The 137,237-nt window shown below is 43.0% G+C and overlaps 4 protein-coding genes and 2 pseudogenes across 5 annotated transcripts; 5 read left to right on the forward strand and 1 right to left on the reverse strand.

The window, feature by feature from the left end:
* The first annotated feature begins 4,259 nt into the window (after window positions 1-4,259).
* Window positions 4,260-16,541, forward strand: LOC120020986 (phosphatidylinositol 4-phosphate 5-kinase type-1 beta-like). The gene is made up of 10 exons (XM_038964655.1): window positions 4,260-4,301; window positions 4,390-4,520; window positions 9,588-9,705; window positions 10,191-10,343; window positions 10,518-10,799; window positions 14,667-14,857; window positions 15,021-15,101; window positions 15,207-15,255; window positions 15,340-15,424; window positions 15,540-16,541. Exons 1-10 carry the CDS (start codon window positions 4,260-4,262, stop codon window positions 15,674-15,676), a joined length of 1,269 nt encoding a protein of 422 aa, XP_038820583.1. The 3' UTR covers window positions 15,677-16,541.
* A 6,058-nt stretch (window positions 16,542-22,599) lies between these two features.
* On the forward strand, window positions 22,600-63,042 carry LOC120021726 (tight junction protein ZO-2-like). The gene is made up of 24 exons (XM_038965569.1): window positions 22,600-22,734; window positions 41,623-41,761; window positions 47,457-47,510; window positions 48,397-48,521; window positions 48,630-48,732; window positions 51,032-51,752; window positions 51,958-52,061; window positions 52,299-52,452; window positions 53,441-53,552; window positions 53,750-53,892; window positions 54,031-54,124; window positions 54,280-54,430; window positions 54,943-55,051; window positions 55,159-55,378; window positions 56,548-56,732; window positions 58,542-58,637; window positions 58,861-58,940; window positions 59,116-59,326; window positions 59,530-59,630; window positions 60,575-60,802; window positions 60,999-61,100; window positions 61,240-61,509; window positions 62,003-62,088; window positions 62,264-63,042. The coding sequence occupies exons 3-24, from the start codon at window positions 47,466-47,468 to the stop codon at window positions 62,427-62,429; spliced, it is 3,606 nt and encodes a 1,201-aa protein (XP_038821497.1). The 5' UTR covers window positions 22,600-22,734; window positions 41,623-41,761; window positions 47,457-47,465; the 3' UTR covers window positions 62,430-63,042.
* Window positions 63,043-63,600: 558 nt separating this feature from the next.
* On the reverse strand, window positions 63,601-70,870 carry LOC120020987 (amyloid-beta A4 precursor protein-binding family A member 1-like). Its single transcript, XM_038964656.1, has 12 exons — window positions 69,530-70,870; window positions 69,082-69,327; window positions 68,928-68,967; window positions 68,627-68,772; window positions 68,028-68,060; window positions 67,791-67,874; window positions 65,293-65,505; window positions 64,991-65,170; window positions 64,540-64,752; window positions 64,127-64,246; window positions 63,895-64,035; window positions 63,601-63,672 (listed from the first exon to the last, which is right to left on the reverse strand). Exons 1-12 carry the CDS (start codon window positions 70,868-70,870, stop codon window positions 63,601-63,603), a joined length of 2,829 nt encoding a protein of 942 aa, XP_038820584.1.
* Window positions 70,871-82,293: 11,423 nt separating this feature from the next.
* On the forward strand, window positions 82,294-99,185 carry LOC120020988 (annotated as a pseudogene).
* Window positions 99,186-102,850: 3,665 nt separating this feature from the next.
* Window positions 102,851-115,337, forward strand: LOC120020989 (annotated as a pseudogene).
* Window positions 115,338-118,069: 2,732 nt separating this feature from the next.
* Window positions 118,070-129,526, forward strand: LOC120021233 (AN1-type zinc finger protein 5-like). 2 transcript variants are annotated; one of them, XM_038964903.1, is made up of 6 exons: window positions 118,070-118,254; window positions 126,585-126,760; window positions 126,897-127,011; window positions 127,171-127,292; window positions 127,436-127,564; window positions 127,721-129,526. In XM_038964903.1, the coding sequence occupies exons 2-6, from the start codon at window positions 126,604-126,606 to the stop codon at window positions 127,867-127,869; spliced, it is 672 nt and encodes a 223-aa protein (XP_038820831.1). In that variant the 5' UTR covers window positions 118,070-118,254; window positions 126,585-126,603; the 3' UTR covers window positions 127,870-129,526. The 2 variants fall into 2 exon arrangements, with proteins under 2 accessions (XP_038820831.1, XP_038820832.1); XM_038964904.1 differs by having other exon boundaries at window positions 118,072-118,254; window positions 127,192-127,292.
* Window positions 129,527-137,237: the final 7,711 nt, after the last annotated feature.

The following is a 137,237-nucleotide window of genomic DNA, read 5'->3' on the forward strand; positions in this document are numbered from 1 at the left end:
ACATGTTTCAAGCAGACCCCCATAGTCCCTGTCCCCAAGAACACTAAGGTAACCTGCCTAAATGACTACCAACCCGTAGCACCTACGTCTGTAGCCATGAAATGCTTTGAAAGGCTGGACATGGCTCACATTAACACCATTATCCCAGAAACCCTAGACCCATTCCAATTTGCATACCGCACCAACAGATCCACAGATGATGCAATCTCTATTGCACTCCACACTGCCCTTTCCCACCTGGACAAAAGGAACACCTTTGTGAGAATGCTATTCATTGACTACAGCTCAGCGTTCAACACCATAGTGCCCTCAAAGCTCATCACTAAGCTAAGGACCCTGGGACTAAACACCTCCCTCTGCAACTGGATCCTGGACTTCCTGACGGGCCGCCCCCAGGTGGTAAGGGTAGGTAACAACACATCTGCCTTGCTGATCCTCAACACTGGAGCCCCTCAGAGGTGTGTGCTCAGTCCCCTCCTGTACTACCTGTTCACCCACAACTGCATGGCCAGGCACAACTCCAACACCATCTTTAAGTTTGCAGACGACACAACAGTGGTAGGCCTGATCACTGACAACAACGAGACGGCCTATAGGGAGGAGGTCAGAGATCTGGCCGGGTGGTGCCAGAATAACAACCTATCCCTCAACGTAATCAAGACAAAGGAGATGATTGTGGACTACAGGAAAAGGAGGACCGAGCACGCCCCCATTCTCATTGATGGGGCTGTAGTGGAGCAGGTTGAGAGCTTCAAGTTCCTTGGTGTCCACATCACCAACAGACTAGAATGGTCCAAACACACCAAGACAGTCGTGAAGAGAGCTCGACAAAGCCTATTCCCCCTCAGGAAACTAATAAGATTTGTCATGGGTCCTCAGATCCTCAAAAGGTTCTACAGTTGCACCATCGAGAGCATCCTAACTGGTTGCTTCACTGCCTGGTACAGCAACTGCTCAGCCTCCGATGCACTACAGAGGGTAGCGCGTATGGCCCAATACATCACTGGGGCTAAGTTGCCTGACATCCAGGACGTCTATACCAGGTGGTGTCAGAGGAAGGCCCTAAAAATTGTCAAAGACTCCAGCCACTCTGCTACCGCATGGCAAGCGGTACCGGAGCGCCAAGTCTAGGACCAAAAGACTTCTCAACAGCTTTTACCCCAAAGCCATAAGACTCCTGAACCGCTAATCAAATGGCTACCCAGAATATGCCTTGTGTCTTCCCCCCCCCCCAACAGGTCTACCTATTCGGCGCACGTGACAAATAAACTTTGATTTGATTTGGTAGGCTATTTGCTGCGCACTACCTAATTTGTGCACTTAAAACAATTCACAGCTCATTCTTTAAAAGAAAGGAATGATCCTCTGTGGCCAAATCATGCTCTTTGGTTTAGTATTTTGAATGATTGTATTTATTTCTGTATAGGCACAAGTAATTATAGCTAATTTGGGTAATTTCATTCAATTACCTTTATGGGAAGCTTATCTTTCCCTAGCCTATTGGACGCGCCACCTATGCCAACATCAATGTAAAAGAAACCGCTGCATAAAACAGCTGGCCCTGAGGCTTACAAGGCCGAGTTCAAATGCAGACATCAAATTCAAAGCAATTGTCTGGCACTGTCTCTGCTTAAAATGAAAGGCACGCAGGCTGGTAGCTTCTCTCCAAGCGATGCTCCGCATGGTCCTAAAGCCAGCCATTCGAAATGCTAAACAGCTGTTGCATTTTAATCGGGATTGGAATGATTTTACTCTACGTTTTTGATGTCTACTTTAAAAAAAATTTAAGGAACGAACTCAGTCTGGCTTTCAACTTGCTCTTGAAAGTTGTTGCACAAATATTTGAGGGGGGGGGGGGGGGGGGGGGGATGCTGAGGAGTATGTCAGTCTCTAATAAAGCCCTTTTGTGGGAAAAACTAATTCTGGTTGGCTGGGTCTGGCTCCCAATGCCCTCCCAGGCCTACCCATGGCTGCAACCCTGCCCAGTCATGTGAAACCCATAGATTAGGGCCTAATGAATATTTTAATTTACTGATTTCCTTTTAAGAACTGTAACTCAGTAAAATCTTTTAAATTGTTGCATGTTGCATTTATATATTTGTTCAGTATGTAACTTGTCAGAAATTTCCAGATCAGCTAACATTTTTTTAGCCCATAGATTTTGTAATAATGAGTCACTGAAATATCACATGAATACACATTAGACATTGCAAAATGTATAGAATTGCAAGACCATTTTCTCTCCGCCAACAAGAGGGGTGTGAACAGTTTGTGTCATGAACAGTGCTTGTGCCCATAGAAATACACATTCGTTTCCCACCCACGTTAACCAGTATGAACTGACACCCCCACAATGAAAGGCTACCACACAAAATGTACAGTACAAGAGTCTAGTACAGTACCAAAAAAGTCAGGGAATGTGAGCTATGGTAAACCTAAACATCAAATTGAACACTTGCACATTCTTTGGCAATTTGAAGCAGGATACATAATCTATTTGATGCATCATTGATGGTGCCTTCAGACACTTTAACTCTGTGACGACTTAGATGCTCATATAAGTTGCTTGAGAATGTGAGTGGTTGGTATGAGGCTAGCAGATGAGTTGAATTTACATTGAGTCTGTTGATTAAGTAGCACAAGTAAATACTTTTTTTGTCATTGTTTTTCGAAATTCGATGTGAGAATGTGTCGAATAATTGCTTTGCTTTCCAAGATTTTGAGAGGTGTGTTATTGTGGTCATCATATTGGCAGAGACTCTAAATCATGAATTAATGAATGAATCATGAATAAGCCCTTATAACAATGGGTCTCGTGTCCACTTCACCCAGCAGCTTTACCTCAGTGCTACTTGTTGATTTGTTTTGTTTCTTTGGGAGATGTAGCCTAATTGAAAGAGGTTTGAATTTCAGACTTCCTCTTGGAATGTCCCTGGGGGAGATTTAGCCTGAACAGGTTTCTCAATCCTCCCTTTATTGGGACCAAGAGTTGTGCCGGGGGTTTCAATCAGCAGAGGAGAGGTTTTTTTTGACCAAAGGGTTCTTACAGCACAGTCCCGGCCAGAGAGGTATGTATGTCTCTCTCTCTCATTCTAGACTACAAGATGCCCTAGGTATGGGCTCTGGCAGAAATGATCGGACAGACGCAGACAACATTACTACGCGGCTGGGAATGGAAGATTGTTGATGTTGGTCCCCTGCGTGCTCTCTTCACTTAAATTGTCATAGTTGCTACAGTATAATGTATTTTCAGCAAGCTGATTGCGAAAACGTCTCCGTTTTGTAGATGGGGAACTTGATATGGGCAATGGGATACAGATGTTTTGTGTGTTCACTATAATGATATACAGTGCTGAGAATTTTTGGACTTGACCCTCTCTTTCCATCTCCTCTAGGAAGTGTGAAACTGGGATTGGCAGTAATTGCTAAATATTTGCTTTATAAGGTCAAATCAGCCCTCATATCACATTATATATTGTGTCGTGGAATAGGAACTCACCTGTTCCCTGTTTATGCTGAACAAAAGAACCAGAAGGATGGCCTTTTAGGGAGTTGTTCTTCGCCACTGTGGCTCTGCCTCTGCGTTGCTTACTCTTTGGGGGTTTAGGCTGGATATACCTAAAGCACTCTAATAATTGCTGATGTAAATAGGGCTTTATGAAATAAATGTGACTAATTGGTTAATAATGAAATACCACAACCATGATTTAGATTATAATACATCTATTATGTCATGTTAAACAGGGTGAAAGGGTATATACTTAATCTTGTCTTAGATTAATCTATATTCTTTCCGTCCAAAAGATGGAAACAACAACCACTGAGAATGGAGGTGGAGGAACCAGTGGGTCAAAAGATTACAAAAAAGTATGGAGTCTTTGGGCCCCGGTAATTGATTTCTAATTTATGGCACACATCTACAAATCCTGTATAATGTCCTTCTGAGTGTGAACAAGGTCCCATTGGTGAACTGAGCTTCAAGAAGGATTACTGCCATTCCTCTTAATATTGGGCAATGCTTTGCCCTCCCTGGACTGGAGATGGTGTTGTGGTTGAGCGTTACATAATGGTGCTCAGTCTGTCTGTTTGTGTTTGCTGATGGAGGGGCCGGAGCGGCGGATAACGTGATTAGGTAGATCAGCCACTGTGTTTAGCCACACGAGAGGCATGCCGACTGCCCTTTAGATTCTCTGCCTTTCCATCAGTTCAGAACAGAAATGCCAAAATCAGTTACAAAGCTACAGATTGTCCTGGTATCCATGAACGTGCTGACTGACGTGCATCAGATGTACCTTTCAGATGTACAAAAATAGTCATGTTTGATCTGAAATCCTACACATTATAATCAGTGTTGTATTGATTGAGAATATTATGTTTGTGTGGTCCCAGCCAACTGCTGCTGCACTGAAAGGAGCCATCCAGCAGGGCATTCGGTATGCTGTGGGGAACCTGAAATCCAAGCCTGACAGAGATGTGCTCATGCAGGATTTCTACATGGTGGAGAGTGTCTTTCTACCCAGGTACAGTACACAGCACTGGCATCACTCCGCAGGCTTATACACATCACTAGTTAGTGACATGAATACAGTACAAACCCTGTTAAAGAAGCAAATCTGACAGATTTTCCCATTGACACAGAAGTCCCTTTCACTACAAAAGTCCTACTCCAGTCTCCTTCTCACCTCATTTAACACCTGCTCATTTCCACGTTTTCATACATTCATAGAATTTTTGGGAATGACGTAGAGTAAAGCATATGTGAAACTTCGCTAACAATATAGAGTGGGAAAGTGGTGGTGCGTTTGGACAATTAATAAACACTGCGGTGAATAAAACCTAATAAAAAAAATCTGTCTTTTCCAGGACTGGACTCTACACAGACCGGTACTACATAGCCAATCAGAGCTACAGTAGGCCTATATGCAAATGAGCTATCTGCCACACCGGCCTGCCATCACTCACTTTGAACTGGACTGTGTGTTTACAGGCAGTAGCAACAGCATGACTTTAGATCATTAGAACGCATTCGGCAAAAGCCACAAAATACACCTGAATGAATTTCTGCAAATAAATTAAATACCACGGGTGTCCTCTTACATTTGCAGACTTTACAGTCCTATTGATCAAACAACCATGAAAATGTAAGCTCTCTCTCCCACAGATAGCACTGTGTCTTTTTTTGAACATAATGTTTCCTCCATCGTTTCTTATGACTGAAAAAGCTTCTGGACATCAGAACAGCAATCACACACCTCGATCTGGACGAAGACATCTACTTCAATGAGTCTACGCCACAGGACATCCTGCTCATCTCGAACCAGGCCCTAATCCCCGGAAGAGGAAAAAACATAGCTATAGAGGTCGCAGTGCGGGTACATTGATGAGACTACAGCGACGAGTGAATAAACCGCTCCTACCCTCTGTTCTGAGATACTCTTAATGATTGGCTATGAAAAGCCAACTGACATTTACTCCTGAGGTGCTGACCTGTTGCACCCTCGACAACCACTGTGATTATTATTATTTGACCCTGCTGGTCATCTATGAACATTTTAACATCTTGGCCATGTTCTGTTATAATCTCCACCCGGCACAGCCAGAAGAGGACTGGCCACCCCTCATAGCCTGGTTCCTCTCTAGGTTTCTTCCTAGGTTCTGGCCTTTCTAGTGAGTTTTTCCAAGCCACCGTGCTTTTACACCTGCATTGCTTGCTGTTTGGGGTTTTAGGCTGGGTTTCTGTACAGCACTTTGTGACATCAGCTGATGTAAGAAATACATTTGATTGATTGTTCTATTGGTGAATGTGCAATCGCTGGAGAACAAACTGGACGAGCTCAGTTTGAGACTATCCTATCAACGGGACATTAAGAACTGTAATACACTATGCTTTTCGGGGTCATGGCTGAACAAGGACATGGATAATATACAGTTAGCTTGGTTTTCCATGCATCGGCAGAACAGCAGAATCCGGTAAAATCCGTGGGGGTGGGGTGTCTCTTTGTCAACAAAGACTGGTGCGCATTCTAAAGATTCTGCTCGCCTGAGTTAGAATACCTCATGATAAGCTGTAGACCATACTATTTACCAAGAGAGTTTTCATCTATATTTTTCGTAGCTGTTTATTTACCACCACAAACCGATGCTGGCACTAAGACCGCACTCAACAAGCTTCATAGGGCCATAAGCAAACAAAAAAATGCTAATCCAGAGGCGGCACTCCTAGTGGCTGGTGATTTTAATGCAGGAAAATTGGAATCCATTTTACACAAGTAATTTTTCCAACAATTGTTTACAGACAGATTATTTCACTTATAATTCACTGTATCACAATTGCAGTGGGTCAGAAGTTTACATACACTAAGTTGACTGTGCCTTTAAACAGCTTGGAAAATTCCAGAAAATTATGTCATGGCTTTAGAAGCTTCTGATAGGCTCATTGACATTATTTTAGTCAATTGGAGGTGTACCTGTGGATTGGTTTACATACACCTTAGCCAAATACATTTAAACTCCGTTTTTCACAATTCCTGACATTTCATCCAAGTAAAAGTTCCCTGTTTTAGGTCAGTTAGGATCACCACTTTATTTTAAGAATGTGAAATGTCAGAATAATAGTAGAAAGTGATTTATTTCAGCGTTTATTTCTTTCATCACATTCCCAGTGGGTCAGAAGTTTATATACACTAAATTAGTATTTGGTAGCATTGCCTTTAAATTGTTTAACTTGGTTCAAATGTTTCGGGTAGCCTTCCACAAGCTTCCCACAATAAGTTGGGTGAATTTTGGCCCATTCCTCCAGACAGTCAGGTTTGCAAGCCTCCTTGCTCGCACACGCTTTTTCAGTTCTGCCCACAAATTGTCTATGGGATTGAGGTCAGGGCTTTGTGATGGCCACTCCAATACCTTGACTTTGTTGTCCTTAAGCCTTTGGAAGTATGCTTGGGGTCATTGTCTTTTTTATGGCAGTTTTGGAGCAGTGGATTCTTCCTTGCTGAGCGGCCTTTCAGGTTATGTCGATATAGGACTCATTTTACTGTGGATATAGATACTTTGTACCTGTTTCCTCCAGCATCTTCACAAGGTACTTTGCTGTTGTTCTGGGATTGATTTGCACTTTTCGCACCAAAGTATGTTCATCTCTAGGAGACAGAACGCGTCTCCTTCCTGAGAGATATGACGGCTGCGTGGTCCCATGGTGTTTATACTTGCGTATTATTGTTTGTACAGATGAACGTGGTACCTTCAGGCGTTTGGAAATTGCTCCCAAGAATGAACCAGACTTGTGGAGGTCTACAATTTTTTTCTGAGGTCTTGGCTAATTTCTTTTGATTTTCCCATGATGTCAAGCAAAGAGGCAATGAGTTTAAAGGTAGGCCTTGAAATACATCCACAGGTACACCTCCAATTGACTCAAATGATGTCAATTAGCCTATCAGAAGCTTCTAAAGCCGTGATATAATTTTCTGGAATTTTCCAAGCTGTTTAAAGGCACAGTCAACTTAATGTATGTAAACTTCTGACCCACTGGAATTGTGATACAGTGAATTATAAGTGAAATAATCTGTCTGTAAAGAATTGTTGGAAAAATTACTTGCGTCATTCACAAAGTAGATGTCCTAACCGACTTGCCAAAACTATAGTTTGTTAACAAGAGATTTGTGGAGTGGTTGAAAAACGAGTTTTAATGACTCCAACCTAGGTGTATTTACATACATATACTTCCACTTCAACTGTATATATATAATGTACTGTAATAGAGGTCCTGTATATATATAATGTACTGGGGGGTCCCCACTACCCTCTGTAGCGCCTCACGATCGGATGCCAAGCAATTGCCATACCAGTCGGTGACGCAACCGGTTAGGATGCTCTCGATGGTTGCAGCTGTATAACTTTTTGAGGATCGGGGACCCATGACAATTCTTTTAAGTCTCCTGAGGGGAAAAGGCATTGTTGTGCCCTCTTCACAACTGTCTTGGTTTGTTTGGACCATGATAGTTTGTTGGTGATGTGGACATGAAGGAACTTGAAACTCTCAACCCGCTCCCCACAGCCCCGTTGATGTGAATGGGGGCATGTTCGGCCCTCCTTTTCCTGTAGTCCACGATCAGCTCCTTTGTCTTGCTCACGTAGAGGGAGAGGTTGTTGTCCTGGCCCCACACTGCCAGGTTTCTGACCACCTCCCTATAGGCTGTCTTAAGAACAAGAGGGGACTAAGCACGCACCCCTGAGGGGGCCCTCGTGTTGAGGATCAGCGTGGCAATGGGTTGTTGCCTACCCTTACCACCTGGGGCGGCCCGTCAGGAAGTCCAGGATCCAGTTGTTTAGTCCCAGGGTCCTTAGTAATGAGCTTTGTGGGCACTATGGTGTTGAACGCTGAGCTGTAGTCAATGAACAGCATTCTCACATAGGTGTTCCTTTTGTCCAGGTGGGAAAGGGCAGTGTGAAGTGAGATTGAGATTGCGTCATCTGTGGATCTGTTGCAAATTGGAGTGGGTCTAGGGTTTCCGTGATCATGGTGTTGATGTGAGCCATGACCAGCTTTCAAAGCACTTCATGGCTACCGACGTGAGTGCTACTGAGCGGTAGTCCTTTAGGCATGTTACCTCCGCTTTTCTATGGTGGTCTGCTTGAAAACAATCAATCAACTGTATTTAAAAAGCCTTTTACATCAGCAGATGTCACAAAGTGCTATACAGAAACTCAGCCTAAAACTCCAAACAGCAAGCAATGCAGATGTAGAAGCATGTAGGTATTACAGACTCGGTCAGGGAGAGGTTGAAAATGTCATTGAAGACACTTGACCCAAACATGCGTGACCTTCGAAGCTTCACTGAAAGATGCACATCTGTTGTGACATCTGTTAGGCACTGCTTATCGCACAGCTGATGCTTCTTGTATACTTCAATAGTTTCCTTGTAGTGGTTCATCACTCAATCACAATATTCTCTGTTTGCTCTAACTCAGTGGTTCCCAAACTCTGGGGCCAACTTACTCTTGAAAGCTGTAATAGTAGAATACTTCAAAATGAGGTAGTGCATCAGCAGTTTTCCTCTTGTCATTGCTCCCTCAGAGAGCTATTTATGTAGCCTAGCGGTTAAGAGCGATGGGCCAGTAACCGAAAGGTGGAAAAATCTGCCGTTCTGCCCTTGAGCAAGGCAGTTACACTGTCCCGTGGACTTCGATAAAGTCAGCCCCCCCGCATCGCTCTGATTCAGAGGTGTTGGGTTAAATGCAGAATACACATTTAGGTTGAATGCACTCCGTTGTGCAACTTACTAGGTATCCCTTATAATGTTTTAGAAATTACCAGAACCAACTTACTAGCCCATGTCAGCTAATGTTTTTTTTTAATCTAGGTTTTTTAACCCATTTTGTTGTTCCCCAATGATGGAAGGGGGGCCCCCGAGTGTAAACGTTTGGGAACTGCTGCTCTAACTGATACATTTGTGTACTGGACCCTGTTCTATTGGGATGCAAATGCATGTGTTTTCAGTGGTAAATGAGTGTTTGTATATGGATGTATAGGGCTGCTGTTGTACACTGATAACACTGATCTGTTTGTGTGATAATGCTTGTGTTGTCAGTGAGAGGAGCAACATGACCCCAGCGCACCACTTCCCAGACTTCCGCCTCAAAACCTACGCCCCTCTCGCCTTCCGCTACTTTAGGGAGCTCTTTGGCATCAAAGCAGATGACTACCTGGTTAGTGTGGAAAGCCCTTTACAAAAAACACTCCTACACACCATGTGCTTCTCTGATAATACAGCATACAATGATGTAGTATTACACCCCATTAGAGTTGTCTGATCTATAAGTAAGAGCACAGTGTTCACACTGGGCACAGATGTCATTTCATTGTCTAGTTTGGATTTACATTTGAGTTGTCAACTAATGTGAATTCAATGTGAAATCAACAAAACATTTCACCATGTCATTGGATTTAGTTTAAAAGTTGGGTGAAAAAAATACAATTCCCTTACGTTGATGCCTTTTTTCAAATCCAATCAGTTTTCTACGTTAATTCAACGTCATCACATGTACATTTTTGGGTTGAAATTACTTCGAAACAATGTTGATTCAAACAGTTTTTGCCCATTGGGTTTGTTTTTTTTGTTATTGGAAAACTTCCTTGTTGCTGTCCTGTCTATATTAATGCATGCTATTGGCTCTTCCTGTATGAATTCCAGTACTCCATCTGTAATGAGCCTCTGATCGAGCTGTCCAACCCCGGGGCCAGCAGTTCCTGGTTCTACTTGACCAGCGACGATGAGTTCATCATTAAGACAGTGCAGCATAAAGAGGCTGAGTTCCTGCAGAAACTCCTTCCTGGTTACTACATGGTGAGCCCCTCCCTTAACACAAACACCATTCCTGGCATAATAAATAGGGCAACTCCTATCAGTTCTAGTGCATTCAGGATATTCTTAATCAAAGATTGTAAAGTTTGATTTAAATGTTGGCAACGTGTGAACTATTCTCAAATGTATCTCTTTTTCCATCTTGTTTTATTTCAGAATCTGAATCAGAACCCGAGGACACTGCTACCTAAGTTCTACGGCCTGTACTGCATCCAGAGTGCCGGGGTCAACATCCGCCTGGTGGTGATGAACAACGTGTTGCCCAGGGCCCTCCAGATGCACTACAAATACGACCTGAAGGGCTCCACCTACAAACGCCACGCCTCGTGCAGGGAACGCGCCTTCAAAGACCTGGACTTCCAGGAGATGCTTGAGGGCCTGCACTTTGATGGCGACACGTACAGTGCCTTAATGAAGACACTGCAGAGGGACTGCAGGGTGAGGCCACTCGCAGTAGATTCACTTACTTATTGATATTGCATATTCAAAACATGAAGGCTAGTCAAATGTGTGTTGTTAGAGGGACATTTTAGTTCCTTCAGTAGCATTTGGTTGGATATTTCTCATTGAACTTTGAACCCACATTGGCAATAATGTTACATAAGGATGACTGGCCTCTTCTACATCACCTTGAGCCCTTCTGAATGACTGCATTATTACTCAACAGAGGAACTGGACAGAGGCAGAATAACAATCACCCAACACAATGTGGTAGGTAGGCAGCAGCACAGTAAGGTAATTCAGGCATTGTTAAGGCCTTTGTTTAGAGGAGTTATAGTGTCACATCAGTGATGGTCAGAAGCAATGTTCCCTCTAAGCTGTGTACGAGATTGAACTTCACTCAATTTTCTACAGTTTTCCCCTTTAGTTAGCACTATCAACATTTCGCTCTACTGTGGGAATTGTGATTGAATCAATGCAATATTAGCCACGTACACAGACCGGTGCGCCATAACCAATCTTCTTCTATGGTATGATGGCATTCTCAACAATTAGATGTGCATACCGCCACCTACTGTGCGGGTGCATAATAAGGATCCCAAAAATGGAAATAATGTGGGTAAAAATAAATCAAATATCGTACAAACTATCAAAAAAGAAATTAACAAAATCAACCTGCTTTTCTGTAAAACACTAATACTAATCAGGTCCCTACACAGGTTCAGAAGACTCCTGTGAGGGCGGGACATTTCCTAGAGACATTAGTCCTTACAGTGCTTCTGCAGTGCTTCTGCACTCCAAAAACGTATCGGCTGCAGATAAAATGACAATTGTGCTGTACAATTAATAACTGTGGCTATAAATGCCACAAAATCCATATTCTTTACAATGAGTGTATCCAGATCACTCGATTTACTTAAAACACTAACAACTGGTTGCGATGCATCCACCTCCATATCTTCAACACGGTTGCCTCTTGACCTTTGACTCTCTTCACCGCCTCCACATAGGAGAACCGCTACACAGCTCTGATCCTTGACACCTCGAACCTCCTTCACCCTAACAGGGCACTCAAGAAAGTCCGGAATATGATCCCCACCACAGTTGCAACATTTTCCATTCACCGATTCTTCAATACCATACTTCTCCGGTCTGCAAACATTTCACACGTGCCCATATCCTTTACAATTCCCACACTGTAATGGTTTGGACACAAATGCTCTCACCGCATATCGTACATATCTCTCACCGCATATCGTACATATCTCTCACCGCATACCGTACATATCTCTCACCGCATACCGTATATATCTCTCACCGCATACCGTACATATCTCTCACCGCATATCGTACATATCTCTCACCGCATACCGTACATATCTCTCACCGCATATCGTACATCTCTCACCGCATACCGTACATATCTCTCACCGCATACCGTACATATCTCTCACCGCATATCGTACATATATCTCACCGCATACCGTACATATCTCTCACCGCATACCGTACATATCTCTCACCGCATACCGTACATATCTCTCACCGCATACCGTACATATCTCTCACCGCATATCGTACATATCTCTCACCGTATACCGTACATATCTCTCACCGCATACCGTACATATCTCTCACCGCATACCGTACATATCTCTCACCGCATACCGTACATATCTCTCACCGCATACCGTTCATATCTCTCACCGCATATCGTACATATCTCTCACCGCATACCGTACATAGCTTCACATGTTCAGGTAGTCTCCTCAAACAACAATAATAGGTTTATCTCCTTCCTTCCATTTACCATAGGGGTCAGGCGACGTGCACTGACCACTCCTGGGATTTTCTGACTAAGGTAGTCGTCTTCTATATCCAACGAGACTCCAGCTATAACTCCTTTGGCAGGCGCCCTGCTCCGAAGATCAATACAGGTTACTTCTGACGTGGGCAATTTTGCCAGATGCAGTGCACGCTTCTGTTCTTCGACACAATTAACCAAAACAAGTCACCTTGATTGAATCCACCTTTCCCACTGCTTACTTCACAGTCCTCGATATTACAAATGGATTTCCCAAATGAAATTCCTTGTCCAAAAAATGAAGTCCAATAAGAAATAAATTATTGGGCCAGTCTTCTACTACAACTTTTGCTCGTTTTGTTCCATTCTTTGATTTCACTATTTTCCATTCATTATCCCGCACTTTCAGATTCAAGCACAGTCTCCATTTCCCCACCTAACCACCTAGGGCCTTCCCACCATAACCAATCAGAGCTGCAGTAGGCCTATATGCAAATAGCCATTGCCATATATGGATCTGTACCATTCACTTTGAACTGGACTTTGTTTAGGCTACAGTATGAGCGGTTGCGAGTAGATTTGCTTGTTTTGGGAACAAAGTGAGAGCTGCATGTAGCCAGGTGTACAGATTTGTTCATATTCTTTGCTAGTTGGTGAGTTATTATCCCAGTTATAGCTCATTTCTCGTAAACAATAGGGGAGTGGTTGCTTCCAATGAGCACAACATGTGTGCATTTCTAGCCATCTTTGAAAAGCCAGTCAGGTAAAGAGTTTTTTTTATGTCTTAAAGGGAAGTGTTGTATTTTAAGACGGTCTTGAATAAGCTAAGTAGCCAATAGACAGAGCATAGCATAATTTGTCTGATTCTCTGTAATAATGGCATGGGAATAATAATACATTTTATTTTGTAAAGTGGTTTCTTGCATCACACAACATTTTCAGAAGTACAGTCTGCTGTCATTCTGATCTAAGAATATTACTCCTGCTTATTATGAAGAAAAAATACATCTGTTTAACTTTGTAAACTAAAGGTGTGTTTAGAATTATTTTTGTTGTATTAATGCTATTTAATCTCTCCTCAGACTAATATTATTCTGTTTGTCCTGTGGGTACCTTTGCCACTGTTCCACCCCTTGTGTATTGCGCTGTCATGGTGTATTTGTTGGATTGGACCATGATGTTTGATGTTCAGTGCCTTGTTAGTTCATGTAATTGTTGTTGATACTTTAGTGGCTGAATGCTACAAAGTCCTCAAATGTAACTGGGTAAGATTGAAATTCCGTTTATGCTTTACAAAACAATCATACCGCGAAATTATTTTTCTGCCCAGTTAGCGATTAGATTTGCTTTTAGCCAAATCCTTTTAGAGCAAGCCAAATAATTTCATGTTTTAAAAGTTATCCTAGATCAGGATTCATTGTTTGAATGGTAAGATGCCAATCATTTGAGGACAAGTGAAGGACAAGTGGATTAATTAACAGGTAAATGTCAAGTCCTCCATGTTTTTTTTCAAAAGTCTCATGGAATGTAGGCATTGAACACCACATGTTGGCTGCTACTGTTGGCTGAACGATAGAACAGGTATTTCCATGTTAAAATGTTATGGGATGCTTTTTTTCTCCATTGTTTTTGATGGTAGGCCAATCTGGTAGGCCTACATTATGATCAAATAACCACAGTAACCTACTTGGCAACTGTTGAAACTGTAACTTTAATAGTGGGTACAGCCTCAGAGTTCACAGTAAACACGTGCCGGAAGTTGCTCAGAATTTTCACAACGTTCAAGTTTGCGCTCAGCAGACCAGAAATGTGCTCAGTTGCTAAAAAAGTTGAGGGAACATTGGTCAGAAGGCTAGAGGTTTAAGTGTGTTTGGTTTGCGAATCCATCTTTGGTGGCTAGTTTGACAGGACTTTCAGCATGGGTAGTTGAAGGTCACGTGGAGTGGTCAGTTAAGAGGATTGTTGAGAATTTAAGTGGGAACAAAATGTGGTCATGTGAACTTTTATGTTCCTGTCATCTTAATGTGTGTGTGTGGATTGTGTGGTCATGTGACGGTCAGGTCCTGGAGAGCTTTAAGATCATGGACTACAGTCTCCTGCTGGGGGTGCATGTGCAGGACAAGAAGTGTCTGGACAGGGGGGCCAGGGTGGACAGTAAGCGCCTCAACGGCCAGAGGGTCCTCTACTCCACCGCCCTGGAGTCCATCGAAGGGGACGGCAAGGTTGCAGAGTTAGTGGCCGACGATGACACGTGAGAGAACATTCACCTTCATAAGGCCCTTTCACCAATGACATATCACTGACTTCACAATGAGTCATTGTAAACATTCGTACATTGTATTATTCACACCATAATTCAGTCATACACTGCATAGCAGCTGTGTGAGATGTAAATTCCTTTTTTTATCCATTAGAATGGGTGGAATTCCAGCTAAACACAAAGATGAGACGCTGCTGATCTTCTTAGGGATCATTGACATCCTCCAGTCCTACCGGTGAGAACTTTTTGTGGAACCACTGTCATCATTTCCATCAAGAAAAACGTATCAATGTTACACATAACATAAATTGTCTTTGTAACACCTGTGCTTCTTTTTAAGGTTCATCAAGAAGGTGGAGCACTCCTGGAAAGCCCTCGTACACGATGGGGTAGGCTACAGTGTGTGTGTGATTGTATTCATATTCCATTTTGCTCTCATAGCGGCCTGACACCTGTGTATCTTTGTGTTTCAGGATATAGTGTCAGTTCACAGGCCCGGTTTCTATGCAGACAGATTTTTGAAGTTCATGGGCGGCACTGTATTCAAAAAGATCCATTGTAAGGGACTTCTTTCACTTAAACACCCTCAATATGACCTTTATATATTTCCCCTTTCCTTTTCTTCGTAATTTCACTAATGCTCTCTGTTTCTCTCTCTCCCACTCTCTCTCAGCTCTAAGAGGAGCATCCTCCAAGAGGAAGAGGAGCGCCATCCATGCGATGAGGTCAGCCTCCCAGGAGGTACTGTCCCAACAAAAGGAGGAGAAGAAGGACGAGAGAAAGGCCCAAAGCATGGAGAGCCTGGGCTGACAATGTAGTCACCCTTTATTAAAAAAAGCGACACAACCCACAATCTATTGGGCCTGTACACACGCCATGCACTCTCTGCTTTATCCTTTGACGTTTTTTTGTATTTCTCTGTTTTGCTCAACAGTAATGAGTTCCTCCAAGCACCCTGACCTAGTCCTACTTCCGAAATGTTTAAATCAGGCTGTTTCCTCATCCTCCTCCACTCTTGATAAGATCAAGAAAGACCTTGAGGAGCACCTGGAGAATATGTAGTGTTGACTGCACATTAAATCTTTACACCTTCACCACTGAGCACAAACTGGTTGAGTCAACATTGTTTCAACGTCTTTTGTCAATTTATTGTGACATGGAATCTACATGGAAAATACATTGGATTTGAAAAAAAGTCAACTGTTGTTTTGAGGGTGAAATTTCAACCACCAGATTACGTATGTCATATTTGTAACCAATTTTCAACATAGACAAACTGTGTATAAAATATGTTGTATTTGTACATTTGAAACAACGTCAGATCTTCAATGTAATATCCACTGTCAGAAAAATTTAAAAAATAGGCTGGGCAGCACTTCCTACTGGAGAATTGATCTACAACTATTGATTTGGTCTCTAATCCAGGGTTTTAACCAAGCCCAGCCTAGCTTTGATATTTGTCACTGACTACTACCAATGTGTTATCGTGAGAACAATTATTGAGAGATCTCTTCTCTATATTCACTGTTTCTATCGAAGTCATTCCAAAGCGTAGGTTTAACAGAGCAAATCAAATGTAACTATACTATACGGTGCCTTCAGAAAATATTCATACCCCTTGACTTATTCCACATTTTGTTACAACCTGAATTCATAATGGATTAAATAGATTTGTTTTCTCACCGATCTACAAACAATACCCCAGAATGACAGTGAAAACATGTTTTTAGAAATGTTTGCAAATGTATTAAATTAAATACAGAAATATCTCGTTTACATAAGTATTCACACCCCTGAGTCAATACTTTGTAGAAAGAAGTACCTTTGGCAGCAAATACAGCTGTGAGTCTTTCTGCGTAAGTCTGAGAGCATGTGCCTATTATTATTTTCAAAATTCTTCATGCTCTGTCATATTGGTTGTTGATCATTGCCTGACAACCATTTTCAGGTCTTGCCATAGATTTTCAAGTACATTTAAGTCAAAACTAACTTGGCTACTCAGGAACATTCACTGTCTTTTTGGTAAGCAACTCCAGTGTAGATTTGGCCTTGTGTGTTAGGCTATTGTCCTGCTGAAAGGTGAATTCCATTCCCAGTGTCTGGTGGAAAGCATATTTTGCCTGTGCTTACGATTTTGCCTGTGCTTAGCTCCATTACCTTTCTTTTGATCCTGAAGAACTCCCCCGTCCTTAACAATTACAAGCATATCCATAACATGATGCAGCCACCAACCACTATGCTTGAAAATATGGAGAGTGGTCCTCAGTAATGCTTTGTATTGGATTTGCCCCAAACATAATACTTTGTATTCAAGACAAAAAGTGAATTGCTTTGCCACATTTTTTCTCAGTATTACTTTAATGCCTTGTTGCAAACTGGATGCATGTTTTGGAATATTTGTATTATGTACGGGCTTCCTTCTTTTCACTCTCTAAATGAGGTTAGTGTTGTGGAGTAACTACAACATTGTTGATCCATCTTCAGTTTTCTCCTATCACAGCCATTAAACTCTGTTTTTAAAGTCACCATTGGCCTCATGAGGAAATCCATGAAGAGTTCCTTTCTCTCCAGCAACTGAGTTAGGAAGGACGCCTGTATCTTTGTAGTGACTGGGTGTATTGATACACCATCCAAAGTGTAATTAATATCTTCACCATGCTCAAAGGGATATTCAACGTCAGTTTTTATTTTTTATAATAGGTGCCCTTTGCGAGGCAATGGAAAACCTCCCTGATCTTTGTGGTTGTATCTGTGTTTGAAATTCACTGCTCGACTGAGGGACCTTACAGATAATTGTATGTGTGGGGTACAGAGATAAGGTAGTCATTAAAAAATCATGTTAAGGCACAATTGTGAGTCCATGCAACTTATTATGTGACTTGTTAAGCACATGTTTACTGCTAAACTTATTTAGGTTTGCCGTTATTGTGTGTAGGCCAGCGACAAAACAAAATGTAATCAATTTTAAACAACATGTAATCAAGTTTAAATTCAGGCTGTAACACAGTTGGGGTGTGAATACTTTCTGAAGGCAATAAGTCCTATCATCAATTATACTATTTAGGCCTACAAAGCATTTGCAAATTCATCAACAGTTATTGTTTCAATTCAACCCAGGGTTCAATTTAGATCTTTGGTTGAGATGGAGACGTGAATCCAACATATCAATTTGTAGACAAACTGGAAATGAATTACAACACAACCAAATATCAACATTTTGAAGGAGATCTTCTGCTTGGATAGTTCCATCTGTGCCACTGACTTAGTCTGGCTTGAAATCTAGTTTGTCTACAAATTAATATGTTGGATTAACATCTCTGTCTCAACCAAAAATCTAAGTTTAAGAATAGGACTAAATCAAATTAAACTTTAAATGCACTTTAAATAAAAGTTTGATTTAGTCCTATTCTTTAACTTTGATTCTTGGTTGAGATGGAGACGTGAATCCAACATATCATTAATTTGTAGACAAACTGGGAATAAAGCCAGACTGGGTCATTGGCACAAAGATACATCTCCTTCAAATATTGATATTTGGTTGCGTTGACAACCAAACACAAATAGCCTATTAACGTGTCGACAAGTTAACAAATTATCAATTGGATTCACGTCTCCAAATGAACCAAAAATAAACGTTTAAGAATAGGATTATGCCAGTTGCTCAGATTAATGTATCCAAGGATTAGATACCCTTTAAATGTTGATATTTGGCTGCGTTGTCAACCAAACACAATTCAATAATACTTTTCTAATACAGTCAATAGCCTAAAGTTAATGCTATCTTACAAACTAATGTAACAGTATTTATTCAACTTTAAAATGAGTAACACATCCATTGCTACATTTTGAGGTTAGCCTACTGTAACTATAACTGTCTTCTGTAATCATAGAAAGCATGCATGTTCAAGGTGGCATGCAAAGGTCTGTGGAGATCTTCAGAATTGCTATAATAATCTGTGCAGAATCTCAAACATCATTGATCACTTGCACTATGTACTTTTAATATAATCTCAACTGCAATCCAGGTCATTTGGTTGTGCTATTAGATTATGTGATAACACATTAAGTTGTTGTATAAATAAAAAATATCTGACATTGTATTCCCATTTGAACTTTGTACTTTTAAATGATTGAAAGCATAGTGACAACACATTGGGAATTCAACAAACATCTGGCTGTCTTTTTGAGTGGCTGAATAAAGGTTAAAATCTCAATGGTCAATGTCTCAACCAAATAAAACCCAAATTTCCATGTTGAAATTATGTGGTGTGCCCAGTGGGTCCTCACCCTGATTGTACACCGCACCACTTCATATACACCAGACCTCACCCACTCCTTATCCACCTTAGCACCCTTATACCTTTCAAGGCTCACCCCTTGATGGAACCAACAGTTTGTTCTGTTAGACAGTGATGGAGTTATTTATCTCTGTTGTCCATTGTAACTCTTCCCACTGTCTCCTCAGTAATAAGCATTGTGACTCCAGTGCAAATGTGGTCCTGGATGACACTGTCCCCTCTCCCCATACCCAGGGCAGCCCAGACTCTACGCAATGTCTACTTGGTGGGTGTACAAGATACACTATGCATTTAGTTAGGAGCCATTATCTGTTTAATAGTGTCTATGACATCATCACTTCTGCTTGTCTCTATGATATCATAAATATTCCATGCCCTTTGTAAGGTCAATGATTGTGTCGCTCTGTGACATCATCGCTAACTTAGCTCCTATGTATGACATCACTAAGATGTATTTAGACATTTTCCATATATGTCCTTTTCAATGTCTGTCTCTGACATCATCAGCATCATTTTTTGTTCTTCTCTATTACCAATCCTCTCTGTGAAATCCCTGTTTGTTTGGTAATCTATGACATCGCCAACATCTCCTCTCTGTTACATCTCTGATTCTCAACCTCTTATGTTCTAGTGAAGACGGGTGGAAGAAGATGAAAAGTCCCTTCCCACAGCATCACTAAATAGATAATGATCTCTTTAAGCATCAACTGCACATAAAAACGCTATTATGACAGTGCCCTAATACAGACTGTCCTGCCTTTTGAACTCATGACCTGCACTGTAAAGCACCTTTCTCCTGCTACCGTACACTTTGCTGCTACTTTAAAATCAGGGACAATCCTAAGGTTTTCGAATGGAGATTACTAGCAACAGTCACCTTGTGGAACATGCCAAATCACTTCTATTCAATGCTTCTCTAGCAAAGCTCTATTTGTATGCACATCCATGTGATTGATTATGGATTTTAATGTTGAAATATCACTAATAACAATGTTCAAATCTCTGAGGCTGGATTCCTGAAAAATTAAATCTGTAAATGTTATTTGATTAAATAGGAAGCATTAAAAAAAAAATATATACATGCATAAAGATACAGAATTTAATGAAAATAAATGTAGAATAGTACAAGAAAATACTGTATTGAGCAAATGCTTTAGTTACATGACATACTTTTGAGACCCCATAAATCAACCCATTAAGTCACATCACAATCAGTGCAGTAGACATTGGACACCAGGGAACACACAATGTAGTGGGGACTTAAGGCTCGCACACATCGCACCGAATGTGGTTCTAGCGTTCGTCTGCCAATCGTTCAGCACGCATGTGTTTTAGGGACCACCCGCTGTACATGTCCGACTGCCAAAAAAATTCTGCCGATTCTACATGTAAAATTGATTCGCAGTCGTTTCGCAAATTACATTCAGACATGCTAAATAGTCCTACTCTTGGCCAGCAAACGCTATCGGTGTGTCTGAACCCTTAGTTGCCAATCAATGTTCCATGAATTGAATTAGTCAAGATTGTAAAACAATGTCATGGTGAAAGAATACCATCGAAGGCTTATGTTATGTAGCTAAAGACATGTGATTATGCCATATCACGAAGTGTCTTCCTTTCACGATCACACATTTTATAATGCATTTCATATAGGTGTAGGCCTATTAATGATCAGTCATGATTGCACATTTTATTTGTTTTAAAATTATGTATTTCAAGATCAAATGTTTTTTTTTTAATGTACAGTTGGCATAATATGTATATTGTATTTTAAAATAATTAGTCTTCTATAAATATAATTTGTCGGTCAAATAAAATCTGATTTTATGCAGTAGAATTGTATGTATCCATCTCTAAATTCTCCATCCCTTAAAGGATCGCATTATCATTGCCATGCCCATAAATGATCAATAGGGGGCACAATGTGTATAGAATTACTGATCTCTGTTTCTTTCCTCATCGAGGATTATGTTATGATAGATGCAAACGCTATCAATATTCCATATAGAAGCTTTTCAGTGAAAACTAAACATAGAAAATATATACATTTTATCTGTTCATGTAAGTGAGTTTAAAAAACATGGGCTTGAATGGGGACTCCCGTTCTATTAATTCTATCAAGGCTATCAACATATCTGTGTATTTTTTATCCTATCAGATAACTGAAATTCAGATAGATAATCTTAGAAAAACTGGGCCCTGGTGATTCACAGCCAAGTCCTCCTGGGTCACGGCTTAAGAATGGGCTGTTGTGGCTTCAAAAGTTGTTTTCATTATCTGGAGATGTACAGGAAAATTCAAAAGGCTTCTGGTGGATCACAGTTTGGAGACCACTACATTTATACACATCAGGGAATCTCACTATTACACTCTTCTATGGACATTGCAGGCCAATGCAATCAATATACCCTGTTTGAAAACAATGAACCCATCCATGATTTTCAAATGCAGAAACGCAACAGCTGACATCAAGGAAACATACAACAGGCTATCAACATACAGTGCATTCGGAAAGTATTCAGACCTCTTGACTTTTCCCACATTTTGTTACATTACAACCTTATTCTAAAATTGATTAGTTTTTTACACCTCATCAGTCTACACACAATATCACATAATGACAGAGCAAAACGTTTTTTTTTTTTTTTTTTTGCATTTGTATTAAAAATAAAAATCTGATCACATTTACATAAGTATTCAGACCCTTTACTCAGTCATGTGTTGAAGCACCTTCAATTGAAGCACCAAATCAATTGAATTTAACCACAGGTGGAATCCAATCAAGTTGTAGAAACATCTCAAGGACGATCAATGGAAACAGGATGCACCTAAGCTCAATTTCGAGTCTCATAGCAAAGGGACTGAATACTTACGTAAATAAGATATTTCAGTTTTTTATTTTTAATATATTTGCAAACATTTCTAAAAACCTGTTTTCACTTTGTCATTATGGGGTATTGTGTGTAGATTGATGAGGGGGCAAAAATGTTTGCCCAAACAGCAATCAATCCAGGAGTAGAAGCACTGAATCAAAATTGTAGCCTATTGATAACATGTCGGTAGGGGTGCTATTAGTTGAGAAAAAATGGTGAGTGGATGATGAGTTTCCTTTTATGTTTCACTTCCCAGGTATGATTCATGCAGTTTCAGTGTGGATTAGGCCCTACTTTGAATTATAAGGAGTGTGTGATTGGCAGGAGTAAGTAGGCTTTGTCTTACCTTACATATTAATGAGCTGACATTCAGTTTCTGTACAATTCACTGGGGAGTGTGGACATCCTAACGGTAAGTGGGCTATATAAGTGTACATTTGAGGGGTGACTCATGCCCTTCGGCGGAACTGAACTCACCTACGAATGGTCACGTGGTAGTCTACAGCGCGTGCGTGACTCACCTGCAGTTTCAACGCCACGCCCATACCTGCAAAAACCAGGAAACGCAAAGGATTGCCGCAAAACGAATTGCTTTTTTTCTTACTTCAAAACTCTCCTTCTGCTGGTGTACTATCATATTCGGTTTTTAATTGTGGTTTTCCATCGCAAACGACCAAATATCCAGAATTTCTATTAGGTAAGTCAAACTTCGAAACTGCCTTTCGTAACGTAGTATATAATCTCAGTTTGCTTCTCTTGCCTTATTTGGGTATTGACCATTGTTCACAGTAGCCATATCATTCGTTATTCGTTATTTCTAAAGTAAAACATCAAACTTCTGAAAATATAGTACAATTATAACTGATCAGGCATGGGCGGCCTCAGTGTTTGTCCTTTGTAGCCCATTCACGAGGGCTATTATGTTACAGAAACGTCACGATTTGGCCTACATTCTGAGGAGGCCTCAACTCAATGTTACTAACTTACTGAACCATTTCCATTTGTTTATGTCTAGTAGTTGACCTATTCATCCACTCTTGCTTTTTGGGGTATCCAAAAAGAGAATTATTATACTGATTATAATTCTGTAAATATTAACTGGTGTCTTTGAGTGTGGCTATGGGTGTTTCTAGCCCTTGATCGTGACTCAGTGCCGTTGTGTTACACACACAAGTCATTGGATGAAAGCTTCTTCTGTATGGGGGAGTTTGCCGATGCACATTAACGCGCATTGCTTGCGTTACGTTTTGGAAGCATAAGTATGGAACCAGATAGTACGTTCAACCTTTTGGCAGCTATCGTTAGGATAGTAAGAAAAGGCATGCATGAATTGTCAATGTGAAATTGAATCAGTGAACATACAAACACCATGTTACGATTACGGACTTAGATTTTAGTCTTGAACAAATCTTGCGTTGCAATTCTGACGTACAATAATACTTTTCAGAGTTTTGTCAGTTTCATCTCACCAACAACAAAAAATGTACACCAAACGGCCTGTGAGGAGTGCTACAAGTATAAACCTGTTGAGGACAGAGGGCGCTGTTTTCACTTTGGGGGAAAAATCGTGCCCAATTTAAACGGCCTCGTACTCAATTCTTGCTCGTACAATATGCATATTATTATTACTATTGGATAGAAAACACTCTCTAGTTTCTAAAACCGTTTGAATTATATCTGTGAATAAAACAGAACTCCTTTTGCAGCAAACTTCCTAACAGGAAGTGGAAAATCTGAAATCGATGCACTGTTCTAGGGCCTGCCTATTAAAGTCCTTGATATTTATTAGTTTAGATGCACTTCATACGTCTTCCACTAGATGTCGACAAGCAGTGAGAGAAGAAATTGAGTGTGTAACTTGATCTGGGCTCGAATAATAGCTCTTGGCATGACGTGTCACCAGTTTCCTGTTTTCTGGAGAGCGCGAGAAGGGACCTGGATTTGCCTTCTGATAAGCTGTCGTTATGGACGACTAATATCTCCGGCTTTGATTTTATTTGATACATGTGACAATATCATCGTAAAGTATGTTTTTTCAATATAGTTTAATCAGATTATTGAAATTGTTTCGGGAGTTTTGCCGTGTTCCGTTCTCTGAGTTTGTTGACATGGAGATATTCGTGCCACTTGGCAAGTGTGCTTGCTAAATCGAGAGGGAAAAAGGCTGTTCTAAAACCAAACAACGATTGTTCTGGACAAAGGACCCCTTGTACAACATTCTGATGGAAGATCAGCAAAAGTAGGACCCATTTTATGATGTTATTTCATATATCTGTCGTACATGTGAACTAGTCGTTTGCGCCCAGAGTTTGGGCACTCTCTCGCTATACCTAAGCTGGATGTCGTAATGAAGTTATTTTTAGAATTCTAACACGGCGATTGCATTAAGAACTAGTGTATCTATCATTTCCTATACAACATGTATTTTTTAGTTATGTTTATGAATAGTTATTTGGTCAGAATATGTGTGTCAGAAAAAGTGTCAGAAAAATATCCGGACGTTGTGGGAAAAAGATGCTACGTTAGCACAATGTATAACCACTGATTTCAGCTCTAAATATGCACATTTTCAAACAAAACATAAGTGTATGTATAACCTGATGTTATAGGACTGTCATCTGATGAAGCTTATCAAGGTTAGTCAAAAATTATATATCTTTTGCTGGTTTATTCGCTATCGCTAACGTGCCTATTGCTATCGCTAACGTGCCTTGATGAATGAATGCGGTAGTGTGGTAGGCTATTGTAGTAAGCTAATATAATGCTATATTGTGTTTTCGCTGTAAACCACTTAAAAAATCGGAAATATTGGCTGGATTCACAAGATGTTTGTCTTTAATTTGCTGTACACCATCGATTTTTCAGAAATGTTTTATGATGAGTATTTAGGTATTTGACGTTGGTGTCTGTAATTACTCTGGCTGCTTCGGTCCTATTTGTGACGGTAGCTGTGATGGTAGCTGCAATGTAAAACTGATTTATACCTCAAATATGCACATTTTTCGAACAAAACATAGATTTATTGTATAACATGTTATAAGACTGTCATCTGATTAAGTTGTTTCTTGGTTAGTTTGGTTGGTTCTTGGTTAGTTAGGTTGGCTTTGTGCATGCTACCTGTGCTGTGAAAAATGTCTGTCCTTTTTTGTATTTGGTGGTGAGCTAACATAAATATATGTGGTGTTTTCGCTGTAAAACATTTTAAAAATCGGACATGTTGACTGGATTCACAAGATGTGTATCTTTCATTTGCTGTATTGGACTTGTTAATGTGTGAAAGTTAAATATTTCTAAAAAATATCTTTTGAATTTCACGCTCTGCCTTTTCAGTGGAATGTGGGAGGAGTTCCGCTAGCGGAACGCCAGAGCCAGACAGGATAACACAGTAAAAAAAATGTAAATGGTCAGGGAAAGAGGTATCCTGCCTGTTTCAAAGTTAAAAGTCTCTATTACTCCTCAGTTGAGTTTTCTTCACATTTAGGTTGCTAATGTAATGGATTTGTTGGCCAAGTCTAGATAGCACTAGCTGTATTATGCCTACAACAGTGAAGTTTCATTCCGCTAGGTGTATCTCTACAGACGTGGACATCCCCATGCATGCATCTTATCAAAATATGACTAATTCAATATTGCACCATCCCATTCTCTGGGCTCTTTCTGCAATCTTAACCAGTAGTATATACCAGGAATAACGAAACAGAACATAATAGATATTTGGTGAATATATGAATTATGTATGACCACTGGAGTCTTTGCCACTCAAAATATTGAAAAAAAAAATTATATTTTGACATTTATTTCATCACTCAATCTTGCCAAAGCATATTCTGTAGGAGGGGTTAATATGAATTTAAAATCATTTTACATGATTTGTATGAATCGGGCCATGAACATACGGCCTTCGAAATGAACTAGGGAGAGGTTCAACAGAGGCTATGTCTGGCATAAACTTATTCCCACACTTTACAATAAGTCTGTTGCAGTGGTCTTAGGTAGTCTCCGTATAGGCTATTCCCTCCATCGTGACACTGCTGCCCAGTTGAAGAGCTTGTTATCTGCTTGCAGCAGCACCATGCGCCTTTGGAAAAGCACCCCTCAGCCTCAGAATATGCCCTTCTAGAGGCATGCAGCCATAGTCATTATACCCTAATGTAGGCCTACTAGCCATAAAAAGTGCAGAGCATGCATGGTGTGTGCGTCTCATATTCCAACATTTTAACATTTAATTCATCCTCCATTTAGTTTAGTATGTCATTCATTCTGTAATTTGCCTGAGTTGCAATAGGAACTAAATCAAAGAGAATAGAACAGTCTTATCCATTTGTTTATTGAAATCCATGTGTGTATTCAAAATCATCTAAATTCTGCAAAGGTCTTTAGCCAATCATTTTAACAATTCAATGTTTAATTTAGGCCTATCCAAATAAAATAGGACTTCAACTTTTAGGTATTGCAATTTAGGCTATCATTTGGGGTACTGGTGTCTTGTGGAGTAATTTTAACTATATTTGTGTTTTATAACTGTTTTTATAGGCTTCCCCTTAAAAAGAGGTCCTAGCTCACAGGCCTCAAAATAAATAGCTTTGTGAGTAGTGCGTGACCCTAGGGTGGCAACACATTCTAATTGATTTCAATGGGTCTTTCTCCATTCTGATTGTTTTATACTGTTCAATTCAACTTCAACCAAAAATAATTTTTCATACATTTCCTGCACTCATTTGAGAATTTCCACACTGCCACGTAGGGCTGCATGATATAGGCAAAAAAAATCTAGGCCTTATTTTCTAACACATGGGTGAACTGTTGGGATCATGGAACTAGAATGATTATTCTAATTTTATAGTTACAATATAATAGTGGGCACTTTGAATAGTGTTTGACATGATAATGATTGAAAATGCCAGGGAGGAGTTATTGTGATAGGGTAGGAAACAGTGTTGATAAGAGTTTCCTAGGGGAACCAATAATCTTTGGCCACATTGAATGATTTCACTTGGCTACATGAAGTAGCTAACATTCTTTCTTTGCGTATTCGGCTTTGATTTAGAAGATACTGTTGCACAAACAACATGCTGATTTAGGTCTACACCATCACTGGTATTATCAGGCTGTATAGCTAATTACATTTGCTCTGACTCTATACATTTTATTAGCTAGCCAGCTAACTAGCGATTAGCATTGGTGGCTAACAAGATTTAGGCCCAACTTCCTAAGAAAAGACAAACTAGCTGTTTTGCAGATGTAAGAAACACAAACAAATAGTGTAATTTATAGAACACTAGTGAATTTATATTAAGAAGCAAAGTGAAAACTGCATCATTGTCATCAATATTGTTGCATGTGCTAGACTGAACGCAAGTGTCTCAGTCTGGAACAACAAATGCTCTTGAGTGCCGGGGCGGGACTAGGTCTGTGTGGAAAAAGAGGCTGGAGAGAGATGACTTAAGTAGCAAAGTAAACTATAAAAATGAACGTTACACACAGTGTATTACATTTTAACAAACCAAACATTCAAATAGTGTTAGAGGGTAAAGTAAAAACCCAAACCGGTTCGTGCATCAATACTGGTATATCGTAAAAATACGGAATACCGCCCAGCCCTAGAGTATTTGGCTGTTTTGACTTCCAGGGCCAATTCCCCTTTTTAACAGAACATCAAATCAAACTGTATTCGTCACATGCGCCGAATACAACAAGTGTAGACCTTGGACTATAAGGAGTAATGTTAGACTCCTTTAGTCCATTTATTGGGCTATGGGTATGTCTAACCCAAAGCACCGAGACCTTATTCAGAATAGCAAATCCCAGTCAAAACATCCCTTTGTGATAAGGTTCACAACAACCATGTGGAGAAGAGATATATTGAGATATATCATCTCCTTTTACTCCATTTCATTATTTCAGTCTACATGCCCAGACTGTTTGTAAGAACTGAATGTATGTTTTAATGTGAGGCCTTCTTTGATCGGAGTCATGACCAGTTCTGAATGCTGCAGGTTTAGGCATTTGTTTTACAATGAGATTCATCACCATTCATCGTGATTGTAGTATCTGGGATCTACATCTGTTTATATTCGTTACTATGCAGTTACTAAGCAGTGATGTATTACGGCAGTGTTACGTTACTACACCTAATAGGAAATGCACATGCGCACCATGGTGCCGCGAACTGTAGAGCTCGAGAGGTTTTGACTAAACGAAAACTAACTGTACTCCCGTCTCCTGCCTGGTCATTTCTCCACAACACAAATATTACAATGGCAATGAGGTGATTAAACTTCTTTAACGGACATTGCTTGAAGACATTCTTCCCTTCAAAATAATTATGTAATTCGTCAGTTTTTTATTTTCTTTCGCCAGTAAAAAAGGCTAAGCACTGCTAGTAGGTACAGTGTTCAGGAGCTGCCAAGTAGCAAGACTATTGGAGTCCAGAATAGCGACACTGCCCTCTGGTGGTTAAATAAAAAAAACTGTCATTGAACTGGAGAGCACCCACAAATATCTCAGAGCTGAGGTCATTTTTGGGGCTCCTGAACTATTACGGAAAGTTTGTGGCAAACTTGTCCACATTGTTGCATCCGCTTCACCAACTGCTGCAGGCTGATACAAAGTGGAATTGGTCCCCACAATGCGAAGAAGCATTCAAGACTTGCAAACAGCATCTGCTAAAGAGTAAGTGGCTTGCCCACTACAACACAGAGATGAAGCTGAGACTCGCGTGTGATGCATCTCCATACGGAGTAGGAGCCGTCATCTCACATGTTCTATCGTCAGGTGAAGAACACCCTATTGCATTTGCATCACGGACTCTATTACCAAGTGAGAAAAATGATGCTCAAATTGAGAAAAAAGCCCTGAGCATAATATTCGGAGTGAAGAAGTTTCACAAATACCTCTACGGAAGGAAGTTCCAACTGCTGACCGATCACAAGCCTCTGTTGGCCATCCTTGGAACAAATCAGCTATACCAACCCTTGTTGCACTTCGAATGCAACGTTGGGCTCTGATATTGTTAGCCTACGACTACGAGATTGAGTACAGACGATCCAGTGATCACGCAAATGCAGATACACTATCAAGACTACCATGCAATAGTGACTCCGACAGTGAAGATGATAGAGCAGTCCTCCAGATCTCTCTCTTTGACGAACTGCCCATACTTACTTCAGACATAGCAGAGGAAACGAGGAAAGATCCAGTGCTTTCCAAAGTCTTGGACTTAACATTAGGCGGTTGGCCAAATTTCGTAAATGACGATAACCTTCGTCCATTCATCGACAAGAAAGACCAGTTGTCCACTGATCAAGGATGTGTTCTGTGGGGATCAAGGGTGGTGGTACCTCACACATTCCAGAGGAGACTGCTATCTGACCTGCATGAGGGACATCCAGGGATAACTCGAATGAAAGCACTCGCTCGCAGTTATCTGTGGTGGCCTGGACTGGATCAGGACATTCAACAGCATGTAGGCCACTGCTCACCTTGTGAAGCTGTTCACAACAAGCCTGCTGCTGCACCTCTTCATCCATGGTACTGGGCTGCTACACCTTGGGAACGCATCCACGTGGATTCCGCCGAGATTGACAAGCAACATTTCCTTGTTGTCGTCGATGTCCATTCCAAGTGGATGGAAGTGTTCCCTACTCAACTGACCACAGCTGAGAAGACCATCAATCTTCTCAGACACCTGTTGGCATCCTTTGGACTAGTCAAGGAGCTCGTATCGGACAATGGCCCTCCTTTCACTTCAAACGATTTTGAAATGTTTCTCAAGAACAACGGAGTAAGGCACATCCTTACCATCCGGCATCAAACGGAACAGCGGAGAGAGCCGTGCAAACCTTTAAGAAGGCCTGGACTAGACTCGAGGTTCAGTCTTACCATAACACACCACACACAGTAACGGAATGTACACCAGCTGAACTGTTTGAGACGCCAACCACGTACCCACCTGACATTGTTGAAACCAGACTTGTCAAGCACTGTGGCAAAGCACCAGCTACAGCAGAAGAAAGCTCATGACAGACACTCAAAGACTGTCAGAGAATTCAAAGAGGGAGAGAGGGTGATGGTACGTGATTTCAGACACCCCAAGCGCCTGTGGAACTCAGGTGTGATCTTGCAACGCAGAGGACCTTTGACTTACCAAGTCCAAATTGGTCATCGCCATGTCAACGTTCATGTGGATCATCTGCTACGGTCCAACGCCCCAGCAGAGACACGCCGAGAGAACAAGAACAATAACGACCCCCAGGACTATTCTCCTGACTGTGGACGTACGGGAGAGACAGAGCATGACCTTCCACCCGAACCTGGCCCACCACCGGAAGCCCAGGAGGAGCAGAGATATCCTATTCGACAGCGAAGGGCACCTCAAAAGCTTGACCTGTGAGTTGAGCTGTTTAAGGAGGTAACAGACAGTAAAACAAACAAAAACTTTAATATGTCCTAGATAAAAGGAAAGAAAAATGACATTACCTGGGTTAGTTATTAGGATACAAACTCCATCTTTGGTTAGAATAATCCCACGGATTTGTGCTGGGCTCAAAGTCTGCTTCAACCCAGTAGTTGAAAGATGTTTAAGAATGCATTGTTCAGATATTGCATTAGTAGTTCCCTAACATTTACCTTGTTCTCTGGGAGTTAAACACTATGGGGGAGGAGTGTAGTATCTGAGATCTACATCTGTTTATATTAGTTACTATGCAGTTACTAAGCAGTGATGTATTACGGCAGTGTTACGTTACTACACCTAATAGGAAATGCACCATGGTGCCGCGAACTGGAGAGCACGAGAGGTTTTGACTAAACGAAAACTAACTGTACTCCCGTCTCCTGCCTGGTCATTTCTCCACAACACAAATATTACAGTTATAGCTTCAGCTTTACTATCTGTGTGCATTCATTTACTAAATTATTTCCTAAAATCACTGCACGCTTTACTTAGATTAGTTCTCAACTGTGGGATGTTGACTGTCTCAGTGATTATTCAGGGTCAGGGACATCATTACGTTAACTGGTCTCAAAGCATTTTGTATTATTCTGTACGTAAATCCGAGTCACTCCATTTATCCTGAACAAAAATATAAATGCAACAATTTCAGCGTTTTTATGGGGTGGCAGGTAGCCTAGTGGTAAGAGCGTTGGACTAGTAACCGAAAGGTTGCAAGATCGAATCCCGAGCTGACAAGGTAAAAAATCTGTCGTTCTGCCCCTGAACAAGGCAGTTAACCCACTGTTCCTAGGCCGTCATTGAAAATAAGAATTTGTTCTTAACTGGCCTGCCTAGTTAAATAAAGGTACAGAAATAAATAAGGAAATCCATCAATTGTAATACATTCTTTAGGCCCTAATCTATGGATTTCCCATCACTGGGAATACCGATATCCATCTGTTGGTCACAGATGCCTTTAAAAAAATAAAATAAATAGGGGCTAGGATCAGAACCAGTCAGTCATTTGGTGTGACCACCATTTGCCTCATGCAACACGACACATCTCCTTCACATAGAGTTGATCAGGCTGTTGAATGTAGCATGTGGAATGTTGTCCCACTCCTCTTCAATGGCTGTGCGAAGTTGCTGGATATTGTTGGGAACTGGAACATACTGTCGATCCAGAGTATCCCAAATATGCTCAATGGGTGACATGTCTGGTGAGTATGCAGGCCATGGAAGAACTGGGACATTTTCAGCTTCAAGGAATTGTGTACAGATCCTTACGACATGGGGACGTGCATTATCATTAACCCTTCACCTAACCCTTTTAGCCAACCTTAACCCTTCACCTAATCCTTTTAGCTAACCCTAACCATTTAACCTATCTAACGTTAGCCACCTAGCTAGACTTAATAACATATTGTATGTTTTGCAAATTTGTAACATATAATACAAATTGTATTTCGTAACATACCCACAAATTAATACATATCATACTAAATTGAGTCTTGTTTTTACGTACAGAATAATACAAAATGCTATTAAACCAGGTTGCATTACAGTAGGCAAAAAGTCTCTCTCACTCAGACATATTTGTGATTGGCATGTGTCTCCATCTAGCATATGCATTCCAAATACAGTGAGCTCCAAAAATATTGGGACAGTGACACATTTTTGTTGTTTTGGCTCTGTACTCCAGCACTTTGAATTTGAAATGATACAATGACTTAAGTTAAAGTGCAGACTGTTAGCTTTAATTTGACTGTATTTTCATCCATATCGGGTGAACCGTTTAAAAATTACAGCACATTTTGTACATAGTCCCCCCATTTTAGGGGTCCCAAGGAATTGGGACAAATAATTTTCGTATTTATTTACCCTTTTTAACTAGGCAAGTCAGTTAAGAACACATTCTTATTTACAATGATGGCCTATCAAAAGGCCTCCTGTGGTCCAAAGTTAGTTATTTGGTCCCGTATTCCTAGCACCCAATGCTTGTGACTCTACAACCTTGTTGGATACATTTGCTGTTTGTTTTGATTATTTTGTGCCCAATAGAAATGAATGGTAAATAATGTATTGTGTCATTTTGGAGTCACTTTTTTTGTAAATAAGAATATGTTTCTGAACACTTCTACATTAATGTGGATGCTACAATGATTGTGGATAGTCCTGAGTGAATCGTGAGTAATGATGAGTGAGAGTTACTCACAAATATCCTATTCCCAAGACATGCTAACCTTTCACCATTACAATAACGTTGTGGAGGGAGGCAGGGTTTGTATGCCTCTAACTTTCTGATTCATTCAGGATTATCTGTAATCATGGTAGAATCTACATTAATGTAGAAGTTTTTAAAAACGTTTTTCTTTACAAGATAAGTGACTCTAATATGACACAATACATTATATACCATCCATTTCCATTGGGCACCAAATAATCTGAAACACAACCAAAACAAACAGCAAATCATTCAATCCAACAAATTTGTGGAGTCACAAGCTTGATGTAGTCATTGCGTGCTAGGTATATGGGACCAAATACTTAACTTCACATTTTAAGTGAATTTGGGTGAAACCGACTGGGATAAAACAACTCGCAAGTAGACAAATTCAATAGCTACCTATTTAGAAATCACTTAGTACAGCAGAATGAACTCAGTTAAAGGGATACTTTGGGATTTTGGCAATGAGGCCTTTTATCTACTTCCCCAGAGTCAGATGAACTTGTGGATACAATTTTAATGTCTCTGTGTTATGTCAGTTTATAGACCCGATGCCAAGGTATTGGGACATCAAAAAACTGTCCCTAATTGATTTTAATTTTATACGGTATTGCTGTCAAACCTTTTGACTTCAAGTGAAACTGATTTATTTTTATACTAACCATTTTAAGCCATTTATGATATTTATTGGCAGGCAGACAGACTAATTGTCTCTTCCAATTTTGTGGCAGAATAGTGATGAGTTGGTTATAATTTTGTATTGAGCATACACATCCATTAAGACGGTCTTTACACTTGTGCACGTGCCACTGACTACATGGATTCGTATTAGGAATATATTTCATGAGATTACTATAAAGAACTTATTCTATGTATTAAGCTGTTCTGGAAAAAAGTAAGTGTTATAAATTTGAATTCTAGTCATCAGTCAGCACAGTGGTAGCATCATTCATGCTCTTTATCCCTTAGACTGTGCCTGCTGTCTGGATGATGCACAATGCAAAGCAATTTAAAAGTCCTTCATTTTATGTTTTTGTTACCTAACTGGGTATAAAAGAGACTGTTATTTATATGCTTGCTGCTTGTTTGGGGCCCATGGAGTGCTCAGGGATTCCTATGCCCTGCTCACTGGCAGTGAAATCTTCTGCTGTCATTGACCAGCCATACAGAGAGCGGTAATCCAGACATGCAAACTGCTGGAATATAATTCCTGGCCGGAGGTTTGCATTGGCTGGCAGCTCGCCGGATGCATTTATTTATTTATTTCCCCTCAGGGGACATGGCTGTGTACTGTCAGTGGGTGACAGGGCATACATACATGTGAATGAAAAAGTGAAGACACTTGCCAGTTTGTCAGCGCATGCTCGTACATGTCCTGGAAATCCGTCTGGCCTAGCGGTCTTCACTGACATTTTCAACCTCTCCCTGTCTGAGTCTGTAATACAAACATGTTTCAAGCAGACCACCATAGTCCCTGTGCCCAAGAACACTAAGGTAGCCTGCCTAAATGACTACCGACCCATAGCACTCACATCTGTAGCCATGAAGTGCTTTGAAAGGCTGGTCATGGCTCACATCAACACAATTATCCCAGAAACCCTAGACCCAATCCAATTTGCATACCGCACCAACAGATCCACAGATGATGCAATCTCTATTGCACTCCACACCGCCCTTTCCCACCTGGACAAAAGGAACACCTATGTGAGAATGCTATACATTAACTTCAGCTCAGCGTTCAACACCATAGTGCCCTCAAAGCTCATCACTAAGCTAAGGACCCTGGGACTAAACACCTCCCTCTGCAACTGGATCCTGGATTTCCTGACGGGCCGCCCCCAGGTGGTGAGGGTAGGTCATAACACATCCTCCACGCTGATCCTCAACACGGGGGCCCCTCGGGTGCGTACTCAGTCCCCTCCTGTACTCCCTGTTCACTCATGACTGCACGGCCAGGCACGACTCCAACACATCATTAAATTTGCTGATGACACAACAGTGGTAGGTCTGATCGTCGACAACTGAGACAGTCTATAGGGAGGAGGTCAGAGACCTGACCGTGTGGTGCAAGGACCACAACCTCTCCCTCAACGTGATCAAGACAGAGGAGATGATTGTGGACTGCAGGAAACTAGGGTTGCAAAGGGTCAGAAACTTTCCAGGAAATTTCTGGAAATTTTCCATGGGAAGTTAAGCCCGGGATTTTGGGGAAATTTGCTTAAATTTACATTCATTTATCTGTATATGGAATTGTTTGTTTTACTTTTTTCTAATCTTTACAGGAAAATGCCACGGGCACTATCTGATATATGGAGACATTTCACTGCAGCTAATATAGAAGGAAAAGCTGTTTACATTTGCAAATACTGTGCCAAATCATATGTGAAGAATGCAACAAAGATGCAGAATCATCTGGCCAAGTGCATAAAGTTTCCTCAGCGCTCCCAACAAGCAACCTCTGACAAAAGTCCCTCTACTTCTATTTGAGGTGGAAATGATGAATCTGACACCTTATCGATAGCAACAGCTCATGGTCCTCCTGGAATTCAAAGTTTTTTTGACTCAATGGAGGAACGTAGTCAGAGAAATACTGATGAATGTCTTGCTCGAGCTGTGTATGCAACTGGCTCACCTCTGCTCACAGGCAATGTGTATTGGAAGAGATTTCTGTATGTTTTTCACCCAGCATACACCTCTCCAAACAGGCATGCTTTATCTACTCATTTGCTGGATGCAGAGTTCAACAGAGTTCAAGTGAAGGTCAAGCAAATCATAGAGAAAGCAGACTGTATTGCATTCATCTCTGATGGGTGGTCGAATGTTTGTGGGCAAGGAATAATTAACTACATCTCCACCCCTCAACCAGTATTCTACAGGAGCACAGACACAAGGGACAACAGACACACCCGTCTCTACATTGCAGATGAGCTCAAGGCAGTCATCAATGACCTTGGACCACAGAAGGTATTTGCACTGGTGACAGACAATTCTACGAACATGAAGGCTGCTTGGTCTAAAGTGGAGTCCTACCCTTACATCACACCCATTGGCTGTGCTGCTCATGCATTGAATCTGCTCCCCAAGGACATCATGGCACTGAAAACAATGGATACACTCTACAAGAGAGCCAAGGAAATGGTTAGGTATGTGAAGGGTCATCAAGTTAGAGCAGCAATCTACCTCACCAAGCAAAGTGAGAAGAATAAGAGCACCACATTGAAGCTGCCCAGCAACACCCATTGGGGTGATGTTGTCATCATGTTTGACAGTCTCCTGGAGGAGAAGGAGTCCCCAAGAAATGGCCATATCACAGTCTGCCGATATGGACAGCCCCATCAAGAGGATCCTCCTGGATGATGTATTTTGGGAGAGAGTGGTAAGCAGCCTGAAACTCCTGGAACCTATAGCAGTACCCATTGCATGGATTGAGGGAGACAATGCCATCCTGTCTGATGTTCAGACTCCGTTTGCAGATGTAAGAGAATAAATCTGTACTGCCCTGCCCACTTCACTGTTGCTCCTGCCCACTTCACTATTGCTCCAAGCAGAGGAAACTGCAGTGCTGAAATGCATCAAAAAGCATGAAGACTTCTGCCTGAAGCCCATACACGCCGCAACGTACGTGTTGGATGCCAAGTATGCTGGCTAGAGCATCCTGTCTGGTGCAGAGATCAACAAGGCCTATGGTGTCATCACTACTGTGTCTCGCTGCCTTGGCCAAGGTTCTTGGCAGTCTGACGAAGTACACTTCCAAGCAAGGGCTTTGGGATGGAGATGCAATATGGCAGTCGTGCCAACATATCTCATCAGCCACCTGGTGGAAGGGACTTTGTGGATCTGAGGCTCTTCCCCGGTTGCCTCCATCATCCTCCAAATCCCACCAACATCAGCTGCCTCAGAGCACAACAGCTCCTTGTTTTGGAACACACAAGAAACAAGCCATCCTCAAACATGGAACAAGCCATCCTCAACAAGGTTGGTAAGTGAATGTGAAGATGAGGCTTCAGAGTCTGATGTTCTAGAGGTGGACATTGAAGAGGTCCAGGGAGAAGACATGGAAGCCTGAGAGGAAGACAACCATAGCTTTAGTTTCTAGACTATCATTTTACAGATGTATGTTAAAAACATTTTTGGGAGATGCGATGGATCATTGGGGATCATTCAATATTCTCTTTTGTTGTTCAACTCATTTAAAGTTCAATTCATAAAATTATTTAAAAAAATAATTATATTGGAAGGATTTAATCATTTGCAATTATGTCTACTGAAAAGGTAAAGGGTTTATGTTTCTGTCTACATGTGATATGGTAAATATATCCAATGCAAAAATATTCTACATTTAAATGGTATTAATATTAATTTGCATATATTTCCATTAATTCCCATATATTCCTGTTAATTCCCACGGAAAGTTTCCACCTCTGAATATTCCCCAAAATGTGCAACCCTAGTCCAAACACACCAAGACAGTCGTGAAGAGGGCACAACAAAACGTATTCCCCCTCAGGAGACTGAAAAGATTTGGCATGGGTCCTCAGATCCTCAAAAGGTTTTACAGCTGCACCATCGAAAGCGTCCTGAAGGGTTGCATCACTGCCTGGTATGGCAACTGCTCGGGCTCCGTCCGCAAGGCACTACAGACGGTAGTACATCACCAGGGCCAAGCTTCCTGCCATCCAGGACCTCTATACCAGGCAGTGTCAGAGGAAGGCCCTAAAAATTGTCAAAGATTCCAGCCACCCTAGTCATAGACTGTTCTCTCTGTTACCGCACGGCAAGCGGTACCGGAGCAGCAAGTCTAGGTCCAAGAGGCTTCTAAACAGCTTCTATCCCAAGCCATAAGACTCCTGAACAGCTAATCAAATGGCTACCCATACTATTTTCATCCCCCCACCCTCTTCTATGCTGCTGCTACTCTCTGGTATTATCTATGCATAGTCACTTTAATAACTCTACTTACATGTACATATTACCTCGACACCAGTGCCCCTGCACATTGACCCTGTACCGGTACCCCCCTTGTATATAATCTCGCTATTGTTATTTCACTGCTGCGCTTTAATTATTTGTTATTCTTATGGTGTGAGGATGGAATGGTGTGTGTGTGTTTGAGGATGATGACGATGGGGGGCTCTGGGTGTTAATGGCCAGAGGACTAAGCCTCCGTGGGGATTATGAGAAAATGGGGCGGGGTGCATACATGATCTATCAGGGCTTAGTACCAGAATTATCACGGCAGCAGCGTTTTCATTAGTGTAATGTTTAGAGATCTCCAGAATTGTATAAGAGTGACTTGCTGTCATCCCCTCTGGGCCTGCCCATCGCCTGTAATGTGGCTGTAATTGTCCATTTTGTTTCTCTGAGGGGGAAAATACATCTGTCAGAGCTGATGGTAGGGGACACAGGGCTCGTTATCGCAAATGTAGTAGCTAGTGGGCAGGGTTCAGTGTAGTGTGTATGTGTGATGGCAGTGAGCACAGTGGTGGGAAAGAGGGTTGGTAGTCAGGGGTTTAGAATATTGCGGAGGGAAGTGAGATATGTTAGTGGAACCGTTGTGAGTAGCATGGGGTGTAAATGAAGAAACAGCTGAGGGCTCAAAGATGAAGTTTAAGAAATTCATTACCATCATGCAGGCAGCCATGGGGATCGTTCCCCTCAACAAAAGAGTAATGTAACTACCACCTGGGAGGAAACTATGGAGGCCCTAGGGAGGAACTAGGGAGGAAACTATGGAGGCCCCCAGGGTGAGTGAAGCAGAGGTGTGGCGTATGAGCGTGTTTGTGTGAAATGAATGTGGGTCTAATGTCTATAGTATGTAGCTTAACTCTGGTGGATTCAAGTACAAGCATTTACTGCACCTCTAACGTAGTTGAATCATTTGCACTACAAATAATAAATTGTGTGCGTGTGCCAGAATGTATAGATGTTTCAGCCAGATGGTACTAGCCTACATGCTACAGCATGAGCATGTGTGTTGTCATTAGTTCCAGCTCAGGTCATAGAGCTTTGAGTGTGACTATAGATGCACAGCAGATGAATGTAGCAGAGATCCTGTGAGTCGCATGGCTCTCCTTAGCTGACCCAGTCCAGCCACTCACTGGATCTGTTATGGAACCGTTCTTTAGTTTGTGTGTGTAGATATTTATCATTCAATCAAATGTATTTATAAAGCCCTTTTTACATCAGCACATCACAAAGTGCTATATGACCCCTCACCCACTGAGGTTTTGTGTGTGTGATCCCTCGCCCACTGAGGTTTTGTGTGTGTGATCCCTCGCCCACTGAGGTTTTGTGTGTGTGATCCCTCGCCCACTGAGGTTTTGTGTGTGTGATCCCTCGCCCACTGAGGTTTTGTGTGTGTGATCCCTCGCCCACTGAGGTTGTGTGTGTGATCCCTCACCCACTGAGGTTTTGTGTGTGTGATCCCTCACCCACTGAGGTTTTGTGTGTGTGATCCCTCGCCCACTGAGGTTTTGTGTGTGTGATCCCTCGCCCACTGAGGTTTTGTGTGTGTGATCCCTCGCCCACTGAGGTTTTGTGTGTGTGATCCCTCGCCCACTGAGGTTTTGTGTGTGTGATCCCTCGCCCACTGAGGTTTTGTGTGTGTGATCCCTCGCCCACTGAGGTTTTGTGTGTGTGATCCCTCGCCCACTGAGGTTTTGTGTGTGTGATCCCTCGCCCACTGAGGTTTTGTGTGTGTGATCCCTCACCCACTGAGGTTTTGTGTGTGTGATCCCTCGCCCACTGAGGTTTTGTGTGTGTGATCCCTCACCCACTGAGGTTTTGTGTGTGTGATCCCTCGCCCACTTTTGAGGTTGTTGTAGATCAGTAATTCACTATGCACAATATTGGTCTTCGTCATTCTCCCAAGATACATAGATTGCAGTATTCTTAGTTTGGAGATTTCCTAATCGTGCAGTCTCATTCCAGGCTGTATCACAACCGGCCGTGATTGGGAGTCACATAGGGCGGTGCACATTTGGCCCAGCGTCATCCGGGTTAGGGTTTGGCTGGTGTAGGCCATCATTGTAAATAAAAATGTGTTCTTAACGGACTTGCCTAGTCAAATAAAATTGAAATAAAACTAAATATATGCTGATAGAAGCTTGCCTGTAGTTTCCCTGCACATCTGCTAGGGTCAGGGTATTGGGGAGATAGTTGGAAAGGAAAAGGCAAACGACACGAGCTGAGCATTTGGTCAAAACAAAAATATGAACGCAACATGCAACAATTGCAAAGATTTTACTGAATTACAGTTCATATCAGTAAATTGTAATAAATTCATTAGGCCCTAATCTATGTATTTCACATGACTGGGAATACAGATATGCATCTGTTGGTCACAGATGCCTTTTTTTGAAAGGTAGGGGCATGGATCAGAACCCCTGTCAGTATGTGGTGTGACCACCATTTGCATCATGCAGCGTGACACATTTCCTTCGCATAGAGAGTTGATCAGGCTGTTGATTGTGGAATGTTGTCCACTCTTCAATGGCTGTGTGAAGTTACTGGATATTCGGGAAACTGAATCACGCTGTCGTATACGTCGATCCAGAACATCCCAAACATGCTCATTGGGTGACATGTCTGGTGACTATGCAGGCTATGGAAGAAGTGGGACATTTTCAGCTTCCAGGAATTGTGTACAGATCCTTGTGACATGGGGCCGTGCATTATCATGCTGAAACATGAGGTGATGGCGGCGGATGAATGGCACGACAATGGACCTCCACGATCTTGTCACTGTATTCAAATTGTTATCATATAAAATGCAATTGTGTTCGCATAACCACATCGCCACTCTGTTTACAACGTTGACATCAGCAAACCCCTTCGCCAACACTATGTCATACACGCTGTCAGCCATCTGCCCGGTACAGTTGAAACCATGATTAATCCTTGAAGAGCACACTTCTCCAGCGTGCCAGTGCCCATCGAAGGTGAGCATTTGTACACTGAAGCTGGTTACAACGTCGAACTGCAGTCAGTCAGTCAAGACCCTGGTGAGGACGACGAGCACGCAGATGAGCTTCCCTGAGACGGTTTCTGACAGTTTGTGCAGAAATTCTTATTTTTGTGCATATGGGTTTTGTGGGATTTTTAAAATTCAGCTCATGAAACATGGGACCTACACTTTACATGTTTCGTTATTATATTTTTGTTCAGTGTATTTATTCCTGTTCTGACACAAGGCCAAATAGCAGAGCATATGTTTGGCTAAAATGCAAACAGATTACAGCTACACTGGCTCTCCTTGTTGTCCCCTCCCCCCTCTGTCCTCTTACCAATGCAATCCCCCCAAAAATTAAATGTTGTCTATTTTTTTTAAACTATTTTTGTATTCGACAGGCAGAATAAATAGCATTAGACGAATGCTTTATCGCCACACATCCATATCACATGACATTCAATAATACAGATGTTAATCAATAAAATAAGGTATTTATAGTACATGTGTAACAGGTGTGAAATGGCTAGCTAGTTAGCGTTGCGCGCTAGTTAGTGTTGTGCGCTAGTTAGCATTGCGCGCTAGTAGCGTTTAATTTTGTGACGTCACGCTCTGAGACCTTGAAGTAGTTGTTTCCCTTGCTCTGCAAAGGCCACGGCTTTTGTGCAGCGATCGGTACCGATGCTTCGTGGGAGGTAGTTGTTGTTTTCAGAGGGTTCCTGGGTTGAGCCAAGGTTGGGGCAAGGAGAGGGATGGAAGCAACTCTTACACATGCACAGACATACCAATTAACAGTACATGGTATGCTAATTGATTCCACCATTACAAGAACAAATATTTGTCTTAATTAGTTTCTACTTTTTTCTTCCGAGTTACATTTTACATAGGTTGACAATTAAAACTCCTTATACAAAGTTGAACTCTGATCTTAATGTTAAGTAATGATTATCGAAAGCCCTTTTGTCTCTCCCCACAGGGACACATCCAGTACTGACCAGTCCAACACTGACCTGTACCGATCTAGCTGCTCCTGGGATAGGTTCTACTCGACCAAAGAAGCCCAGTACCTGTGTCTCTGTCGACTCTCTTCACCCAGCTACTCTGCTATTCTGAAGGTACGTCATCATTTCTGCAAACTTTGTACATGTATTCTTTACCCATCCTAATCTGCCCTAATACCGTGGGTGTGTGTGGTTGGACATATGATTTATACAGTGCCATTTTGTGATCTACTCTGTAAACAGGACATCAAGAGTGGTTTTGGCAGTAGGATATGGTTTAAAAGTCAGTTTGAAAATCTTTGCTGGATATCTATTACCTTGGATCGTCCTTCGGTTATTCATGTTCCCCATTCACAATGTATCCAAGGCCTATGTCCCTTAGCACTATTTGGAAGTTGCTGGCCCACGCACCTCACCCAATGCATATTTAACCAGGAATATTAGGAGTCTTCCATAGAAGCAGTTTAAAGAGAACTGAGGAAAAGATTCAGGCCACCCATCACAACAGATTATTGTACTAAATGCATGTGCAACCGGAAATGCTGTTTGGTCTTGAGGCTACTAGTAGCACTGTTATCTACTTTACTTTGATGCAATGACATGGAGCTACGCTTGATGGCTACATAACTTGACAGCTCTGAATATGATATTGGAACGACATACCCACATATTAATATTTTTATTCAGTTTGCATTGTTAGATTGAAATACCTGTCCTTTTTACAACACTGAAACTCTACAACTAACAATCATACTTTCCAATTTGGAACTGACTGACTTCCCTCTGTTAGTCTTGGGACACCCAGGGGCGAAAAATCTATTAAAGTAATCTGGAAGGATCCATTTTGTCAAAATAAAATGGACAGAATTCCAAACGATAATGAATGCGTGTTGTATTTTATTGGTTTGAACATTAGTTGGGTGTTTTTATTAAAAATATTTGGTTGTGGTAATGGACTGCGTTTATAGGTCTACGTATTTGTTGAGATAAAAATATCGAGACACTTACATTGGTACATCCTGATACTGTCAACATACTGAGTTGTTTTAGAGTCTTTAAAAATGTTTTAACTCTGACCCTTTTTCCAGCATTGGGTAACATCCCCCCACGTCTATTTCTATGGGCACAAGCACTGTTCATGACACAAACTGTTCACCCCCCCCCCCTTGTTGTTGGGAGATAGAACATTTGCAATTCTACACAATTTGCCATGTGTTTTTGTGATATTTGAGTGCGTCAAACATTACAATAACATGTTAGCTGACATGGGTTAGTTGATCTGGACATTTCTGACAAGTTAGAAATAACTCTACTAGTGATTTTAATCCAGTACTGTAGGTAAATGTTACCCCTTGAAATCTGTTAGTGTCTTTGATAGAGTGCATTTGGGCACCCCGTGTAGTGTAGCTAGCTGTTCTGGAAGTAGAGGGCATACTGCTACAAGAAGACATGTCCTGTAGATAAAACCACACCATAATGAGAACTGTATAGAATTGCAGTGCTGGAGTTATAGACATGCCTGGCATGTGTATTGTGTAAGGCTTTGTAGCAAATATGTATGGTTGTTTGTGTTGTCTTATTCTATTGTGTGTGTGTGCATGAGATTTGTTGTTTTGTCTGAACAAGAATAAAGGATGTGGTTTTTAAAGCATGTGGTTAAAGCGTTTGCTTTTGTGTGTGCATATTGGGCATATCCATTTAAATTCAATCACTTTTTGACGTCTCTTTTGATTTGAAACCTTCCATACATGTTTGCCCATGGAAGAAGTGAGTTTTTGGAACTGGATGCCAACACGCATATAATTTAAATGATTACAAACAATTGTTGTCAAACAACTTGTATATATTTTTTTTGTTGTACAAAACAATCATTTTCATAATGTGTCAATTTATCTAAACGCAGAAAATCATTTTTTTTTTTTCATATTCGCATATGTTGTAGCTTAGACCCCATTTCACATCATCTGAGGTTTTGTGTTATGCCTGCCATCGGTTGAGACACAACATTCTCTTGAATAGAGGGTGGGTGTCATTTCAAACATAGGTCCAGTCTATGAATTATATTTCTATCTCTTCAAACCACTGCAAGTTAGCTGGTAGACCATTTTAGACCAACTTTTAATTACTACCAAAAAACAAAGATGACTGCTGGTCCACCCACCAAGCGAATGTTAACTTAAAAACATGCTCCGATACTTTGGTGACTAAGAAAGCTTTTTTTTTTTCTCCCGCTTTGTGCTGGATGTGTCAATGTGTAGTTCATATATGCATAATTACTGTACCTCAATTAGCCAAGAAATACCTAATTTGAAAGCAACTGTTCTCTTGAAGCTATGCTGTGCAATTTTCCCAAAATCTTCCCCACGTGGGCCAGCCCCCTAGCAATTTGAGTAATAGCCAATGAGCTTCAGCCCCTGGCATTTGAGTGACAGCTAGCAAGAGGCCTGCCCAGCGATATCCAATAAGGTTGCAGAGCGGGCCCAAAGTCTCTGTCAACACAACAGAGGGAGAAAGCAATGAGGTGGTGCACATACAGTACCAGGCAAAAGTTTGGACACCTACTCATTCAAGGGTTTTTCTTTATTTTTACTATTATCTACATTGTAGAATAATAGTGAAGACATTACAACTATGAAATAACATATGGAATCATGTAGTAACCAAAAAAGTGTTAAGCAAATCAAAATAGATTTTATATTTGAGATTCTTCAAAGTAGCCACCCTATGCCTTGATGACAGCTTCGCACACTCTTGGCATTCTCTCAACCAGCTTGATGTGGTAGTCCCCTGGAATGCATATCAATTAACTGGTGTGCCTTGTTAATTTGTGGAATTTATTTCCTTAATGCGTTTGAGCCAATCAGTTGTATTGTGACAACGTAGGGGTGGTATACAGAAGATTACCATATTTGGTAAAAGACCAAGTGCTGCATCAGATGACCTGGCCTCCACAACCACCCGACCTCATCCCAATTGAGATGGCTTGGGATGAGTTGTACCGCAGACTGAAGGAAAAGCAGCCAACAAGTGCTCAGCATATGTGGGAACTCTTTCAAGACTGTTGGAAAATCATTCCAGGTGAAGCTAGTTGAGAGAATGCCAAGAGTGTGCAAAGCTGTCATCAAGGCAAAGGGTGGCTACTTTGAAGGATCTAAAAAATATTTGAATTTGTTTTTACTTTGATTACTACGTGATTCTGTATGTGCTATTTCATAGTTTTGATGTCTTCACAATTATTCTACAATGTAGAAAATGGTAAAACAATTAAGAAAAGCCCTTGAATGAGTAGCTGTGTCCAAACTTTTGACTGGTACTGTATGTGATGTAGTACTCCATTGTGTCCTCCTCCCAGAGTGCTAAGAACCTTGGCGTGATCCTGGACAACACCCTGTCGTTCTCAACCAACATCAAGGCGGTGACCCGTTCCTGTAGGTTCATGCTCTACAACATTCGCAGAGTACGACCCTGCCTCACACAGGAAGCGGCGCAGGTCCTAATCCAGGCACTTGTCATCTCCCGTCTGGATTACTGCAACTCGCTGTTGGCTGGGCTCCCTGCCTGTGCCATTAAACCCCTACAACTCATCCAGAACGCCGCAGCCCGTCTGGTGTTCAACCTTCCCAAGTTCTCTCACGTCACCCCGCTCCTCCGCTCTCTCCACTGGCTTCCAGTTGAAGCTCGCATCCGCTACAAGACCATGGTGCTTGCCTACGGAGCTGTGAGGGGAACGGCACCTCCGTACCTTCAGGCTCTGATCAGGCCCTACACCCAAACAAGGGCACTGCGTTCATCCACCTCTGGCCTGCTCGCCTCCCTACCTCTGAGGAAGTACAGTTCCCGCTCAGCCCAGTCAAAACTGTTCGCTGCTCTGGCACCCCAATGGTGGAACAAACTCCCTCACGACGCCAGGTCAGCGGAGTCAATCACCACCTTCCGGAGTCACCTGAAACCCCACCTCTTTAAGGAATACCTAGGATAGGATAAAGTAATCCTTCTAACCCCCCCCCCCCCCTTAAAAGATTTAGATGCACTATTGTAAAGTGGTTGTTCCACTGGATATCATAAGGTGAATGCACCAATTTGTAAGTCGCTCTGGATAAGAGCGTCTGCTAAATGACTTAAATGTAAATGTAGTACACAATTTTTGGGGACCACTTTTGGCTGGTGAGTGCTACTTTCAGAGCTACTGACTCTAAAGTATACAAAAGTACCAGAGAATCTTTTTAAATGATAGGTCTTGATGTCTATTCTATTAACTATATTTCTATGATTTCAATAGATTTCCTATGGAGGATTGACAGTATAATTTACAGCAGATATTCCCATTCAAGTCAACATTCTCTGATGTGTGGACATCCAACCATCCTTTTTGGTATCATTTTGAAAGTTTAAATGCCAATTTTATTCCCATAGTAGTAGTTAAAAAAATAAATAATTAAACACGAAGATAAGTGCTTCCAGTGACCTCGTCGGTTTTCATCGTGGGATTTTTGACCAATTGTGAGTAGGCATTGCCTACTAATTGTCTATGAATTGGTTGATTATGTCATTGGAAACACTTAGAGAAAGCATATTGTTTTTACTACATAGAAACGGGCCATTTTCACATGTTGATATTGGGGTGGTGCTTGAGATTATGAATATGAAGTTGAAACATTGTGAAATTACATTTTAATTATAAAAAATGAATGTTTGTCACAAATGTTTTACATACATGATAAAATAGTTTGACAACCCTGTTTGTAAGCTTTTAAATGATATCAATTTCAACCATTTATCTTTTTCAGTGATGAAAACATGGTATGATGGGGTATGCAAAATGGGTCAACTTTGAGCACCTTTTATCTCTTGAATATTTTGGCATTCGGGTCCAAAAAGTCGCTTTCTGACCACTTCTACAATGGGAAATTTAGGTTCCGTTTAAATCAAAAGGGATGCTGTCAAAAAGTGATTGAATCCAAATTCACACGTACATCTGCATATACTCATTCGTATATGTCGGTGTGCGATTATCTTGGTGAATCTATGCATGTTATTTTGTGTGCATGTGTATTTAATCATCGCCGCGTTTGCAATTGTGTGTTTACACTCTGTGGACGGTGGGATTTGCGCTGAATGTAGGCCAGCAGAATACAGCTTACGTCAAAGCTAGGCAGGCAGATACATGCAGGGTGTGGCTGCTGCCACTGCTGCTGTGGAAATGGATGAGGTCGTGGCGTAGCAGCTCAGGCAGCCAGAGCAAATAATCAGTGGAGGTAGATAGAGCAGAGAAGGAACCATGAAGACTGTCCTACACCTGCACAGGAAATGGATCCACACCTACAAGGCCATCCGTATCCTCCAGGGGCTCGTGAGTGACTCCAGCTTGGCTCTAGTTAGACAGGTGGTCTGGGTGGAAAGGTAGACCGATAAGCAGGTGTTTCATGGTGGGTGTAGTAGTTGGTTAAATTGTGGGTGGGTACTTTGGTCAAGTTTTCTGTTTTCAGCTGGTATGTGTACTGTATTGGATGGTTCATGTAAGGCTGAAGGTGTGCGGAAGCAGTAGTCCATGTGTGATTCTGCTGATTACTTGGTGTGTACTGTACCATGTGCTCAGAGGGTATTGGTTGGGAACATGGAATTTGTTTGTGCTGGGTATAGCAGAGTGTTATCTTATGTGGCCTTTCTGTTGGGTATATGAGATTTTGAGCATGATGTTTGGCATGGTCCCTCATGATTGAGCTAATAGTGTGCACCTCAGTATGTCCTGTTGAAATGAGAGACACATGGTTATCTCCTGTTCATTGTGGAACGTGTCCTTCTCCCATAGAGCCCAGTCATGGAGGAAACCGTGTGGGAGCAGTACACAGTGACGCTGCAGAGGGTGAGTCCAGCTTTACAACAACACACATACAGCACCACACTGGATTACTACACAATACAACCCATTTAAGTACTGCAACCATAACACACTACAACACTCTTCACTGCAACTGTATCACATTTCAATGTGTACTTTTATAACAAAAACAGAATTGAATTATAATTGTCATGCGCAGCTACACCACCAGATTACAATGCAATACACCGTGGGTCCTTTTTTAAGATGTGTTTCAGAACATCTGACGCACTCTAGTACATGTTCACCCATCTACAGCACACAGACTGGAATAATGCCATGCATGCAATCACATCTGCCCAGGACAGTTAATCGTGTGGCGCTCGTGCTCATTGTCTCCTCCACTCACTCTGCTCTGGCTATAAAGCTGCTTTTTTTTTACCACCACATTACTGACCCTTCCACATCCAGCTGTCATACAATCTGCTAGCGAGGATAGAGAGAGAGAGAGAGTGTAACGGGCTAATGTGATGCTCCTTTAGCCGTTACAGGATAGGTACTGTTTGGCATAGCATAGAGAATTTTCGACCGACCTTCACATGCCGATGCTGTCGGCCAAACTCTCGCGAGCGGAACAGGGAATGTTTTTAGTACAGATGGGAGAGGAGATGGGGGTGTTTAAATCTCTGCTCTAATCTCATCTGGTCAGCACGGGGGCAGGTACATCACACAGACAACAAGGAGAGAGAGAGAGAGACACACACACACGTTAACACTAGGTAGGATGTATGGCTTATCTTACATAAAGACTTCATCACAAACCTAGACAGACAGATACATTTACTCACACACTAACCTGAACAGACGAGGTCACACAGGCACTCGCACACCCATACAAACACATCTCTAATACATGTCCTCTCCACTGCAGGACCCCAAGATGGGTTTTGGTATTGCAGTGTCCGGGGGGCGGGACAACCCCAACGAGGAAAGCGGGGAGATGTCCATAGTGGTATCTGACGTACTTCAAGGAGGGCCCGCCGATGGCCTGCTATTGTACGTACTTCTTGTCAATCCGTCATTATGAGAAATCAAGTGTTCTGTCATTTTGAGGAGCTAATGTGTGTACAGTTTGTATATCCTCATATGTTAATTGTTTTGTAGTGAGAATGACCGGGTGGTGCAGGTGAACGCCATTCCCATGGACAGCGTGCCACACTCCTTCGCTGTACAGACCCTCAGAAAGTGTGGAAAAGTAGCCAAAATTGTGAGTGTTTGACATAGTGCTTTCGGAAAGTATTCAGACCTTTTTGACTTTTCCTACATTTTGTTACGTTACAGCCTTATTCTAAAAATAGATGAAATATTTGTTCCCCCCTCATCAATCTAAACACTACCCCCATAATGACAAAGCAAAAACAGGTTTTTAGAAATTTCCCATTTTTTTTACCAATTTAAAAACTAGAATTTTACATTTACATAAGTATTCAGACCCTTTACTCAGTACTTCGTTGAAGCACCTTTGACAGAGATCACAGCCTCGAGTCTTGGGTATGACACTTCAAGCTTGGCACACCTGTATTTGGAGTTTCTTCCATTCTCCTCTGCAGATCCTTTCCAGCTCTGTCAGGTTGAATGGGGAGTGTCGCTGCACAGCTATTTTCAGGTCTGTCCAGAGATTTCCGATCAGGTTCAAGTCCGGGAACTGGCTGGGCCACTCAAGAACATTCAGAGACTTGTCTCGAAGCCACTCCTGCGTTGTCTTGGCTGTATGCTTAGGGTTGCTGTCCTGTTGGAAGGTGAACCTTCACCCCAGTCTGAGGTCCTGAGCGCTCTGGAGCAGGTTTTCATCAAAGATCTCTGTACTTTGCTCCATCTTTGCTTCGATCCTGACTAGTCTCCCACTCCCTGCCGCTGTAAAAAATCCCCACAGCATGATGCTCCTGCCACCATGATTCACCGTAGGGATGGTGCCAGCTTTCTTCCAGATGTGACACTTGGCATTCAGGCCTAAGAGTTCAAACTTGGTTTCATCAGATCAGAGAATCTTGTTTCTCATGGTCGGAGAGTCCTTTCAGTGCCTTTTGGCAAACTGCAAGCGGGCTGTCATGTGACTTTTACTGAGGAATGGCATCTGTCTGGCCACAGATGGTTGTCCTTCTGGAAGTTTCTCCCATCTCCACAGAGGAACTCTGGAGCTCTGTCAGTAACCATTGGGTTCTTGGTCACCTCCCTGACCACGGCCCTTCTCCCCCTGTTGCTCAGTTTGGCCTGGCATCCAGCTCTTGGAAGAGCCTTGGTGGTTCCAAACTTCTTAAATTTAAGAATGATGGAGGCCACTGTTCTTGGACCTTCAATGCTGCAGAAATGTTTTGGTACCCTTTCCCAGATCTGTGCCTTGACACAGTACTGTCTCAGAGCTCTACGGACAATTCTGTCGACCTCATGGCTTGGTTTGTCATTATGGGGTATTGTGTGTCGATTTGATGGAGGGGGAAAAAACATAATTTCATCCATTTTCGAATAAGGCTGTAACGTACCAAAATGTGGAAAAAGGGAAGGGGTCTGAATACTTTCCAAATGCACTGTATATATATAAAAAAATGTTTGATTGTGGTGGCAAAAGATTCCCAATCCGATGTTTGGGATCTGAGGGTAGACCTGAACACAGCACCGTTCAGCTGCTACACTTGTTCTAGATCTGCTAAATTGCTTAGGTCCTAAAAATCATCATTGTGCTGCCTTATTTATAGACCTTTCCAAGGACTTCGACACTGTTGGCTGTCACATTCTCATTCAAAGGTTGACTGAAATAGGCCTGGATCAGGCGTCTTGCAAGTGGTTTGCGAATTAACTGTCAGACAGGACACAATGTCTGATTTCTGATGGTGTTAAGTCTCGTTTCCTGGATATTACAGAAGCTGTACCGCTGGGGTTCGGTATTGGGAGCATCTACATTTAAAAAAGTTAATAAATCTATTTTAATATACACACACAATAAATCCATTATTTATTTTGGGCAGGTCTAAAGAAACATTAATAAAATGTAGTCAATTTTAAAAGAACAGAATTTGAGTCAGCCTACTCTGTTGTCAGGCTATGCGCCATGCCGTAGGCTAGTTCAATTAGCAGACAATATATTCTTATGTCCCGTGCCATTATTTTATATATAATTTTTATCGTAAGAAGAATTTTATTTAACTTAGCTGAATAAAATAAAAAGGATATTTTCCCATTCCGGCATGAGAGTGCGAATATGAAGTGGCTATGTTGAGCATAAAAGTGATCATTTGAAACAGGTCCTATATGCTAGATTTAGAGTTATTTGGCACCTTACAGTTAAGAATGATACAAACCTTTTAAATCAAAACCTATATGGGCTGCATGATGTTCATGAATCATGTTGAATTTGTTGTCCTCAAGGCACCATTGAAAATGAGACCCTGGTCTCAATGGATTCCCCTGATTTAAAAAAATAAATAAAAAAATACAAATTGAATAAATAACAGTTGTCAATGATTCCTGATGGTTCAGTCAGTGCCTGATGTGGTCTTTGTTTTTGACAGACGGTCAAGAGGCCCCGGAAGGTTCCGGTAAACCTGCTGAAACGCGCCCCTTCCCCTGATGACCGCGTCTTCAGTAACGACTACAACGATGACTACGACCAGGACCGCCGCAGTGTGTACAGTGGACGCAGCAGTCATCAAGACCGCGACCACAGCCAGGAGAGGGGTGGTTACACAGACGCTGGCTATCAGGGACGGGGCTTTGACCGTGATTACGGTCGAGATGACCGGGGCAGAAGTATGGAGAGGGACCTCCATCCAGACAGGCAGTACAGACGAGACGGGAGCATGGGTCGCACTCTGGACCGTGAACGTAGCCCTGACCGCCGCTACAAAAGCGACCTCACTCTTGACCGCGACCACAGCCCCGATCGGCATTACCGTAGCGAACGGGCCCTTGACCGCGACCCCAGCCCCGACAGGCGTTTCCGTAGTGAACGCACTCTGGACCGCACTAACAGCCCCGACCGACGGTACAGAGCCGATCACAGTCCCGCCCGCAGCCATGGTCGCGACCACAGCTTTGAGCGTAACCGTGAACGTGTTCCCAGTGACCGCGACCACAGGAAAGAGCAGATGAAGAGGAGCGGGAGCAGGGAGCGTCTGGACCGCTCACCCTCCCCCACCGCCATGCCAGTCCCCATGGCCCGCCCCCCTCGGGAGCAGGAGCCCCTGGAGAAACCCCTCAACGTGCTGCTGCTGAAGAACAGGCCCAATGAAGGTCTACATACATACATACATACATACATACATACATACATTTGACATACATACATTTGATTTGACATACATACTGTACTAACACTCCATATTTACAGTGATATATCTCTACTATGCTCATTCCTCTAAGACAGCCTGTGCTAAATGTTTACTATCAGTTAAACCATGTTTTTATGTTTACACCATGTGTTTTGTGTGTGTGTTAGAGTATGGTCTGCGTCTGGGCAGTCAGCTGTTTATTAAGGAGATGACCAGCACAGGTCTGGCCTGCAGGGATGGCAACCTACAGGAGGGAGACATCATACTAAAGGTAGGAAGGGCCTCACATACAGACCACTGTTTCATCTCTGCCCTGGGGGAAGCGGTGTTTCACTGCTGCCTCTTTAAAAGTTGCATGTTATTTTGGCCAAAAACTATAATGGGATTTATCCCCCCCTCCCATATTACTTAAGAATGATCCGTCTCGGACAGTGGGCTACAGATATTATGCGTGTTTGCTACGATACACTGTGAATGTGATTTGACTCTCTTTCTCACTCTGTGTCAGATCAATGGTACAGTGACCGAGAACCTGTCTCTGAGCGATGCAGGGAAGCTGATCGAGAAGTCTCGAGGAAAGCTGCAGCTGGTGGTGCAGAGAGACAGGAGACAGGTCCTGGTCAGGATTCCTCCCCTGGCAGACAGCGACTCTGAGCTCGATGGTGAGAGACCCTCCACTCTCAGTCTCTGTGGCAGCAGCTCCTTTCCTTTTTAAGGAAAACTACATTTTTATGTGGACAGATTCAGAACGGTCCCAGTGCTTTGTAGAAGTTATTCATTGAGAGTGTTTTAACCTACTGTATTGTCTACTGATATGAACATGTATGTTTTCGGTTGTATTGTCCTGTCCATATCTGGTTTTATTGAATTGTCTGTTTTCTTTTTGTTTGATTCTGGCAACAACAACAACGTTTCCCCTTAGGGATAATAAAGTTTTGTTTCAACTTTACTCACCTTCCACCCGACCTGTCATTGGTATAGAGAGAATATGAAACGGTATACCCATGCATGTCAGCCAAACAGACACCTTATTGATGACATTTAGTCTATTCCATCAATAACATTTCACATTTCTATAGAAATAATGCATGAAAAAGAGAACGTGTTCTCTTCAGTGTCACCTGGCTGTCTCTATGGCTACTGGCTCTATTTCGGTATATTTGTCACGTGATCAAAGTGCAGGTTATGATTGGCTTGTGTAATTAAATGGGAGGGTGGGGTGATGCGCTAACCCAAAGCGTTTGAGGGGGGCGTTGTCACACACCCGGGGACTTCTGACCCACTTTGGTCCATTCAGGGACGTGGTGTGTGAGTGCTTGGCAGGGGAATATAATCCCCCCCGATAATCCACTTATTGAATATGACAGAATTTCATTATGTTATGGTCTGAAATGTAGCAAATAAATGTGCGATCTAAGATTGGAACTGCAGCTTCTGTTTTGAGAACAGGGGTGCTTGTCTGTGTGTCAGGTATCTGCAAGAAATGTATCTGTCTGAGGTTTGCTGTGTTTGTCTGTTTTCTCTCCACTCCACTAATACCAAATGTAACATTTCTTATGGGAAAAGTCGAGTTAGTGTTACGTGTATAAAGCCTGACTTGGGTGATCTGTCTGAAGATGAACTAGATGTTGGTAATATTTTGTGTTCCAGATATCTCCGAGATCGAGTCTTACCGCTCCTACTCGCCACAGGATGACCGACGGGCCCCCCACTCAGACCTGTCCTCCCACTCCTCCAATGAGAGGCTCAGAGACAAACCCAGGTAAACAGTCACCCTCTGCTCCCACCTGCTGTATGGATCACTCTTATGTACTGTACCATATAATATTGTCAAGTTGAGATGATATTTACATTGAGTATCTGTACTCCATCACTATGGCATTTTGGAGAAGATGAAAGCCTACTGTAGCTGTGCAGTACTGTTTGAGAACCATGGGATTATGTGTGTTTTACGATCAGGGAGGAACCTACCAGCAGGCTGGCTAAAATGGGCGCTATGCCGACACCGTTCGCCAAGCCGGCGCGAAAACCGGATAGAGTTGTGGAGGACACTCCCCTTCTGCCAGCAGAGAGGGTGGAGCCCCGCCCAGAAACACCCCCAGGTAAGCACAATGACTTTGAATAACTGAATATGGGACATTTTTATTTCCCGTTATCACATTTATCTGTTATATAAGCAGTGCATCAGTTAACTTACCCATGCATCGTACCAATGCTCACCAATGACGATTTCCATTTAGTTTTTACAGCACCGGTAGTAACTGTTGCCCCAAAAGTCCACTCTGCCCCAAAGGTACCACTGACGCCAAGCATAGAGGATCAGGAGATATACGGGTAAGTGTTGGTTCCACAAACAAATCTACAGAGAATGGGTCTAGGGTACAGACCACTAACTCAACAGAGTTGTGTACTCTAATGTAGATTATGAATAGAAATGTACAAATGTTATTAACTTGCCTGTTGTCTTAAATGGATTGTGTGTTGTCCAGGCCCAACACGGTGATGGTGCGTTTCCAGAAGGGGGAGAGCGTGGGGCTGAGGCTGGCGGGAGGAAACGATGTGGGAATCTTCATCGCAGGCGTTCAGGAGGACAGTCCTGCAGAACAGGAGGGTCTTCACACTGGGGACCAGATCATGAAGGTAGGGGAAGGGTTAACTCTTAGTCTTTGTCTTCTTTGGGATCGGTGTCCCTTCCGTGGGACGGTTGAGCTAACGTAGGCTAATGCAATTAGCATGAGGTTGTAAGTAACAAGAACATTTCCCAGGACATAGACATATCTGATATTGGCAGAAAGCTTAAATTCTTGTTAATCTAACTGCACTGTCCAATTTACAGTAGCTAGAACGGCTTTTTTGTCCTTTGTATTATCTTTTACCAGATCTATTGTTTTATATTCTCCTACATTCATTTCACATTTCCACAAACTTCAAAGTGTTTCCTTTCAAATGGTACCAAGAACATGTATATCCTAGCTTCAGGGCCTGAGCTACAGGCAGTTAGATTTGGGTATGACATTTTAGGCGAAAAAAAAGAAACGGGCGGATCCTTGAGAGGATTGTTTGTCATGTTTGTGAAATTCCTCATCTCTGTTCATGAGTGCTTTACATATGATCTCTAATGTTATGTCTTCTGACGTCTTTGTGTCTGTCAGGTGAATAACATGGACTTCAGGGGCATGGTGCGTGAGGATGCTGTCCTGTACCTGCTGGAGATTCCAAAGGGAGAGGATGTCACCATCCTGGCTCAGAGCAAACCTGATGGTGAGTCACGCCTTCACTCTCTAGATAAAGACAAATCTGTCATTTTATTTCAACTCATGTTGCAGGTGAAGTGGTTTGATGTTTGTGGTGTCTGTCCTCTGTTCCAGTCTATAAGGACATCCTGGCATCGGGCAGGGGGGACTCGTTCTTCATCAGGACCCACTTTGAGTATGAGAAAGAGGTTCCCCAGAGCCTGCCCTTCTCCCGAGGGGAGATCTTCAATGTGACTGACACACTCTATGACGGCAAGCTGGGCAACTGGCTAGCCATCCGCACTGACAAAGACAACCAGCTGCTGGAGAAGGGCATCATCCCCAACAAGAGCAGGTGTGTGTGCGCATACAGATGTAAGATCTTAATTTGATCACTCTGTTGCAGGAGAACTTATAGTGTTTTGAGGTAGGGCTGCACGTGGAATCAAATTCAGATTGAAATTGAGCTATTGACATGTGCAATATCCATATCGCAAGAGGCCATGATTTTCTCCTCTTTTTTTGGCACTATTAATACTACAAAAACTAGACTACGGTACCTCCTCCAATGAGATGCACTAGACTGTTCATTCACTCTGTACATGCACAGAGGAATCTGACCAATCACAAGCAGGGTCTCTCACTCTCTGCATGGCTTGCACATGCTGGCCAATCACAATCATCCCGCTTAGAGCGTGCAGTTAAACAGGCATTGATTGCCGATGCATTTTCAAGGGTAAGGACAACGAAGAAACATCCTGCAGAACAGAAATCAGAGGTTATCACTCACCACATAGCCAAAGACATGGTTCCTATTTGTACAGTCCGCAAAGACGGCTTCAAGAGATGATTAACAAGCTGGACAGGAGATACAAGAATCCATCTCGCACATATTTCTCCCAAGTCGCCATCCCAACACTGTATAAAACATTTTACGGCAGATGTTGAAACGTGTCGCATTGAATGAGCGGACCAGACTTCAATATTTGGACACAGGCTGCACCTTGCAATCGGTAAGCTACGTGTTACATGATTTTAAGGCACTTTGACTTATAGTTACAATTATAAAAATGATTGAGGCTACTTTATACATAATTACACAATCATAAGACCCCTATTCCATCTGCAGCCAATGGCTGCCTGAATAAATAATTCACTTAGGTTATTTAAGAACTCATAATGTGATTAATTAATTAGTGCTGTGCTTATAGCAGACTATATTTTGATCATGTTAAAAATGTATCTGTTAATATGTAGGTGTAATAATCCTATCTATTATCATACTGTATGTAGCCTATAACAATGTTGGAAGATATTTGTTTAATTTGGCTTTGTATTCAGTTGGCACCGTATGTAGTAATTCATATGATCTCAATTTTAGAAGTGATGTTCTCTACCTTGACAGTAGTTTTAACCATGTCTGATGGAATTGCCAAGTTTTCACCCAAGTGTTTGAAAATGGCAATGTGTGTGTGATTGAGACTAAGTACTAATTTATGATTCCTGGTGTTCTCTGCTTCTCAGGGCAGAACAAATGTCGAATGTGCAGAATGCCCAGAGAGGAACAGCCAATGACAGAGGAGACTTCTGGAGGTTGAGGGGTCAAAGGGCGGCGAAGAAGAAGGACCTCCGTAAGAGCAGAGAGGATCTGACTGCCACCCCTGTCACCACTCGCTTCTCTGCCTACGAGAGGGTGGTCTTACGAGAAGGTACGTCTCCCAACGCAAAATACTCCTATCTCCTGTTGGGGTGTGGTCTAAGAGCCACTTGATTGGATAGAACAGAATAAGTTCTAAACTTTCGATTGAACTTAACGATCAACTGAATTATTAGGAACTGAATTATTAGGAACTTTCTCATAATGGATTGCACAGACAAACTATATAGCATGTCTAACCAGAGCTACAGTTGAAGTCGGAAGTTTACATACACTTAGGTTGGAGTCATTAAAACTCGTTTTTCAACCACTCCACAAATTTCTTGTTAACAAACTATAGTTTTGGCAAGTCGGTTACGACATCTACTTCGTACATGACACAAGTCATTTTTCCAACAATTGTTTACAGACAGATTATTTCACTTATAATTCACTGTATCACAATTCCAATGGGTCAGAAGTTTACAAACACTAGGTTGACAATGCCTTTAAACAGCTTGGAAAATTCCAGAAAAGTATGTCATGGCTTTAGAAGCTTCTGATAGGCTAATTGACATCATTTGAGTCAATTGGAGGTGTACCTGTGGATGTATTTCAAGGCCTACCTTCAAACTCGGTGCCTCTTTGCTTGACATCATGAGAAAATCAAAAGAAATCAGCCAAGACCTCAGAAAAGACAATTGTAGACCTTCACAAGTCTGGTTCATCCTTGGGAGCAATTTCCAAACGCCTGAAGGTACAACATTCATCTGTACAAACAATAGTACGCAAGTATAAACACCATGGGACCACAAATCCGTCATATCGCTCAGGAAGGAGACGTGTTCTGTCTCCTAGAGATGAATGTACTTTGGTGCGAAAAGTGCAAATCAATCTCAGAACAACAGCAAAAGGACCTTGTAAAGATGCTGGATGAAACGGGTACAAAAGTGTCTATATCCACAGTAAAATGAGTCCTGTATCGACAACATGAAAGGCCGATCAGCAAGGAAGAAGCCACTGCTCCAAAACCGCCATAAAAAAGCCACACTACGGTTTGCAACTGCACAAAAGTCATAGATTTTGAAGAAATGTCCTCTGGTCTGATGAAACAAAAATAGAACTGTTTGGAGGAAAAGGGGGAAGTATTGCAAGTCGTGAAACACGGGGGAGGCAGCATCATGTTGTGCGGGTGTTTTGCTGCAGGAGGGACTGGTGCACTTCACAAAATAGATGGCATCATGAGAAAGGAAAATTATGTGGATATATTGAAGCAACATCTCAATATATAAGTCATGAAGTTAAAGCTTGGTCGCAAATGGGTCTTCCAAATGGACAATGACCCCAAGCATACTTCCAAAGTTGTGGCAAAATGGCGTTAGGACAAGAAAGTCAAGGTATTGGAGTGGCCATCACAAAGCCCTGACCTCAATCCTATAGAACATTTGTGGGCAGAACTGAAAAAGCTTGTGCAAACCTGACTAAGTTACACCAGCTCTGTCAGGAGGAATGGGCCAAAATTCACCCAACTTATTGTGGGGAGCTTGTGGAAGGCTACCCGACACGTTTGACCCAAGTTAAACTATTTAAAGGCAATGCTACCAAATACTAATTGAGTGTATGTAAACTTCTGACCCACTGGGAATGTGATGAAAGAAATAAAAGCTGAAATCATTCTCTCTGCTATTATTCTGACATTGCACATTATTAAAATTAAGTGGTGATCCTAACTGACCTAAAACAGGGAATTTTTACTAGGATTAAATGTCAGGAATTGTGAAACTGAGTTTAAATGTATTTGGCTAAGGTGTATGTAAACTTCCGACTTCAGCTGTATATTACAGATGTGAGATACTAACCGTGTGTCTGTTTTGATCCTCAGCTGGCTTCAGGAGACCAGTGGTTGTGTTTGGGCCCATTGCAGACGCAGTCAATGAGAAACTGGCCAACGACCTGCCTGAGGAGTTTGTCATAGCCAGTGAGTATGGTGCTCTTAACTTCTGCTTGTGAACGAAGGTGCATCATGTATTTACGTTAGGTGCGCTCAATTTAGTATTTTTAATTTCAATGGAATAGTTCCAAATTTGTTCACCCTGCGCTGACCGGGCATTCTAAATTGAGCATTGCCTTATGGCTTCTATTATCATGTGTGTTTATGTAGTATTGGTGAGAAGCTGATGTGTTTTTGTTTGACCACACAGAGACCGAGCCCAAGGATGCAGGCGCTGACAAGTCCTCCGGTGTGGTGAGACTCAATACCATTCGTCAGATCATCGAACAGGTAAACGCGACCACCACCGGCGTCTTCATCCTCCCCATTTTAATCATCATTGCCATCATCTTCATACACCCCTTACCTTCATCACCGTAGTCATCATCCTCCACCTTACTCTTCTTCACTGTCATCTTCTCCAGCTTCCCTCTCACATTGACCCTGTCCTTCCCTGTCTCCCCAGGACCGCCATGCCCTGCTGGACGTGACTCCCAAGGCAGTGGACACCCTGAACTACACCCAGTGGTACCCCATTGTGGTGTTCCTCAACCCGGACAGCAAGGGGGGCGTCAAGACCATGAGGAACCGCCTTGTGCCCGGCTCCAGTCGCAGCGCCCGCAAACTCTACGAGCAGGCGGTCAAAATGAGGAAGACCTGTTCCCACCTCTTCACTGGTCAGTCACACACACAGCAGCTCCTCTGTATATGGCACTGTAGATGTCACTGATGCTAGTCCCCAGGTGAATCCCTAGTATTATGAAGCCCAAACACTAGGGTTGGTCTATTGAGGCCACATTGTTTCAGTAATAAACTATGATTAAGCTGTATTTCTCCTGTTTCTGTTGTGCCAATCATTCTGGTTTGTTTCTATGGACAGCGACTGTTGACCTGAACTCTGCCAATGACGGATGGTATGGGAGTGTGAAAGACTCTATCCGGGCACAGCAGGAGCGGGCTGTGTGGATCTGTGAGGGCAAGGTAAGCTCTGTTTTTATTTAATACATATACACTGAACAAAAATATAAATGCAACATTTTAAGTGTTGGTCCCATGTTTCTTGAGCTGAAAAAAACGATTCCTGAAATTTTTCACACACACACAAAGCTTATTTCTCTCAAATGTTGTGTACCAATTTGTTTAGATCCCTGTTAGTGAGCATTTCTGATTTGCCAAAATAATCCATCCGCCTGATAGGTGTGGCATATCAAGAAGCTGATTAAACAGCATGATCATTACACAGGTGCACCTTGTGCTGGGGACAATAAAAGGACACTCTAAAATGTGCAGTTTTGTCTCACAACACAATGCCACAGATGTCTAAAGTTTAAGGGAGCGTGCAATTGGCATGCTGACTGCAGGACTGTGCACAAAAGCCGTTGCCAGAGAATTGAATGTTCATTTCTCTACGATAAGCCGCCTCCAATGTAATTTTAGACAATTTTGTAGTACGTCACCCATTGAGCATGTTTGGGATGCTCTGGATTTACGTGTATGACAGCATGTTCCAGTTCCCAACAATATCCACCAACTTCACACAGCCATTGAAGCGGAGTGAGGCAACGTTCCACAGGCCACAATCAACAGCCTGATCAACTCTGTGAAGGAGCTGTGTCGCGCTGCCTGAAGCAAATGGTGGTCACACCAGCTACTGACTGGTTTTATGATCAATGCCGCTACTTTTTTTTTGTGACCAGTCATATGAAATCCATACATTAGTGCCTAATGAATTTATTTCAATTGACTGATTTCCTTATATGAACTGTAACTCAGTAAAATCTTTGAAATTGTTGCGTTTTTATATTTTTTACACACACACACAGAGCGCAACAATTTCTAAGATATTTATATACTTACAGTGAATTTGTGTACTGTATGTAGTGTCTTTGTGTGTCTTTCATACCAACTTGCGTCCTTTCTTTCAGTTGGACGGCTCTGAAGAGGAACTGGATATCCATGATGACCACATGTCATACCTGTCAGCGATGAGCGCCGATTACCTGAGCATGGACAGCCGACTGACCAGCGACTTCGACGACACGGCCGACGAGGGTGGGGCTTACACCGACAACGAGCTGGACGAGCCAATGGACGAGCCCCATCAGCCGGTGTCGGCCATCAGCCGCTCCTCAGAGCCCGTACTGCCAGAGGAGGTGGGTGTGCTTTACTACTGTCAATCACTAGCGCTCATTGTCAATCACTCATCCAGTGTCAGATGGAGACCGGAATGTCTCAAGTGTACTCCATTAATCTGTCAATCTCTCATTGCCAGTCAACAATCTTGACTTGTTGTGTTGACATACTGTATGTATATCTGACATATGTACATCCCTCCATTCCCACCTGTAGAGACGCCATCCTGCCCCCATACCTCGTATGAGGAGATCAGGGAGCAGAGAGGTGCTGAGAGACCCCAGCCCGCCCCCCACCTTCGTCCCTGAGCCCCCCAAGGTGAGACCACCTTGAACCCCACCCTCAGCGCTCAACCCCAAACCCTGTACCACATTTTGTGCTTGCTTTTAAGACTTAAAATACTCAGGCTATATAAGTGCTTGCTAAATTACCGTAATATCCTCTTCTATTGCACCAGGTAAGGGTTCAGTCTCGAGGGGGCTATGACTCCCACTCCAGCAGCACCATTAGCAGTGACGCGGCCGGGGGGTCCAAGCCCGCCCCGCCCCCCGTGGCCCTCAAGCCCACCCTAAGGGCCCTCAGCCAGTCATCTGAGGACCACAGTGTCCAGGGGGGAGAGGACCCGGCTAACCGCTCATTCATTGGCAAGGTGAAGGCCTTCGAAAAGATGGACCACCTGGCCAGAGCCCAGAGGATGCTGGAGCTCCAGGAGGCCGAGCAAGCACGGGTCAGTACTACTGGTGGAAAACAGACAGTAACTCCCCCAGCAGTAAGATGTAATGCCTCATAAAATAACCAAATGGATCTACAGGGGAAAGTGATAATTTCATATATTCTGATTTAAATGTTTTATTGCAAGTACCAAAAGGTATATTCAAGTGCATGCAGTTGAAGTCGGAAGTTTACATACACTTAGGTTGGAGTCATTAAAACAATTTAAAGGCAATGCTACCAAATACTAATAGTGTATATAAACTTCTGACCCACTGGGAATGTGATGAAAGAAATCATTCTCTCTACTATTATTCTGACATTTCACATTAAAATAAAGTGGTGATCTAAGATGGGGATTTTTTACTGGTATTAAATGTCAGCAATTGTGAAAAACTGAGTTGAAATGTATTTGGCAAAGGTGTATGTAAACTTCCAACTTTATGTTCATAATGTACAGTATGTGCGTTGACACAACTGTCAAACTCCTCCTGCTCTCTTGACTGTAGTTGGAAATAGCCCAGAAGCACCCAGACATCTATGCAGTCCCAGTGAAACTACCAAAGCCCAACCACAACCGCCCACAGCCAATAGGGTAAGTTCATCTATTTAACCTTGTCGGTCACCACACAAATGTTAATTTTTACCTAACTTTCCACTGCCTGTCAGGTTGGGTTCAGGTTGTGTTGAATATATTTATTTTTTTACAGACTCAATGCCCAACAATCTGAATGAACGAAAATGTCTCTCTCGCTCTCCTGTGTGTCCAGCTCCAGCTCCAACCCAGAGCCCCAGACTCCGTCCTCCAGGCCACCGTACTCTGAGAGCAGGGGTCACTACGACGACGATGAGGAAGAGTACCGCAGACAGCTGGCCAACCAGACCAGACGAGGCTACTACAGCAACCCCCAGAAATACAAAGACACCGAGATGTAGGACAGACAGATCCACCTGTTACACCTTACTGTGGTTACTCAAACACCCTATCCCTGTGCCTGTCCTGAGGCCCCACCTAGTGGCAGGACGATATATCCCATTCAGGTGTGTCCTTACATTGACTGTTTGCCTCACTGTGTGGATGGCGTATATGCCTTTTAACCTCCCAACCCCGTGATGGGTAGTGTTTGATGTTCACCCTCAGTCATATTTATCCAAACCAATAGGGTTCGAGTACACTTTTTATAACCATGTGTGTATATATTTGATCTCTTTACATGTTATAAATCTTATTTCAATGTAACAAATAATGCTTATCTGGACAGACATGGGGTATTCTGTCTCCAGCTGGCCTGTAATCTCTCATTGCATACCCTTTGATTTACTGTACTGTCCTTTTGTGTATTTTAATACTAGAGATCAGCGCATACAAAGTGCCTTTTATAGTGTAGCAGTCAGCACTAGGCTCTGAGGTGATGGACAAAACATGCCAGTTTACATACAACCTGAGACACAATCACATTTTTATGGCATATGCGCTATTCTTGTTTTATCAGGAGTGTCACCCGTCTATTTGATTCATGCGGCTAGTTAACTTTCTCAAATAAATCTATTTTAAACGTTCATTTGTGTCATGTCTTAGTTCATTCTATAAATAGTGGTGACTGTTGTGTTTCTAATGCAGCCTCAGGCCTGATGGTTTCTGGGAGTTCATTCAACCAGGTGCAAATTATTGCAATGTCCTTAGATGTTGCAGCTGTGCTGAGTTACATGCAAGTGGTTTTGGTCCAATGAAAAGCTCACATTTGGGTTACCACACCCCCATGGAGACAGTTTACAGTACATTCATAGGATCCTGAAAGACCAAAGGTATTCCTTGCTCTGTTTTTCCTCAATATGCATATTTAAATTCAGCTATCTGGTTACTGATCAAACATCAATCTGCCTGGTAAATTACTTTGTGCTGTTTTACTTCAGAAATGCACCTGTCATTCATGTTTAACAGGTTCAGATTAAGGCAAGTCAGTGCGGAGTGGCATGAAAATACTTTGATTTTAAGCAAACAGTGATGTGAAAATCAAATACGTGGCTGATAAATGTAATGAAGTAAAATCCTCTTGATGTGAACTGGAATGGAGAGTTTTGTCCAGGGAGGGAGAGAGAGCAAGTCTCAGATGTAGACAGGCTGTTCCTGGGCAGTCAATAGACGGTACATGGCTGCAGGCATCGTCTTCATGTGGATCTGCAGCACAAAGAAGTAACACACAGGTTGATGATCAAAATACAGCAGAGCATAGTTTTCCTGACGTTTTGAATTGACTGTCAATTCTATCTCCACTTCATAAATTAATTGTAATGCCATTTACAGATTCAATTAGGATTATTTCAACTCATGACTGTATTTAAGTTCTTGACCTCGAACACTAGACTTTATTACATGTTACTGTTGCGTGTGTTCTTATACCTCTCCCACTGCATTTGACAGGACGTGAACAATCTTCTCATGAGGTGTAGCCACCACACTCTGACCGTTGATATCAATGATGCGATGACCGACACGGACCCCTCCTCTCTCAGCAATGCCCCCCCTCATCAGGCTGCAGATCTTTACAGGAGGAGAGGGACACAAACAGCTGAAAATAAACTACAATAAATCTAATCGTCATCTCTTTTCCCCCCATTGTCATGATACCCACAATGCCATTCTGTACGCTGAAGCCCAGCTGGTATCGGAGGTCTGGTCTGCGGATCAGCACCATAGTGACGGGGGGACACCTGACGATGTTCAACTTAATCTTGGACTGGGCCTTCAGACCCTGGGGGGACAGATTAGGGGTGGTTTATAACAGGAGGAGACAGCCAAGGGAAAAAATGTACTTACAGCACCGCCTGGTCAAGCAGTCAAAGTCAATTGTTTTCTGTGTGTGCCAGCTTGCAGAGGAGTAGGCTATTTAGATTTAAAACAGACTTTGTCTGCCTGACCACAAGTGCATTTGCATTTTCAGCAGAAATGCACAGTTGGGCTGCAGTGACACAAAGAGAGAAAAGGTGAAGGCCGGGAGATGAGGGAAAGAGGCTGAAAGAAAGGTGAAACACGAGAAAGGCAAACCTTGATGATACTCTGGCAAGTGGAGAGGGGCAGTCCAACCAGACTGGTTCCATTGATGGTCATGATCTGGTCACCAATGTTGAGTCGACCAGACTTCTCCGCAGGCCCAGAATGCATCATGCTAGCGATGATGACGGTGGGCAGAATAGAGCCCCAGCCTGACTCCACTATGACCACACCCAGCATCTCTCCCTTCTGCTTCTCTATGTAAACCTGCAATAGGATACACACAGAACAAATGCCACTACTTACACCAATAAGGTCGAGGCAAATGTTCACTTGAATGTCTTCATGATTTCAGTTAGCCCTTCTTGTTAATGCAATGCTATGTGTATTACAGGTCTACACCTCGCACTGTTTTAGAACTAATAGGCATTGCCACTAAGGTCTAAAATCCCATAGCAAAATACTAAGCACCCAACACTGGCCTGCCCCCTGGTGGTTGACTCACATCTCTGCAGTTCTCTGACTTGGAGAAGTGGATGAGGTCATCGTTGTACATGTCCTGAGTGTTGAGCAAGTCGCTGTACTCCCTCTGACTCAGGTCCTCTGGGTCGATGCCATTGGCCCGCAGGAACTCCTGGTATGCCACACTGAAGGCCTGGCCAATAGACTGGGCTATGAGCTGGGCCTGGACAGAGGGTAAGAGTGGCATCAAATACAATGGAGGCATATTACGTTGTATGTCACAAAGTTCCTTCATACACACACTTGTGTCCGAGTCAAACAAATCATTTGTAAACACACACTTACATCCTCCGACTCAAACACGTGGCAGACCATCCTGTACTGGGGGAGGTCGTCGCGGGCTGGGCTGTTGGTGTGGTCAGAGTGGTCAGTTGTATGGTTCAGATGTTCCTGAGCGCTCCTGGAACGTACCATCTTCCCCCTGGCCATCAGCACCACCATGTTGCCTATGTCAGCAATGTAGGAGATGGTCCTCAGTGGCAGGTCCATCATGGACGCCTGATAGGAACACAGGATAAGGACATGGTTATGTGGCTGTAGAGGGAAAGAGGTGTTTGGCAGTATTGTATGTGGATGTAGTTTAAGTGTGTGTGTGGAGAGGTAAGTTTGATAACTATGCCGTTCCACCAATTAGGTGGCAAATAAAAATGAAATGTTCACCTAATTGTAAAATTGTCATTTAGAGCACATGTTCAACTTCATTAAAAAAAAAAAAAAATCCCATCTCAAGAGGCTAAATTTAAAAAAATGACTATAGTAAGTGCCCAATAAAGTAACAGGGTTGACGATTTCATCTTAAATCAGCCATAAATCCCCTTGTGACACGGGGAATGGAAGCTTGTTGTGTACAACAGGGAAGGGCAATTGAATGCAAAAAAAATGAAATTTTGCCTGCCTATCTATGGGTAATAGGGTTGACGTGTTATGCTTGACCCACTCAGTTGTCCACCACAAAATGGACAAAGGGTAGAACCAGCTCACCTGCTTTATCACTATAATTTGGCAATTAGATGTTCAATGTTTCTTTTGAAAAAATATTTTAAAAGGAATAGTTTCACCATATTAAAAATGAGAGTTCAGTTCACGTAACAGGGTTGACCTTAAATGAGGGACAGACGTAAATGAATCACTAACCACATGAAATAAATAATAATCTTCAGAAATTACTTTGTCAAAGCTACAAAATAACTAGGGCTTTACAATGATGGTGAATACTTGGGAGACATTTTGGGTTTAAGTGGGTTAAAACCTGTTTGGGCTAGGCATCCCGCTAGCGGGACAACTTCCGGTGAAACTGGAGGGCGCGCAATTTAAATAAATAATCATTCAAATTATGGATATTAAACATTTAGGTACATATCGGTTGAAAGCTTAAATTATTGTTAATCTAACTGCACTGTCCGATTTACAGTAGCTATTACAGCGAAAACATGCCATGAGATTGTTTGAGGACGGCGCCCCACATCAAAATATTTTTACACCGGCACAGGTTTCATAAATTCACAAATAGCGATTAAATATTCACTTACTTTTTGAAAATCTTCCTCTGATTTGTCATCCAAAGGGTCCCAGCTATAACATGTAGTGTCGTTTTGTTAGATAAAATCATTCTTTATGCCAAAAAGTCTGTTTAGTTGGCGCCATCGATTTGAGTAATCCACTCGTTCAATATTATTTTTTTAACCTTAATTTAACTAGGCAAGTCAGTTAAGAACAAATTCTTATTTTCAATGACGGCCTAGGAACAGTGGGTTAACTGCCTTGTTCAGGGGCAAAACGACAGATCTTTTACCTTGTCAGCTTGGGGATTCGAACTTGCAACCTTTCGGTTACTAGTCCAATGCTCTTACCACTAGGCTATCTGCCGTCCCAACAAGCAGAGAAAGGAATCCAAAAATCTACCCCTAAACTTTGCTTCAACAAGTCAAAATACGTTTCTATTAACTCCTCAGATACCCTCAAATGTAATCAAACTATAATATTTCGTACAGAAAGAAGTATGTTCAATAGGAAACCGATTTTAGCAGGTGCGTCCTGTCTTCATGGCGTGCAGACACGAATTTCCAAGACTGTGTCCCTGTAGTAAAACTGATATTACTTATTCGTTTTTGAAGTTAAAAGCCTGAAACCTTGAACATAGACTGCTGACACCCTGTGGAAGCCATAGGAATTGCATACAGGGAACTCATTTTCAGTATGACCTTATGCTTGCCATTCTAAGAGGATGGTCTCTCAAAAAATGAACATTCCGGTTGGTTTTTCTTTGGATTTTCTCCTACCATATCTATTGTGTTATATTCTCCAACATTATTTTAACATTTCTACAAACGTCAACGTGTTTTCTTTCCAATGGTACCAATGATATGCATATCCTGGCTTCAGGGCCTGAGCAACAGGCAGTTTACTTTGGGCACGTCATTCAGGCGGAAATTTTGAAAAAAGGGGCCTAGCCCTAAGAAGTTTAAAATCGTTCTAGAAGTCACAGAGGGTGCACGGAGGGAAATATCAATATGCCGAATTTTGGCACTAGCATTTATTGAACTCTCCATGTGGTCTATACTAAAGCTCACTTAATTTAATATAACAGGCTTTTAACATCCAATATTGGTGCACAATTTCTACTTAAAATATTAAAAGGGTCGCACGCAACAGGCACTCATTTCATGGAACGACCCAATTAACGCCGGGATTACTAAGACTATAGCGATTGTTTGGTACCTGTAACATAGCAGTCGCTATCCTTGAGTGAGTCCATGTTAAGGTCAATATTATACAGTATTTACCTGAGTTTCTGCATTCAGCACTTTGATCCTCTGTGTAGACATGAAGAGATCCACTTCAGTGGAAGAAGGAATCTCACCCCCAGTCTGCACATTTAGGGAGAGGAGAGCATCACTTCAACGACAGAAGACATTCAAACAACCATTACAGACAAACAGTAAATATGACTTAGAATAATTTTTAAAAAGACACAGAACAGACAGAAAAAATATGTTACAGCCGTAATACTGTCACTGTACCTTCTTTCTGTTTTTAGCTTGCTTTTGTGCGGTCTGCCGGATAGAATAGCAAAAGCAAGAGAGAGAGAGAGCGTTCAAGACAGTGCTCCGTCAAGAATAGTAAGATGGGGCTAGGGTATGGACGACACTGGATTGGCCATCCCATTTTGTGTGTGTGTGTGTGTGTGTGTGTGTGTGTGTGTGTGTGTGTGTGTGTGTGTGTGCGCCTTGTGTGGGCAGGTGGTGATTTAAGCCGTCTACCACATCTGACAAAAGTTACTGGCCCAGAGGTTATGAAGCAAACATCCTCAAAAGTTGCCCCTTCATCAATGTGACATTAGCACCCCTCAAGAAACAAACAGACTGCATGTGATAACAACATAGACTGACAGATGCCATGGGCATTCTTCAATACTTCTTTATGGACATGAAATAATGTTATTTGGCAGATGTATCAATAGCTATTTAGTAAAAATGTAATGCACAATATAATGCACATAATTATACGGAACTAAGGACATGAGAATGATTACTGCCTGTCACTTAAAAGATGGAAAAGTGAAGGAATGACAAAGGGAAGAGTATTCGGTCCTAGCTGATGTGACCCCCGTGTGGCTCACCCTGACACGGCTCATAGCCTCCTGGGCCTGCTGCATGCGGGCACTCTTAGTGGGAGTCCTCTCTGACAGCAGGTGGGTGGAGCCCAGGTAGCTGGCTGCAAAAATGATGCCATCAATAAGGTCCTGTGGGTCACATGGCCCTGGGACTGTGGACAAGACGGTCATTGAGGTTGGCGACAATCAATGGTCATCACTTTTGATTTGAGTGAAAACACAGCAAAGCTGTACACCACAGCAAAGCTTTATCTACAAAAACATTCCGCCTATCTCACTAATGACCCCCAACCACAGAGACACTCACCTTCCACGTATGTAGGGAAGGACGGCATATGCCTCTGGATCTGAAATGAAAACAGAATATTACTATTATACATCAGTAATGGTGACAGTAACAGTAGAATAGCACTTCTCTTTCCACAGTGGTGCGTGTGACACAGTGCAGAGCAGTCACTTACCTCCTCAATGGATGGTGGCCTAGGCGGCTCCCTCTGATCTCTATGCTCCCTCTGATGAACCTGGTGTGTTCTGGAGGACTCTGCCCTCACAGGACAGACATGCTCTGGGACTGGCACCAGAACTCGGGATGGAACTCGGGATGGGGCTGTAACTCGGGATAGGGCTGGAGCTGGTACTGGAACATGGACCGGGGCTGGAACTCGGGCTGGGACTAGGTTATAGTGCGAAGGAGACTGAGAGACAGGCTGTAGGACAGATTAAGAGATACATGAGAGAAAACCTCAATTGATTTCTGGTGGCACATTTAAACAGGAGTAGATAACATTATTACCACAGAGATCACTCTTATCACTGATGCAATAAATGGACTAACATCCATTCTACTCCACTATGTAAACATTTCAAAATGGTGATTTCTGTAGTGATCCAGGGCTGGCTCATACTCACGTTGCCTCCCGGTGGCTGCTCTGGGGAGGATTCGTCCTCATTAGGACTGACCTCCGGTCTCATCACCCACACAGGCTCTATGTGCTGGTCAGGAGTGTAGGGCGAGCGCACCGTCTTTGTCTTCACCTCCTCTATGGCCTCTCGGATGTTCCTGATGGCCAGAGAGATAGCATCCCCTGAGCATGTGACACTGTCCTCGGAAAGGCCTTCCACTGGAGTTCGGAGCTCCATCCCGGCCTGCTCATCCTGGAGCTCACCTGAACCAGGCTGCCCAGAGCTGGGACGCTCTGACTGGGCTTCACCTTGCACGTTCCAGGGAGGTGGCCCCAGGCTTTGGGATCTGGGGCTTTCTTTGAGGCTGTCGCCCTCCCCGTCAGACGTAGTGTCATCGTAATGGTGTAGTCTTGAGCCGACTGAGCGTCCCTGCCAATGGGGGCTGGTCTGTGGTAACCCCACATCCCTACCTGGCCAGGAGTCACGGGGTTGGGGTTCAGTGTCTGTAGCTCCCTTATAAATATGCTCCCTCTGTCTATGACTGTAGGGCCCTGGGTGAGGTTCTGAATATGGCTCAGAGTCAGCCTCAGATCTCCTGTCTGGATAATTAATCAATTTCAAGGGTTCAGGGAAAGACTGGGGGTAGGATTTTGCATAGGGCTCTGTGTAGGATTCTGTGACAGATTCTGACTGTGGGTAGGACTCATTATAAAATTCTGCATAGGTCTTAGGATACGAGTCTCTGAAGGTGAAGGATTTGGGGTGGGACAGTGGAGAATCAGTGCAGCTCTCATCATCAGGCATTATGTCATTTTCATAGGTGGGGCTTGGGCTAAACTCGTCACTACATTGGTCCGAGTTCTCAGACTGAAGTGGAGGGGGCAAGAATGGTGATTGGTGAGGAGGTGAACTCAGGGGCGGAGCCTCCATGCTTAGCGAGGCAGCACTCTCAGTGTCAGAACAGTACTCATTAGTTCCATCTTCCTGGTCATCCTCTACCAGATCCCTCTTGCTTCTGTCTTCTTCTACCAGACCGGTCTCTTTTAGATCCCCCTTTCCATGGTCCCCCTCCCTCTGGTTCTCTAGGTCTGTCTGGTTGTCAAATCCACTTTGAGTACTAACAGACTGCGTTATGGATGAGCTGTACCCTTCCTCTTCTTCCTCCTGAGGTTGGGGAGACTCTATGTTGGGAAGGGGTGGATGCAGGTCTTGGGAAGGGGGATCAGGGGCAGTAGGACATGGTGTGTGGTGTGTGGGGGTAGGAGAGGTACCAGCAGTAAGGTCAGGTGCTCCACTGTTCTGTGTGTGGTGGGGTGGACAGGAGTGTGGCGGGTGCTGCTGCTTCATTGTTGCGGGACCAGTCATGTCCCTCTGTTCAGTCAGGGGAGTGCCAGATGACTGTTGCAGTTGAAACGGTGGGGCATGGGTGTCTTGGCCGTCTCTCGTCGGCGGTCTCTGTCCGTGAACTCTGACCCTGGGCTCTCCCTGGCGGCGGCAGCGGGCCACGCCAGGGCGGGGCGGCTGGGTGTGGCGAGGAGGCTCCATGTCTGCTCCCTCACACTGTCTGGATGGGCCCTGCCCTGAGGGAGTTCGCCTACGGTGCCGTGCAGGGCCGCGGCCCGAGCCTTGGTGCGGAATAGGAGGATGATGGTGGTGGTGATGATCCTGCCCATCTTGACCGAGCATTTGGCAGGGTCTCCAACTTCTCCGGACAGGGACCCCTTCTCCCCCCCCTTCTCCTGATGTGCCATTGGGTTGCCGGTTTCTGGAAGCAGGTGAAGCCTTATGGTCATCCAAGACAGCATCACCTAGCCCCTCCCCCTGCTGCTTGTAGCTCATCACTCTGCTGTGGTCTGTTTACCTTTAGAACATGGTCCTTCCATCTCCTAGGAGACACCACTCACAGCACTGCCTGCAGGGAGACAGGAAATGAATGTGAACAGATAGTTCAGGGGTTATGTAGCACTTCCGGGTTGGAGCGAGTAGTCGCATTCCGCATTCCGCTTCGCTCCACAGGTAGTATTACCATTTCATTTTCATTTTCATTACAGTACAACGGTTTGATTTGTTTGATCTTAGCTGGCTACATAGCCGTCTTTGTATCAAAGATAATTGTGTAGTTATTGAGGTTCGCTAGCCAGCTATTTTCGTCCTAACGTAACGTAACGTAGTCAACACTGCTAGCTAGCCAGCTAGCCACCGAATAGCAGCACTGTAGAAACGATTGCATTACAACGGAACGACTTGATTAGTGTAGTGTTAGCTAGCTACACAGTTGTCTTTGCTATCTTTGATTTGTTTGATCTTAGCTAGCTACTTAGCTAGCTACATAGCCGTCTTTGTATCAAAGATAATTGTGTAGTTATTGAGGTTCGCTAGCCAGCTATTTTCGTCCTAACGTAACGTAACGTAGTCAACACTGCTAGCTAGCCAGCTAGCCACCGAATAGCAGCACTGTAGAAACGATTACATTACAACGGAACGACTTGATTAGTGTAGTGTTAGCTAGCTACATAGTTGTCTTTGCTATCTTTGTATCTAAGATAATTGTGTAGTTTTGAGTAATTATCGGTTAGCTAGCCAGCTATTTTCGTCCGCCGCGCTGCCGTTCTCCTACCTAGTCAACACTGCTAGCTAACACTGCTAGCTAGCCAACTTCTACCGAATAGCAGCACTGTAGAAACTTACATTACAACGGAACGACTTGATTAGCGTAGTGTTAGCTAGCTACATAGTTGTCTTTGCTGTCCTTGTATCCAAGATAATTGTGTAGTTTAGAGAAATTTAGAGAAATTGTCGAGGTTACCTAGCCAGTTAGAGGTTACCTAGCCAGCTACACTTTCAAACAAAGTCAACAACGCAGCCACTGCTAGCCAGCCTACTTCACCAGCCAGCAGTACTATATCATTTTAGTCAATAAGATTATTATATATTTTTTTTTTTGCAACGTAAGCTTAACTTTCTGAACATTCGAGACGTGTAGTCCACTTGTCATTCTAATCTCCTTTGCATTAGCGTAGCCTCTTCTGTAGCCTGTCAACTATGTGTCTGTCTATCCCTCTTCTCTCCTCTCTGCACAGACCATACAAACGCTTCACACCGCGTGGCCGCCGCTACTCTAACCTGGTGGTCCCAGCGCGCACGACCCACGTGGAGTTCCAGGTCTCCGGCAGCCTCTGGAACTGCCGATCTGCGGCCAACAAGGCAGAGTTCATCTCAGCCTATGCGTCCCTCCAGTCCCTCGACTTCTTGGCACTGACGGAAACATGGATTACCACTGATAACACTGCTACTCCTACTGCTCTCTCCTCGTCTGCCCACGTGTTCTCGCACACCCCGAGAGCTTCTGGTCAGCGGGGTGGTGGCACTGGGATCCTCATCTCTCCCAAGTGGACATTCTCTCTTTCTCCCCTGACCCATCTGTCTATCGCCTCCTTTGAATTCCATGCTGTCACAGTTACCAGCCCTTTCAAGCTTAACATCCTTATCATTTATCGCCCTCCAGGTTCCCTTGGAGAGTTCATCGATGAGCTTGACGCCCTGATAAGTTCCTTTCCTGAGGATGGCTCACCTCTCACAGTTCTGGGTGACTTTAACCTCCCCACGTCTACCTTTGACTCATTCCTCTCTGCCTCCTTTCCACTCCTCTCCTCTTTTGACCTCACCCTCTCACCTTCCCCCCCTACTCACAAGGCAGGCAATACGCTTGACCTCATCTTTACTAGATGCTGTTCTTCCACTAATCTCACTGCAACTCCCCTCCAAGTCTCCGACCACTACCTTGTATCCTTTTCCCTCTCGCTCTCATCCAACACTTCCCACACTGCCCCTACTCGGATGGTATCGCGCCGTCCCAACCTTCGCTCTCTCTCCCCCGCTACTCTCTCCTCTTCCATCCTATCATCTCTTCCCTCTGCTCAAACCTTCTCCAACCTATCTCCTGATTCTGCCTCCTCAACCCTCCTCTCCTCCCTTTCTGCATCCTTTGACTCTCTATGTCCCCTATCCTCCAGGCCGGCTCGGTCCTCCCCTCCTGCTCCGTGGCTCGACGACTCACTGCGAGCTCACAGAACAGGGCTCCGGGCAGCCGAGCGGAAATGGAGGAAAACTCGCCTCCCTGCGGACCTGGCATCCTTTCACTCCCTCCTCTCTACATTCTCCTCTTCTGTCTCTGCTGCTAAAGCCACTTTCTACCACTCTAAATTCCAAGCATCTGCCTCTAACCCTAGGAAGCTCTTTGCCACCTTCTCCTCCCTCCTGAATCCTCCTCCCCCTCCTCCCCCCTCCTCCCTCTCTGCAGATGACTTCGTCAACCATTTTGAAAAAAAGGTCGACGACATCCGATCCTTGTTTGCTAAGTCAAACGACACCGCTGGTTCTGCTCACACTGCCCTACCCTGTGCTTTGACCTCTTTCTCCCCTCTCTCTCCAGATGAAATCTCGCGTCTTGTGACGGCCGGCCGCCCAACAACCTGCCCGCTTGACCCTATCCCCTCCTCTCTTCTCCAGACCATTTCCGGAGACCTTCTCCCTTACCTCACCTCGCTCATCAACTCATCCTTGACCGCTGGCTACGTCCCTTCCGTCTTCAAGAGAGCGAGAGTTGCACCCCTTCTGAAAAAACCTACACTCGATCCCTCCGATGTCAACAACTACAGACCAGTATCCCTTCTTTCTTTTCTCTCCAAAACTCTTGAACGTGCCGTCCTTGGCCAGCTCTCCTGCTATCTCTCTCAGAATGACCTTCTTGATCCAAATCAGTCAGGTTTCAAGACTAGTCATTCAACTGAGACTGCTCTTCTCTGTGTCACGGAGGCGCTCCGCACTGCTAAAGCTAACTCTCTCTCCTCTGCTCTCATCCTTCTAGACCTATCGGCTGCCTTTGATACTGTGAACCATCAGATCCTCCTCTCCACCCTCTCCGAGCTGGGCATCTCCGGCGCGGCCCACGCTTGGATTGCGTCCTACCTGACAGGTCGCTCCTACCAGGTGGCGTGGCGAGAATCTGTCTCCGCACCACGTGCTCTCACCACTGGTGTCCCCCAGGGCTCTGTTCTAGGCCCTCTCCTATTCTCGCTATACACCAAGTCACTTGGCTCTGTCATATCCTCACATGGTCTCTCCTATCATTGCTATGCAGACGACACACAATTAATCTTCTCCTTTCCCCCCTCTGATAACCAGGTGGCGAATCGCATCTCTGCATGTCTGGCAGACATATCAGTGTGGATGACGGATCACCACCTCAAGCTGAACCTCGGCAAAACGGAGCTGCTCTTCCTCCCGGGGAAGGACTGCCCGTTCCATGATCTCGCCATCACGGTTGACAACTCCATTGTGTCCTCCTCCCAGAGTGCTAAGAACCTTGGCGTGATCCTGGACAACACCCTGTCGTTCTCAACTCACATCAAGGCGGTGACCCGTTCCTGTAGGTTCATGCTCTACAACATTCGCAGAGTACGACCCTGCCTCACACAGGAAGCGGCGCAGGTCCTAATCCAGGCACTTGTCATCTCCCGTCTGGATTACTGCAACTCGCTGTTGGCTGGGCTCCCTGCCTGTGCTATTAAACCCCTACAACTCATCCAGAACGCCGCAGCCCGTCTGGTGTTCAACCTTCCCAAGTTCTCTCACGTCACCCCGCTCCTCCGCTCTCTCCACTGGCTTCCAGTTGAAGCTCGCATCCGCTACAAGACCATGGTGCTTGCCTACGGAGCTGTGAGGGGAACGGCACCTCCGTACCTTCAGGCTCTGATCAGGCCCTACACCCAAACAAGGGCACTGCGTTCATCCTCCTCTGGCCTGCTCGCCTCCCTACCTCTGAGGAAGTACAGTTCCCGCTCAGCCCAGTCAAAACTGTTCGCTGCTCTGGCACCCCAATGGTGGAACAAACTCCCTCACGACGCCAGGTCAGCGGAGTCAATCACCACCTTCCGGAGACACCTGAAACCCCACCTCTTTAAGGAATACCTAGGATAGGATAAAGTAATCCTTCTAACCCCCCCCTCCCCCTTAAAAGAGTTAGATGCACTATTGTAAAGTGGTTGTTCCACTGGATATCATAAGGTGAATGCACCAATTTGTAAGTCGCTCTGGATAAGAGCGTCTGCTAAATGACTTAAATGTAAATGTTATGGGTGAAACAGCAGGATCAGGAAGGCATGTCTACAAACAGGAGATTGTGATTGTGAGCGAGCACCCCTGTGGTTATGAAGTAGATCTATGTACCACTCTCCCAATATCCATTTTAACATCAATTCTATCCTCAATTTCGGAGATCTGACAATCCCCCACACATCTACAAAGTACAAAGCACAAGATCCTGATAGATAAGCAGACCCGCAGGGTCTCCCTATACTCCAGGGTAAAACCTAAGTCCCATGGGATTCATCTGGGTGTGTTTAATCTCAGGCATATTCTCCCTGCACCAGCAGCGGCACCACGCCACAGCAGCTGGCAGATGGCGCGAGGAGGAGCAGGAGGAGGGACAAAGCCCTGACGTCACTGACCTGAGAGAGAGGAGGTCAGGCTGAATACCAAACTTTACGCTCAGTGTACAGAATATTGATGTCTGAACTCTAGATAGACTGTGCAGTATACTCAGCATCAATCAGTAGACTGACTTCACAGTATCGTATAGGGTCAGTTTTCAAAATTGTGCACAGTAGTGCAGGTACAGTATTTTGTAGCTTTAAGAGCTATAGCCCATTGTACTGTATGAATTAGTGGCCGAAATTCAAATTTGATGGATACAGAAAGCAGAGAGCAGCGAGTGTACAGATTTAATAAAGGCTGGATATCTGGAGACTAGGGGCAGAGGTTAATGCAGTACCTCAGTGAAAATTCATCTGAGTGCAGGCGAGAACCGACAAAGAGGAGACATGTAAGGAGGACAAAAAGTGGAGATTATATGCTAGAAATATGCTCTTTCCCCGGTGATTGGTGCTGCTGACTGGGTGGGCCCCAGGGGGGCAGTGCCCAGGTCACAGATGGTCAGGCTGTGGGCAACATCGGCCAGGCAGCAGGCGGAGGGAGCTGTGAGCAGCTCCTCCATCTGTCAGGGCTCCAGTGAAAGCCACAGGGAGGGGATTTACAGTACCAAGTCATTGACTCACTGATCTTACGCTAGTCTAACACACACAGGCCAATGTTAAAACAGTGTTTACATGTAGGGGAGAGTATGTTGAGACATTTTCTACATTCAGAATCACTACATCAAGGGAAATATAGTATTACGTCTAAAAGATATCTACACTGAGTGTACAAAACATTAGGAACAGATTAAATTTGTCAGGGCATGGACTCAACAAGGTGTCAAAAGCATTCCACAGAGATGCTGGCCCATGTTGACTCCAATGCGTCTCACACTTGTGTCAAGTTGGCTGGATGTTCTTTGAGTGGTGTACAATTCTTGATACACACGGGAAACTGTTGAGTGTGAAAAACCCAGCAGCATTGCAGTTCTTGACACACTCAAACCAGTGTGCCTGGCACCTACTACCACCCTGTTCAAAGGCACTTAAATATTTTGTCTTGCCCTTTCACCTTCTGAATGGCACACATACACAATCCATGTCTCAATTGTCTCGAGGCTTAAAATCCTTCTTTACCGGTCTCCTCCCTTTCATCTACATTGATTGAAGTGGATTCAAGGTGACATCAATAAGGGATCATACTGTAGCTTTCCCATGGATTCCCCTGGTCAGTCTATGCCACGGAAAGAGCAGGTGATCATAATGGTTATTGATATTGTGTGTCCCTGGAAATAACCAGAATTAAATGTAAACTTAACAGTTTTCAAAACATAGCTTGTCCGAAACAAAGTGGTCTCTTGGCACAACTTCCCCGGGGTAAGCGGGTAAGTTGAGCACATGTACAGGGTAAATTGAGCCGCCTTGGGGGTAAGTGGGTGATAGTGTCTTGTGACAGTAGGTGATGGTGCTGGTAGGTCAAAGTTGAATTCATGGAATGGGGGTGTGGTATATCGTATATATTAAATGTATGCCTACATTCAGATATAGATCTCACTTACCCTTCCATTTCTTGACCAATTGTCTGGGACAAGGATGTTGTTTCAATGTGCCAACTCGTAGGCAAGTTCTCTGCATTTGAGGATACTAAGCCCATGAAACTGGTCCGCGAGATTCTTAATATGTTTAGCAAGCTCATGTCATCAGATGAGACCTCATGAGCATCTGCTACTCTTTCACACAGGTACATATTCCTTTTCTTTTTTGTCAATATACCTCTTCAGTGTCATTCAGTAGATGTTTTTCATCCCTTGCCGCTGCTCAAATGGACTTCTTCCCTTCCTTGGCTGCTCTCTCAAGAACCTCAATGATGTCTGCTCTGTAACAACAACAACAACAAAAAATGCACTTGAGCTCATTTGCATGACACATTGCAAAAATACTATGCATATTATGCATAAAATTGACAAAATGTAATCATAATTTGTATGGAGTATGGTGGACATTGGCTCAACCTACCCCAAGGCAAACATTTTGACTGTATTAGCCCACGCAGCTACAAGGATGCACTTTCATGCTAGATTAAGGACCTCATTTGTAGTTTATAGAGACCCAAATGTACGTATAAAACAATATTTGGTTTAGATAAAACGTTGGTTTAGTTACAAGCACCATGAAACTTACAACATAAATTCATTTGACTTGGGACCTAATTTGCTTCCTACTTTTTCCATGTGGTTTCTTCCTTCACAGACTCCATGAAATGATGACCTCTTCCTAAATATTTTGTCACATGATTCATTTTGTGCATGGTTTCTTAGAAACAAGGGGTGGCTCAACTAACCCTTTGGCTCAATATACCCCACTCTCCCCTAGTATCAATAGGCCTATTATTTATATTTTGTTGATATATGTGGTTTCAGCAGGACAGGATTAATGCATAGACTAAGCAAGGTGGTGTGACGACTGGCAAAAGCTTGTAGACTATTCAAGTCCCACGTTGAATGGCCGCTGGGAGGACTTTTTTTAAAATTTATTTAAAAAAAATTATATCTGCCTGAACGTGAGGAAATTAAAAAGGTAGGACAGCAGGTAGCTTGTGCAGAAAACGCTCTTCCGATTCTGTCACCATGTATGGAGTGGAACGTAACCCAAAAGGAAAGCAAAACGAGTAGGCGCTCCTGTGATGAAATATCCTAATACATGTTTACTTATTGACAACTGCTCAACGAATGGGCTATAATCCTATTTAACAAACAGACACCTGTCTGAATGTCCGACGACGATTAAAGCCTGTACGATGTGACACGTCTCTAATTAAATGATCCACCAGGTGCCTTTCATGGTCAAATCATCGGCGCCACTGGTACCTTCATCGATTCGGTGGTGTTATGCGAGTTGTCATAATGTAGGCTCTTTGCCCTATCTCCTGGATCATAAATAGGCGCTTACCTGTTCATGACTAGGAACTGGTAGATCGCGTAACATTCCGCTTCACCATCTTTATCCTACTGGTCCCTCTGCTCGATACCTTCAAACAATTTGCATGGATTAGGCCCGATCGGTCAACTCCTGCTGCATCGTGACATTTGAGCGGATTACCGATGCACAAAGCGACTTTCGACTGCTGTGTTTCAACATGATGGCGCTGCAACGACCGTGTTCCAAGTAGGCTACACTGCTCTGGTCTGCACCACTTTTTCCCACGCGCAGTGAGATATTAGAGCCCGCAAATTCTTCCCTTGCCCACAATGCACCCCCTAGGGCTAAGAAACACCGGTGTACGCAAAATATCGACACCACGGTGTCAAACACACAAAACAAAATATTCAAGGACCCTGGCTCACAGCATTTTATCAGAATAGCCTATGGATGTAGACTAGCCTACATTATCTATTAGGAAAATATTCCCCAGAACGCACTCACGCCTCTATTGCTATATTCTCTACAGTCTAAACGAGATCATTGGGACGTCCCAACTCTGACGTCAACCTGTTGAAGTTTAAAACAGTTAATGTTGGGGTAAAATGTATGGTTAAATTAAGGGTAGGGGTTCAATTTAGCGTTAGGCAGGGACGTCTCAAGGATTCCCGGATTGCAATAAATGTAAGTAGTAACCATGGTATCGAATCTGTGTCAGCATTTAAACCTAGAGGGGCCTGATTGTCCCATATCCCTCTCTCTTTCCCGCACATCCATAATTTCAGCTCATTCTTGATAAACAATAAGGGAGTGATTTGTTTGGCAAATGTGGATTCATCCATGTTGGATTCATAAATTAGCCTATCATATACCCCCTTCTTATTGGTGCAACCTAGCATTTCATGCTCCCATTCACACATTTGCTGTTCTATTTTAAAACTGGGCATCAATAATTTCTGGTCCTTTCTTTTCATTCATTGATGAAGGTATATATTCTGTCTTAAGTTATTTAGGAACATGACAGGCTTGAGAGCATGTTTAAAACCCATCTTTGAAATGATCATTCATAAATGTTTGATCAGATCCATTGCAGTGTTGTCACGCAAAACCCATGGCCCACATGCAAGACCTCCGGTATTCCTGGCTTAGACTGCACTGAAGAAAGCAAGGGTTGGATGGTGTAGGGTTGTCTCTTCTTCTCCTATCTTCCCAGTACTTGTCATTGTGCTGGGCTGCAGGTGGTGCTGTCCAATGGCTGAACTGTTCTTAATCTTTTGATATGAGCTGACCAACCATATGGTAGTCCTATCAATCTTCTGTGCTTACAGAATATGTACATCATTGCAAGGCTCAAACCACTCCCATAACAATCCATGACACTCGCATAATAAGTGTGGGACAATGTTTGAATATATATTCAAAGGTTATGTCCTACCTCTTGCATTATTATGTTAATAATAATATTTTTACTCAGAGGATCTTTGGTGCCGTTCAAAAACAGGGACTTTAAATCATTTCCCCAGGTCATTAAGAACAAATTCTTATTTACAATGACGGCCTGGAAACTCCACACAATGCTGGACTAGATACCCAAAAGGAGCTGACGCATAGTCCTCTGGTCCCTTGCCACATTCTGCACAGAACCCGTCAGGGTATCAGCTAACACACAACAGCACTGTGTCAACCCAGATGGCTACAGATGTCATATTCTTCAAGCACACTTAGGTGTTTATGAAACCATTCTCCCAGTGTTTACAAGGTACTTGAGAAAGGACATGTTATTTTACCGTTTTTGTTGATTGTCATTTTATGATGATTGTGGTAGTTTCTGCACTAATTGATTTTTGTGTATCTTGCTGGTTCAGTTCTCTCAATACTTGGTCTAACACTGTAAATGACCCCACTCTTCTCTCTTAGCGAAGGAAATCCATTGATTGCTGAAGTCCTTCTTCACATAATCAAGTGTGTATACTGTAATATTTCACCCAGAACTGACCTGTTTTCCCGTGTAGCATTTCACTGCACCTTCAGGAAAGAGGGAAAGGCGAACATGAAGGGACAGACCAGACAAAGTACATATGGAGGACAAATGTAAGATGTGTTGTATAACTAGCATCAGACCCTCTGTCCAATCCATCACCCTGATGTCTCTTTACTTTTACCTCCCTCTGACATTCATTTGTTTATGTTCTGAAGCGGATGACAGAAAATAACAGACATCCGTCTTTTTATTATAAAATCCACTCAAAGCATGGCTGTTGTTGAGATTTACTTCTGATCATTTTAACCCGTAATTCCCATCAGGTCACTTTTTCAGCTACAGAAAACTGCCAGTCCTCTCTGAGAAAGGAAGCTTCACAAAGGACTCTGTGTGTGTGTGTGTGTGTGTGTGTGTGTGTGTGTGTGTGTGTGTGTGTGTGTGTGTGTGTGTGTGTGTGTGTGTGTGTGTGTGTTGAAATGTCAGCCTTTTGTAAACATTATTAATTAAGAGCAGGGATTTAAGGGCCAGCTCACAATGTTATTTTTTTAAATATTTATTGGTATTTCATTACTTTAATAGAACATTTCCTAAAAGTTCAAACATGGTTATATTTAATTTCAATTTTGGTAATGTTCTAAAAACATTCTCCAACTGGTTTGACATTGGGAATGTTCTCAAATAGTTCAGAGAACGTTAAGAAACAACGTTCTTCTGTGGGAATTTAGTACGTCAACATAACATTTCCTACAGTTTTCCTCATGGTTCTATTTAAAGTCATGTTCTCAAATTGTTCCAACAATCAATGTGAAACCAAAAACATACTATCCCACTACTTCCAAGGAACCAAATGTGCTAGTTGGGATAACAGACAAGCCAGGCAAAAGGCATAGCAGCTTGCAAAATGTTCAGCTTTTATTGTTAGCATGTCTTACTTGCTGGACATGTTTTATGTCTCTTGTATTATTATTTCCGATCTCCTGTAGATTGCAAGCCATATCTCAAGTCATCACCATATTCTCGTGAATTGAGAATCAGTGCTTGACATTCTGGAGAAACCTCTTTAGAACTGCTGGAGTCGAGGTTACCGGGGACTGACTAGCCAATATGTATAAATACAAAAGTAGTGTACCTTAAAGGCTACCTCCCACAGTGTAAATAAAAACAAACTCTCCAGGAATCTGAGGTGAGGGAAGTGTGAGAAAGTTCTGCAGTCTGATTCTGGTACAGATTAGTACTCCCTCCCTCTCTCATCCTCTCCTCCTCCGCATGCTCTCCAGACAGTCTTGCAATTGGAGACTCTACAGTGTTCTGCCAGTCTGTGAGCTGGAGAGACACTGACAGAGCCACTGACAGAGCCACTGATACAGATTGATACTGACAGGAACAGACTTTGGCAGATGACCAGACGGAGAGATTCTGACGTTGTCGACCTCGGTGTGGCATTGATTTTAGTTGGCACATACACTTGCTCCTGCATTAGTTTGAAGGTACTTCAGCTTGTCTCCTGGTCTTGGATAAAAAAAAATATTTAAGACTGCAATCCTTCCATTCTACCTCTTCACCCTGTTTGGTGAGTATAGAAAACTAATTTGCAGTGATTATGTGCATGTTTTTGTACATGAAGTGATGCTTGTTTTAGTATCTGTGTAGGATTCATTATCTTCCATCTTCTCTAATCTCCCAGCCATAGTCCAAGCCCAGAATAGACCCTTACCAGGCTCCTGTAGCTTTGAGTCCAGCACCTGTGGATACACATCAGACCCAGACTTTACGAGCTGGACGCTCAACAAAGATGGTAGGAGACTTTGAAAAAGATTGAAGCCTATATCCTTTAAATTACACTGACAAGTGCCTATAATACAGTAGCTTATACCCTTTGAAGTGCTTGAAATGCATGGCAACCTGTTGTTGTTTGTGGAAAACACAAGAAGACAGTGACCTCTTCTATGCAGCAAAGATTATTGGGGCTTATTACAAATATTTTTATGTTCTAGTGCCTATAGTAGTTGTTGTATTAGTTGTTGTACTTGTTGATGTGGTTTCTGCAGTTGTTCTGATGGAAAGGAGAGGGACAATAGCAAGAGAGAGACATCTGGAATGCATTGTTTCCAACATCAGAGCACATCTGGAGACATAGGCATTCACAGCTCTAAGAGTTGGTACTCTTCTGAGTGCTAGATACATATTTATACCCCAGATAAGTCCATCATCACTTAAGCAGAATGATGAAAGGACACATAAGAAAGCAGGTGAAATTCTATGGCAACCATGTAATCATCATTGCTGTGTAATTATTCTATTTTGCCCTAAAACAGGGACACATAAACTGTTGTTCGCTGAGCAAACAGAATGTCTCCTCCTGTGTTTGTCTTTTACTTGTGTCCTGTTGTGGCGCAACTCCCCCCGTCCTTCCTCTTCATCATCTGATTCCTCTCATCTTTTTTTCTATCCATCCTTCCCTGCCACTGTCGCCCTTGGTGTCTTTTGAAATAAGGCCTAATGACAATAGATTAAGTAGATTCTGTTATACTCTCTCTCTCTCTCTCTGTTTTCATAGTACCTCTATTCAAACTTCCTCTATGTCTTCTCGGGGTCTTTTATCTCAGTGGACCCAGGCCAGGAGTACCAGAATAGTCAGGAGAAGAGGCCAGAGGGAAGGGAAAGGTCCGAGGGTGAGGGCAGGGGGGTTCTGCTGAGCCCGGCAATGGAGCAAGAGGACTGGAGCTGTCTCAGGCTGGTGTACCAACTCTCCGGGTCGGGCTCCCTGCAGGTCCAGCTGCGCAGGGAGGGAGAGAGCTTCGACTGGACACTGTGGAGCACCCAGACTGCCTCCGACAGCTGCCTCATCTCTTGCATCGACCTCCAGAACACCACAGAGCCGTACAGGGTAAACAACACACTCTCAGGAACATGGAGGCACAAACACACTGTTAAAACATATGTGCTAATCTAAACACTGCCATACTTAGGTGGAGGAATGGGGCCTGGAAAATGTTAGAGCCCTCACATTGATTAGACCAAACATCAAATGACATGCATTTCTCGTATCTGCTGCTCAATCTCTCACATCTGTGTACTGCTACTATGCAGGGCAGGGGTCGGCTACCTTTTTAGTGTGGAGTGCCCATTTACAATTTATCCTACCATTTCTAACGATCTGCGTGCCAGTTATGATTTTCATATGTGCTTTACAACTAATTGTGTCTCCTGAATATCTAATTGCCCAGAAACGGAAGAATTCCATAGCTCACTAAACAGAGGCGCTGTCCATTAGCACCACGGGCTTGATCTTGGAACATAGATTCTCTTGGTGAATGATACAGTGACATTTAACATGAAACTCATGAAAAAATCATGAAATTCATACCTTGGGAACTACAACATTGCAGTGAATACCTTTAACCACGGGGTGGCCAATCTTATCTTCAGTCAGCTTTGCGAATCCTTTGTTTCCACACAATAGCGGGGGCACCGTCCATTGTAATAGCAGATATGTTTTTAATATCGACACCTCTCTCCTCAAAATGATCCGTGAAGGCTTTTGCTACATCTTCCCCTTTCGTAGTACCATGCATGGGTTTGCGACGAAGCAGCTCCTCACGTACCTGCTCTGAGTCACAGTATCTTGCAACAACTGCCAGACGTGGAATGTCATTCACATCCACACTCTCATCAAGAGCCACACTTAACACAGGGGCATCTTTTAACGCTACAGTTTGCTGCTCCTTTACATTTTCAACCATCTCGGTAATGTGCCTTTCAACCGTTCTGACCGACACAGGCATCTCTGTTATCTTTGAGGTGATTGTGTCTTTGTTAGGCAATCCATCAAATAAAGCCTGCGAACTACTGTGGAAAGTCTCCTTGATATATTCCCCATCAGTAAATGGTTTTCCATGTTTAGCAATGCACTGCACAACTTTGTAGATCCCCTCTGTAGCTTGATCTTTGACTGCATGTAGATTTGTAAACACATTGCTTTGCTTTTCATACCAGGACACGGCCCTCTTGATTCCTTCAGCTTTAACCGCCTCATCCTTGAAGTTTTTCTCATGTCTCGTTTCAAAATGACGCCGTACACTTGATGTCCGACAAACAACAGTTTTACAACAGAGACAGCAAACAGACCGGTCCTTCAGTAAAACAATCCATATTCCTTTGTCCAAGAGGCAATACATGAGTGGTCATCTGCCTTATTTTTCTTTGCTAATGACATTTTGCGCCCTGAACTTTTTTAAATAACAAAAGAAGGCTTGCTAGCTGCTAGCTATGTGAAAACGAATCTCTCATCTTCAGTGCTGCTTTGGTTTTGAATTTGGCGGGAGAGGCGGGTCGTCTTGCGCTGGTCTAATAATATGAAACTCATGAAAAAAATCATGAAATTCCATTGGCTAATCAGGATTGACATACCTTGGGAACTACAACATTGCAGTGAATACCAATGCATTTTTGAAAAACAAATGCATGCAATTTCAATTATTTTCTCCAGTTTCAAAAAATAAATAAAAAATAAACAAGTGAGATAATAAACGTCCAGCCAAGACTTAGCACGCCACGCAAAAAAACAAATGAAATAAATATATATACTTTTTTAGTCTTTTGGGTGACTTGCCAAGCCTTGGCGTGCCCTATGTTGCTGACCCCTGTTGTATGACATGTAACCTCTTAAAGGTGCTTTCTGCTGCACAACCTGACTGGATTGATAGAAATAAGGGAGCATGGTAGAAACACACAGGCAGTCAGGTATGAACATTACAGGAACTAATCATGCACTTGACCTTGAACCTGCCTGGAGGGGCCTGCCTTAGCTATGACTCACTTGGGAGCTGTGGATTGTACCATTAGCCCAAGGCTATATAGTCCATATTGCAAACATTCACACAAACATCCCTGCTGGAAAAAAGCATAGACCAGCCTTTGTTGTGTTTTCACTGGTGACCAGCCTTTGTTGTGTTTTTGCTGGTGACCAGCCTTTGTTGTGTTTTTGCTGGTGACCAGCCTTTGTTGTGTTTTTGCTGGTGACCAGCCTTTGTTGTGTTTTTGCTGGTGACCAGCCTTTGTTGTGTTTTCGCTGGTGATCAGCCTTCGTTGTGTTTTCGCTGGTGACCAGCCTCCCTTAGGTTTTGGACACATAAGCTAGTCACCAGTTTACCAGCATATGCTGTTTACCCGCAAAACCAGCATCAAGTCACATTATGGTGGCTTGCAAAGGGATGTCAAATTCCTATTGGAATCCAGCCTGACTGGGTATATCAAAACATTTTCACTTGTATTCACCCACAATCTGCATTCAAAGTTTCTGCCAGGATTATTAAAAACAAAAAAGATAAATACCTTAAAATATGTATTCAGACCATTTGCTATGAGACTCGAAATTGGCTCCGGTGCATCCTGTTTCCATTGATCATACTTCAGATGTTTCTACAACTTGATCGGAGTCCACTTGTGGTAAATTCAATTGATTGAACATGATTTGGAAAGACACACACCTGTTTATATAAGGTCCCACAGTTGACAGTGCATGTCAGAGCAAAAACCAAGCCATGAGGTCGAAGGAATTGTCCGTAGAGCTCCGAGACAGGATTGTGTCAAGGCACAGATCTGGGGAATGGTACCAAAACATTTCTGCAGCATTGAAGGTCCCCAAGAAAAAGGTGGCCTCCATCATTCTTAAATGGAAGAAGTTTGGAACCACCAAGACTCTTCCGAGAGCTGGCCGCCCGGCCAAACTGAGCAATCAGGAGAGAAGGGCCTTGGTCAGGGAGGTGCCCAAGAACCCTATGGTCACTCTGACAGAGCTCTAGAGTTCCTCTGTGGAGATGGGAGAACCTTCCAGCCTATTGTGTGTATTGGCATTCATATAGCAATGCAGCCCTACCTAGTGTTTAGAAAAATATTATATTCTTATTTACAATAAAAGTGACTCAAAAATGACACCGTACATTATTTACCATTCATTTCTATTGGGCACAAAATAATCTTAAACACAACCAAAGCAAACAGCAAAATGCATCCAACAAGTTGCATACTAGGAATTGCATGCTAGGAATATGGGACCAACTACTAAACTTTTACTACTTTAGTACACATATAATTTAATTTGTCCCAATACTTTTGGTCTCCTACAATGAGGGGGAAAAAATGTACAAAAAGTGCTGTAATTTCTAAACAGTTCACCTGATATGGATGACAATAACCTCAAATGAAATATGTCAGTCTGCACATTAACTTCATAGTCATTGTATCTTTTCAAATACAAAGTTCTGGAGTACAGAGCCAAAACAACCAAAAAAGTGTCACTGTCCCAATTCTTTTGGAGCTCACTGAATCAGTTTTTTTTGCATGTACATTGATTGACAGTGACCGAGCAGGTCTGAGCAAGGTATAGCTAATTTCATACTATTCTACACATTGCCATGGGGCAGAGAGAAACATATGTCGTTTTTATAGCTAATCTCATGCTATTCTACACATTTTGCAATGAGGCAGAGAGAATTTAACATTTTTATAGCTCATTTCCTACTATTCTACACATTTTGCCATTAGGCTGAGAGAAAAGACCACGTGGGGGGGTGTGGTATGCCAGTGTTGATTGATTAATTAATCAATTCATTTATCTTACGCTACACAAAGATAAATAGCATTAATTTTTCTAAACTAATCCAATCTGTTAGTTGGACTTATTGCACCCGTTACTGAAATAGTTGTTCCAGTTTAGAACGTTGAGGTAGTCTCTTTCTAACCCTGGCAGTCATTCTGAATGCAGATTGTGAGAATCCACTTTGGCTGGACTCCAATAGGATTTAAATATCACTAATGTGAATGGATGCTTGTATGCCAGCATAACCAGCTAGACCATGCTGGTCTGTCAGCATAACCAGCTAGACCAAGCTGGTCTGTCAGCATAACCAGCTAGACCAAGCTGGTCTGTCAGCATAACCAGCTAGACCAAGCTGGTCTGTCAGCATAACCAGCTAGACCATGCTGGTCTGTCAGCATAACCAGCTAGACCAAGCTGGTCTGTCAGCATAACCAGCTAGACCAAGCTGGTCTGTCAGCATAACCAGCTAGACCAAGCTGGTCTGTCAGCATAACCAGCTAGACCAAGCTGGTCTGTCAGCATAACCAGCTAGACCAAGCTGGTCTGTCAGCATAACCAGCTAGACCAAGCTGGTCTGTCAGCATAACCAGCTAGACCAAGCTGGTCTGTCAGCATAACCAGCTAGACCAAGCTGGTCTGCCAGCATAACCAGCTAGACCAAGCTGGTCTGCCAGCATAACCAGCTAGACCAAGCTGGTCTGCCAGCATAACCAGCTAGACCATGCTGGTCTGTCAGCATAACCAGCTAGACCAAGCTGGTCTGCCAGCATAACCAGCTAGACCAAGCTGGTCTGCCAGCATAACCAGCTAGACCATGCTGGTCTGCCAGCATAACCAGCTAGACCATGCTGGTCTGTCAGCATAACCAGCTAGACCAAGCTGGTCTGCCAGCATAACCAGCTAGACCAAGCTGGTCTGTCAGCATAACCAGCTAGACCATGCTGGTCTGTCAGCATAACCAGCTAGACCATGCTGGTCTGTCAGCATAACCAGCTAGACCAAGCTGGTCTGTCAGCATAACCAGCTAGACCAAGCTGGTCTGTCAGCATAACCAGCTAGACCAAGCTGGTCTGCCAGCATAACCAGCTAGACCAAGCTGGTCTGCCAGCATAACCAGCTAGACCAAGCTGGTCTGTCAGCATAACCAGCTAGACCAAGCTGGTCTGCCAGCATAACCAGCTAGACCAAGCTGGTCTGCCAGCATAACCAGCTAGACCATTGGTCACCAACTTTTTCTAAGTCAAGATCACTTTCTGAGTCAAAATGCCCGAGAACTACCATTCAGATTTCTTTCAAACATGACTTAAAAACGTAAGCCTATGCAACATTTAACCAATTGAAAACAGTTCTGTAGCAATTAGGTTTGTGCAGTAGGCTATAGGCCCAATACATTATCACTGCATATTGGCTATGCTTGAATTGCCATGCCTTGCCCTGCCAATGTTGTTCTTCTCAGGCCATTTTGAAATTATATTGAAAAAAATGTAGGTACAGTAAATGATCACACTGGTAATAGATCATTTGTTGGATTACTTGTGAGGCACAGCTGAGTGAGCATGAGCATATTTTTTTTACTGGACTGATAGCCAGTCTGAGGGGAGGGAGCAGCGGTGAGGCTGCCTCTCACCCGACTCACGTCCCTCCTCTCTCCCTCTGCTGAGAAAAGGTGACACAGTCTTCCAGCTGATGTCGAAGCTCAAGTCGCACTGCATTATTTCTGCTTCATGCACTAATTCATGTTGTTACTCCTATGACCAGAGAAAGTAAAATATCCCTCGCAATTAAAAAAGACGCAAATCACTAATAATAACAACGCAAGCTTATTGGAACACTTTGCAATAGGCTACTCATTCATTGTAGCTGCAGTGCTGGTTGTATTGTGAGTGGAAGTAGGGAGAACATGCATTTTATGGCTTATAATAGTGTTGACAGTCCTGAATAACAACTTAAACATGGACTTAGTCATAAAAACAGCAGCTCTTTTCTGTATTCGTTGAGTCTCTCTGTAATCATGGTTTTAAACGTTTTGAAATCTTACTGTATCAACTTTGCTGTGCGTTCGAGGCATAATTTTACAGTCTAAAGCTCGAGGAAACTGCAGACATGTTGATCTAAGCTATCTCATTGACCACCTGTAGGCCTATAGGTGCACTTGATTTGTTCTCTGGGCCTGCTGAGTAGGAGTTCTACCTTCAGACACATGAAATGATTCAAAATGGGAACACTTTGCCTTCTCGGTGCTAGGGCTGCTGAATCAAGTGCAACTACCGCCAACAGCGTAAAACAAAACAAACAAACGTTTGGTGATCGACTAGGAATGCCTTGCAGATCGACCATTCGATCAAGATCGACCGGTTGGTGACCACTGAGCTAGACCATGCTGGTCGGCCAGCAGAACCTGTTAGATTATGTTGGTCAGGACAGCTTGACCAGCATCTGACCAACATAGACCAGCATGGACCAGTATAAACCAGCATGGACCAGAATAGACCAGCTTGACCAGCATCTGACCAACATAGACCAGCATGGACCAGCATGGACCAGAATAGACCAGCTTGAAATGTATGCTGGTCTATGCTGTTTTTTTTCAGCAGGGATAATGGAGCACAGACATACTATACCTCCATATCCCCTTCTCCTTCATTACTGATTGAGGGCCATTACTGAACATCTGCTACTCATCAGATTGTCATTGATGGCAGACCCGGTGAGAGCACAGGCAGCAGTGTGGCCATCTTTGAGATATGTATCAGCTCTGGATACTGCTTAGGTCAGTGAATCGCACACATATCATGTACCCATGGGATTTGTAAGACTTTGAAAGTGTATGATATCATGCACACACACCTCCCAGCTAGCACAACGTTCTGAGAACCATATGTTTCTTAGAGCTTGGTTGTCATTTTGTTATTTTGCATACAACCTTCCCACAACTTTCTGGGAATGGTGCAGAATAGTTGCTTTGGAACATTCTCAGCACATTTAAGGAACTTGACAAAAACATTTTTATTAATTGGTATTTTATTACTTTAACATAACTTTTCCGTTCTACATTTACATTTACATTTAAGTCATTTAGCAGACGCTCTTATCCAGAGCGACTTACAAATTGGTGCATTCACCTTATGATATCCAGTGGAACAACCACGTTCTAAGAACGTTCTTCAACTGGTTTGACATTGGGAATGTTCTCAAATAGTTCAGAGACTGTTAAGAAACAATGTTCTTCTGTGGGAATTTCAGTAGTTCAGCATAATGTTACTTACAGGTTTCCTCATGGTTCTATTTAAAATCATGTTCTAAAATTGTTCAAAGAACATTTGGAAACAACATTCTTCTGTAGGAATTTCAGTACTTAAGCTGAACGTTACCTACAGGTTTCCTCTTGGTTCTATTTAAAGTCATGTTCTCAAATTGTTCAGAGAACGTTAAGAAAACTTTCCATAAAAACCACAAGAAAACTTTAGTAACGTTCTAAGAATGTTATTTAAACACATACATTCCGTTCTCAGCATCAACAAAACTCTCTATCCTGTGTCTTGTTAAGTGCGTTCAGATGTGTTGGTCACTAATTGGTCACACCTGATCTGCTTGTTTCCTTTTTAATGGGGTCTTTTTAAATAGACAAAAATGAATTGTTCAAATGAAGAAAACTTGCTTTAAAACTGCAACATTTTCTCAACGCCCCATAGTAAAATCTGTAGGCATAAGCAACATAAGCGGTCGCTTAGGGCCCCCGGCTGCTCAATCGGGGTCTCAACTTACAATTGAGAGTAATAATAGTAGAATACACCAGGTGCAATTCTGAAGTTTGATTGTGCATCACCAGTCACTCAATTAGCCATGTCAGCTAACAATTTTTAGATTGGCAGTTAGTCTAACCAGCTATCTAAACTTGTAGTAATCATGGCCGAATACTGACCGGCACACAGGGCACGTGCCCCCCATTTGATTTTGTTATTTATTCTCACTCATATCATATAGACATGGCATAAGTCGTTACATAATGTGTAGCATTGCTGGAAACTTGCTTTAAAACTGCAAACATTTCTCTCCAAGCCATGGCAAAATAGGTAGAATTGCATGAAATTTGCTGTAAAACAACACATTTCTTCTCTCTATCCCATGGCAAAATGAGTGGAGTTGCATGAAACGTGTTATAAAATTGCAACATTAGTTTACATCCCTATTAGGGAGCATTTCTCCTTTGCCAAGATAATCAATCCACCTGACAGGTGTGGCATATCAAGAAGCTGATTGAACAGCATGATCATTACACAGGTTCACCTTGTGCTAGGGACAATAATAGGCCACTCTAAAATGTGCAGTTTTGTCACACAACACAATGTCACAGATGTCTCAAGTTTTCAGGGAGCGTGCAATTGGCATGCTGACTGCAGGAATGTCCACCAGAGCTATTGCCAGATAATTTAATGTTAATTTCTCTACCATAAGCCACCTCCTTAGTCGTTTTAGAGAATTTGGCAGTGCGTCCAACTGGCCTCACAACTGCAGACCATGTGTAACCATGCCAGCCCAGGACCTCCACATCCGGCATCTTCACCTGCGGGATCGTCTGAGACCAGCTATCCAGACAGCTGATGAAACTGAGGAGTATTTTGGTCTGTAATAAACCCCTTTTGTGGAGAAAAACTCATTTTGATTGGCTGGGACTGGCTCCCCAGTGACTGGCTCCCCACCCATGGCCGCACCCCTGCCCAGTCATGTGAAATCTATAGATTAGGGCCTAATGAATTTATTTTAATTGACTGATTTCCTTATATGAACTATAACTCAGCAAAACCATGTTGCATTTTATATTTTTGTTCAGTATAAAACCATGGGGAAACCTGTAGGAAACGCTCAAATTCCCACAGAAGAATGTTGTTTCTTAATGTTATTTGAACTACATTCCCAATGTCAAACCAGTTGGAGAACGTTCCTAGAACATTCATTTAAATTAAATGTGACCATGTTTGAACTTTTAGGAAACATTCTTTAAAGTGCCTTAAATGTGTTGAGAATGTTCCAAAGCCAAGTACCTATCCTGCACCATTCTCAGAAAGTTGTGGGAAGGTTGTATGCAAAATAACCATAAGACAACCACGCTCTCACCAAGCTCTAAGAAACATATGGTTCTCAGAAGTTTATGTGCTAGCAGGGAATGACACTGTATGATTTCTAATGTATATTAAATGCTAATGATATCACAGGCTGTGGTGATTTACTGTGCATTTAAATGCTAGTAGATGTATAGCAGATATCGTAGCTCAACAACAACAACAAACAGATAGTACAGCCCAACACAGGTCAATAGCAAATAACACTGCTAAAACGAAACACAACCAAAACAAATAACTTAGTACAATATCAACAGAACAACAGCATTATGTATACTCAGCAAGGAACCCTCTCAACTGACAGCACTGGCCTCCTTCTAATAGTTCATAAAAGCTCTTTCGTTGTTTTCATATGGCAGCAAACTGCCAATAAATTGTAGCTTGAGGAAGTACAAAGGGAAACAAAAGTTTGTATTATCCATAATTACTTCAAGTTGAAAATCAAAGCTGCCATTACTTTCTCAGGTCACTACATGTATGTGGATTCAGTGTACGCCAAGACATTCCAGAAAGTAGCCAAACTGGTGTCTCCCTTGACAATGGTGCCAATGTCGGGCAGCCTGAGCTTCCAGTACCAGCGGGGTGAGGAGCGAGGGAACCTGTTCTCCGTCTACACCAGAGACCAGGCAGGCCAGTACAAGGAGCTGGGAGATCTGACCCAGAGGACCAGAACCTCAATGACTGGACCGCTACCACCCCTGAGTGGATACCTGTGCAGGTGGACATCAAGGCCCCGTTCCCTCTGCAGGTCAGTGGGGTGCAGATGTTTTCAAAAGGACCACACATTGGATTTACATTCTGATTGAATACTAAGTACAGTGAGCAGCATTTCCACTTCTTTGTATGTGCTGATCTGCTGATGTTCTATGAGTAGGATTGTATGTGTACACCTATCTCCAGGTGGTGTTTGAAGTGGCCTTCAACAGCCCCAGAGGGGGTCACGTGGCACTCGATGACATTTCCTTTTCTCTCGAGTTCTGTACTGCAGAGACAGGTGGGTCTGTGTGTTTGGTCTCTCTCCTGTTTTCATCAAATCAAAGTGTATTGGTCGCGTACACAGATTTGCAGATGTTATCGCAGGTGCAGTGAAATGCTTATGTTTCTAGCTCAAACAGTGCAGTAATACCTAACAATACAATAACAATACACACAATCCCAAAAGTTAAAAGATCAGAAATATGAGAATGAGCAATATCAGAACGAGCAATGTCAGAGTCCGGAATATCAATATATTTATAAATGGTGTGTATAGACAGTATGGACGTTATATGAATAGAAAAGGTGTGTACAGCAGTAGTTATATAGGATGAGCCATGACTAGAATACAGTATATACATATAAAGTGGGTAAAACAGTATGGAAACATTGTTAAAGTGACCAGTGTTCATGAACACCTGCTCTTTGGCGTGAGCAGGAATCCAGGTGGACGCTATGTCAACTCAATATTAGGAATGTGTTCTTAATGTTTTGTGCACTCAGTGTACATGGGGCAGCAGTCATTAAGGTGCAGGGCAGAGTAACCAGGTGGTAGCCGGCTAGTGACAGTGTCTAAGGTGCCGGGTAGAGTACTGGGCAGTGGCCGGCCAGTGATGGCTGTTCAACAGTCTGATGGCCTGGAGATATAAGTAGTGTTTCAGTCTCTCGGTCCTTGCTTTGATACACCTGTACTGTCTCCGTCTGCTAGATGGTAACAGGGTGAACAAGCCGTGTCTTGCATGGCTTGAGGTCCTTGATCAACCTTCTTCCTATGACACATGGTGCTGTAGATGTCCTGGAGGGCAGGCAGTGTGTCCCCAGTGTGTCCCTATTGGACTGGCCGCACCGCCCTCTGGAGAGCAATGCGGTTGTGGGCAGTGCAGATGCCGTAGCAGGCAGTGATGCAGCATGACAGAATGCTCCCGATGGTGCATCTGTAGAAGTTCATGAGGGTCTTAGGGGCCATGCTGAATTTATTCAGCCTCCTGAGTTTGAAGAGCCATTGTTGTGCCTTCTTCACTACGGTGTCGGTGTGGTGGGCCCATTTCAGGTCCTTCGTGATGTGCACGCCAAGGAACTTGAAGCTTTTGACCCTCTTCACTGCGGCCCGTTGATGTGTATGGGGGCGTGCTCTCTCTGCTGTCTACTGTAGTCCACGGTCAGCTCCTTCGTTTTGTTGACGTTGAGGAAGAAGTTATTTCCCCGGCACCACTCCATCAGGGCACTAACAACCTCCCTGCAGGCTGTCTCGTTGTTATTGGTGATCAGGCACTGTTGCTGTTATGTCGTCAGAAAACTTGATGGAGTCATGCATAACCACGAGGTCATGGCTGAACAGAGAGGAGCGGGCTGAGCACGCATCCCTGGGTGGCCCCCTTGTTGAGGATCAGCGTGGCGGAGGTGTTGTTGCCTACCTACACAGCCTGGGGCAACCCGTAAGGATGTCTAGGACCCAGTTGCACAGGGAGGGGTTCAGTCCCTGGGCCCTGAGCTTAATGATGAGCTTGGGGGGCACTATGGTGTTAAAACCCGAGCTGTAGTCAAATAACAGCATTCTCACTTCGGTATTCCTCTTGTCTAAGTGGGATAGGGCGGTGTGCAGAGCAGTGGCTATTGGGGCAGTGTGCAAATTGTAGTGGGTTGAGGGTCTCTGGTAAAGTGGAGGTGATATGGTCCTTGATAAGCCTCTCAAAGCACTTCATGATGACAGAAGTGAGTACTACAGTGTGATATTCATTTAGTTCAGTTACCTTCGCTTGCTTGGGTACAAGAACAATGGTAGACATCTTAAAGAAAGTGGGGACGACAAACTGGGATATGGATAGATTGAATATGTCCACAAACACTCCAGCCAGCTAGTCTGCACATGTTCTGAGGATGCGGCTAGGGATGCCATCCGGGCCAGCAGCCTTGTGAGGGTTAACACTCTTGAAAGTCACGTCGGCCACAGAGCTCTAGAGATCACAGTCCTCGTGAGCAGAGTGGGCCCCTGTCGGCGACTCTGTGTTATTCTCCTCAAAGGGGGTGAAGAAGGTGTTCGGCTTATCTGGGAGTGAGGTGTTGATGTCAGCGATGTGGCTGGTTTCCCCTTTATAATCCAATTGTCTGACGTCCCTGCCACATGCGTCACATGTCCGAGCTGTTGAATTGCGACTCCACTTTGTCACCTCTTTGATTACCTTACGGAGGTCATAGCTGGTCTGTTTGTATATGTCCATGTTCCCGGTCACTTTGCCGTGGTTAAATGCAGTGTTTCACGCTTTCAGTTTTGTGCGAATGCTGCCATCTATCCACGGTTTTTGGTTTGGATATGTTCTGATCATCACTGTAGGAACAACATCCTCTAAGCACTTCCTGATGAACCCAGTGACAGAGTCAGTGTAATCGTCAATGTTATTTCCAGTGGCGACCCGGAACATATCCCAGTCCACCTGATCACACAGTAGATTCAGAGTGTCCCTTTCCTCTTGTCCTACCTCTCATGACTTTTACAGATTAGTTGAAAGGTAAGAGAGGAGAAAAGCATGCTATTAAAGAGTATTGGGATGCAGCCTCCTAATGTCTCCCATATGTGCCGCAGAGCCAACCTTTGATCCCTCCATCGCCAACTGTGACTTTGAGGGTGGTTTCTGCTGATACACCCAGGATCAAATGGAAGGATCCCCATGGAAGAGGGTGTCAGTCAAGCCCAACATCTACAGGATTGGGGACCACACAACAGGGGCAGGTAAGAGGTGATACGATTTTGATCACCAAGAGATGCTAGAGGTGTAATTAGTGAACGAGAGATGGCTTCTCTATCTTCTCCTGCTGACAATTTGCACTGCATTACATTTGGCTTTGGTAAAAATCTGAAGTATTTCAAGTGTCAGAAAGACACTTAAACAATGGCGTATTTTGAGACTTAACCAATGTGTGCAAAGTGAAAATATTCCACGGCAAACCGATTGACAGGAAACAATATTGCTCAAGACAATAATAACAGTTCTTTCTCTTCACACAGGATCCTTCCTTCTGGCCCACTCCCGGCTGAATCCACGTGCTGGCTATAGTAGCCAGGATATGGACCCAGAACGACAAGATGTCTGGATAGCGACAGAGGTCACCTTCCAGAGTCCACATGTTGCCAATGTAAAATGGCTTAACATGTATTATTGTCCTTTTTAGTTAGTCAGTTATTTTCATTCCTCAGTCACAACAACTGTCCTGTGCATGCCCTGCCTATAGTGTTTCATAATGTTTGTGACGGAATCCCTTGTGTTTATTCGGCCTTACATTGTATCTTTGACATAGTTTTTTTTTATTGTCAGTCCTTTGGTTTGGCTCCAGCTTCATAAGGAGCAGCAGTTAGGTTTCATATGTTTCACATCAAATTAAACAGGAATGCCGAAGTCCGTAGTCAGTGATTCTCCTCATTGGTTTTTCTTTTTAAACAGCTTTTGCCCTGTTAAAACATGGATCATACCATATCACAATAAATTAAATAGATGTAACTGTCTGCAAATGTATTATGCAGTTACATTGTCCAGAAGCTATATCCTCTGAGAATGTCTGTGGTTGATGATGTCACCCACTCTGCCCCTGCTGTCCAGGTGGTGTTTGTCAGCACATGTACGAACTTCTGACTGTGGGTCAGTTGCTCTGGATGACATCAGTGTGAGCCTCGGGGATTGTGATCTTACAGCAGGTAACTTTACCTTCACTGATCCCTGATGCCCACAGGATCTCTGGGAGATCTCTGGAAGTAGTGCCTCTGTGATAAACATAATTTAGCTCCTTGAGTCATTTTGGGTGTCCATCTACAGGTCTTCTCCTGTCTGTCCCTGGGCTCTGTAACTTTGAGACGGGTCACTGTGGGTACAATCAGGACAAAGAGGGTGATAAGGGTGACTGGGTACTGGTTAGAGGGCCTACCCCCACTTCTTACACCGGGCCAAGGGTGGATCACACCACATGAGTCAGTGAGTATCCAACTCCCTCCAGCATTCACTGAAGGAGTGTAAATGTGACATCATTGTAGTCTGTTTCCATGTTATACCATGATAGTTAGAGTTTGACCCTGTGAAACTGTTTGTCAGGGTACTACATGCACATTGAGGCCTCTAACATGCTGCCTGGTCAAAATGCCTGACTATTCTCCAGTCCTCTGAGGGGGTCCAGGGGTCCTCTGTGCCTGCGTTTCTTCTACCACATGTATGGCTCGGGCATAGGTGAGCTCAGTGTCCATCTGAGCAAGAAAGGAAAGGACAAATTGCTATGGAAACGCACTGGAGAGCAGAGCATCACCTGGCTGAGAGCCACTGTGGAATACCAAAGTGACCAACAGCATCAGGCAAGTGGTGAAAAACGTCACTACCAATAATCCCTCTCCTCCTCTGTACAATAACACCTGAGACGTAAGAAGAAACGAAACACCCCACTCGTTGTTTTATTCTGGGGGGGTTTTCTGGTTCAATGTAAGTCAATGAACTAAGTAGCTGCTATTGCATTCATATCTATGAGAGATACACCCGGTTAAGTAAACCGGAACTTTTTTCCCCAATGATAAACGGCCTCAGTGAACAATACTGAACAAAAATATAAACGCAGCATGTAAAGTGTTTGTCCCATGTTTCATGAGCTGAAATAAATTATCCCAGAAATGTTCCATATGCACAAAAAGTTTATTTCTCTCCAATTTTGTGCACAAATGTGTTTACATCCCTGTTAGTGAGCATTTCTCTTTTTATGTATAACATTTAGCAGAAGCTTTTTCATCCTTTTCCAAGATAATTCATCCACCTGACAGGTGTGGCATATCAAGAAGCTGATTACACAGGTGCACCTTTTGAAGGGGACAATAAAAGGCCACTCTAAAATGTGCAGTTTTGTCACACAACACAATGCCACAGATGTCTCAAGTTTTGAGGGAACATGCAATTGGCATTCTGATTGCAGGAATGTCCACCCAAGCTGTTGCCATTAAATGTTGATTTCTCTACCATAAGCTGCCTCCAATGTCGTTTTAGAGAGTTTGGCAGTACGTCCAACTGGCCTCACAACCGCAGACCACGTGTAACCACACCAGCCCAGGACCCCCACATCTGACTTCTTCACCTGTGGGATTGTCTGAGACCAACCACCCGGACAGCTGATGGCTCCCAAGTCAATCAATCAAATGTATTTATAAATCCATTTTTACATCAGCAGATGTCAAAGTGCTTTACAGAAACCCAGCCGAAAACCCCAAACAGGCAACAATACAGATGTAGAGGCACGGTGGCTAGAATTTTTTTTGAAAGATTGTATTTGAGGCCATCAGGGGTTCCTCAATAAGAAGTGATATAGCCATTGACAGCATTGTGTTTGAAAGTAGACTGTGCCCAGGTATTGTATCTGTTCCCTATAAGGGTCATACAACCTCTCCAAAAATGTATTGTTTTGCTTTCATGTAGTCTTGCATAACCTTGTCCCCAGGCTCAGTTCGAGATCCGGCTGGGGACGAGATTGTGTCTTTCATAGAACTCATTACTCCAGTTGGTTTTCTTTTTTGTCCACAGATATTGAAGTCAAAATGACCCATTCCCCTGGAAACGCAAATGACATTGAGTGAAGGAGCAGCAGAGGGGAATAGTGCTGAATATGTTGCATGCATCAAAACTGAGTTGAAACTTGCACATGTGGACAAACATTTTCTGTTGTACTGATGGCACCAACTCGTTTTGCACATATTTAATTTTTATTTTTATTTCACCTTTATTTAACCAGGTAGGCTAGTTGAGAACAAGTTCTCATTTACAACTGCGACCTGGCCAAGATAAAGCAAAGCAGTGCGACACAAACAACAACACAGAGTTACACATGAAATAAACAAACATGCAGTCAATAATACAATAGAAAAAAGTCTATATACAGTGTGTGCAAATGAGGTAGGATAAGGGAAGTAAGGCCATAAATAGGCCATAGTGGTGAAATAATTACAATTTAGCAATTAAACACGAGTGATAGATGTGCAGAAGATTAGTGTGCAAGTAGAGATACTGGGGTACAAAGGAGCAAAATAAATAAAATAAATAACAGTGTGAGGTAGTTGGATGGGCTATTTACAGATGGTCTATGTACAGGTGCAGTGATCTGTGAGCTGCTCTGACAGCTGGTGCTTAAAGTTAGTGAGGGAGATATGAGTCTCCAGCTTCAGTGATTTTTGCCGTTCCAGCAGAGAACCCCCATAGAGACTGCCAGAGGTCCGGACAACAGGCCCTCTGATTTGATACACTGAACTCTGTCTGAGAAGTAGTTGGTGAACCAGGCGAGGCAGTCATTTGAGAAACCAAGGCTGTTGAGTCTGCCGATAAGAATGCGGTGATTGACAGAGTCGAAAGCCTTGGCAAGGTCGATGAATACAGCTGCACAGTATTGTCTCTTTTCGATGGCGGTTATGATATTGTTTAGGACCTTGAGCGTGGCTGAGGTGCACCCATGACCAGCTCGGAAACCAGATAGCGGAGAAGGTACGGTGGGATTCAAAATGGTCGGTGATCTGTTTGTTAACTTGGCTTTCGAAGACCTTAGAAAGGAAGGGTAGGATAGATATAGGTCTGTAGCAGTTTGGGTCTAGACTCTAGACTCTAGAGTGTCTCCCCCTTTGAAGAGGGGGATTACCGCGGCAGCTTTCCAATCTTTGGGGATCTCAGAAGATACGAAAGAGAGGTTGAACAGGCTAGTAATAGGGGTTGCAACAATTTCGGCAGATAATTTTAGAAAGAGAGGGTCAAGATTGTCTAGCCCGGCTGATTTGTAGGGGTCCAGATTTTGCCGCTCTTTCAGAACATCATCTATCTGGATTTGGGTGAAAGAGAAATGGGGGAGGTTTGGGCAAGTTGCTGTGGTGGGTGCAGGGCTGTTGACCGGGGTAGGGGTAGCCAGGTGGAAATCGGTGGATCGGTGGAGACAGTGTTTCCTAGCCTCAGTGCAGTGGGCAGCTGGGAGGAGGTGCTCTTATTCTCCATGGACTTTACAGTGTCCCAGAACTTTTTGGAATTTGAGCTTCAGGATGCAAATTTCTGTTTGAAAAAGCTAGCCTTTGCTTTCCTAACTGCCTGTGTATATTGGTTCCTAACTTCCCTGAAAAGTTGCATATTGCGTGGGCTATTTGATGCTAATGCAGTACGCCACAGGATGTTTTTGTCCTGGCCAAGGGCAGTCAGATCTGGAGTGAACCAAGGGCTATATCTGTTCCTGGTTCTACATTTTTTGAATGAGGCATGCTTATTTAAGATGGTGATGAAAGCACTTTTAAAGAATAACCAGGCATCCTCTACTGTCGAAATGAGGTCAATATCCTTCCAGGATACCCGGGCCAGGTCGATTAGAAAGGCCTGCTATATAAAGACATAATGATGTCAAACACAAAATACAACAACTTTGCCATGATGAGTAAAAGAGATCCTGCATTTTAACTACGTCACACCTGACTATACTTGCTCTTTGTATAGAAACTGGTAATAGTCATAGTCAACATTTCCCCAGCAATAGAGGAAACTTTGTCTTCAGATGAATATGAATTGGATTCATGGTAAAATAATAAATAGAGGGAAGCTTTTTACAACATGCTTCAAATGTGTCCTTGTCTTGATTTTATCAGAAATCACAAGCATGCCTTTAACTTCAAAACGGAGAAGCTATCAAGAACCTTTCGGACAGACATTTTCGTGAGAATACCGAATTTCGGGATGCCTCATTGTCTGACAAACACCGCTGTAACTCGGCCATCTTCCACTGCTGATGCGGAAGGCCGACATAATGAATTACTGTAACAAACTGTTACTGCCCCACTTAGTGGACATGAGTTGCGTGTGGTAACAGGAGCAGTAGAGAAAAGATGGCGGAAGTGGATTATTAATCTAATGGCCGTAGAATCAAGGAGAATTTGAATATTGTCCAAAGGAAAGGAAAACGGATCACAGTAGAGTACAATGATGAGAATGTCACTAAGTATCTTGTAGGAGTACGGTTTGTAAATGAGGAGCAGCTGATCAAACTACCAATCTTGGGGAATCCATTTGAGATATCCAAACTGGTGGAGAGAGTGCTGGGTAGAGTGAAGGCTGTCAGGATCACAAGAGACGGGCTGGTTTTGATTTTTTGCGCTTCCAGAAGAAACGTGTATTTCGTCTTTCCCGATTTAATAAGTTTGAAGTGCGGTGTGTGTCTCTTAGGAACAGGGCACCCCTCAAGGGGGTTATATCTTGTGAGAAGTAGATGTTGAAGAGATGAAGCACCCTGCATTCCACTGCTGGCTTGCTTCTGAAGCTAAACAGGGTTGGTCCTAGTTGGTCCCTGAATGGGAGACCAGATGCTGTTGGAAGTGGTGTTGGAGGGCCAGTAGGAGGCACCCTTTCCTCTGGTCTACAAAAAATATCCCAATACCCCCAGGGCAGTGATTGGAGACATTGCCCTGTGTAGGGTGCTGTCTTTTGGATGGGATGTTAAATGGGTGTCCTGACTCTCTGTGGTCACTAAAGATCCCATGGCACTTATTGTAAGAGTAAGGGTGTTAACCCAGGTGTCCAGGCAATCATACCATCATGGTCTCCTAATCATCCCCAGCTTACAATTGGCTCATTCATCCCTCCTCTCCCCTGTAACTATTCCCCAGGTTGTTGCTGTAAACGAGAATGTGTTCTCAGTCAACTTACCTAGTAAAATAAGGGTTAAATTAAAAAAATACAAATAAACTCTTCCTGGAGTGATTGATGCACATCGGATTAATTGTGTGGTGAATGAAGAAAAAGTGAAGAGTCTCTGTTCTTTTGTTTTTTGATATGGAGTCTCTCCCTACTCAAGTACATTTAGGGTATATTAACTACAGAGTTAGATAATTTATCCCAAGACCAATACAGTGTGATCATTGTAAAGCTTTTGGTCATGTTTCAAGTGTTTGCAGAAGGGAGAAGCTGAGATGTCCAAGTTGTGGAAAATATCATATTATGTGTTATAAAAGGGATAAATGTGACATGTCGCAATTGTGGTGGGAACCATGAAGCTACGTCTTTCGAATGCTCCACAAGGGTGAAAGAGAATGAGGAGGCCAAAGTCAGGGCTATCCAGAGCATATCATATGCAGCAGCTGTTAAAAGGTTTGAGGGTTGGAATGGTGCACATGAAGAGTCCATGGTGGTGGATAGGCCTTCACTGCAGGCTGCAGGGGTTGCCTTTCACCAGCAGGATCCTGACATTTTAAAGGTTAAGAAGGTGGAATTTGTGGCCTTTATAGCTATGGTGATAAATGGCACTGCCAAGGTGGAAAGCAAGTCCAGGAAGATAGAAATCATTGTGGAAGAGGAGGAGCGGTTCCTGGGGCTGAAAGACTTCTCGGTGAAGGAGTAACATGGAATATTATCACAAGCCGTACCACCCTCCTAGGTCCTAGAGCCTGAGAAGGGAGATATGGAGTATTGAAAGAAGAAATGTGGGAATTTTGTTTTGTATATGTACTATTTTTATTTGGGTGAAGTAAGTTAGTTTCCCTATCACGTATGGATTTTCTTTTTACCTTGTTTTGGTTTCAACTTGTCCAGTTGGTGGCGGCAATAGAAGAATGTGTTGCATGTTGTTTTGTTGATTAACTACACGTGATCCACCTTGTCCAATCATCAATCGAAAACCTTCCACAGTGGGCGCTCGAATCGCAGTGACAGACTGCTAGCGCATCTTATAATTTTCAAGAACAACATGGCTTCTGTGGGCAAAAGGAAACGAGTAAGTAACGTAATGAACACACAAACATCAAATAATGAAGTTAGCTCGTCCTCTGGTACTGAAACTGACCCACGTCCCGTTGGAGATGGTAAAATGCCTGGTTTTGTCGAATGATCCATACTTTGCATCATAATGCAAAACTTCCTGTGAGTCAACTCCCCTTTGAAATGCTCCCAAACAAACAAACAAACAAACAAGCTAGCTAACCACAATGACGTGATGGCGATTTACCTAACGTTAGCTACGTCTCTTGTGTGCTAGCATACGTTAGCCTTGTGAAATGTTTGAAGTAAGCTGATCTAGCTAGTTAGGTAACTTAGCTAGCTGTGAGAGATGTTGCTGTTTTGCAGAGAGACACCTACTTGGCATGAACAACCGAGTCAAAGATGATGGTAATTCTGTATATGACCAAGTCTTGTAGCTAACTAAATGTGCTAGCAAGCTTCAAAGTTGCTGAATGTGCTTGTGTCCGTCATAGGTTGTTGTATTGTAGCCGAGGCTACCTAACGTTAACTAACTGAATGTGCTAACTATTAGATAAAGTTGCTGCACTTAAATTAAGCTGACACAATTCACTCCTTCACACAGAACCTACGACCACTCCATAGTTCACCCTGGACCAAACCTGAACATGATTGTGGGAGCCAATGGAACTGGGAAGTCCAGTATTGTCTGTGCCATATGTCTGGGTCTGGCAGGAAAGACTACCATCCTGGGCAGAGGGGACAAGGTAGTTGGCTATTTATTAACAAGTGTAACATTACTAACTTTAGCTAGCTACAACTGGGATGTGTTGTCAATTTTTATTTAACCTTTATTTAACTTCAAGAACTTCAAACTTTCCATAGCATTATTTTGGATTGTTGCATGTATGGCACTCTATATTGTACTTAATTTCTGTTTGTTTGGGGGTTTGTATTTGATTGTACAGAATTTAATTGATAACTTGTATTATTCTGACAAGGTTGGGCTGTACGTGAAGCGTGGGTGCAACAAAGGATCGTTTGAGATTAAATTGTAAGTCTGTTATTGATTAAATCAGAAATGCCATCACACTGATTCCCATATGTCTCCAATAGTGGGTATAATAACATAAATGGAACCCCACCTGTGTTTTCAGGTACAAGGCCGGGGGAACCTGGTGATCAACAGAGAGATCCACGTGGAGAATAACCAGTCAGTGTGGATGCTGAATGGGAGACACTCCAGCCAGAAGGCTGTGGGGGAGGAGGTGAAGGCTCTACAGATCCAAGTAAGCAACCTCTGCCAGTTCCTGCCACAGGTGAGTGTAAACTTGGAGTTTTATTTTTATTTTTTTACTTGAATGCTAACGTCCTACTCCTTCCAATTTTCTGACCACCCTTTGCCTCCTGCCCTGTGACTTTGCAGAAGAAGTTGGGTGAGTTTGCCAAGATGACCAAGATTGAGCTGCTAGAGGCCACAGAGAAGTCAGTGGGGCCTCCAGAGATGTACGAGTAGCACTGCAAGCTCAAGACCTTCCGCACCAAAGAGAGGGAACTGGAGGTGAGCACAGTTTTAACTCGAGCTTTATGGATGAATGGGGACTCATTGCTTCTTCTTTTATAAAGAAGTTTTTGCTGCAGTGTTGACCACTCAGGGGAGAGCAAGTTAAAAGGTATGCTGGTATTGTTTTTTGGTAGAAGGAGAAGGCCAGCGCCCTGGAGAAGTTCAAGCAGAGGAATGAACGGAACAAGCATGACGTGGAGCGCTACTATGAGAAGAAGAGACACCTGGACATGATTAAAATGCTGGATAAGAAGAAACCCTGGGTGGTGAGTTTCAATAGCAAGATCATCTGACACACGTTTTTATTATGCACACCAACGTAAACCGCTTACTCCAGACACTACAACATGATGTAAACTGTTTCCGTTGCAAAACATTTTGCTATGTTGTGCACTAATGAATACAACCCTGTAGTCATTCATAGCTTGCAATAAAACACTGGACATGGGTAGATTATCCTCCATGTAAAAACAAATTGCACGTGAGTGTGTTTATATGAATGTTATGTGAATATGTTAATCTTTGTCAACCCTTTCTGTCCTCTCCAGGAATATGAGACCGCCTGTAATGAGCTGGAGGGGGTGAAGAAGGAGAGGGAGGATGCCAAGAAGCAGCTAAAAACCGTGAGGGAGTCCCAGGCCCAAATGCTGAAGAAGATCCAGCACATCGACAGCCAGCTGAGGCCCATCGAGAACCAAATGAAAGACAAGGTCAGACAGGCTTCCTGGGCTGTGTAGCTGCGCTGGATGGGGATGTCCATTTATTCCACTTAGTTCCAGGGTCGATTCATTTTGAAACGGGGACCTGGGTAGAAGCATGGGTTATATTTACTTGGTGGGTGATACTGCAAAGACATTTGGGAACCAGTGTGTTGTGTAGCCCATGGACTGGTGGTGATGTATCCTTGTTGTGTTCCAGACGGCCAGCGTCAGGGAGGCCTCAGAAGTGTAAACAGAAACGGGACCACCTGGACAGTAAGCACAGAGGTCTGGCGCTGTTTTCTTTCTCTATTTCTGCCTTTTATACTCTCTTGATACCAATGAGAAAGTATGACATAAAAATACATGTACAAATGCTTGATCCTCCCTTATCCCTCTAGATTGAGGACATCAAGCAGGCATTCAGCCTGAAGCAGACTGAGTAGGCGGACCGGCAGAAGCGAGTCAGCAACACCCGATGCATGATTGACGACCTGCGGGCAGAGGTGGCTAACCTGGGCGACCAATTGGACGTGACACCGCGGCTCGACGTGGTGAACGCCGAGTTGAGGCACATCCATGAGGAGAAGGCCAACCTGAACGGAGAGTGTAGACGTAGGAGAGACACAGGCTCTGAGGAGTTTTGGCACAGTGCCTTACTGCACCATTTTAACCATGGTGAAGTGTAACACATACCATTTGACTTGGTGCTAAACTCCCTGTTTCCTGTAGTGTTGAAGAACAGGCTGAGAAGTCTGGATGACATGATGAAGATCAAGGAGGAGAACCTGAGAGGGCGCTCCAAGGACACCTACGCTGCCGTCAAGTGGCTGAGGCAGAACAAACACCTCTTCAGTGGCAACGTCTATGAACCAAAGATGCTAGTGGTGAGAGCATACTATTTGTCTTGGCCCTGTCCTAATACTTTGAAGTATCATTGTAGTTGTTGAGCACCCCTCATACTTTTGTTTGTTTGTTGTAGCACGGAGGGCTTTTTTCAATCAAGACTACTTGGTTCAAAGAATAGTATGTATGACTATGTAAACAGAATTTGAAAGTCCGTAGTAGCATTTTGTTGAATTAAACGTTCTGTTCTATCAGATCAGTGTGGGCCTTCATCTTCCAGAAGAGAGAGGACATGGAGAAGTTAATGACAGAGGTGAGAAGGGTCAGCAATAGATTCAGAAAGAAATTCAACTGCCAATACAATAATATCACAATGCTCTGTCTACAATGATATAAGGCAGGGTTTGTACATTCATGAAAATCCTGGAAAAGTCATGGAATTTTTAAATGGTCTTTTCCAGGCCTGGAAAAGTTTTGGAAAATTATAAAATTCTAAAAGGTTTGGAAAAGTCATAGAAATTAATTTAATAGTTTCTGTTAATGTAATTTATTTAGGCACAGTTTTTAAATAGGTTTCTTTTTATTTAATTGATAACATGTCAGCCAGGATTGGAATGACACTAACGTGTCTGTGGTTGCGCGCGTCACCTGTTGGGGTTCGAGACAAGTGGGCTGTTGCTCAAGGAGAAGCGGGACAGTCAGACATTGTAGCAGCAGATAGGCCTAGCCTGTAAAATATTATAGAGAACAGACTAATAACTAGGTAGCCAATTCAAAACAAATATATATATATATATATATATATATATATATATATATATATATATATATAGTACCCTCTAGTTAACTGTTTAACTATTATTAGCGTGTATTAAGGTTTTCGTCATATCCCAAATCGTTTCACCGACAATCACAAAAAAGGCCATATAAAGTTGATTAACTTTTTTGAACAATTCGTATGATTAATTGAAACTATTCTTTTTGACAAAACGAACAATTCACTTTGCCATTATATTAGTTGGGATTCGGTTCAATTGTGGTGAATCTAATCATGTGAATAAAAATTATAATTTGCGAATAGTAATTTTAGGAAAAAATATTTGATGTAACCTTTTGGATTATGTGGATACTTCCAGTTCGTTTGGGCAATGTATGGAACATTGCAACTCAATAGATGCTAGTCAGCCTGCAAAGAAAACACGACTAAGGTAGCTAAGATATATAAATATGACTCAAATCGAAAAGGTATATTTCCTGAAGAAAATTTGTGGGCTTGCTTCAGCTGAATAAAAATATTTGTAACCTACGATAGCCATTTGGTCAACCATCCTCCAGGAGAGCTACTGGGTGTGCAGGCTTTTATTCCAGTCCCCCTCTAATGAACCACATTTTTAGAAATTAGCTGCTCAACCGGACCTTGATAGACTGGCTCTGTGTTTGAGCAGAGCTTGATCAAAAGCCTTGACACCCAGTAGCTCACTGAGGGTTGACCACGTGTTTTATGTAGTTACCTAACAGGTGTTCTGCATTGTGGGGGCTTAAGTGCCTTGCACAACGACAGGTGATGGTATCGGATCAGAGAGCATCCTCCCAGAGTCGATACCACATGCTTACTTTTTTATACATACATGTGTTTATACATATACAATTGTTGGTCATGGAAATTTGGTTAAGTCAAAGGTTTACTGACCATGTGACCCACCTGCCCAGGCCCTCATTCTTATAGGCTCTAGTTAAAGGAACTATATACAGTGGGAAAAGTTATAATGGATTTGTCCTTGGCCTCAGGTACGTGACAGCCAGATCCTGAGGGTGAATTCAGTCTTTGCTCCTGAGGAGTCCTGTGCCACACGCCCCCCTTCCCGACCCATTGAGTCCCTGAAGTGAGTAGTCCTCTCATACTGTCCCAATATGGATTGTAAATGTATCAAGCCTATACCTAACCTCAACCCTAATCCTAACCCTTCCATTTGTATGTGTAAGATGCATTTTTCTTTTTCTGTCTGTAGGCGTTTCGGGTTCTTTGCGTACCTGCGGGAGCTCTTCGATGCTCCAGAAGAGGTTATGAGCTACCTCTGCAACCAGTACAAGGTGCACGATATTCCCGTGGGAACGTACCAAACCAAAGCCGTGATCAAGACGGTACGTTCCATACCCCAGAGTGGCTGGGAGGATGGAGGTTTTTTTAAATTTCAACAAATGATGTCACTTTCATATCTTATTTGATTTCTGAACAGACTGGAATATAAAATGCTCCAAACTAGGGGTGTGACTGTTAAATTGGGATCCCTAATGTTAAGAAAATCCCTAACAAAATATATTAGACAATAGGCTATAAAGGCCTGGGGAAAGTTGTGTAATGTAAGTAAAACCAGAGAGAAAGAGGTGAACTTTAGGCTACTACAAAGCATGTGAGACAAGACATTGTGAGACGCAGATTACCACGATATATGCTCATGGTTCTCCCTGCTCCATTCTTTCTCCCTCGTGTTGGCCTGCCTGCTTTTTCTCTTCACTAATGATGCAAGTGTGTGTGTTCATTCTTTGGTCTGTTGCGTGTAGAATATCCTAGCCTTTTCATGACACCGATGTTGCCGGGATACAGAGGTATCTTCAGGCCAGTCTAACGAGCACAGGATAGCCTACTCTTCGTTACTGAGTGGGTGGGGGTGCTGTTGTCTCATATGAAATTACATTAGGCTGCTGGCATGTTTGTCTGTTAGGGTAGGCTACACTACGGCTTTTTAAATACCGACACGAAACCTCTAGACATATGAACGGGCATTTTACTTGTCTGTAAAGGAATGCCGCTTCTGAAGCAGGACTAACATTCATCACTAGGCGACCAGAACTGTCAATCAAATAATCTCAAACTGCCTGCGAGCAACCTGCCTGTTTGTTGCCTGCACGCAGACATTTAAATACTGTGACATACAAAGACATTTAGTAGGAAAAAAACACATCTAACTACCCTACCATAAAAAAACACAGCAGCACATCAATCCCCAATGTTTATTGTCAGGGATACAATACAGAACATTCTATGCCGGAGCAGATTTCTGAAAAGTTAGACGCTTCTGATGCAGCTTTTTTAATGTATTTTTGTCTGAAAAGTTATCAATTGTTGCTATTGACACGTTACTGTAGCTGCGTCCTATGTCTGGTAGATATAATATAGCCCTAGCAGTCATGCATGCATAATAGGGAAATTATTCTGCATTGTTAATTGATGTGGAATTGTATGATTTTTTGGGGGTTATCGTTTTAACGGAAAACCGATTTTAATCAAATAAAAAACTGTTGGTCAGTTTGTCACATCCCTAGTATTTCACCTCAATAATCCTTTGACCATATATGTTTGTCAGGTGATTGAGGAGCCTTATCTGAAGGTGCTCTACACAGCTGAGGGGAAGTACTCCCCTGAAGAAGTCCTTCTACTCAGGCAAGACCAGCACCAGTAACTCTGCTGTGCGGCCCTCCCAGTACCTCACCATGGCCGAGGACAAACGCCATCTGGAGGAGCAGATCAGTGTGAGGCCAGGAAAAATATGAATTTGAAATAACACATGCTATAAACTGTCCATTAGCAGTCAGTATATTTTTGTAATTTCACATAGGAAAGGAACTTTCTTAAGATTGACTCGACACCTGCCATAGTAATACATTTATATCATAGACACACAATGAGGCTAGTTGGCATAGATAACTTGTAGTAATAACCAGATGCTTAGCATAGCATTACACCTTGAAAGTGAAGTGTAACCTTTGACCTTTGGCCATGCCCAGGCAGCTGAGAAGAGCATGCAGGCCATCGACGCACAGATGATAGCCATGCAGGAACGTGCTGCCAAACAGGATCGCCGTGACAACGAGCTGCGGGCCCAGAAGAAGGCGCTTTCGGAACTGAAGGGCAAAAAGAGACAGCTGGAACAGAAGATCAGCACCAAGCAGGACAGGTGGGTGGCACACACACACAGTGTAAACTTTTAGACAATAAGCTTCGTATTTGTTCTCACATACTATTTCCTCTTCTGTGTGTAGTCTTCGGCAGATGGAGCAGGGGGGCATTGACTTGCAAAAGGCTGAGGAAGAGACTAAGGCCCAGATCTCTGCAGTCAACTCCCAGAAGGTGTCCATTGTGGCTGAGTTCATGGCCCACATGAAGGTACTGTCACGGGTTAATACTGAAGGCTCTATATACACAGATTCTATGTTACATGAGATGTGTATACTAAAACCCTTTATTTTTATTCAACTCTCGCCTTCTCTTTTTCCTTCTCCAGCTGAGGGCTAGGTTGAGTATGGAGAAGGTGTACATGGCTCTAGAGACCGTGGGCATGACAGCAGAGAAGACCAAGCTGGAGACGGACTGCAAGGAGGGCTCGGCTGAGCTCAGGGTCCTAGAGGTCACACGCGCACACACACTAAACTATTACACAACACAATATTTAATGTATGATTTGCTGAGTGCTAACCGTGTGTGTTTCCTCTTCTCCCCCTCGCAGCAAGCGTGTGCCATGCTGGAGCAGCGTAAGGCCTGTCTATTGGAGAAATGTAAGGGCATGCTGAGGAGGGCCAGGGAGATCTGTAACATGTATCCTGGGGAGAGTGTTGTACCCCCAGACCTACACACGGTCAATACAGTAACCTCGGCAAAACTCAAAACGGAGTCGTCCATTCATTCTACCAGGTTAAATTCATTCCTCTATTCATTAATTTGTGTATTTCTTAATTTGTGTTGTGTAGGCCTTCAGTCAGCTGCCCAACGCTCTGGATGGATGCCATGTTGAATGAGGAGAGGTCCAGGGCAGAGTGCTTCACTGGCCTCCGTGAGAATGTAAGTTGGAAGGCTCCTCTAAGCATGCAGTGTGCGCGCGTGTCTGGCATACCACACACCCCCGCAGGGCGGTAAACCGCAAAAATGTTCTCAGCCTCAGGGCATAATGTGTAGAATAGCAAGAAATTAGCTTTAAAACTGCAACATTTTCCCTCAGCCTCATGGAAAAATTTGTAAAATAGCATGAGATTAACTATAAAACTGCACTTTTTCCTTTATGCCCCATGGCAATGTGTGGAATTGTAGGAAGTAATTTTTTTTGCAGTATGCCACTGGTGTGTGTGTCTGAGATCATAGATTCTGCCTCACTATTTAACCCCCCCTCTTCCCCAGGTGGTGGATGAGTACAACAGAAGAGAGCAGGAGATCAAGAACCTGGAGAAAGAGCTGGATGACAAGAGCAATGCCCTTGACACCTACAGACAGAACATATCAGAGGTACTTCAGTGTTTGGATTGGTCAGATTTACTAAGCTTTTGCACCTGTGCAAGATTGACCTGTTTTTTTTTTTTAAATGAGGATTACAAAAACAAAGCTTAAATGTGAAATTGCCTTTAAATAGTTCCGTACCTGATTTTAACCTGCGTTATCTTTTTCCTTCATATTTTTTGTTATTTCAATACGTCATAAAAAAGCAGGTGCAAAATTGGTCTCTGAAAATACACAATCTAGAAAATCTGTGTTTGCTAGTGTACTTGCCTCAAAGTGCATGTTCAGGTGTGTTGTCTTACAGAGAGTAATGTTTCCTTCCTGAGGCCTTCGCCCTCTCTCTGTTGACAGGCTAAGGAGTGCTGGCTGAACCCTCTGAAGCAACTGGTAGAGCAGATCAATGAGAAGTTCAGTGATTTCTTCTGCTCCATGCAGTGTGCCGGGGAGGTGGATCTGCACTCAGAGAACGAGGTAAGCACGCCACACACAACCTGTTCAGGGTTCACAAGGAGCTTAAAGTACTTGAATTTGGCACAAGTACTGGAATACCTTGAAAATCAGAGATTTTCTCAAGATGGTACTTGAAAAGTACTTAAATTAAAATGAGAGGATAACATAAAATGATCAAATACAGTGCATCGGAAAGTATTCAGACTCATTCACTTTTTCCACATTTTGTTACGTTACAGCCTTACTCTAAAATGGATTAAATTGTTTTTTCCCTCATCAATCTACACACAATACTCCATAATGACAAAGCAGGTAAAACGGGTAAAAAATGTATTAAAAAAAACAGAAATATCACATTTACTTAAGTATTCAGACCCTTGACTCAGTACTTTGAAGCACCTTTGGCAGCGATTTACAGCCTCAACTCTTCTTTGGTATGATGCTACAAGCTTGGCAAACCTGTATTTGGGGTGTTTTTCCCATCCTTATCTGCAGATCCTGTCATGCTCTGTCAGGAGCGTCACTGCATTGGGTTCAAGTCCGGGCTCTGGCTGGGCCACTCAAGGACATTCAAAGACTTGTCCCGAAGCCACTCCTGCATTGTCTTGGCTGTGTGTTTTGGCCCGTTGTCCTGTTGGAAGGTGAGTCTGAGATCCTGAGCGCTCTGGAGCAGGTTTTCATCAAGGATTTCTCTGTACTTTGCTCTGTTCACCTTTGCCTCGATCCTGACTAGTCTCCCAGTCCCTGCTTGCTCAAAAACATCCCCACAGCATGATGCTGCCACCACCACAGCATGATGCTGCCACCACCGTGCTTTACCGTAGGGATGGTATTGGCCAGGTGATGAGCGGTGCCTGGTTTCCTCCAGACGTGACGCTTTGCATTCAGGCCAAAGAGTTCAATCTTGGTTTCATCAGACAAGAGAAACTTGTTTCTCATGGTCTGAGAGTCTTTGGAAAACTTCAAGCGGGCTGTCATGTGCCTTGTTTACTGAGTAGTGGCTTCCGTCTGGCCACTCTACCACAAAGGCCTGATTGATGAGTGCTGCGAAGGTTCTCCCATCTCCACAGAGGAACCATGGAGCTCTGTCAGTGACCATTGGGTTCTTGGTCAGCACCCTGACCAAGGCCTTCTTCCCCAGTTGTTCAGTTTGGCTGGGCGGCCAGCTCTAGAAAGAGCCTTGGTGGTTCCGAACTTATTCCATTTAAGAATGATGGAGGCTACTGTGTTCTTGGGGCCCTTGAATGCTGCAGAAATGTTTTGGTACCCTTCCCCAGATCTGTGCTTCGACAAAATCCTGTCTCGAAGCTCTATGAACAATTCCTTCGACATCCTAGCTTGGTTTTTGCTCTGACATCCACTGTCAACTGTGGGACCTTATATAGACAGGTGTGTGCCTTTCCAAATCATGTCCAATTGAATTTACCACAAGTGGACTCCCAAGTTGTAGAAACATCTGAAGTATGATCTATGGAAACAGGATGCACCTGAACTCAATTTCGAGTCTCATAGCAAAGGGTCTGAATACTTATTTAAATAAGGCATTTCTGTTTTTCAAAACCTGTTTTCACGTTGTTATTATGGGGTATTGTATTTAGATTGAGGGGGGGGGGGATTATTTATTCCATTTGAGATTAAGGTTGTAACGTAGCAAAATGGTGAAAAGTGAAGGTCTGTATACTCTCCGACTGCACTATATGTTAATATGAAAAATAGTAGAAATGTATTGGTCTTGCAAATTAATTTCCAGGCACACTACAGAGTTTTATTTCCCTACACGTGTTTCGTGTCAGGAGAGCTCACTCATTCCACCCACACTGCCACTCAGCCAGGCAGGTACAGAACTGACTGATTAGGCGGCGACAAACATCACATCGATAACTAAAATGCCAGGCAAATGTAGATTCAATTCGGCCTGGCAGGATATTGATGTTTATGAATTGGTTTTGCCAGACCCAACCAGGGATGTAGTGGAGGATAAGCACCTTTTACACACCTTTTTATATTTGTGAATTATGGTTTACTCACCATTTTAATTATCGTTTACCCACTTATTGCGTTTCCAACATTGATCAACGCTCAGAAGGCTTCTAGATCTGAGTTCTAATCGCGCCTACCTCTGCGAACGTGTGGGATTATGAATGATTCATGTATGCTCGTTATGTTCGCCTGTTTCCTCAGATTAACCTTGTTAGCAGCGCATTCATTCACCACTCTGTCCAACAGGAAACTCCTCTCACGACATAGGCCCGAGAGGTGAAACAAACTACTTCAGCCGAGACCTAGATTGACAAGTAGCGGAGACGCCGCTGACAGTGGGATTTATTTTTTTAAATTTCTCGACTCCTGCCGTGTCAATACATCCCCCAAATAAAAGCCCCCTGACTCTTGGAGAATGAGTGTACAACTGGAAAAGAGTCGCTGCTATTTCAGTCAGATGTTTAGCTAGCTAGGTACTCAAGGGCTCTGGCTGTTAGCCAGGTAGCTAGCTATAACTAGCTGGCTAGAAGGATGAAGTTAATGTTGAATGGAGCCTGACTTCAGCAGGAACAATTGACTGAAATTAAGCTAGTTATAATCAAAGGATGGGCTACTATAAGTTCTCATAACAAAATACCTTTTCTTTACAGACAGTGGTGAGTCAGGCTGCAAAGGAGATACACAGAGAGAGAGGAAGCATTGAAGCAAACGGGGAGAGAGGTTAGTAGTACAGTGAATCCCAAAATTAGAGTCCCATAACATTTAAATAGCGTCCCATGAGAGTTTTTTTTTTAATCTTCTCAAACACAATAACTTGTTTCTCTTCAAATGGGTATAGAGCCAAAATGGATCTGGTCGAACGCACCCAGTGTGTGTGTTTCTCTCTTTCTAGCTCCTGCAGAACCTCCAGTATGCAGATGAGATGACCGTCCTGTGTGTCCATAACGGACCTCACATGCTGCCCCCCCACAAGTGGGACGAGAAGGCATTCACCAGACTCTGTGTCCGCCGCAAGGTCAAGTAGTGAAATCACCAGTTAACGCTCTCTGCCATCTCGTGCCCTAATTTTGGGTTTGACTGAAAAAAAGTATGCACAATCAGTTTATTTTGGCATTGCTCCCCTTACACATTTGCACCACTTATTTGTTTGTTTTTATATACTCTCGTCAAATTAATAGATATTTTGTATATACTGTTCGAAACACTGTTCAAATAAATGTTTTCTTTCAGATTTGTAGGACGAAGAAAAGTTAATTGTCATTGATAAAAGTGGGGAAGGGGATACCTAGTCAGTTGCACAACTATGCATTAAACCGAAAAGTGTATAACACACTTAACACGACCCCCCCCCCCCCCCCCCCCCCCCCCTCTGAATCAGAGTGGTGCGGAGAGCTGCCTTAATCGATGTCATCGGCACTCGGGGAGCAGCTGTTGCATTGCTCTAGGACAGAACAGCGTATTTTTCCACCTTGCTGGCTCGGGGATTTGAACAAGCAACCTTTCGGTTATTGTCCCAAAGCTGTAACTGCTAAGCTATCGGCCGCACAAGCGCTGTTCAATTTTGGGTCAAACAAATTAATAATGGATTATTTTTACATTTCAGTGACATCTAGCAATTCAGCATGGCAAAAGACACATTTTCTGGATTAGTTTTAAAACATGATAGTATGTTAGCTAATGGTTTTTGCTGAGTGCTTAGGACATCAGACACTGAAATCATCAAGCTTTTCCCTCACCCCCTCCCATTGTATCAATGGTCTCTTGATCAACTTGGATACCTTTTGTCTATAAACCAGAGTGAAAATGTCGTAATTTTGTTGCGCTCATCACCTCTGATCACATTATAGTGCAAAAGAGCCGGAAAAGCCTCGATTAAGTTATGTAAGGGGGGCGAGGAAGTCATGTGAGTGTTAGTTAACAAAAGTTTTTTTGGGGGGGGGGGGCTGTGGGGTTATTTTAAGATGCTCTTTAAAGAGGTAGGGTTTCAGATGTTTTCCCGGAGATGGGCAGGGACTGCTGTCCTAGCTTCAGGGGCAAGCTAGTTCTATCTATAAGTGATTGAGCTGAGCGGGAGCTGCCATCCTGTAGGTGTGGGAGGGCCAAGAGATCAGAGGTGGGAGAACGGGAGTGCTCGGGTTGGGGTGTAGGGTTTGAGCATAGCCTGAAGGTAGGGAGGGGCAGTTCCTCTTGCTCCTCCGTAGGCAAGTACCATGGTCTTGTAGTGGATGTGAGCTTCGACTGGAAGCCAGTGGAATGGGCGGAAGAGCGGGGTGACATGGGAGAACTTAAGGTTGAACACCAGGCGTGCTGTAGCATTCTGGATAAGTTGCAGGGCTTTGATGGCACAAGCAGGGAGCCCAGCCAACAGCGAGTTGCAGTAGTCCAGACGGGAGATGACAAGTGCCTGGATTAGGACCTGTGCGAGTTAGGGTCATACTCTATGGATGTTGTCGAGCATGACCCTGCAGGAGCCACTGCTTTTGATGTTTGCAGAGAATGACAAGGTGTTGTCCAAGGTTATGTCAAGGTTCTTTGCATTTTTTTTATTGCTAAATTAGCTGGCTGCTCAACTATCTAAACTTATCATGGTCAAATTTCCTGCCGGGGGGCCCCCATAGACTAACAGAATCAGTCTCACTCAGATATATATTAAAAACTGTAAACATTTCTCTCCACCCTATGGCAAAATATGTAGAATGGCAGCAAACTTGCTTTAAAACTGTAACATTGTCTCCACCCCATGGCAAAATGTGTAGAATGGCAGAATATTTGCTGTAAAACAGCTCAATTCCTCCACCCTATGGCAAAATGAGTAGAATGGCAGCAAACTTGCTTTAAAACTGTAACATTGTCTCCACCTCATGGCAAAATGTGTAGATTGCAAAAAAATGTATTTATCTGCTGTCAAGAGTGGGGCCACATGTTTTTCTTGCAATGTTGGGGGTATGGATCTGGGTACGCAGACCTGTGCGCAATTGCAGCCCCTCATGATGAGTTCAGATTTGTTTGTGGCCCCCACCCCCATCAAAGTTGCCCATCCCTGATGTGAGGATATGACAGAGCCCGAGTGACTTGGTGTATAGACAGAGGGAGGGGGCCTAGAACTGAGCCCTTGCGGACACCAGTAGTGCGAGTACTTGATGCAGACACAGATCCTCTCCACGTCACCAGGTAGGATGCAATCCAAGAGTTAGCAGAGCCTGAGACACCCAGTCCTAAAAGGGTGGAGAGGAGGATCTGATGGTTCACGGTGTTGAAGGCAGCAGATAGATCTAGCAGGATGAGAACGGAGGTTGTCAGTTTTGGCAGTGTGGAGAGCCTCTGTGACACACTAATTTACCAGTCAAAATGTGTAGATTTGCAGGAAATTTACTTAACTTATCTCCACCCGTGGCAGAATGGGTAGAATTACAGGAAATTAGCTGTAATACTGCAAAAATGTTCTCACTTAGGTCCTCAAAGGCTAGGGCCCTGATAACCCTCATTTTATATTGTCTTGTTCTGTTCTTTTTCCTTTTCTTGATCTTATTGTTCAACGTGTAGTTTCAAATGATTGTTCAATGCCATTACTGAAATTAAACTACACAATATTATTTTCTTTACTGGAGTCAGTGCTAACATTAGTATGACTGTGTAACGTAAACAAGGTATTACTCAAGTTCGACATGATTTACTTACCTAATATACAGTCATTGTTTACTCCGTTGTTTTGTTGTTACACCGTGTCTAAGCCACGATTGATGCAAAAACGATGACCGATGCTTTTTGGGGGCGTTGACTGCTCAAATTCACTGATTTCCAAAACATCCACTGACGATCTTCACAATGGTTACATTGTAGCTAACATTTGTCCTGTATGTGTTAAAATATTAGCGACGACCAAAAGGGATGCCCCTACTTTCCTCTCCTCCAACCATAGGGTCGCTATCTTCCATGACGTGTATTGCCACTCCTCCTCTTACTAAGGCAACAAACGCCCAACCGATGGAAAACAGTAGCTAGGCTAGCCAGCTGGTGGGATTAAACTCTGACGGAACCCTTAGAATCGCAGAAAGGGGAAACGGAGAGTCTGCCAGGGCTTTTCTAACACCGAACGACCCACGGAGCAAGAACCCTCTTATTCAATTAAGCTACTATAAAACTACACCGATAAGGTAAGTGAAATGCCTTTAAAAATATTTGCCAGACAATGTTAGCTACTGTAATTTAGATGACTAACAGTTGTTTACTGTGAGTGTGAAAGGATATCAAAAATGTATTAGTTAACTACAACCAGCTAGTTTTTACTTTTACTAGTTAAGGTAAAATGTCTTAACTATACAGATCAGTCTAAGCAATTTTTATCCAGTTTAATTAATGTATGGTGAAGTATTGAGGGCAAACGGCTGGCTACCTAACGTCGTTAGCTAGGTAACTTACTGTTTTTGTCCACGAAGTGAAAATGGCTAGTTAGCGTCACGTATATCTAGCTTTTTCTTCAGGGGGGGGTCAGAACAGTTTCACCGCGGAAAACAACCGTTAGGGAACGTTGGAGTTACTGTAACCACCACAGAACTGGCCAGCTAACTAATGTTAACTAGCTACCTAAAACGGCAACCATCTGAGTTCGATCAGCGTGGTCGATGATGGTTGACGAGAGTGTGATGTGCGGATCATTTCGAGGCAACCTCAACCTCGAATATTTTATATGGTTAACGTAGCTAGCAACCAACGTCTGTCGAAATGGGCATCCATTTTATTTAATGTACGTTAGATGTAGGTAACTAGTTATTGGTGTACCGAAAGTATTTGTTCATCTTAAACTGCCAAAACAGGAAGAGTGGCAGGAACAAAGACATGACAAAGTGCTAACGTTAGCTAGCTAGTAAGATATAGTGGTGATTTGCGAAGAACCACATTTCGCTAGCTAACGTTGGATATATTGTTGAATCATATATTATTGATCATTAGGTAGTTAGCTACTGCAATATGATCATGTCATGTATAGTTGGGAAGCAACGCCGTAGCTTTATTGCTATATCTAGTACAGTACGTTAGCTAACTAGATGTCGGAATGGCAGTCTTCCCTAGCTAACGTTAGCTAGCATGACTCGGTGGATTTACAGAGCAGTCGAGGCCTCCGCTGGCTGCAATGTCTGAATCGTTGGCCTGAGCTTCCGTTCCAGCTTGCTCGCCAGTCTGTTTGGGTGGATTTATTATGTTGGGATGCATTATAGTTTTATTGTCTATATAACGTTGTCAGTTGGCTAACGTTATTTCGATATAAAGTAAACTTGTCCTTGGAACGCAACGTGGGGGGATGGTGGTCGTGGCAGTAGGCAGGCAGCACATATTCCTTCATGTTGATTTTCATATAATATATATTATTTATAGCTAAACATCATAGGACTGTTGCCTTATCAGTTAGCTAGCAACACACATTTCATTTCAATGCAAGACATATGCATGTGGCTTTGCAGCTTGTAGGTATGTAGCTAACCAACTCCACGATTTACAATGGAGTTGAGCGACATTCTATCAAACTACTGATTTTCAGCACACAAAGAATAACACCCAATTATGCCGTGTTCATGACGTCGATGAGCTTCAGGTCTGGAGTTGGATGACCGTTCAAAACAGTTTTCCCCTGTTTTGAACGCGGCATTATACAGTATAAAGTAGTAATTGCGGGTTATTATTTTTATGTTATGGCGGATCTCCAGTCCGCCCACACTATTGTGGAGTTGAGTTTAATCGGCTGGTATGTAGCTAAAGATTGTAATATATTGCTCAGTCAAACTTTAAGCGCCCTACATTCGTTCCTGTATAAATAAACAACCAATGCACAGTCTTGCTGTGCCAGCCGGCTTTTTGTGATGTAACCAAACCTTAGTGGGGCTTCCAGGGTTGCCTAAAAATAGTCAGCCGAGCTGTTAGCTAGCGAGGTTGTTTGAGATCCGTGTGTCAACCTTGCTTGTAACCGGCGAAAGTGAATACCCCTGTCCATGTGAGTCAGTGTGGTGGGAATTTGCCACCCGAGTTAGAGGACTCTAGATGGATAAAACCTGTTTTGGCATTGCCATTGAGAGCTTCCACACAATTCTAAAGTAGCCAACTGGGTGGGCCTTCCTATGTGTGAAGAGGGATTACAGGATTCCACCTGGGTCATCAGGAGTGATCAGTCAAGGAATTATGCTTGTGAGCAAACATTCCATAACTATAGGTGGCAGTCAATTGCCAACCGTGGCTTTATACCTGTTCAAACACTCTAGCTGGCAGTATGCACCCTTTCACTTTGTTTGCCAACTAAGAAGTAGTAGAAAGAAAAACTACTTCAAACTGGAGATGGCCTCACGCTGCCTGTGTGCTCAGACGCCATAATGGGACATGTATTCACACCCCTTTACTTTTTCCACATTTTGTGGTTACAGCCTGAATTTAAAATGGATGTCACACACTACCCCATAATGTCAAAGTGGATTTTTTTTATAGATGTGTTTAAAAAAAAAAACGAATGAAAAGCTGACATTTTGAGTAAATATTCAACCTCTTTTATTGCCAGCCTAAATAAGTTGTTTGCTTAAGTCACAAGTTGCATGGACTCACTCTGTGCAATAACTGTTTAATATGATTTATAAATGACTACCTCATCTCTGTACCCCACACATACAATTATCTGTAAGATCCCTCAGTTGACCAGTGAATTTCAGATTCAACCACAACGACCAAGGGAGGTTTTCCAATGGTATGCAAAATGTGGAGTTTTTTTTTAATGGCCTGAATATGACGCCAGTACCACTCATAGTATTTTCAAGCATGGTGGAGGCTGCATCGTGTTATGGCTATGCTTGTCATCAGCATGGAAAATAACATTTCAGCAGGACAATAACCTAAAACACAAGGCAAATATACACAGGAGTTGCTTACCAAGACAACATTGAACGTTCCTGAGTGGCCTAGTTAGTGTTAACTTAAATCTGCTTGAAAATATATGGCAATACTTAAAAATGGCAGTCTAGCAGGGCATAAAATGAACACCTGCCAAATGAGAGTAGATTTAGGTATTGGAGGCTACGAATGCTTATTTTACCAGCCACATTTGCGGGTGGTCAATTTGCAGGGCTATAATGCGAGCATTACATGTGCGAGTAGAGTTGAGCAAGTGCGAGTTGCGATTTCTATTAGAAAAATGCTGCAGTGGCTGTTTTCAAAGTATAGTTTGTCAAGTTTGGACACACCTACTCATTCAAGGGTTTTAGAACGCGTTATATAAGTAGGTGTCAACTTTTGACTGATACTGTATTTTGAAGGGGTTACAGAGATGACAAGCAGGCGCTTTAGAGTTGTGTGATCAGTCTGGTGAGGTACAACACAATAAACTAAAGCTTAGCCCAAGTAATCACAATGACTAATTCATTGAGGAAGTATGTGTTTAATCAGGCTGTGTGTGTGTGTTTGTGAGAGCTGGACTGAAAAGACAGACATTTATGAGATGTTGAAAGATCTGTGCCAAAAAAAGGTGATGTCCCTCATTTAAATGTTCAGAGAACTTGTGTAACAGCATTATTGTAAGAGAGCGAGCGCAAATATTTGCTTAAACCAAAGTATTCTAAAGAGCTACCATGTGTAACGTTAACAGACACCTAACCTCTTACTGTTGGTTTGATGCCAATGACAGATTATGCCCATTACCGATACCAATTAAGATATATTTAAAAACCTGTCATGGAATTTGTTGATGCATAGTTTCAATGGGGCCCACCCTGCAACACTATTTTAATTGGTATAGGTAATACTTTATTTTTGTACTATATTTTCGTTGAACGTGTAGAGTAACACCACTGTTACACTAACTGGTTGAATCAACTTTGTTTCTACGTCATTCTACAACAAAAATCTATGATGGGAAAATTATTGGATTTGCAAAAATGTCATCAATGTAAGGGAATTTTATCGTAATTTCAATTAAATCAAAACTAAACGTTGAACTGACATCTGTTCACAGTAGGTAACAGCTCAGTTGTTTATTGATATTAGTTTTAGTCTGCTGCTTCAACTGATAGCGAAGAGACGCCCTTAGTCACATCCAGGGTTGCCAGTTCAAGCAAACATTTTTTGCCCAATGACCAATCAAAACCTGCCTAAATGACCTGAAAACTAGGCCTATTTTATTTTTTGCAGCAAGGGAGGAGTTGCCATATCTATACAATGAGCAATTTTTTCATACCGTTATCAAGGTAATTAATGTCATTAACTTTTAAAGAAATTAGAAGCAAAATTCAGTGTTCCTCAAAATAATTATTGCAAGCTGTGACATGACGTAATAAAGGAATTTGAATGTGACAAGCAAAGAATTTGCCCTTATTAAACTTGCCAGATCATTTTCCATCAATGGATGTTGATTTATTAAGTTGCTTGATTGTTATGATTAATCAATAAGGCACAAGGAGGTATGGTATATTGCCAATATACCTCGGTTAAGGACTGTTCTTAAGCGCAACGCAGAGTGCCTGGATACAGCCATTTAGCTGTGTTATATTGGCCATATACCACAAACCCCCGGGGTGCCTTATTGCTATTATGAACTGGTTACCAACGTAATTAGAACAGTAATAAAGTACTGTTTTGATATACCTGTGGTATATGGTCTGGCTATGGAACCCTGACCTGTTCACCGGACGTGCTACCTGTCCCAGACCTGCTGTTTTCAACTCTAGAGACATCAGGAGCGGTAGAGATACTCTTAATGATCGGCTATGAAAAGCCAACTGACATTTACTCCTGAGGTGCTGACTTGCTGCACCCTTGACAACTACTGTGATTATTATTATTTGACCATGCTGATCATTTATGAACATTTGAACATCTTGGACATGTTCTGTTATAATCTCCACCTGGCACAGCCAGAAGAGGACTGGCCACCCCTCATAGCCTAGTTCCTCTCTAGGTTTCTTCCTAGGTTTTGGCCTTTCTAGGGAGTTTTTCCTAGCCACTGTGCTTCTACACCTGCATTGCTTGCTGTTTGGGGTTTTAGGCTGGGTTTCTGTACAGCACTTTGAGATATCAGCTGATGTAAGAAGGGCTATATAAATACATTTGATTTGATATACCACTGTTTTCAGCCAATCTGCATTCAGGCCTCAAACCAGTTTTATATTTGTAAATAAATCCCCTTTCAGCATGTGCATAACTATAGATAAATCTGTCATGAGTTTGAGATATGAAAGTTGGACAGAGGATCTTAATCTCTGAGCAAGAAACACTTGGATGAACATAAACTAATGTTAGGCTATTTTCTGGCAATTGTTCTCTTAGGCGCTAGATGTTAAGACTAAACTGTTATAAATGGGCCATTTGCGAGATTTACTTGTCATTTCAATAGGCGTAGGACACAGACTAAAATCTGGGTTTATGATTCTAATTAAATGCCATAGTTTGCTTAGATAAAGTCAGGTAGCCTATAGGCCCACATCTCATTTCAGTGTACAGTAGCCTAGACTAGATGTAAACTGAACGATTTAGCAGCTTACTTAGTTAAAATGAGCAGACTAACTCAATATGCTTGTCAACAGCCAATGTTTCTTTTTTTTTCTGTAGCCTAATCTGACTGTTACATCAATCTAATGTGTTCATAAGAACACCAGGATACAACAACAAACTGAAGTTATAGACCAATTTATTAAATTGGTTTGCCAGCTCCAGGTAGGCTATACAGGTGGCACAAATTGATTTGACTCCAGTGATATTGTAATTTCAATGGCGTATACGTTAATAGGCTACTTGATGGCTAACAGAGGCAAATATATAATTATCCACATTTAGCCTACATTTAGGACCCCCCATAATTTATTTTTTTTAATAAAGAACCACGCGAGGGAGTTCCACAACTTCCATTTCAGACTTCCACTCCGGCAACCTCCAAGAATTGAGCATGCATGAATCACTGCGCTTGACAGCAGTCAACATTATAATGCATTTTAAACCTCCTCTGAGCTGATAAATGTAATGCGCCTAAAATCATTTTCCAGTGCTTTGTCTCCATTATTTCTTGATGTGCATCAGTTCTAGAGTTTTAATGTTTTCTGGAAAAAGGGTTGGAAATAGGTGTCTCTGTAATGACAATCTAAATAGCCTACCTAGAACTGGAAAGAAGATGTCACAATGTGTGTGCTGCTCTCTCTCCTCTCGCTCACGTGATTCAGCCAATAACTGTAGTGGTCTTTCAACCCACACGCACCCCTCTGGCCCTCCCCACCACTCACTCAGCAACTACCTGACAGTCTGGAGCAGGTCACAGTGAAATATATATTTAAAGAGAAATGCCATGGTGGCTGCGGTGCAACTTAGAAATAGCCCAAAAACCGACAACCCATGACCAATAGATTTTCGTCCACGACATCATATTCAAAGGAGCCCGATTTGGCAGGAATGCCGCGAACATGGCCACACACACGTGGCTTTACTCGGCAGGTAGCCTAGTGGTTAAAGCATTGGGCCAATAACCGAAAGGTTGCTGGATTGAATCCCTGAGCTGACAGGCAGTTAACCCACTGTTCCCCAGGCGCCGAAGACGTGGATGTCGGTTTAAGACAGCCCCCCGCACCTCACCTGTCAGTTGGCTGGATAATCTTGACTAAGGAGAAATGCTCACTACAGGGATCTCAACAAACTTGTGCACAACATCTGAGAGAAATACGTTTTTGTGCATTTGTAACATTTCTGTGATCTTTTATTTCAGCTCATGAAACATGGGACCAACACTTTACATGCTGCTTTTTTATATTTTTGTTTGGTGTATTTTCCAAGCTATAGCACACGTCATACATGCATACATACAGCAGGTTTTTAAAGGTTTGGTTTTCGTGTAAAATTCCGTCACCGCCCTAATAATTTCCAGTTGGAGGACCGTTCAAACAGATTTTTCCCAGTCGTATGTGGTAAACAGATTTTGTGTGTCCCATTATTGCGTCTGAAGGCACCAGCAGCACCGTTGAAAACATCAATTTTGAAGTAGTCAATTTACTTCTACAAGTTGGCAAACAAACTGAAGTCATCCTAGTGTGTTGTTTAAACCGGTATGAAGCCAATGATGGCGATTTACTGCCTCCTACACTTATTGAATGTTTGCGCACAAGTATAATTAATTGTCTGATTCCTCCTGTGAGGACCCTGGATGGAATCATGTGATCCTTCCTTCACCCATAGGAGGTCCCACCCAGTTGACTACATTAAAATGGTGGACGCCCTTCATACCAAAACGGGTTTTATCCATCTAGAGTCCTATTTAAATCTATGGTGGTAAATTCCCACGTCCCACTTGGTTAGGAACGCAGCATGGGATGCTGAAGAACACTGTAGTCAGCAGGCACACGTGATGGAGCGATTGTGGTGCATTTCCTGGGAAATCCTATGACGCATTTTGCAAAAAACCGTGGGGTGTACTGTTGGAGTTTGTTTGCATGGGACCCATTTGGTTCTGACTGATACAACTGCCCCAGCCATAGTAATTTAATTCATTATTTCTGTGGCCCACAACCAACTCTTGCTTTATAGTTAATCTTCCCATGAAAATACTATTGGGCTATAGCTTGGCTAATGCTAACTGACTGCTAAATTTTGTGTCCAGTTGAAAATCGTTAGCTGATTGGTTGGGCCAAGTCTCATACGTCTCTTTGTTTTATCTCTGTTTGTGATAGTGAGTGATTCAACCAGAGGGACTAGTTGTTTCTTGTCTATGATTGAAGACTGCACATCCCACCAGCTGTTTAAAGAGTCCTGTCTTGTCTATTGACCTTGTGTTGACGATAACAATGCAGGCAGCCGCATATTGACTGATGAGCTCACCGGCGACGCTATCTCGATTTTTAACTTATAACTAGGCCTAGACCGCACTGATTCACTCAGTGCAGCAAGAGTGACTTGAAACAGATGGTGATTAAACGTATGAAGCTGTAAACTGAACTGTGGACAGTGACGCTATCAAAAGGCGGAGATAAAATCTCTGATTTAGAAAACTTTCAATGGGGCTCAAAATAAACCCACTCTGACCCTGATGTGGGTGAGTGAGATCATTCAGGTTCAACTGTTGAAGTGGCAGTGCTTTTTAGAATGGCGGCAAGCAGTTCAAGGCCACAGATGCCAGGACAGCCCAGCGAGATTAAAATGCTGGAATATAATATTGCTTCTTCTTTAAGGGTTCATTATCTTCTATTGGTACTGAATGTTGTCTGATGTGTGACTGGACCAATACTGTAAACAGCTTTGTCTCACTAACAATTGGTTATGTTTAGACATTTTGTCAAATGATAGGCTAATAACTGTACTAGAGTCATATTAGAAGGGGCTCAGCTAGCCATATGTCATAAAACGACCCCCCCCCCCCCCCCCATAACCATTGTCTGTCTGTTTTTGACAGATGACATTCTGCCCGACTGTTTGCAGCCCACACGTCTCGTAGCCCACACGTCTCACTTTCTAATGAGCATGTCTGTTTGATTCTGTCCAGGGCAATTTACCCAGCAGAGATGGCACAGGAGACCAATCAGAGTCAAGCGCCCATGCTTTGTGCTACCGGCTGTGGTTTCTTTGGAAACCCCAGGACCAGTGGCATGTGCTCTGTCTGCTATAAGGACCACCTGACCAGACAGAACAATGGAGGAGTGAGCCCCCTGAGTGCAATGAGTAAGATCTGCCATCCCTCCATAAACTGTTAATTGTTTTTGTTAATTTTTATCTGTTTGAGAAGTAGATGCCTTAAGACTCAGGTTTGCGGTCATGCCCTTTTCTCCTATTAAATCCAATAATTTGTCTAATTTAGGTGGCAGTGTCTCCAGTAGCCCCACAATGGAGGCCTCTGCCATCCAGAGAATTGAGGCCACATTGAATAATGCTGCGGCTGCTGCTGCTGCTGAAGCTGATGCCGAAGCTGCCAGGTGAGTGTCTGTTGCTACTTAGAAATGACCATGGAAACAATTCTTTAAGACAAATCCACACCAAATGACTGTCGCTTATCTTGCACCACGTTTGTTATATCATTACATCTGAATGAGATGGCTAGTATGAAGTGGACGATTTGGAGTAAAACTTTGTAGCTTCTCTTTCTCTCACTGTAGTGGGGCAGCAGCAGCTCTTCCTGTTACCCAACAGATGACCGAGATGAGCATTTCCTGTGAGGAGGAAGGAGCATCGCCTAAAGCAGAGCTTGCAGAACCTGGTGGGTGTCTGACTCATATGGGTGTTCAGAGCCTTGTGGGGGGGGGTCACTTGTGAGTGGTTACAGGCCTGTGATGGGAGGTGGTTGTGAATATTCTCTTGGATCGTTTTGAGGTCTTATTTTGCTTTCCCCTATTTTTCCAGTGGTCACTCAGCCCATCGCCTCCGCTTCCCCTCCCAGTGCTGCCGGAAGTGACGAATCCAAATTACCTGAACCCCCCAAACCGAAGAAGAACAGGTGCTTCATGTGCCGCAAGAAGGTTGGCCTTACAGGTGAGGACAAACATTCCATTACTGCTTATTCAGTCAGTTACACCTCAAGAAGGCTGTGGCTTATGTGCTGCTATGATTTGAGTGTGATACACTGTACAGAGTTGGTATGAGCCAGGTCTATTAGTGTGACTCACTGTACCTTTTTTAATCTGCCAGGTTTTGACTGCCGCTGTGGGAACCTGTTCTGTGGACTCCACCGTTACTCAGACAAGCACAACTGCCCGTACGACTACAAAGCAGAGGCCGCCGCCAAGATCCGCAAGGAGAACCCTGTGGTGGTGGCCGACAAGATCCAGAGAATATAAGACCTTTTCTCACTTTGACCTTGAACACTGAGTGATTGGATTTAAAAAAGGACTCGTGCTGACCTGCGTTCTAAAGGACTAGTTTTTTAAATTACAGTATGGGGGGGTCCAGTTTCCTGCAATGCATGAACGATCACATTTTTTCTTTTGTTTTCTGTCGGTGTCTGTGCTAATGATTAAAGAAAAATGAGAAAGATCAAAAAATTGTTTAAAAAAATACAGACTAGAAATGTTGCTTTTCCGGTGATGCCTGGACCTGGCTTAATTCTCACTGTTTATGGGGGAGTCTGATTGTTGTCAAGTAGACGATCTGATGTGTTAACTACTTTTGTGACTGGCTATCTGTGTATTGTTGAGATTTTTCTTAGGATGTGGGACACACACTAGCCTATGAGACTGTTACAGCCCCGACCGGATCACTCCCGCAGTGGCAGGTCACAGCTGGCTTGTGTTGGGAATAGCTGTTTTTGCCCAACTTCTCATAACGTGTCCTCATGGAGTCTGTTTTATATGTACTACCAGACATGTTTGTTTTTGTGCTGCATGGGGCCTCAGTTCAGGGGAGGTCCTCAAGCACATTTCCCTATTGTGAGATAAGATGTGAAGTAGTGACATAAAAAAAAGCTTGATTTATTAGTCAACTAAAGAACATCTTGGGGGAGCTTGTGAAGTTATCATCCAGTAGGCATGGTGAAAGCAGCCAGACCCCTGACACTTGGATGATGACTGGATGGATGTGTTCTATTCCAACCTTATTGGCTCTCATCGGAGATGCGTCTGAATCAAACCGAATATCATTGTGTCATACAAGCCTGCTCCACTGGTTCATTCTTCTGGCAATGTGTGCTGCACTAAAAAAAACATTGCTTAGGTTTACTTGTATCCGTTAAAAGATTATTTCCTAAAGAAGTATTTAGGTTTGATGCTGTGATGCTCATTTGAAGGGAATACTTGGCGCTGCCTCTGACAGGGTGGATGGGAAATTGGAGGAAGACTTCCTGCAATGGGATCAAGGTCAGGTCATTTGACCTCACTCATCCAGCCACTCGGGTCATGTGACAGTGTTGATGCCCATTCTGTGTTCTTTTTTTTCTCTCCCTTCTCGTGTCCATGTTTTTACGAGGATATGGATTGTTTTGCATGGGTTGTTGTATCAATGACAAAAAGCCTAAATGAACCAGATTGCTGAGGTTGGAAGGGTTAGGTCCACTAATCTTTTGATTAATGTTTCACTTCTGTGTTGTTCATTTTTTTTATTTTTAATGTATGTGTGCTGATATGTTTGATATATTGTGGAGTGCGTGTCACATGCTATGTATTAAACACAAGTGTAGTGCAGTAGACTTGGATGGATGGTGGATGTGTATGTTTGTATGTATGCAAGTAAGTGCTTGTGTTCCTCAGTAGTCAGAACTGGTCCACTCTTGATTTAGATTCTTTTAGTTTTTCTGTTTTATTTGGTCCTGCTGTTCACGCTGTAGGGCTGTGAGATTTCACTTTAATATCTGTTTTAACATTTTTAACCCTTTTTTAGTTATGCAAGTTTGTACAAACCATCATTATATTTATGTACTGCGCATATAATCTTGTTACACAACATTACTTCAAAATTGTATCATGTAAATAAAATGATGTACAGAGATATAGAATCATGTAACCCGTGGCCATTTTATTTAACGTTGATGCTATCAGCAATTTTAGTCTGTTTTCACGTTGATGCTTTTAACATGTCGCAACAGTGAAGGTGATGCATTTACCAATGTCTGTAAGACTCCAATGTCTTTGCAAGTATCAGTACATAATAGCATTGGCTTGCTACACGGCCCATGGTATTTTACTATGCAGAGGGGCAAAACCCGATAGTGTCGTATTTTCTCCCTCCTGCTATGACAACTGTGGAGGGGCTGCTTTTTAAGTCTGTATTTGTATTTATTAAGGATCCCCATTTGCTGCTGCTTCTTGTCAATACCTCTCACAAAGATAAGTAGTGATACTGTCAACCTCTCTACGTTGAGCCAGAGATATTGACATGCATGTTACTGATGTTAGCTCTCCGTGTACATCAGAGATGGTCACTAGTCTTTGAGGTAGAGTCCAAGTCAAGTCTCGTCTTTTAGGGTTAAGTCGCAAGTCCCTTTAGGCAATGGCTTTCTGCCTGGTGTGGGTTAGGTCTTGTAAACCTAAATTATTTGAAGAGACTCCCTTGTTCATTAGTCCATACTTGTATGAAGAAAGCACATCATGCGCTATTTAAATCAAAATACATTTCCTTTTAAAATGCAGACAGTTTACATTAAAAGTAATTGTACCGGATATGAAAAAAAGCAAACAAACTTTAAAATGTTATGGTATTTTGTGGAAGATATTGTCTAATTCACTTCATTCTGTCACACAAACTGAAAATCTGTAGGTGAGGGAAAATAAATGACAAGTATGAATCTTAACCAAAATGACTGACAACTGTTCAATAACTGCACTACTAAAGTGTCCTATATATCAAACGTAATGACCTTTATCCCTAAAATATACTTACTGACCTGGACACTTAACAGAAATACAATTTCCTGTAACAAGAAGCAATTTATGTCGTGTACCCTAAGATAGAGAACATTTCTATTGCAGACAGGTTTTCAGAAAGATCAAGTTTGTCAGTGTTCTTGCACTGAGCCTGGCACGATGAGGGCGCATGATGAGGCCCCCATGACTACTCTCCACTGGGGCGCTGGTGGCAGGCACAGCATAGTGGGCAGAAACATTTAATAAATATTCTTTCCTTTTTAATAATTCCACCTAGACCAGTCAAATAACCTATTTTTAAAATTAACACTTAATAGTTCTTTAAGCTCTAAGTTTACTAAGACGGTTCACTAGGTCAACAGTCAATGTGAAACCATGTCCACTTAAAAAAAAACTAACAGAAATTTCCAACATTCTTTTTTGGATAATTTCATAAATTTAAAGTTAGTTTCCAAACACTGACGTAATTATATAATTTACAGCATATTATTTAAATATGACACGATTTCACATACTATGATAAACGATAGCTAACTTTTGCTTGTCTTAACAAGCTTAACTTGTTAAAGATAAACGATAGCTTTTGCTTGCGTTTTAATGTTCCGATCTATATAGCAATAGCATACACAATGTCCGCTCAATCAAATAAGGACAAAGTGTAAATATGAGTAACCATTATCCCCCCATTGAAATATATACGTCCTTGTCTGCATATTTTTTGCGGAATGCAGATGTTCTAGAACGCTTTTCAGCCCTCTGTATTAAACTACTTTCTCTGTGTTACAATTCCGCCTCTTCCATGTTATCTGACAGAATGCACAACAAAAACTTATCCCAGTACTGACTTGCATTGTTCACGAGTCTCTCGTCTAGAGTCCAAGTCTCAAGTCAATTGATCACGAGTCTAAGTCAAGTCACAAGTCATTTTCTTTGCAATTTAAGTGCGAGAGTTTCCATCTCTGGTGTACATTTAAGGGCCAGACGTGCTACTCTGTTCAGGGCTAACTATAATTTGTCTATGTTGCTATTTGCAGCACTTAACCATATGACTGGGCAGTAGTCCAGGTGCGATAAACTAGGGCATTTAGGACTTATTTTGTTGATAGCGATGTCAAGAAAGCAGAGCGGCACTTTATTACGGACATACCTCTCCCATCTTAGCTACCGTTGCATCAATGTGTTTTGACCATGAACCGTTTCCAATCCAGGGTTACAGCAAGCAGTTTAGAAATTACAATGTTTAGTTGACGTTTAGGGTTTAGTGAATGATTTGTCCCAAATACAATGTATTTAGTTTTTGAAATATTTAGGACTAACTTATTACTTGCCACCCATTCTAAAACTGACTACAGCTCTTCAAGTGTTGCAGTGATTTCACTTGCTGTGGTAGCTGACAGATATAATGTTGAGTTATCAGCATACATAGACAAATAGGCTTTACTCAGTGTCAGTAGCAGGTCATTAGTGAAAATAGAAAAAAGTAAGGGGCCTAGCCTGCTGCCCTGGGGTATGCCTGACTTTACCTGCATTATGTTGGAGAGGCGTCCATTAAACAACACCCTCTGTGTTCTGTTAGACAGTTAACTCTCGATCCACTATATACAGTTGAAGTCGGAAGTTTACATACACCTTAGCCAAATACATTTAAACTCAGTTTTTCACAATTCCTGACATTTAATCCTAGTAAAAATCCCCTGTCTTCGGTCAGTTAGGATCACCACTTTATTTTAAGAATGTGAAATATCAGAATAATAGTAGAGAGAATGATTTCTTTCAGCTTTTATTTATTTCATCACATTCCCAGTGGGTCAGAAGTTTACATACACTCAATTAGTATTTGGTAGCATTGCCTTTAAATTGTTTAACTTGGGTCAAACGTTTCAGGTAGCCTTCCACAAGCTTCCCACAATAAGTTGGGTGAATTTGGGGCCCATTCCGCCTGACAGAAATGGTGTAACTGAGTCAGGTTTGTAGGCCTCCTCGCTTGCACATGCTTTTTCAGTTCTGCACACAAATTTTCTTTAGGATTGAGGTCAGGGCTTTTTGATGGCCACTCCAATACCTTGACTTTGTTGTCCTTAAGCCATTTTGCCACAACTTTGGAAGTATGCTTGGGGTCATTGTCCATTTGGAAGACCCATTTGCGACCAAGCTTTAACTTCCTGACTAATGTCTTGAGATAATGCTTCAATATATCCACATAATTTTCCGTCCTCATGAAGCCATCTATTTTGTGAAGTGCACCAGTCCATCCTGCAGCAAAGCACCCCCACAACATGATGCTGCCACCCCCATGCTTCACGGTTGGGATGGTGTTCTTCGTCTTGCAAGCATCAGCAAATTTGCAGACGACACAACAGTGGTAGGCCTGATTCCCATCAATGACGAGACAGCCTAGGTGAGGGCCCTGGCAGAGTGGTGCCAGCAAAATAAACTCAACAAAACAAAGGAGATGATCATGGACTTCAGGAGACAGCAGAGGGAGCACGCCTGAATCCACATTGACAAGGATGTAGTGGAGAAGGTGAAAAGCTGCAAGTTCCTCGGCGTCCACAGCACTGACAATCTAAAATGGTCCACCCACACAGAGAGTGTGCTGAAGAAATTTGTCTTGGCCCCTAAGACCCTCACAAACCTTTACAGGTACACCATTGAGAGCATCCTGTTGGGCTGTATCACCGCCTGGTACGGCAACTGCACCGTCCGCAACCGCAGGACTCTCCAGAGGGTGGTGCACTCTGCCCAACGAGTCACCGGGGGAACACTGCCTACCCTCCAGGACATCTACAGCACCCGATGTCACAGGAAGGCCAAAAAGATCATCAAGGACCTTAGCCACCGGAGCAACGACCTGTTCTCCTCGCTATCACCCAGAAGGCGAGGTCAGTACAGGTGCATCAAAGCTGGGACAGAGAGACTGAAAAACAGCTTTTATTTCAAGGCCATCAGACTGTTAAATAGCCATCACTACCCGGCCTCCACTCAGTACCCTGCCCTGAATTTAGTCACTGTCACTAGCCGGCTACCACCTGGTTACTCCACCGTGCACCTTAGAGGCTGCTGCCCTATGTACACAGACATGGAACATTGGTCCCTTTAATAATGTTTACATACTGTTTTACTAATTTCATATGTATAATGCTGTATTCTTGTAAAGACCATCCTATTAAATTACTGCTATACATAAATTATTCTGTCCTACGTATTCTACAAATATATTACATATTCTATCCACATACTGTCCATAATGTCTATACATCCCATCACATATGTGATATTTCAGTTCTTTACTTTTAACATTTCTAAAAACCTGTTATTGTTTTGTTAATATGGGGTATTGTGTAGATTGATGAGGATTTTTAAAAATACATTTTAGAATAAGGCTGTAACGTAACATCATGTGGAATAATGCAAAGGGTCTGAATACTTTCAGAAGGCACTGTAAAAAATAAAAAACTGAAATATTACATTTACATAAGTATTCAGACCCTTTACTCAGTACTTTGTTGAAGCACCTTTGGCAGCGATTAAAGCATCGAGTCTTCTTGGATATGACGCTACAAACTTGGCACACCTGTATTTGAGGAGTTTCTCCCATTCTTCTCTGCAGATCCTCTCAAGCTCTGTCAGGTTGGATGGGGTGCGTCGCTGCACAGCTATTTTCAGGTCTCTCCAGAGATGTTCGATCGGGTTCAAGTCCGGGCTCTGGCTGGGCCACTCAGGGACATTCAGAGACTTGTCCTAAAGCCACTCCTTTGTTGTCTTGGCTGTGTGCTTAGAGTCGTTGTCCTGTTGGAAGGTGGACCTTCACCCCAGTCTGAGGTCCTGAGTGCTCTGGAGCAGGTTTTCATCAAGGATCTTTGCTCCGTTCATCTTTGCCTCGATCCTGACTAGTCTCCCAGGCCCTGCCGCTGAAAAACATCCCCACAGCATGATGCTGCCACCACCATTCTTCACCGTAGGGATGGTGCCAGGTTTCCTCCAGACGTGATGCTTTGCGTTCAGGCCAAAGAGTTCAATCTTGGTTTCATCAGACCAGACAATATTATTTTTCATGATCTGAGAGTCTTTAGGTGCCTTTTGCTATACTCGGCCTTGTCTCAGGATGGTAGGTTGGTGGTTGAAGATATCCCTCTAGTGGTGTGGGGGCTGTGCTTTGGCAAAGTGGGTGGCGTTATATCCTGCCTGTTTGGCCCTGACCGTGGGTATCATCGGATGGGGCCACAGTGTCTCCTGACCCCTCCTGTCTCAGCCTCCAGTATTTATGCTGCAGTAGTTTGTGTCGAGGGGGGTAGGGATAGTCTGTTATATCTGGAGTATTTCTCCTGTCTTATCCGGTGTCCTGTGTGAATTTAAGTATGCTCTCTCTAATTCTCTCTTTCTTTCTCTCTCTCTCTCGGAGGACCTGAGCCCTAGGACCATGCCTCAGGACTACCTGGCATGATGACTCCTTGCTGTCCCCAGTCCACCTGGCCGGGCTGCTGCTCCAGTTTCAACTGTTCTGCCTGCGGCTATGGAACCCTGACCTGTTCACCGGACGTGCTACCTGTCCCAGACCTGCTGTTTTCAACTCTCTAGAGACAGCAGGAGTGGTAGAGATACTCTCAATGGTCGGCTATGAAAAGCCAACTGACATTTACTCCTGAGGTGCTGACTTGATCCACCCTTCGACAACTACTGTGATTATTATTATTTGACCATGCTGGTCATTTATGAACATTTGAACATCTTGGCCATGTTCTGTTATAATCTCCACCCGGCACAGCCAGAAGAGGACTGGCCACCCCTCATAGCCTGGTTCCTCTCTAGGTTTCTTCCTAGGTTTTGGCCTTTCTAGGGAGTTTTTCCTAGCCACCGTGCTTCTACACCTGCATTGCTTGCTGTTTGGGGTTTTAGGCTGGGTTTCTGTACAGCACTTTGATATATTAGCTGATGTAAGAAGGGCTATATAAATACATTTGATTTGATTTGATTTTGGAAAACTCCAAGTGGGCTGTCATGTTCCTTTTACTGAGGAGTGGCTTCTGTCTGGCCACTCTATCATAAAGGCCTGAGTGGTGTAGTGCTGCAGAGATGATTCTCCCATCTCCACAGAGGAACTCTAGGGTTCTTGGTCACCTTCCTGATCAAGGCCCTTCTACCCTGATTGCTCAGTTTGGCTGGACAGCCAGCTCTAGGAAGAGTCTTGGTGGTTCCAAACTTCTTCCATTTAGGAATGATGAAGGCCAGGGTGTTCTTGGGGACCTTCAGTGCTGGGTCCATTTTTTGGAACCCTTCCCTAGATCTGTGCCTCGACACAATCATGTCTCGGAGCTCTACAGACAATTCCTTGGACCTCATGGCTTGGTTTTTGCTCTGACAGGCACTGTCAACTTTGGGACCTTATATAGACAGGTGTGTGCCTTTCCAAATCATGTCCAATTGAATTCACCACAGGTGGACTCCAATCAAGTCGTAGAAACATATCAAGGATGGAAAATTTAAACAGAATGCATCTGAGCTCAATTTCGAGTCTCATAGGAAAGGGTCTGAATACTTATGTAAATAAGGTATTTCTGTTTTTTTATATTTGATAAATTTGCACCCCAAAAAATATTATGGGGTGTTGTATGTAGATTGCTGAGGATCTTTTTTTCTTTATCCATTGTTGAATAGGGCAGTAACTTAACAAAATGTGGGGGAAATCAAGGGGTTTGAGTACTTTCTGAAGGCACTGTATGTTAATGTGACCTATTTTCACACTTTTCTGGTTGCTTGATTGTTTTTAATTGCTTTACTGGGAGGCTTATCAGAGGTAGACATGACAGTGATATGTGTATTTGATCTGATAGTCCAGGGTGAACTGTTCACAGTGGGCTTCCTGCTAGGGAAAACCGTCTCAGTGCTAACAGTGTAACTCAGGTTCATAGGCGCATGATTACTGCTGACAATAACTGTCGGATTGACAGTCGTTCAGAGGAACATACATTAAGTTACTTACATTTTGACTGACAACACCCCTGTGTGTCTCTGCTTATGGGTAAATATAGAGACTGGCAACCTGATTTGCAGCTGTGTGGCCTTCTCTTACATGAAATACTCACCCCCAGCTTCCACCAGTACAGTATGTTATGATGCACACTGTTGGGCAGGCAGGCATAATCAGCCTAAAACAAGCTGCACGTGTTCAGCTACAGCACAACCCAGGGGTCACAGTCACAGCAGGCACCCTGTGGATTACTTTAAAAGGCCCCCAAACACCATGCGGGAGAGAGAAATCTCTGGGCAATGAGTTGGACCTCTTGTGATTGCCAGTTCTCTGACAGACAGTGGTGGAAAAAGTACCCAATTTTCATACTTAAGTAAAAGTAAAGATACCTTAATGGAAAATGTCACCCAGTAAAATACTACTTGAGTAAAAGTCTAAAAGTTTTTGCTTTAAAAATACTTAAGTATCAAAAGTAAATGTAATTGCTAAAATTCCTTCTATAAAGCAAACCAGACGGCATAATATATATATATATATATATATTTTAAATTTACGGATAGCCAGGGGCATGCTCCAACACTAAGATATAACTTACAAACAAACCAGATCAGAGGCAGTAGGGATGACCAGGGATGTTCTCTTGATAACTGTGTGAATTAGACAATTGTCCTGTCCTGCTAAGCATTCAAAATGTAACGAGTACTTTTGGGTGTCAGGGAAAATGTAGTGAAGTAAAAGTAAAAGTAGTCAAAAATATAAATTGTCAAATAAAGTACAGATACCCCAAAAAACTACTTCAGTAGTACTTTCAAGTATGTTTACTTAAGTATTTTACACCACTGCTGACAGAGCATAAACATATGTACCTACATTACAACATGTA

Source organism: Salvelinus namaycush, chromosome 26, assembly GCF_016432855.1.
Source record: "Salvelinus namaycush isolate Seneca chromosome 26, SaNama_1.0, whole genome shotgun sequence".
Lineage (NCBI taxonomy): Eukaryota > Metazoa > Chordata > Actinopteri > Salmoniformes > Salmonidae > Salvelinus > Salvelinus namaycush.

Excerpts from the sequence above, each read along its gene's own strand:
- LOC120020986 (XM_038964655.1), top strand. The coding sequence starts at position 4,260 with ATGAACGTGCTGACTGACGTGCATCAGATGTACCTTTCAGAT. Across the intron at positions 4,302-4,389 it reads ATCAGATGTACCTTTCAGAT|CCAACTGCTGCTGCACTGAA; the intron begins GTACAAAAATAG and ends GTGTGGTCCCAG. Across the intron at positions 4,521-9,587 it reads GAGAGTGTCTTTCTACCCAG|TGAGAGGAGCAACATGACCC; the intron begins GTACAGTACACA and ends TTGTGTTGTCAG.
- LOC120021726 (XM_038965569.1), top strand. The coding sequence starts at position 47,466 with ATGGAGGAAACCGTGTGGGAGCAGTACACAGTGACGCTGCAGAGG. Across the intron at positions 53,553-53,749 it reads AGGCTCAGAGACAAACCCAG|GGAGGAACCTACCAGCAGGC; the intron begins GTAAACAGTCAC and ends TTTTACGATCAG. Across the intron at positions 55,052-55,158 it reads GGCTCAGAGCAAACCTGATG|TCTATAAGGACATCCTGGCA; the intron begins GTGAGTCACGCC and ends CCTCTGTTCCAG.
- LOC120020987 (XM_038964656.1), bottom strand. The coding sequence starts at position 70,870 with ATGAAGCAGCAGCACCCGCCACACTCCTGTCCACCCCACCACACACAG. Across the intron at positions 69,328-69,529 it reads AGCAGCCACCGGGAGGCAAC|CCTGTCTCTCAGTCTCCTTC; the intron begins GTGAGTATGAGC and ends TCTGTCCTACAG. Across the intron at positions 67,875-68,027 it reads AAGCTAAAAACAGAAAGAAG|ACTGGGGGTGAGATTCCTTC; the intron begins GTACAGTGACAG and ends CTAAATGTGCAG.
- LOC120021233 (XM_038964903.1), top strand. The coding sequence starts at position 126,604 with ATGGCACAGGAGACCAATCAGAGTCAAGCGCCCATGCTTTGTGCTACC. Across the intron at positions 126,761-126,896 it reads GAGCCCCCTGAGTGCAATGA|GTGGCAGTGTCTCCAGTAGC; the intron begins GTAAGATCTGCC and ends TGTCTAATTTAG. Across the intron at positions 127,293-127,435 it reads AGCAGAGCTTGCAGAACCTG|TGGTCACTCAGCCCATCGCC; the intron begins GTGGGTGTCTGA and ends CTATTTTTCCAG.